Below are 119,306 nucleotides of genomic sequence, written 5' to 3'. Positions count from 1 at the left end.
TTTCATCTCTATCTCATTAATGTCAAAACCACCTCATTTGAAATGGTAAAGTACCTTCAACCTGCTCCCCTTGCCTTCTGACCTGTTTCGCTCCCATCCCAAAGAGATCTTGCTTTGTCGTTGCCATTCCTAAATTTGTAAATATTTAATTTTCAATTTTAGGCTCCTTTTTTTTGTTGTTGTTGAAAATATATATTTTATATATTGATTAGGGCACTAGCATTGGGGGTGTAAACACCCCCAGTTGTTATTTTACAATCCAAGATACCAAAAACCCACTTCATCTAGATTTGTATACTTATAAAAAAATTGCAACCTTGCTAAGGTTGCATATATACAACCTTACTATTCATAAGTTGTAAAGAAATTTTTTTTTTTTTTTTAATCTTGTGGTTGTGTGTGAAGAGAAAAAGAGAGTGGAAGGAAAGAGAAAGAATAGTATTTTATATTATTTTATTAGATAATTTTTATTATTTTATTAGGTTGTATATAAAAATAAGAACTAAGATGTTGGGTAAGTTATAAAATAAATTAGTAAAATAGATAAAGTGGTATTTAATAATGCAATATATTATTTTTTAATTTTTTGCATCTCTAGATGCTAGTATTCTTAAAATTGATCAGAAAATTCAGATCTGGATTTAATTTTAGAAACTTTAAGTCCAACTTTATCATTTAGGGCTAAACTTATAAAGATGAAACAATAAAAAGGCCAACAACACTAAAAGAGCCCAACAAAAAGGCTCAAAATTGATTGGCCCTGATTGAAACAAATTGCCCCAATTTAGTCTTATTCGACTCGAGGTCCACTTCACTTGTTCAATGACAAGGTAAATACTAAATCCTAAATAGTGATGGCAAAAATACCTCTCCCTACTTAATTAATTGGCAGTACCGTATACGGGTTTTCTTTTTCTTTTTAAAATTTTTTTTAATTATTATTATTATTATCATCATTATTATTATTATTATTTTTATTATTTTTATTATTTATTTATTTTTTTATGAATCTGTACACGGGTTTTCTACATCCCGAATGTGTGCATACATATGTTTTTTTTTTTTTTTTGAGCGATATATATGTTTTAGTTAAACATATAATTTTAAATTATATATATATATATATATATAAAATTTTATGATTTATATTTTGTACATATTATATTAATATCTCAAAGGATATCTGTTGTATGGCGATGAGCTTACAAGAGTTTTCTGTTAGTTATGCTAAGCGGAGTGCCAATTCCATTGCCCATTCATTAGCTAAGTATGCTAAACAAATAGATTATAAAATTGTATGGTTGGAAGAATCTCCACTACCTGCTTTAGAAGCTTTGTATTGCTGTTTCATGAATGAATGATATTTGGTTGGTCTTCCAAAAAAAAAAAAAACTTTTTTTTTTAACACCGTCATGCTTACTTTCATTTCTACCTCATTAATGTTGAAGCCACCTCATTAAGGATGACAAAATACCTCCAATCTGCCTTGCTATCACCTGATTAGTCTCGCTCTGGCCCCAAAGTGAGGAGGGGGTAAGGACACGACACCTATAATCCAAACCCCACCTTATTCGTTGCCAGAGTTCTTCTACTAGCACAAAAATACACATTTTTTGCAATAACTTTCCTATATTATGACTATTTGTCACTTTCATATGGATCTATTAATTTTTCTCTATCATTCACATTCAGCCACATAAGGTAGTTGTGGAAAAAATTATGCATTTTTTTGTAGTACTTTAATTTTTTTTTGCTGTTGCCATCCCCAGGCTAAATAAAGCAAAAAACAAACAGTTTGGTTCGGTTCAGAAAAATACATAACCCTGACCCAACAACATTGACCGAACACACTTGCTCATCTCCATTGAGGCCAGAATTGCAATTTTTCTTTTTCTATAAATTGAGTAGTAATTTTACAACTGTTCTCATAGTTTGAAATAATATCCCTATTCCCAGCAATGAATCTCTGAGAATAATATCTGCGTTTAAGAACAAACATGACCAGAATGAAAAGATGGATATGAAACCCAAACATCAACGTTTACCATTAATATTGAAGTCATAGAGCAACATAAAAGACAAACTACACATAATAAAATGCAATAGTGTACTTAACACATTTATGTGGCCCTTGAACAACATTTTAGACACAAATTTCAGCAACTCATCATCGAGGCATATATGTGATATGTTTAATTGCCTAAGGCTCCAGAATGATCTTCCCAAAAACTTTGTTTTCAGCATTCTTTGCCCAAGCATCTTCATGATTGCTCAACGAGTACTTAGAGTCAATCACTGTCTTCATCTTCCCTTCCTTGACTAACTTGACAAGAAAATCCATATTCTCAGCCTTGCAACTTAAGAGAACTGGAATTAGCAGCTTCTTTGAGAAAGTAAGTTTCTTTAGAACATAAGCCTTAGCGGAACTAGGTGTAGGCTTTGCATCAAATATCTTTCCATTTGAAGCCAAATGGGGCTCAAAAGTTGACCAAGAAGTTGGTTCTCCACAATGAATCACTATGTCATATTTCTTACCAGATGGGCTTTTCAGAGCTTGCCCATCTGGGGTGGTTTGGTCAACAACCTCATCAGCACCTAAGCTCTTGGCAAGGTCAATGTGTTCAGGTGCACAGGTTGCTGTAACATGTGCATTTCCAAGCTTTGCTAGTTGAATTGCATAGTTACCAACACCTTCTGAGGCATTAGTGACGAGAATGTTTGTGGGCTTTCCGGTTCCATCAAGCTTGAGACCCGCAGAGTCGGTGATAGCTTGGTGAGCCATTAGACCAGCAGACGGTATGCCTGCACCTTCAGCTGCCGAAACTTCTAATGGCCTAATTACTGTCAAGTTCGCCTTAGCCACAGCAAACTCAGCTAGTCCACCTCCATTCTGTCAATGTATAAAATGCAAAGATGGATGTACTTGAATCAATAACTAAGGTGTGTGTATGGTGCTAGTGAAGCATATAATCATCAAGATAAATGTAAATTCAGCACAATTGGATTTGCTATATGCATGCATATGCAATTTCCCAACATTGCTTATAATCCCTAAAGCTTAGATAATTCGCTCATAACGGAAAATGATGTATAAATTAAAATCTTGTCTTATTTTTGGTGTTTCACTTATGTTCTACTAATTATAATATGTCACATGCCAAATTTTTTTTTTCTAAATTCATTTTAAAATTTAGTTATATTATAAAAAAAAAAAAGTAAAAAACATGTCATGACAGACAGGGGTTGGTATGTAAATCTTAATATTTATTATTAAAAGTAGAATATAGAATCTTTATCAGACATGTAGTTTTTTTGTAAAACTTGTTAGTTGTAACATTAACTATTCATTTGAAAGGTAATCCTCTTCATGAGAATTTGTTTTAAAAAATTATTTTATTCTATAATTTCCTTTTTTTTTTTTTAATTGGAAACTACACATAATGAAGTAGAGGTCATTATTATGAATTTTCCCACACCCTCTCCCTTTAGCCCATAAGAACAATCTTAGAAATTAAAAATTATCAACAAGAAAAGCTTTTTACGCACAATGTTTTACACACACTTATATTTTTAAAACTAAAACCGTAACTTAAAGTCAGATATTCAGTTTATACAGTAACACACGGTGTGAAATAAACAGTGCCCATTGGCAAAACTAGTGGAACAAGTATGGGGACTTAACAGCAAAACCAAGCATAGCTATGACTTTGTCACCAGCTTTGACATTTTTGACTCCTGATCCAACGTCAACGACCTCTCCTGCAACATCAGTACCTGTTCCAACAAAGAATATCTTGAATAATAAATATATTTTTTTAAAACAATTTTTTTAATCAACTTACATATATAATTGAATAATTTTGCAATGCTTCCAGAATATTTAGAACACACAATTAACTAACATGAAACTTGGACATTCAATTGAATAAATTTAATAAACAAGAAACAACTCATTTTTTAGGGTAATACTCCTATCAATATTTGGTTGGTAAGTCACATATATTACCATTTATTCAAAACTTAAAAATTTTGGAAATAGAAAACTTAATCATGTAAATATTATTCTAGCATTCTCTTCGTATGTGGTTCAAGATTTCCCTTCAATGAGTGGCTCGAAATACAAAATGGCATGTTTTGATATATAATAATTACCCTTTCGCCTTAAAAACTTGAGTTGATAAGAAGTGAGAACAAAATTGTGTAATTATTTATTCTAACAAAGTCAATGTTAGAATTCAACATAACAACACAAACTAAGGGTGTGTTTGGATACCGTTTATTTTGATGAAACTGAAAACTTATTGCTAAAAATACTGTAGATAAATATAAAAGTAACTGAAATAATACAATAAGGTTTATAAATAGTATCAAAAAGTGAAGTGAGACTCATGAATAGTAGCAAAAATAAACTGAATAGTAAAATAATTTTAATTTTCCATCTCAATCCAAACGTACACTAAAATTTTGAATTGAGAGAAAACTTGAACCTATAGACGTAAATGAACGTATGGAAACACATCACCTATTATTATGATAATGCTTAAATGGTTATATTTTATTTTTTTCCTACTTGTTTAAACTTTTAAATCAAATTGTAAATTATTATGGTATCATAGGAGTAATTTGAATTCTAATAATAATGGTTTATTAAATTCACAACAACTAACAGCTTAATTCTTTGAGCTTTGAGGCACATAGTAAAATCCAGGTAAAGGAATAAAAAAAAAATATATACCAGGTATTTGAGGTAATTCACGAGGAAACATAGGCTTCGCACCGCCCTGCTGAATCAGAAAATCAATAGGACTAAGACTGGCTGCTTCCACTTTAATCAAAACCTCATCTTTTTTTGGAGTGGGAACTAGGACTTCAACATACTGCACCAGCAATTAAATCATTAGTAAATTAATTGCAATAAAAGTTAGATTTTTGTACATTTTTAAGTTTATTTTGATTGACCCATACCCCAAAAACAAAAAATTAATAAAAATTCCCTCCCTTTTCTTCCGTATTTTAAACAATTAAACAATAGTAAATCGGACCCAAATCTTACTAAACTGCACTAATTAATATAACTTATTATGTAAAGCTTTATTGCTCTTGAAAAAGGCTGAGCAAAATGAAAGTGCACAAGCTCAAAGATACAATGTTTCATCAACTCAGCATTGAAACATTGGCTAGTTCTTTAGTTCAAAGATACAATATTTCATCAACTCAGCCTTGAAACATTGACTAGTTCTTTAGTTCAAACTTCAAAAGCTTAACCTTAATCAGTCTTCCACTTTATCCTTTCACAAAATTTCAACATGAAGCAGATATAGAAAATGGCTATTTATTTTCAAAAGTGATCTTCAACTTCAACTATAACGTCGAAACATTGCATGTCTTTACTTGAAATTAAGATGAACCATGAAACAAGTAACCAACAAACCGGCAAAGTTTCCAAACCTCCCTTGTGATCAAAAAAGAGAAATTTAACTGTGTGCAAATGGGTATGCACGTTTCCAACTACTCAATCAATGAAGGAAAATTATTGTGTATTTCTGGAATACTATAAATGCGTACTCTCTCCTTTCATATGAATGGTGGGTCCTATTAATTAAATTCATGATGTGACCCACCATTTATGTGAGAGATGAGAGTATGCATTTATGGTACTTCGGGAGTACCTAATAATTTTCCAAATTGGGTGACAATAAAAAATGAAAACCTGAGAAATGTTTTTATCATAAAATTAATCATTTTAAACTGTCACAATGAAATGATGAATTTAATTATTTAATCTAACACTCTTCATTCATATATGTGAGTTTAAACTATCCTTATTAATTGGAACACAACATATGGTTAGTTTTTAAAATGAATATAAGGCAGAGATAGAATTTGAATTGAGGACCTCTTTTTATGACATTATAATAAATTACTAATTGTCTTAAAAGTTTACGTCATAAGAAATGATAAAGTTAATCATTTAATCGAACACTCTTTCCTCCACTAATTACATTCTTTTTCTGCAAAAAGAAAAAGAAGCACAAACTAACCCTTCCATCACTGAAAGTTCATTGTCAGCCATCACAAGAAATTAACATAAAAATTTTCAGACTTTGAATTTGAAAGAACCTCATAAACAAAACTTATAAATAAGAGAGAGAGAAGGAAAAAAGAAAAAGAAATCTTTTTTTTTTTGAGAATACTAAGTATTTTAACACACACAAGAGGAGCGGAGAGAAGGTTTTAAAGAAACTAACAGTGGTGTATATCCAAAAGAGTCTAACTGTTGGATACACAGCACAAGGTTTAAATCTCTATAATTCACACTCATTTTTCAATGTGGGATTAACCAATTGTTTTTTTTTTCTTTTGAGAATACTAAGAGGCTATTTGGATCCATTTTTTTTCATCACTCAATTTCCATCACTCATCACTTATCACTTATCACTTATCACTTATCACTTATCACTTATCACTCATCACTCTAAAATACTAAGGTTGTTTGCCACCATCACTTACTTGCCATTACTCAATATTTTTCACATTGTTTGTGGGCCCCATACCTGTCACTCGGTGCAGTTTTTTTTTTTTTTTTCCAATACCCAGAAACTCGAACCCAGTGAAAGAAGAAAGGGAAAAAAAAAGTTCAGATCACCCAAACCCAATGAAAAAAAAAAAAAAAAAAAAAAAAACTAAACCCAGGAGAAGAACAAACCTAGTGAAAAAAAAAAAAAAAAAAAAAGAAAGAAAGAAACCCAGGAGGAGAAGACCGAACCCAGTGAAAAAGAAAAAAGAAAAAAAAAGTCAAAAAGCAGTCAAAAGGTGCTGCTGAGTTATGACTAGTGGGTCCCCCATGTGTGTTTAATTACAAAAATGTCATTGAGTTATGAGTTATGGAAACTGAAAACACCTAAAACGTGTTTTCAGTTTCCACAACTCATAAATTAAAAATCAGAGAATTGAGTGATGGAAACAGAGAATTGAGTTATGGAAACAAGCCATCCAAACAGCCTCTAAGTATTTTAACACACACACACACAAGGGGAGAGGGGACAAAGTTTTAAAGAAACTAACAGTGACGTATATCCAAAATGGCCTAACTTTTAGATACACAGCACAGGTTTTAAACCTATATAACTCACACTCATTTCCCAATGTGGGATTAACCCACTGTTTTTTCTTTTGAGAATATTAAGTATTTTAACACACACACACAAGGGGAGAGGGAAGAAGGTTTTAAAGAAACTAACAATGGTGTATATCCAAAAGGGCTTAACTTTTAGATACACAACACAAGTTTTAAACCTTTATAACTTACACTTATTTTCTAATATGGGATTAATCCACTAAATCTAAGTGAACTAAATGAAAGATAATTTACTTTCTTCATAAGAAAAACGAATGAATTACTTATAGAACATGAAAATTAAAGAAATGGATATGGAAGTAACCTTTAAATCACTGGGTCCTCCACCACAATTAGTGTAATGAACTGCGTGCATAAGCTTGCCTACCATACTCTCTCAGTTTACAGAAGGAAAGCTTAATGAGTTTGTGTGTCTGCGTGTGTGTGTGTGTGAGGTAGGACAAGAAGAGGACTAGATAATAGAAGTTCTTTTCAAAATTTTTGGGGTGGCTTTATAATAGAGCGAGAACTTCGTGTAAAAATGGTGATAGAAAAATTGAGTAAACTAGGATGATTGGAATTTTCTTATATAACAACACCACGCCATTGACTTTGGACTGAGTAGTGTGCAAAAATTGTAATACTCACTCCATCCCAATTTGTTTGTCTTGTTGGAAAAGACAAAATTTTTAAGGGAACGTCATTTATTATCTTGTCTGCCTTATAAAAATGTATAAGTTTACAAAACTACCCTTAAATAAATTTATTAGTTTTTTTAAAAAGAGTTATTCTTAATGAGGCAACTAAAAAGATGCCCCAATTAAATTGATTTTTTTTTTATTATAAACATTAGTTAGTTTTCTTTTCAAATAGTTTTGAAAATAAAGTAGGGGTATGATAGAAACATTAGTAAACTAATAATTTTTATTTTTAGAAATAGGACAATTTTTGGGACATCCCAAAATGGAATAGAGGACAAACAAACTGGGACAAAGGTAGTATTATCTTAATGAGAAGTTCTAGCATGACCATCACAGCAGCTGTAAAATGTAAGAGAATGAGTATTGACAAAAAATGAGTCATAAGATATTAAGATATCAATACATCTAAGAATACTCAATTTTATACCCAATGATTTTGCAACGTAATGAAGTGGATATCTGTAAATAATTAATCAACCTTTTTTCTGTCTACCAACCGATGCTCTAAAGGCATTAATTTAAAGAATGCTTTTAAAAACTTTTTATTGAAAAAAAAAACATTTAATTATTTTGACGATTTTTTATATTTCCTATAAAAATAATATTAAAATTTTTCTAAAATGATTTATTAATAATTATCATAATTAAGACACCTGTTAACGAAACTATTTTATAAAATCACAAAATTTTTTTAGCAATAGTACAGAAGGAAAGCTTAAAGAGTTTGTGTGTGTGTGTGTGTGTGTGAGAGGTAGGACAAGAAGAGGACTAGATAATAGAAGTTCTGTTCAAAATTTTTGGGGTGGCTTTATAGTAGAGCGAGAACTTTGTGTAAAAATGGTGATAGAAAAATTGAGTAAACTAGGATTATTGGATTTTTCTTATATAACAACACCACACCATTGACTTTGGACTGAGTAGCGTGCAAAAAATGTAATACTCCATTCGTTCCAATTTGTTTGTCCTGTTTGAAAAGTTAAACTTTTTAAGGGAACATCATTTATTGTCTTCTCTCCCTTATAAAAAGGTATAAGTTTACAAAATTACCTTTAAATAAATTTATCAGTTTTTTTTTTTAAAAAGAGTTATTCTTAATGAGGCAACTAAAAAGTTGCCCCAATTAAATTGTTTTTTTTTTTTTTTTAATATTAGTTAGTTTTCTTTTCAAATAGTTTTGAAAATAAAATGGGGGTATGATAGAAACATTAGTAAACTAATAATTTTTATTTTTAGAAATAGGACAATATTTTGGGACATCCCAAAATGGAATAGAGGACAAACAAACTGGGATGAAGGTAGTATTATCTTAATAAGAAGTTCTAGCATGACCATCACAGCAGTTGTAAAACGTAAGAGAATGAGTATTGACATAAAATGAGTCATAAGATATTAAGATATCAATACATCTAAGAATACTCAATTTTATACCCAATGATTTCGCAATGTAATGAAGTGGTTATCTGTAAATAATTAATCAACCTTTTTTTTGTCCACCAACTGATGCTCTAAAGGCATTAATTTAAAGAATTCTTTTAAAAACTTTTTATTGAAAAAAAAAACAATTAATTATTTTGACGACTTTTTATATTTCCTGTAAAAATAATGTTAAATTTTTTTTAAAATGATTTATTAATAATTACCATAATTAAGACACTCATTAACGAAAATATTTTATAAAATCACCACTTTTTTTTCCCACCATTCACAATGAATCACGTCAACAAGAAGTTTTGATTGAGTGAAAGAATGGGGAAATCTGTAGTACTATTGATATCAATAGTACAGAAGGAAAGCTTAATGAGTTTGTGTGTGTGTGAGGTAGGACAAGAAGAGGACTAGATAATAGAAGTTTTGTTCAAAATTTTTGGGGTGGCTTTATAGTAGAGCGAGAACTTGACAAGAAGAGGACTAGATAATAGAAGTTCGGTTCAAAATTTTTGGGGTGGCTTTATAGTAGAGCGAGAACTTTGTGTAAAAATGGTGATAGAAAAATTGAGTAAACTAGGATTATTGGATTTTTCTTATATAATAACACCACGCCATTGACTTTGGACTGAGTAGTGTGCAAAAAATGTAATACTCCCTCCATCTCAATTTGTTTGTCCTATTTGAAAGGACAAACTTTTTAAGGGAACATTATTTATTGTCTTGTCTGTCTTATAAAAATGTATAAGTTTACAAAACTACCCTTAAATAAATTTATTAGTTTTTTTAAAGAGTGTTATTCTTAATGAGACAACTAAAAAGGTGCCCCAATTAAATTTTTTTTTTTTTAAATATTAGTTAGTTTTCTTTTCAAATAGTTTTGAAAATAAAGTAGGGCTATAATAGGAACATTAGTAAACTAATAATTTTTATTTTTAGAAATAGGACAATATTTTAGGATATCCCAAAATGGAATAGAGGACAAATAAACTGGGACGAAAGTAATATCATCTTAATGAGAAATTCTAGCATGACCATCACAGCAGCTGTAAAACGTAAGAGAATGAGTATTGACATAAGATGAGCCATAAGATATTAAGATATCAATACATCTAAGAAGACTCTCAATTTTATACCCAATGATTTCGCAACGTAATGAAGTGGTTATCTGTAAATAATTAATCAACCTTTTTTCTGTCCACCAACTGATGTTCTAAAGGCATTAAATTAAAGAGAATGCTTTTAAAAACTTTTTATTGAAAAAAAACAATTAATTATTTTGACGACTTTTTATATTTCCTGTAAAAATAATGTTAAAATTTTTCTAAAATAGTTTATTAATAATTACCATAATCAAGACACCCCGTTAATGAAACTATTTTATAAAATCACCACTTTTTTTTTTTTCACCATTCACAATGAATCACTTCAACAAGAAGTTTTGATTGAGTGAAAGAATGGGGAAATATGTAGTACTATTGATATCAAATAGCTGTTAATTTAATCCCTCTTTGTCTCCCTTTTCATTTTTTATTAAATAGCTTAATCAGGTAGCATATGCTACCATACCGACAGTGATCCAGAGGGCCACTAGAGGACACGAACTTGATTATCTTGTGGGGTCAACCCTTGTAACTTTGGTCCTTTGTGCATGTTGTTAAGTCATTGACATTTTTATTTAGACCTAGTAAGCAATCAGGTTGTGTGTTTAGAAAAATAAAATTAGGTAGGGCTGCCGGTCATTTTAGATTAGGATGGAAAAGGATTGTTCAACAAGTGATTTTTGGATCATAGAGTAATTCACAATTTTGATGTGGTAGACTATGAATGATTATTTATTACTTACACATGAACTTGTAAATTTTTTATCCACCACTCACACTCCATCACATCATATCTATAATAAACAAGTTGTGAAATAGTTTGTAATACTTGAATAATTTGGTTGGGTTTAAGTTGATCTCTCTGAGCTCAAATGGGATAACATATTTTTCTTTTATAAAATAATGAACTAGCATGGATTTACAATCTTGGTATTCATTTTTTATGTGGAGGAGATTGTCTAACCTGATTTTCCACCTACAGGTTTGGTTTGGACAAGCCTACTGTACATGAACAACCCACCTAATTTGAACAAAAGAACACTGCAAGATTATCCCCAATACACTAGCCACGAGAGGAACATAAAAGTTATGATCCAACAACTAATGGTAGGTTTGGATTGAGGGGGAGGGCAAGGGTGACTCTACATAGAGTTCAGGGTGGTCACAAGACCACCCTGACTTGGGAAAAAAAATACAATTATTATGTATAAATTTTAAGAATTTATGAATTTTTTTTTTTTTTTAATCTTTAAAAAAACTTTGTGACCACCCTAAATTTTTTTTAGACCCAACGTAATTAAATTTTGGACAAAATTTGGCAACAAGCATGGTTATAGACTAACGCTACAACTCTATTCAATATTTTTTTTTATTAAATGTGAATTTTAACAAATTCACCATTTAATTACATTTTCTTCTTAAATTCTCCATACTTGGAACATTTTAAGAAGATAAAAAATCAATAACTATGTTGTCAATCAAATATTTAAATTTCGAATTTTTGTATTCTAAAATTATACATAAAAAATAATTTTATGGATCGAATGGCAAATAACATCCGATTGGTATGAAATTTTAAAGTGTTTTAAGAATATAGAGAACATGCAATTTATCGATTAGATTTTCAAAATATGTAACAATGTTAATTCATTTAATGAGAGTGACTACAACAAAGTTTGTAGCCAAATTATGTTCTTAAACTTTCGCCCCCTTAACAATATATTAGGTCCTTAGTACTCTACTATACTCTTCTCTCCCCTCCCTCCATTCAAATGGGCCCTAAGTGAGCTCATGGTACAACTACTAGCATAAAACTTGGACAATTGAGACACAAGCTACATTCACAAGGAACAATAGACAAAAGTCTAGATCCTTGTCCATAAATAGAGTATTACCCAAATCTCACCCGTGATACCAAAATCAATGGCCATTAAGGAGCAACATATGTGTGATCGTCCAGTTTATAAATTTATAGTTTTTCCACACATGAAAAATCCCTATACTAAAAAGAGAGATTTTTCTTTAATAAGGTCACTAACTTAAGCATTAGAAGTCTTCAATTAAAATTACACATCGCTGTCATACTGTCATCAAGGTTCACTTTCTCATGTCTTGTAAGTAGTACTAAGGGAATCAATTTAGTATAGAAGGCTCTATCGATTTGGTTAGTAGAACGATATATTTCGATACTGATCAATACCAATGTACTGTTTCGGGTTTACTATTATTTTATATATTTAATATATATAAATAAACTAAATATTTTTTACAAAATAATAGCATCCTGAAATTTAAATTTATTGTGAAAATATAGTAAAAATATTGTGAAAATATAGTAAAAATATTGTGAAAATAACATTTTTATTTTTGTTTTGGTACTCGTGTCTCAATTTTCAACTGCCATCTGCTAGCAAATTATTAATAATTCACCTTTTTTTCTTCACCTCCACTCATCCTCTTTTACTTTTGCAATTTATCTTTCTTTATTTTAATCTTGATTTTATCTCCTCCACATGTTTACCTCTACTGAGTCTTATCTCATTTCAAATTTCAAAAAGCAAGTCATCTCCTTACCTTTGGTCAGTCATCACATGGGCACCCAAAGCAAAACTCAAAATCTTTGAGAAACAGTAGAGACATAAAAAAATGAAGAAGAAGAAGAACATCAAAGGAATGCAGACGTTGCAGAGACCACGAAGAAAAATGGAAAGCTAAGCAGAAAAGAGACCGAGATATGTGAAAGATGCATAAGATCATGACATTTGTTGAGAAATTATCCTAGGTGAGTGAAAAATTACAAAGAAATCTGCGTTTCTGTTTCAGGCTGGTATCCATTTTCCGGCCGAAATTCGATATTTCGGCCGATACAGCCAAAACACTCCTGGTATTGCCGGTATTTAAACCGAATTTCGGTTGGTACTGCCGGAATGCTCCTGGCATTGTCGGTACTTAAACCGGTACGGAATGAGGACATTTCAGTACCGTTCGAGGCACCGGTATAGAAAATATCAGCCGTACCGGCCGGTACGGTACGAAACTGACTACACCGATAACTGGTAAGTACTCCATCATTGGGGCCTGTTTCCAGGTTAGCCATTCACGTGACCGCTTATCTATCAATTGGCACTAAGCCACCATCACTTCCCAAGAGTGAAAGCTCACATGGCTTAGACCACCCAATAAAGGATGTCAAACACACAAACACCCTTGGTTCTCCACAAGCAAGGCATTTACTTTCATGTGAGATGATGGTTACATATATTTGATACATGGTATTCTAGTCATGACTAGGTTGATATAGTTTGAGGTCTAAGGCAGTAAATTTAAGTGATCCTTTTATAACGAAATATCAATTAAATAAATTTATTTAATATTAACCAAAATAAGGTTAATTCGATAAATTGAATTCATAACTTGATGAATTAATTAACCGAACAAAGTTTAATTTCATATAGAGAATATATATATTTTTATATATATATATATATATATATATATCATAGTTCAAGCATAAACCTTCTCAAACAAACTATTTAGAGAGGGATAGAGATTGCTTGGTGTATAGCCAAATAAGAGATTAGTAGGTGGCTAATGTTAACAATTTACCATGTAGAATACCAATTTATGAAAATTAAAATTTCAAGTAATTCGAAAAAATTAATTATCATTGATGATTCGATATATTTACAAAATTTTATTTCTCAAATAGTTCAGGATTCAATTGTTCTAATATTTTAGAAATTCTATAATAAGAGGGAAATTTTTGGAATAACCATTTGAAAAAAAAAAAAACCAATAATTATTATAAAATTTGGCTCTTTCTAGAATAAGGGATAAGATCTTTTCATAAAGGGGTGGGGGCTTTTAATAAAAGGGCCTTGGGCCTAGTTGCCACTAGGATGTCACTTAGCCCCAACAAAATTTTTGGTCATTAAAGAACCCCAGATATTATAAGGTTGAATCACATTCTCGTACTGCAGTCACGTGTCACTTGACCATAAAATACCCTTAGCAACTACCAATCACGTTCTCCTATAATGTTTTAAGCAACTTGAAATCATATGATCCCCATGCTTTATTGATTGAATATAAAATGATCTTTTCCGTGTGTGTTAAAAATAATCTAATATTTGTTACAAAAGAGTATAGATATATGGCTAACTTTTAATGGACAAAATGGGCTTTTGTCCTTTTCGGGCAAATTAATTAGTTTTATACCCCATTTCCCAAACTAAGTAGAAAAATATCCCTCTTTTAAAATTCGATTTAGGATAAATCGAATTAGAAATTTTTTTTTTTTTGAAACCCTATAGTGGCGTTTTAATGAGCATATAGTGACGTTTTTAAGACGTCACTATAAGTCTTAAAAAACGCCACTATAGGCTCCTTAAAACGCCACTATAGGGCCTAACTCGATTTATCATAAATCGAGTTTTAAAAGAGGGACATTTCCCAACTTAGTTTGGAAAATGGGGTATAAAGCTAATTAATTTGCTCGAAAATGACAAAAGCCCATTTTGTCCAACTTTTAATTAATAACAATTAAATGTAGAATTGGTGTATTTGATCTGATGATAAAGAATTATTATCAAGAGTAAACACTACAGATTAATATTTGGTCTGTAATATTTGTTCTATTTTATGAGAAGAATCAGAGTTCAAATATTCTCTTCTCTATTGTGGTTATTAATGAATTTTAAAAAATAAATAAATAAAAATTATGAAGCAATTAGATTCTTAAAAATAATTCAGCAATTAATATATATATGAGGCAATGAGTTTGTTAAAAAAAAATCAGAAAATTATATATAAATCAGGATATTAAAAAAAAGTTAAAGTGCCCAACTCATAATGCAAATTTATAGAAAAATTATAAAGAACATAAGAATATAAGAAAATAAATAAAAAATAAAAAGGAAAAAAAAGAAGAAAATTTTTAAATTGAAGATAAAAAAATTACATTTCAAAAGTGTTTAGAGTTAAAATTTTTTTATTTAACAATTTATTATTATTATTTTTTGTAAAAATGAGTTTATAAATAATAAAATTTAAAAATAACTCTATAATAAACTACATAATTTGATATTGCTTCCAAGTTAAATTCTTAAATGGTTACTGTGGGGCCTGAGAATTCGTGGCCCAGGCCCATTCTACATTTGGGCCCAAGGCCTAAGCCGAGGAGAGCTATTGCCGAGGACGCATAATGAAGGCCCAAAAAAGGGTACAAGGATATGGCCGAGGACGATCTTATGCTCAGCATCTCACAAAACGCCTGAAGAAAAGGACAAACTCAGTACAAGGGCAGGACAAGGGAGAAAGCTGCCAACATTGTAATACCGAATCCTGCATCTGACAGGCCCATACTCCAAACCATACTATTTAACTTTTCCAACCGCCCCCAACAACTCTAGGTATGGATCGACAGGATAGGTCTGCACCCCAAAAAGTAAAACTTACACGTGGACACTAAAAGGGAAGGAACACGAGTATAAAAAGAAAAGAGAGCGAAGGGGAAAGGGATCCCCGGGGGGGGGGGGGGGGGGGGGGAAATTCCTACAAAAGGGAGAAGGGGAAGAAGACTATGCTCCTGGGATACTGTCTGAGGACTTAAATCTTACCACCCGCACCAATGGAAGGCTTAGCTAGTTAAGCCAAGTCCGCCCATATATAAGCTTCCATAAAAGCTACGACTAAACCGCTCACCTGTGACCAAGGTCCTGCCTTTCAAGCCCACTCTCTACAAATCATATTGATAGGGCCCTTTACATACAAGCCCAACGTCATTCTTGGGTCGTTAAAAAATCGTGTCCCTACAGTTACTAAATGGGTTAACTTTTTTATAATTCAATCATTCATGACCTTAACAAAATTCGACGTAAGTTGTATTCGAAGTTTATCTAATTGCTAAAAATTATTACATAAGAATTATAGGTAAAATTTTGACTAAAAAGAAATTACAACACGACTTATACATACAATATATATTAGAAAATTTTAGTAAAAAAACATAGTATAATGGGTATACTATTTTTTAACGGGTATTCTAAAATTAAAATACTACTTTACATCATTAGTGTTTAATTGTTCATATTCATCATAAGTTTTATATATCTATAGAGGTAAATTTTAGAAAAAATTCAATTAAAATTTGAAATTAGAATCCAATTATTTTGCACTATGTGTCTAAATTTATGTAAGGACCACACTATAATTATCCTTTAAATTTTTTTAATCTTTGTGCCAAGTGAGTTAATGAGTGCAAAATACTAAGAATCTAATATTAATGAATTATAAAATAAAATAAAAAACTAATCACATATACTCAATACAAATCATCACACAACAAAGATCACTACACATTCTATCTTATTAAAAATTAGAAGAAAAAAAATGATCATAAATTGTATTAAATTTGAATAAGAATTTTAATATATGACTAATTACGTTTACTTTTAAAAAAATAATTTGACTAATAATTTATATTTTTATGATAGAAATTGTGTTTAATTTTAAATGTATTCATACATATACATGTGTCGCATGCTCTTTTTTTTTTTTTAATAATTTGAATAATCATATATATTTTTATAATAAAAATTGTGTTTAATTTTAAATGCATCCATACATTTGTATGGGTTACATGCTAGTCTATATATAAAATAATAGGTGAAGCAGAGAGAGTGTGAAATTGAATTCCAAATTAGAACTCTAATTTTGTGCCATGTGTCTAGAATCTGAAATTGAAGTTGAATTTTGCATCATGTGGCTAAATGTATGTGGGCTCATTCTCATTAAAACCACTTCTATGTATTGGGTCAAGTGAGTTACTGTGCTAATTAAGTTTTTTCTTGATTTTGTAGTCAAACGCGAAAACCAAAGAGATTAATATCGGTGATAAGAACTTGGTTTGGGTACATTGCATAATTTCCAAAAGGATAGCAAAGCCAGAGTTTGCATCTTTGTTATAAATTGCTTACAAAGTTTGCATCTTTACATTTGCACTGAGTTTCGGATTAAAGTGCTTTCTTCTTAGTTCTGACATTGAGTTTTGTTTACTATTCATTTACAAAGTTTGCATCTTTACATTTGTTATAAATTGCTACTATGTGATTAGATGCACATTATGCCTAAAATTCACTATCCTTATATTTGGCTTTTTGTTCAGGTTTGGCACCTATAAAATGAAGAAAGCACTGCTGTGGACCGATGGATGATACTTTTTGCAGGCTGCAAAGGAACTTAGTGATCAATGGAATCTCACGCGAATTGGAGAGGACCCGGCTGTAGATGTCTGGATGGCAGATGTGAGTCACTATGTTTTTAAAATGTTTAATGAAGGTAAAGGTTATGAACAATGTAAATTTTCCGGAGAGAGATTTATTATTCTATATTTACGCAAGTTTGGTCACCTTCTTGGAGTGGATCACTCCACCCTGTCTTTCTACTGGAATTTTTTATTCAGATTGTTACAATTTAATTTGAAATTTTATTTGAATTTTCCTATTGTTGTTACTATCATAAATTATCATTCCAATTGTTCAATTAGAATCTGAAATTGGAGTCCAATTTTACTATACACGTGTACAATCTAATTATTTTTAATTTTGCTGTCATGTACAGAAGCCAATGAGATAAAATTAATAGCACATTAAACACTCATGCTTTGGGAATCGGTAGTACCAATCTAAATCCATTGGACCTGCTTCGTGATGATACAACTATGAAGGATGAATAAAAACACGCACAAACCCCTCTCTCTATAAAAAGAGATTGGAGAGAATTTCTTTTATCAGCCATGGAACTTCAGAGGTTTTTTCTTCACACAAATGCCCATCATGTTACAAAATGACCCATCGTAAAACTACAAAATGAGTACAACTCTGAGGGTTTTTTTTTTTTAATTTTAAATTTTTTAAGCTGCGAAAATTTCAATCACCAATAGAGATTGAAGATTCAAAAGCGTGAATGGATCTTTTGGACAAACATTGTCACAAGGTTCATCTTTCTGTGTAAAATATAGATACTGCTAAGTTTTGTTAATGAAATTTTCTGATTAATAATATGAATTTAGACTTAACTGAGCTTTTTAAACATGAATAAACTCATGATTAATAATATATCCATTTCTGTGCGGTAACACGGGGCTACATACTAGTATTTATTAATAGGTAAAATTGAGAGAAAATCCAATTAAGTTTTAAATTGAATTCTAATTGTTGTCTAATTTTGCGCTACTTGTTCTATTTAAGCTTTTTTAATTTTTGTTCCAGGTGAGTTAATGAGGTGCAAAAGACGAAGGATCTAATATAAATAAATCATCAAAAATTCAAAAAAAGAAAAAAGAAAAAAAAAAAGAAGGAAGAGTAAACTCATGTGTATATCTAAAAGAAATTAAAATAAAAAAAAATAAAAGAGAGAGTATAATTTGAATCCATATATGTGTGTAATTGTAATTTTTTTTTTAATTGGACCGTGCATATGTACAGGTTATACACTAGTGTATGTTAATAGGTAAAACTTAGAGAAAGTCAAATTAGAATTTCAAATTAAAGTCCAATTTTGCGCCATTTGTTTGGATTTATATGGGGTAATTTTATGACAGTGTACAATCTAATTATTTTTAATTTTGCTATCAAGTGTAGAAGCCAATGAGACGAAATTAATAACACATGAAACACTCATGCTTTGGGAATCAGTAGTACCAATCCAAATCCATCGGACTTGCTACATGATAATACAACTATGAAGCATGTTTAAAAAGTAAAAACATACAATTACCCATCTCTCTATGGTCGGTAGTCTCTCTCTTATATTCATTACCCTTATAATGTAATCTAAAAAAAGAGATTGGAGAGAATATTTTTACCAGCCATACAAATTCAAAGATTTTTTCTTCACACAGATGCCCATCATGTTACAAAATGACCCACCATAAAACTACAACCCTAAGGATTTTTTATTTATTTATATTAATATTTTTTTAAAAAAAAAATTGCGAAACTTCCAATCACCAATAGAGATTGAAGATTCAAAAGCGTGGATGGATCTTTTGGGTAAACATCCTTACTAATGTTCATCTTTCTGTGTAATTTTTCCATTTAGTTTTGATTCTCTTAATTGATATAGTGATGGGTTTGACCATTTTTTACTTAAGTTTGACTACAGCGCCAAATGTGTCTAAAGTTTTATTTACTTAAGAACCACTTAATTGAACGAGCTTAATTACCCTTTCAATATATGCATAAGTGCGATTGTAACTTGTGTACTGTAGCAATGGATAATTTGATCAAAGTTTGTCTCTGTTTCTATTGTAGCTACCCTTCCTTTGGTGGAACTATTGTAGTTCAACTTGCTTTTTTTTTTTACATTTGCTATTATACGCAACTCCTAAAATTTATAGGTGAGTCTGTATGTTAGATAAATAGCACTTTCATTAAATCTTATGAAAATATTTTTATTTTACATTCTAATTTGGTATTCTGGTATTCCTCATTTTCTCTAACATTTTCTTCAAATGGTGACTATAACTAAAGAACTACGTGTTACATCATCACATGGTTTAAGGAAAAAGGGTTGAGAAGACATGGGCTAACTCATTTGCTTTTCTTTTAAGCCAATTGAAATTACAGCAAACAAAAGTTCTCTAAGTTATGCAATATTTTTAAAAAAAGTGATGCAGACTAAGGACCATCAAGAGATCCCTAGGTGAGTCTCTCAAAGTTCTAATCATAAGCAAACTATTATGCCCACAAAAAGTATTAATTGATTGTGTTTTGGTGGCATATATTTTTTGTCGTAAGTCATTATGTCAATAGGTCATATATAATATTTAAGTTAGTATTAATTAATTGTGTTTTGATGGCACAAACGTAATATTTAAGTTTGATGTTCAGAACTTTGAAGTTGGTGCAAGGGATGAGGTACACTGTTCAAGAGAAGGGAGTAAGGTTGCATGGAAGATTATTGAGGATATATTAGGGAATGGAATCCTAATGTTTAAATTTTTGTTTAATTGATATTTTCCATTTATTTGTTAGGAATTTTTGAAATAGTAATCCTAATTTGCAAACAAAGAAGAAGAAGAAATAAAGAATTGTTTAAATCTTCTTACGAATTCTGTGAAAGTTACACTAGCAAAACATTCATAGACATCTTAAAAAATAAATCTGCTAATCATTTTGCTCTTTTAAGGTTCATTACCATACATGTGTCTCATTAAGTTTTTAAATTTTTGTTCCAAGTGAGTCATTCAATGCAAAAGATGAGGAATCCAATATAAATGAACCATAAAAAAAACACAGTTAGATATCTAATCATTTAATTTTACACCAAGAGTCTTTTTTTTTTCTTTTCTTTTTTTTTTTTGCCAAGTGACTATTATAATACTAACGTAAAAACCGAAATAACTACCTCACTCACTTAAATATTCTTTAACTACACAATTAGAGCACTCTATTGTTGAGAGGTTTTTAGCCCAAGCACTTTCCTCACCCAATCTGAGAATTGTGATAATTTTTGGTGCATGTGGGAAGCATTGGAAGAAGCCAAGGATAGCAAATACAATTTGGAGCTAATTGCGAGATCTAGATAACTAGTGAAGACAAAGCTCGGTGAAACCCATTGGTAGCTGGAACTTGGAGGGTTCAAGTACATTGGGTAGATTAGGCTTGAAATGTCTTATTGATATTCGTATACTCCAAATTTATTTACTAGTGGATCGATTTCGGTTTGGAGGGCCGTGGAAAGGTTTTTTGCCGAGTACTTTGGTTTCCTCTTCGATAACACGTCTTGATGTTATCTTATATTTGCATCTCTCTTCCCTACTCTTCAAGTTTTACATTTATTGTTAATTTTACATGCTTATGTTTTAGAGTTGTGTTCCGGTTTTATTATGATTCATTTACTCTTATTTTGCACTTAGTTAAGTTAGAATAAAAATAATAAAGCTGCCTTTTAAATTTGGGGGTCTAAACAAGTTATAGTGGTTTCACACTATTTGAGCTTTCAAATATAATTTTTCAGTTTGAATTTAACTATTGTTAGCGAGGTTACAAATGAAGGGATTTTTATAAAGCTAAAATTTAGGATTTGAAATGGAGTAAATTATTGGGTTTAGTGTGTGCTAATTTTTAGGAAAAAACTATATCAAATATACGTAAGATATGTTTAGTTAGAGAGTATACTAATTTTTAGGAAAAACGTTTCTTTATGAGTTTTTTTTTTTTTTGGTTGAATTACAATTTTAACCCTATTTTTTATTTTTTAAGAATAAGGATTCTCTAATTAGATTACGGGTATTTTTGATATTTTTTGAAGTCATAACTAACTTTTTGAATCCTCTTAATATATAAATGAGTTGTAATTCCCATTAATCTCGAGTAAGAGCTATGAAGTATAAACCTATAAATAGTCAAACTTTCACCATGCCTAAACACAGCAATTATATATATATATATATATATATATATATGTATGTATGTATTTATGTATGTATGTATAAATGTAATTAAAAATGATTTTTTTTTTTCTGAGTTTTGGTATGGTATCTTTTATTTTATTGATACCTTATAAGAAACTTGTGAATTCTTATAATTTCTGCTATTTCCTAGATATGCATATATAATTATATAACTTGGGAGATGATTATATTTCAATTTATGAGTGACATATAATTTCATTTGATGCATGTGTGGATATGTATCAAATACATTTTTAAGGACCTTCCGGTGTATTGTTGGACCAACTTGGCAGGGATGGAACCAAGATTTGAACCTGAAGGGGGATAAAGCTTAAAACATTTTTTTTTAATGAAAATAAAAACTAACACCTATTTCATATTCAACAAAATACTACATATAAAATAAGTGTTTCTTAAACAGTTGATATTATAAAAATGTCAACAAAAGGGACTTACTCATGATCTATAAATTAAAAAAAAAAAGTTCCATTATTTTCATATTTCGTAGTTCTATGCACCAACTAAAAAAAAGGGACTTCTCAACCAAAAAAAAAAAAAAAAAAAAAATCTAAAACCAAAATAATCACAAACAGACAGGCACAAGTTTATATATATATATATATATATATATTTTACTAATATTAGCCACATCACACAAAGTGACAAAGACCAAGTTTACAAGTTCATATATATATATATATATATATATATATTACTAATACTAACCACATAACACAAGGTGACAAAGACAAAATTTTTGATAAAACCAAAACAATTAGACCAAAGACTTGGTCAATTAGTTTCACAAAAAAGTCACTTATGACTTATCATTTGCCAAAGACTAGTCTTCACAGACTACTCTCACAATTCAGTCCTCACATCCTATTGTCCTGGTCCCACAGTCTCACTTTACTTCTTTATAGATAAAACCAAAAAAAGAGTAACAAACACAAGTCTGAAACCGGTCCACACAATCACAAAAAAAGTCATAAAATACAAAGCCACAAACACAAACTAATCTACGGTCCACCGTCCACACATGACACACAACGCACACCAATCCATAAAATCTACTATCTACTATGAGATCCATTGTGTCAACTCAGGCTGATTGGTCTCGGCTGGGGATCCTTTTTGATGATATCTGCAACTTGGCTGGAAGGCTGCGACGGGTGGAATTCAGAACCATTAGGCGTGCTGCTAATGGGGCAGCCCATTCATTAGCTAGGTTTGCTAGAAATATTAGGGAGGAAATTGTTTGGTTGGAGGAAGATCCTCCTCCGGCCCTTGAAGCCTTGTATGTATACTCATGTTATTTGTCTTATGAATGAAATTGGTTTGGATTTCAACAAAAAAAAAAAAAAAAAAAAAAAAAAAAAAAAAAAGCACGAATGCCATCTACAGTGATATCTACAGTAATTTTGGTTTCGTGAGTCCTCTTTTTTGTCCGTTTGTGGAGTGCTAAACGGTGCGTTTTCTCTCTTTTCTCTGGAAGATCTCTCTGTATCTCTTCTCTCTATCATTTCAGGACGGTAGAACCAGATCGGCTCAAGAAGAAAGAAAAAAAAAAACATGGGAAGAACTCTCTGTATCTCTTCTCCATCTTTTCTCTCTCTATCATTTCAGGATGAGGAGACCAGATCGGCTCAGGAATTTCTGGTTTCATCAATCACTGCCCAAAATCAAACACAATGTAGTTAACAACACAAACCCCATCATAATCATTCAAAAAGCCAAATATACCATGAAAAGAAAAAAGAAACAAAAGAAAACCACAGATTGGCCATCCTCAACAAACCCCAAATAAGACCCGGATCCTCTATGCTTCTCTCTTTCAGATCTGGACCAATAGACTAGCTGCTGCGTAGATTAAATCCCAAGTGTCGTTTTAAGCACCGAACGGCGTCGTTGGAGGAGATGGGAACCAAGATGGGCCGTTTGGGCTTCCATTGCTTGAGACACCTCTTCGACCTGACCAGCTCTCGATCCCACTCAGCGTCGACTGAGGCAACCCAGCCATGACCCACTGAGTCAACTCACCAAAAAGAGAAACTAAAGTAAAGGGTTGTTTTGCTTGGACAGCTGATGAAAGAAAAAGGAGGTGGGTATAAATATTTCTAGGGTTTAAAATTGTGATGCCTTTTTTTTTTTCTTTTAAGCTAAATACCAAAACGACGTAGTTTTGGAACTAACATTAATCTTAATGTCAGATCCAAAACACGTCGTTTTGGTATCAGAGTATATATAAAATATTTTTATATTATAAGTAGCTACTTTTTTTAGTCTTCCGTTTGTATTATATATATATATATATATATTATTATACTGATAAAACAAATTTTACTATATTTTCACAATTATTGAGATGTCAATTTCTTATAAGTCAAAATAAAATAATAAAATATGAAAATTGTGACTAACCACAACTGAAAATAAATATTTTGTGAAAATGTTATGACACTTGTTAGTACAGTATTTTTTCACTATAGCTACAGTACCTAATTTTTTTTTTAAGTAACCTGTTTGTTTTTTTTTTTTTTTTTTTTTTTTCCTTTTAAATATTTATGTAAGCTGGTATATATATTGTTATACTGATACAACAAATTTTACAATATTTTCACAATTATTGATATGTCAATTTCTTACTAATCAAAATAAAATAATAAAATATGAGACTGTGACCAACCACAACTAAAAATAAATGTTTATAATAAAAGTGCGAATGCGTGCATAGTGTCTTGGCACTGTACATCCAGTGTTTTTACATTGTGCAGCATTGTAGCTACAACAGTGCTTTGGTTTAGTTAGTCATTTTTTTTTCAGTAATCGGTTTGTGTGTGTGTGTGTGTGTTTTTTTTTTCCTTTTAAATATTGATGTAAGCTGACATTTATATTGTTATACTGACACAACAAATTTCACAATTATTGACGTGTCAATTTCTTACAAGTCGAAATAAAATAATAAAATATGAGGCTATAACCAACCACAACTGAAAATAAATATTTAAAAAAAAATGTTACAACATTTATTGTTATCACAATATTTTCATAATATTTGAAATTTCACTTTCTTATATATCAAATAAAAAATGCTAAATTCACAACATTTTAACATTAATTTCACAACAAATCATAGGTAAGCTATTATTGATGGATAGCACTAGAGCTACAGTGCTTTTGGTTTATTCAACTAGCACTGTAGCTACAATGCCTAAAGTTTTTAGTGACCAACCACAACTGAAAATAAATATTTTGAAAATAACAATAATAATGTTATCAGTTTAAAACCAATAATAACTTGTCATTTAAAATTTGTTCTAAAAATGTTATGAATATAGCATTTCTCTCAAATAAAATAAAATCTATTCAGACCCTAAAAATGAAGATATTATGAAAATATTGTGATATTTTGTTGTATTCTTAAATTTCTTTTTTAATATAATCAAATTAGGTGAGTCAAAATTCACAATTTCACACACAAAATTTATATTAATTTTCTCACTATTGGGATAGTACGTGCCTTGCACGTGCAGCCAACGCTAGTAAAATTAAAAAGCCACAACTCACAAATAACAGTCAACACAGTTCATAAAAAAAACACAGAGGGCAGAGCAGAGGGCTAGCCGGCTGGCAGAGCAATATATCAAAGACAAAAAAACAAAAATATGAACTTGAGAGAGGAGAGAAATTTCTTAGATTTACTGTGTGTGACTGTGATCAAGGATCTGAGGAGGGGTAGCAGCAACAACAAGTCGAATCTAATCTGAGGAAAAGAGCAGCAGGCAGCAGTAGCAACAGTGATGGAGGAGGGAGGCATTGATGCTTGATGAGGTTGAGTAGAGGAAGAGTGAGGTTAGGGAAAAATTTTGAGAATTAAAATTTAGGTTTTCAGTCCATATTTATTTTTTATTTTGTAGTTTTTAGTTTGTGGGTTATTTTTTTATTTATTTTTTGTATGAGATTTAGTCAGCGATTTTTTTTTTCAGAATGATTGCTTACAAAATAACTCGTTGGAGTATGTTATTAATGTGCATAAGAGACAATATACCAATTCAACATGTCATGGCCAACTTTAATTGGTGACAAAATTATTAATTCAAGGGAAATGATTGACCGAAAAAAAAAATTATGTGTTTTTTTTTTTTTTTTGAGAGAGAGTTTCAACCTATGGCATCCGCTCTTGAAAATAGCTTTTTATTATCAAACCAAGACACCAATCAGTTTTCGTGTAGGTGGGGATTGAATCTCATATCTCTTATACAACCATTAGAGACTTTACCAATTGAGCTAACTGGAACTCACAATTATGTGTTTAGATTTCTAACAAAAATAAGAATCATTATGATCTATTTTTAGGCTATTAGTTCGCGGAAAATAATATTGTGCTCATTATACCCATGATAAAGTTTGTGAAATGAAAATTTTGATGTGAATTGGTCTTGCAAGTTTATAAGAGCAAGATTTCCATTCCTTAACCTGATTAGTTTTGTTCTAATTTTTATTTACTCCCCCTCTTCCTCTCTCAATCCAAACATGCCAATAGGTTTTTTCGTTGTGATTAGGAAGATGTAAACCACTCACATTGTTACAAGTTGGAACTGTTCCCAAGCTTATTTAAAAACATAATACACTTATCCATTTAAGATCTTCAAAAAAAGAGAGAAAAAGGTGCATCAAAGAAGATAAACATACAATATTATCATGCATATTGTGCATTAAAATTTTTTTTTTTTCATGTGTTATTGTGCCTATAACTTGGAACTTTTTTTCTTCTTTCCTACCTCTTTTAAGTTTATTGTCTATAATCTATAACATATATAAAACTTTTTCTTGATAAGTTTTAGAGGTCGTACAACTTGATGAGAAATTATTTAGTCCACTCAGAGGACCATCTCATTAATGTCTAGTGGTCTCCTCACTCAATAATATAAAGTCATTAATACAAATTTATTGACTCAGACCCTACCCACCATCCTAACTAGTAGGTACCATAACCCCCCCCCCCCCCCCCAACTCAAAAAAAGGGGTATGATAGAATTACCCTATATATATATATATATATATCTAGGCATATGACGCAAAATTGAACTCTAATTTGGAGTTCTAATTTGACTTTCCCTAAGCTTTGCCTATTAATAGATAGATATAGATTCAGATCTGAGTTGAACACCTAGAATGATAATTATGGTATGGTCCTCACATAAATTTAGACACATGGTGCAAAATTAGACTCTAATTTGGAATTCTAATTTTTCTTTTTCTAAACATTGCCTATTAATATATAGATATAGATTCAGATTTGAATTGAACACCTAGAATGATAATTATGGTGTGCTCCCCACATAAATCTAGACACACTGTGTATAATTGGACTCTAATTTGTAATTCTAATTTGACTTTCTTTGAACTTTACCTAAATATATATATTAAAATATCCAAATAAAACAATTAAATAAATTAAAACCCTCCACAAAGAAAAAAAAAAAAAAAAACCATGTCACACTTACATAGGTGACATTACCAATTTCACCGATACTTCCGATTAGACATGGCAAAACAAATCAGAATTTGCTGACTCGGCCCAAACTCGATTTTTTTGACTCGAACAAAAAGGGTTAACCCTTGACCTATCCCTTTTTTTTTCGGGTCAATGTGACCCGACCCAGCTAACTTGTGAATTGTCCCTTTTAAAAATTTTATTCTTTATGGTAAAAAGCTAATAAAATTAAGACATAGTTGGTTTACTTATGGGCTTTACACTGCAAAACCCAAACTCAATTAATAAATATAAATGCATATGCTTTTGTTTCAAATAAACATAATTTTTTTTGAATTACGCCGTTAAAAAAATGTATTTATATTTAATGCCATTCAAATATAATGGTCTTAAGAAAACAATTGAAACTTTTATTTTGTTGCATGCAAACAAATTGAAAGATGATGATTAAGGCATTTTTCTTGCTTCAATAACGCAATAAGTAAAGATTTTTAGGTATTAAAGGATAAAGCACATATCAAGATAATCTAGTTGCAGTAAACTTAACATATATATTTGAAATTATAGACATGTATGAGAAGTATTCATAGTGTAAAAAGAGTAAACCCGAAGTATATCAATAAAATTACGTACAAATTATGGATACTTAGGCATGTTTTCTAACAGTTGATAGCCAAAATAAAAGGCTTTTAAAAATAAAAGATGATATTTTTTGGAGTGTAAATTGCTTATCAATAACATAATATGACCATGTTTAAATAAGTTTACAATCAAATTTTGATGTATATTTTAATAGAGTGCCAATATATTACAATGTATCAAACACAACTATTAGATTATTTTTCAAGATATTAGATTAATTTTCAAGTTTTTTATTATTTTTTTATATGTTTTTATTCTTTGTCAAATTAGCTGGCCAATTGGTTATTTGTAATTTTGTTTTATATTTTGGAATATTGACATTGTGTAGTAGTGAAACTTGTTTATTTATTTTAATTTTAGATTTTCAAAGAGTAGACCAGTCTCCTTTGTGTTTGTGCGATTTATTTTGATTAGAAATGTTAGGATTTGTATAATTTAATAATTAATGATCAAGTATTAATTTGTTAACCTAAGCTCTTTCTTGATATGGGTCGTGAATTCAAACCAAGTTAGGTATTTCACACCAAGTAATTTGCTGCATGATTTATCAAATCGCAAATACATATTTTTTTTTTAATAAAAAAATTCATGTGAAAAATATGGATCGACCCGATCCAACCCGCAACCCGATTGACCCGGCCTGTTTTTAACCTGCTTAAATTGACTCTTTTTTTTTTTTTTTTTTTTACCCGAACCAATTTTCAACCTAAACCTTGCCCAACCCAACTTGCCCGTTCGCCACCTCTACTTCTAGTTGACCTAATAATTTGAGTTATTCTAGAACCACAACCAATTACACATCAATTTTTACCACCGCACACCCTTGGTGTGATGGTCACTCCACAAGTATAAATGCTTGTGGAGTGTGGAGGGCAAGGGCTGGGGTTCAAGTCTCCAGGAGGGAGCTTCACACACATATACACTTAGATTAGGCTAGAGTAGAATTTTATCTTGTATAAAAAAAAAATTACACATCAATTTTCACAACTATTTAATGTGATAGATTGTAATTGGTTGCTTATTATTTTCACATGGACCCACCACATTTTTTCTACTACTCACAGTTAGCCATATCAAATTGTTGTGAAAATAAATGTAAAACTGATTGTGGTTTTAGACTTTAGTTTCTCATAAATAAGGGGGAACTAATAGACATTTTAAGTCGCCAAATACTTCCCATAAAAAAATAATAATGATAAAAAGTCCGAAAATACTAATTACACTCAGCCCAATAGTAAAAATCCCACTTCCCATCAAGCCAGGATCCCCATGAAATTAGACTCAATTCAAGACAAATTCTTGATTTGGGCCTCAGTAATTCATGAAGAGCCCAAGAAAGAGTGGGAAAAATCCCATTAAATATTGGTTATATCTGAGGTACAGGGAGTCACACTATGGCTAAGCAAAAGCAGCAGTCCAAAGAGAAAAATAAAAGAGTGCAATGAAGAAGATGAAGTTGTTAATACGAATTTGTGAAAGCTTGTTGACAGAGCTCAATTAAAAATTTTTAGTGGGAAAAAAGCCAAAACAGATGAATAATAATAAATAAAAAAAAACAAACAAATGAGAATTAATATAAAAAGAAGATAATACCCTAAAGCCTAAAGCCTCACTAGTTTTCTCTCATATTTTCTCCCACAACCAAACAAATGAAAATATTATTTTATCTCTGCTTTTTTCTTTCACTTTTCCATCTCTCCCAAAATCACCCTAGCCAAACCTAAAACTCGGATAATCCACCCATAACAAACAAATATGCAGAAATATATCTTATGAAAGAAGTTTAAGGGATTTCATTGCACATTGGTGGGCTTGGAAAGAAAACCCTAAAGCCACACTAGTTTTCTCTCATATTTTCTCCCACAACCAAACAAATGAAAATATTATTTTATCTCTGCTTTTTTCTTTCACTTTTCCATCTCTCCCAAAATCACCCTAGCCAAACCTAAAACTCGGATAATCCGCCCATAACAAACAAATATGCAGAAATATATCTTATGAAAGAAGTTTAAGGGATTTCTACCAAGGGTAAGGCTTAACTTCAGTGCACTAGCGCCGACACGATATGAACAGTCAACCATTTCCTTTTAACAACATTAAAAAAATAAAAAAAAAAATAAAAAAGTTGGCAGAAGCTTTAAATGCTTCAAAGGATCAAGTTAAGTTCGTACAATTATAAAATTGAACTATGAAATAGACCCATCGATAGTTTTCTCCAAATATATATATATATATATATATAGACGATGGGCTAACATATAATGTGCCCTACGTGGGTTGAAGCCATTCGTCTAACTTGGCTTATAATTGAAGTTGCAACCAATCCAAGAGAAGAAGGTAAACTATTTAACCAATCCTTTCTAAACCATTCCGTGGAGACAACTCATTAACTTCACAATTTTGCTTAAAAAATCTTTAAGAGTCTTCAAAGTTCATACACATTCTCTCTATAAAAACCCAATTGGTATGTGCTGCTAATAAAAAACACATGCTATATAGAAGTTGCTCAATCTTTTAATTGAGAAAAAAAGAAAAAGTTATAAGCTAGCCATGGCTTTCTATAAGCATATCTTCATTTTGTCTTTGGTTTTAGCATTGCCACTCTCAAGCATGGAAATGAGGCTAGCAGCTCGCCACATTTTGGATGCAACTCCAGCATTGACAAAGCCAAAAATCCCAGCTTTGGTCAAGCCCTCAAAATCAATGCCTAAATTGCCAAGCACCCAAAATCCCTCTCGGCGTTTCTGGCACACCAAAGGATCCGAGTTCCATGTCTGCCGACTCTGCAGAAAGCCACATTACCAGCAATCACTAAGGGCCTAATCAACATTGCACTATTGCAGTAACCAATAAGTTTGCCAAAAACACATATGCATGCAGTTCTCAAAGTGACACTACCTTTCGATGTCATATATAGTTTACTTCTAAAATAAATGACTCTTTGGATGTGAGGGAGTAGTACAAGTCCTTGGATCCTTGCATGGTTTGTTGCTATACTTGCTACAAATAACTATTCAAATAAAATAAGTCATTTTATGCACAATATTTTTCATTTCTTGAAAAGTTTTCCTCCATTGTGAATTTGGACTGGATTTGTGAATTTTAGGCCTTTGGGAATTTGACATATATATATAATATTTTTTTTTTGGGTGTAAATTACAAAAACCTATCTTAAGATTTGGAGAAGTTGTTCCTCCCTCAAACTTAAGAAAAATGACACTCTGGTCTCCGGTTATTTGAGATTTTGAAGAAATTAATAAATTAATCATTTTATAATAATAGTAACATAATATTCTAATTTTTGAAAAAATTCCATTTAACCAAACCTAACCATAGTTAGTGAAAGATTTTAAGATTAAATATTATTTTTCTTGTCATCAAACTTAAAAAAAAAAAACACTTTGTGGAGCCAAAAAAAAACACAATTCCTATTGCAACTCCTATTAGATCTATAGGCCATCTACCTCTAGTAATTCTCTCTTTCCCTTTGAAATTCTTACAGTACTACTACACGAATAATTCACCAATTTTTCAAATTTAAAATATTCTATTATTAGTATTAACAGAACAATTAATTCATTGATTTCCTTCAAAACCTAAGGGATGGAAGTGTCATTTTCATTAAGGGTCAAAGTATCACTTTCCTAAACTACAAAGGAAAGTTTTTGTAAGTTACCCTTGTTTATAATATTCAGTTTCCAATTTTAGGCTAGAATTTTTTTTTTTTGAAAGTATATTTTATAGACTCAATGTGATTGATAGGAAAATTCAAGCATATTTAGGCCCAAAGTAAAAAAAGATCAAACAATAAAAGTCCCAATAACACTAAAAGAGCCCAACAAGAAGGCTAGAAATTGATTGGCCCTAATTAAATTGAATTGCCCCAATTTAGACCCTTTTAACTTGGGGCCCACTTCCCTTTTTCGATGTCAACATAAACAGGGATGACAAAAATTCCCCTTAACTTGCAACGCTCCAAATGTGTGTGTATATATCAAGGTTATCGATTCCGTACCGTACCGGTCAGTATGGCTGGAATATATCGTACCGGCCAGCAATCCGGTACGTTGGACCCCCTTGTTTCGTACCGGAAAAAATACCGGCCGTACCGGCGAAATCCGGCTGTACTGGCCGGTAATTGGATACCAGACTGAAACATGAAATATACCCTTTTTTTTTTTTTTCCTTTTTCTTTTAGTTGATGTTAAAGTTTAAAACTATGAATTATTTGTTCTTAATTGAAGTAATGTTTTATGGTAAACATGAATTTTTTAGGTATTGTTTTATCGTAAATAGAGATTTTGTGTGAGTATGTGTGTGTGTGTGTGTATATATACATATATTAAATATATAAAATAGCGGTAAACTCGAAACGGTACACCGGTATTGACCGGTATCCGAAATATATCGTATTGGTGGCCAAACCGGTACGGTACGGTATTGACATCCTTGGTATATATATATATGTTTTTTGTTTAATAAATATTTAAAATATATATAATTTATTTTTTTATACCTATCCTCTTGTAATAAATTTTTGTACATATTCTATTGTCATCCCCAAAACATTTTTTTTTTCCTTTCCTTTTGCACTATCGTTGTTATTATTTTCATTTCTCTTTCATATCTATCTCATTAATGTTAAAACCACTTCATTTGGAATGGTAAAGTACCTTCAACTTGCCCCCTTGCCTTCTGACCTGTCTCGCTCCCATATCCCAAAGTGATCTTGCTTTGTCCATTGCCTTCCTAAATTTGTAAATATTTAATTTTAAATTTTAGGCCCCCTTTTTTCGTTGAAAATATATATTTTCTAGGTTGATTAGAGTACTAGCATTGGGGGTGTAAACACCTCCTAGTTGCTATTTTACAACTCAAGACACTCAAAACCCACTTCATCTAGGTTTATATACTTAAAAAAATTTGTAACCTTGCTAAGGTTGCATGTATGCAACCTTACTATTCATGGGTTGAAAAGAAAAAAAAAAATAATCTTGTGGTTGTGTGTGAAGAGAAAAAGATAGTGAGAGGAAAGAGAGAGAAGATTACTTTTTATTATTTTATTGGATAGTTTATATTATTTATTGGGTTGTATGTAAAAATAAGAGCTGAGACGTTGGATGAATTGTAAAATGAATTGGTAAAATAAATAAAGTGATGTTTGAAGATGCAATATATATATATATATATATGTATATTTATATATATATATATATATAAATATATATTTTACATCCTCAAACACTAGTGCTCTTATAATTGATCTCAAAATTCATATCTGGATTTAATTTTAGAAACTTTAAGTCCAACTTTATATGAAACAATAAAAGGCCAACAACACTAAAAGAGCCCAACAAGGAGGCTCGGAATCGACTGGCCCTGATGGAACACTAACTCGCAGTACTGTATAGTGTGTAAGGTTTTTTTTTTTTTTTTTTGATGAATCTGTACATGGGTTTTCTACATCCGGAATGTGTGTGTATATACTCCTCAAAAAAAAAAAAAAAAAAGTGTGTTTATATATATGTTTTGGTTTCTTTTTTTTTTTTTTTTTTTTTTTTTTTATTTAGAAACGATATATATGTTTTAATTAAACATATAATTTTAAATTATATATATTATTTTATGATTTATATTTGTACATATTATATTAATATCTCAAAACACATGCTTTTTTTTTTTTTAACAATCATACTTACTTTCATTTCTACCTCATTAATGCAAAGCCACTTGATTTAGGATGACAAAATACCTCTAATCTATCCTCTTGTCATCTGACTAGTCTCGCTCTTGCCCCAAAGTGAGGAGGGGCAAGGACAAGGCACCTATAATCCAAACCCCACCTTATTAGTTGTCAAAGTTCTTGTACTACCACAAAAAATACATAATTTTTGCCAAAATTTTCCTATACTATGATTACTTGTCACTTTCACTTGAACCTATTAATTTTTTTTTTTTTTTTTTTTACCAATCATAGTCAACTACATAAGGTAGTTGTGGAAAAAATTATGCATTTTTTGTAGTACTTTATTTTTTGCTGTTGCCATCCTCGGGCTAAATAAAGAAAAAAAAAAAAAAAAAAAAAAAAAAAAAAAAAAAAAAAAAAAAACTAAAACTAACAGTTCAGTTTGGTCTAGAAAAATCCCTAACCTTGACCCAACAACACCGACCGAACACACTTTCTCGTCTCCATTGAGAACAGAATTGCAATTTTTCTCTTTTCTATAAATTGAGTATTAATTCTACAACTGTTCTCATAGTGTGAAATAATATCCTTATTCTCAGCAATGAATATCTGGAAACAACATCTGCGTTTAAGAACAAACATGACCAAAACGAAAAGATGGATATGAAACCCAAACATCAACGTTTACAATATTAAATTCAAAGCAACATACAAGACCAATTACACATAATAAAATGCAATAGTGTACTCAAACACATTTATGTGGCCCTTGAACAACATTTTAGACACAACTTTTCAGCAACTAATCGAGGCATTTATGTGATACGTTTAATTGCCTAAGGCTCCAGAATGATCCTCCCAAAAATTTTGTTTTCAGCATTCTTTGCCCAAGCATCTTCAGAATTGCTCAACGAGTACTTAGAGTCAATCACTGTCTTCACCTTCCCTTCCTTGACTAACTTGACAAGAAAATCCATATTCTCAGCCTTGCAACTAAAGAGAACTGGAATTAGCAGCTTCTTTGTGAAAGTAAGTTTCTTTAGAGCATAAGCCTTGACGGAACTAAGTGTAGGCTTTACATCAAATATCTTTCCATTTGAAGCCAAATGGGGCTCAAAAGTTGACCAAGAAGTTGGTTCTCCACAGTGAATCACTATGTCATATTTCTTACCAGATGGGCTTTTCAGAGCTTGCCCATCTGGGGTGGTTTGGTCAACAACCTCATCAGCACCTAAGCTCTTGGCAAGGTCAATGTGTTCAGGTGCACAGGTTGCTGTAACATGTGCATTTCCAAGCTTTGCTAGTTGAATTGCATAGTTACCGACACTTTCTGAGCCATTAGTGATGAGAATGTTTGTGGGCTTTTCGGTTCCATCAAGCTTGAGACCCGCAGAGTCGGTGAGTGCTTGGTGAGCCATCAGACCAGCAGACGGAATGCCTGCACCTTCAGCTGCCGAAACTTCTAATGGCCTAATTACTGTCAAGTTCGCCTTAGCCACAGCAAACTCAGCTAGTCCACCTCCATTCTGTCAATGTATAAAATGCAAAGATGGATGTACTTGAATCAATAACTAAGGTGTGTGTATGGTGCTGGTGAAGCATATAATCATCAAGATAAATATAAATTCAGCACAATTGGATTTGCTAATATGCATGCATATGCAATTTCCCAACGTTTCATATATTCCTTAAAGCTCAGACAATTCACCTATAACAGAAAATGATGTATAAATTAAAATCTTCTGTGTTATTTTTAGTGTTTCACATTATGTTCTACCAATAATAATATATCACATGTCCTTTTTTATATATTTAATTCATTTTAAACTTTGGTTATATTATAGAAAAAGAAAGTAAAAAACATGTCATGACAGGATCGGGTTGGTATGTAAAGCATAAAATTTAATACTAAAAGTAGAATATAGAATTTTTATCCGACATGTATATTTTTTGTAAAACTTCTAAGTTGTAACATTAACTATTCATTTTAAAGGTAATCCTCTTCATGAGAATTTTTTTTTAAAAAAATTGTTTTATTCTATAGTTTCCTCTTTTTAATTGGAAACTACACGTCAGAAAGTAGAGGTCATTATTATGAATTTTCCAACACCCTTTCCCTTTAGCCCATAAGAACAATCTTAGAAATTGAAAATAAAATCTCTTATTAACAAGAAAACTTCTTGCACATAATGTGTTACAAACTTTTATTTTTAAAATTGAAAACGTAACTTAAGGTCACATTTTCAGTTTATAATTAAAGTAACACATTGTGTGAAATAAACAATACCCATAAACTAAATTTATGAAACAAGTACGAGGACTTAACAGCAAAACCAAGCATAGCTATGACTTTGTCACCAGGTTTGACATTTTTTACTTCTGATCCAACATCAACGACCTCTCCTCCAATATCAGTACCTATTCCAACAAAGAATATCTTGATCAATAATAAAAAATTAAAAAATAAGAAATAAATTTTATTTAAAAAAAAAAAAAACATTTGAATCAACTTATATATATAATTGAATAATTTTGCAATGCTTCCAGAAAATTTAGAACACACAATTAACTATCATGAAACTTGGACATTCAATTGAATAAATTTAATATACAAGAAAGAAAACTCATTTTTTAGGGTAATACTCCTAATCAGTATTTGATGGTCATAAGTAAGTCAAATAAATTACCATTTATCCAAAACTTAAAAATTTTGGAAAGTAGAAAACTTATAATCATGTAAATATTATTCTAGCATTTTCTTCATATTTGAGTTCAAGATTTCTCTTCAATGAGCAGGTCGAAATTCAATATGGCCTGTTTTGATATATAATAATTACCCTTTCGCCTTAAAAACTCGAGTTGATAAGAACAAAATTGTGTAATTATTTATTCTAACAAAGTCAGTGTTAGAATTCAACATAACAACACAAACTAAAACTTTGAATAGAGAGAAAACTTGAACCTATAGACGTAAATGAATGTATGGAAACACATCACCTATTATGATAATGGTTAAATAGTTACATTTAATTTTTTTTTTCTTACTTGTTTAAACTTTTAGAACAAATTATAATTTATTATTGTATCAGAGAAAGTAATTTGAACTCGAATAATAATGGTTGATTAAATTCACCACAACATAACAGTTTAATCCTATGAGCTCTGAGATACATAGTAAAATCTAGGTAAATGAATTAAAAAAAAAAAAAATACCAGGTATATAAGGTAATTCACGAGGAAACATAGGCTTCACACCGCCCTGCTGAATCACCCAATCAATAGAACTAATACTGGCTGCTTCCACTTTAATCAAAACCTCATCTTTTTTTGGAGTGGGAACTGGGACTTCAACATACTGCACCAGCAATTAAATTATTAGTAAATTAATTGCAATAAAAGTTATATTTTTGTACATTTTTAAGTTTATTTTGATGGACTCATACCCAAAAAACAGAAACAAAATTCCCTCACTTTTTAACCAAGCAGTAAAGCAGACCCAAAACTTACTAAAATGCGCTAATTAATATAGCTTATTATGTAATGCTTTATTGCTCTTGAAAAAAGATGAGAAAAATGAAAGTGACAAGCTCAATGATACAATGTTTCATCAACTCTGCCTTGAAACATTGACTAGTTCTTTAGTTCAAAGGCTTAACCTTAATCAGTCTTCCACTTGATCCTTTCTCAAATTTCAAAAGTGATCTTCAATTTCAACTATAACGTCGAAACATTGCATGTCTTTACTTGAAATTAAGATGAACCATGAAACAAGTAACCAACAAACTAGCAAAGTTTCCAAACCTCCCTTGTGATCAAAAAAGAGAAATTTAAGTGTGTGCACATGGGTATGCACGTTTCCAGCTACTCAATGAATGAATATGGTGACAAGGAAAAAAAAAAAATTCAAATCCTCCAAACTGGGTGACAATAAAACTGAAAACATGATAAACGTTTTTATCATAAAATTAATCATTTTAAACTGTGACGATGAAATAATGAATTTAATTATTTAATCTAACACTCTTCATTCATATGTGTGAGTTTAAACTATCATTGTTAATTAGGACCTAACATGTGGTGATTTTTTAGTGTCTGTTTAGCAAAAATTATTTTAATTTGCTAACTTATTTTAATATTCAGTTTAGTTTTGCTACTGTTCATGGATTTTACTGCACTTTTTGATACTATTTATAAGTCTCATTATATTATTTCAACTAACTTTAACCTTTATTTACAATACTTTTAGCAAAAAATTTTAAGTTTCAGCAAAATAAGCAGATCTTAAACGGACCCTTAAAATGAATGTTAGGTGGAAATAGAATTGGAACTGATAACTTCTTTCTATGACACTATAATAAATTGCTAATTGTCCAAAAAATGATAAAGTTAATCTAATCCAACACATTTTCCTCCATTACATTCTTTTTCTGGAAAAAAAAAAAAAAAGCACAAACTAAACCTTGCATCACTGAAAGTTCTTTGTCAGCCATTACAAGACATTAACATAAAAATTTTCAAACTGTGAATTTGAAAGAACCTCAAACAAAACTTATAAATAAGAGAGAGAGAAGGAAAATTAAAGAAATGGATATGGAAGTAACCTTCAAATCACTGGGTCCTCCACCACAATTAGTGTAATGAACTGCGTGCATAAGCTTGCCTGCCATACTCTCTCTGTTACAGAAGAAAAGCTTAACATGAGTTTGTGTGTGTGTGTATGTGTGAGGTAGGACAAGAAGAGGACTAGATAATAGAGGTTCTCTATTCAAAATTTTTGGGGTGGCTTTATAGTAGAGCGAGAACTTCGGGTAAAATTGGTGAATTGGTGATGGTAAAATTGAGTAAACTAGGATTATTGGATTTTCTTATATAATAACTCCACGCCATTGACTTTGGACTGAGTAGTGTGCAAAAAATGTAATATTGTCCTAATGAGAAGTTCTAGCATGACCATCACAGCAGCTGTGAAACGTAAGAGAATAAGTATTGACATGAAATGAGCCGTAAGATATTAAGATATCAATACGTCTAAGAAGACTCTCAATTTTATTATCTGTAAATAATTACTCAACATTTTTCTGTCCACCAACGGATGCTCTAAAGGCATTAATTTAAAGAATACTGTTAAAAACTTTTTATTGGAAAAAAAATTAATTATTTTGACGACTTTTTATATTTCTACTAAAAATAGTGTTAAAATTTTTCTAAAATGGTTTATTAATAATTATCACAAAGACACCGGTTAACGGAACTATTTTATAAAATTACCACTTTTTCTTTTCACCATTCCCAATCAATCACTTTGACAAGTTTTGATTGAGTGAAAAAAATGGGGAAATCTGTAGTACTATTGATATCAAATAGCTGTTAATTTAATCCCTCTCTGTCTCTCTTTTAATTTTTTATTAAATAGCTTAATCAGCTAGCATATGCTACCATACCGGCAGTAATCCAAAGAGCCACTAGAGGACACAATCTTCACTGATTATCCGTGCATGTTGATTTTTTGATGAACAACTTTGTGCATGTTGTTAAGTCATTGACATTTTCATTTAGACTTAGTGTGCATTTGGATTTGGATGAAAATTATAAATTATTGTACTATTTAATTTATTTTTGCTATTATTTATGGGTTCTACTGCACTTTTTGTACTATTCATGGGCCCCACTGTACTATTTCAACTAACTTTTACCTTTATCTATAGTACTTTCAGCAATAAATTTTCAATTTCAACAAAATAAGTGGTATTCAAACAGACTCCTAGTAAGCAATCAAGTTGTGTGTTTAGAAAAATAAAATAAGGTAAGGTTGCCGGTCATTTAAGATTCGGATAGAAAGGGATTGGTCAAAAAGTGATTTTTGGATCCCAAACTATGTTACAACCTTGAGGTGATATAGTATGAGTAGTTGTTTATCACTTACTCAATAAACCCACAAATTTTTATCCACCACTCACACTCTACCACATCATATTTGTGACAAAAAAGTGCAAAATAATTTGTAATTAATCCTAGAAAAAATTGGTTAGGTTTAAGTTGATCTCTTTGAGTTCAAATGGGATAACATATTTTTCTTTTATAAAATGATGAATTGGCATGGTTTTACAATCTTGGTATTCATTTTTTATGTGGAGGAGATTGTATAACTTGATTTTCTGCCTAGAGGGTTTGGTTTGGACTAGCCCACTATGCATGAACAACCCACCTAATTTGAACACTACATGACTATCCCCGGTACATTAGCGAGGAGAGGAACATTAATGATATATTATTGTGGCAAAAAAGTGTGAAATAATTTGTAATTAATCCTAGAATAATTGGTTGGGTTTAAGTTGATCTCTTTGAGTTCAAATGGGATAACATATTTTTCTTTTATAAAATGATGAACTGGCATGGTTTTACAATCTTGGTATTCATTTTTTATGCGGAGGAGATTGTCTAACTTGATTTTCGGCCTAGAGGGTTTGGTTTGGACTAGCCCCCTGTGCATGAACAACCCACCTAATTTGAACACTACATGACTATCCCCGGTACACTAGCGATGAGAGGAACATTAATGATATATTATTGTGGCAAAAAAGTGTGAAATAATTTGTAATTAATCCTAGAATAATTGGTTGGGTTTAAGTTGATCTCTTTGAGTTCAAATGGGATAACATATTTTTCTTTTATAAAATGATGGACTGACATGGTTTTACAATCTTGGTATTCATTTTTTATGCGGAAGAGATTGTCTAACATGATTTTCCACCTAGAAGGTTTGGTTTGGACTAGTCCACTGTGCATGAACAACCCACCTAATTTGAACACTACATGACTATCCCCGGTACACTAGTGATGAGAGGAACATTAATGATATATTATTGTGGCAAAAAAGTGTGAAATAATTTGTAATTAATCCTAGAATAATTGGTTGGGTTTAAGTTGATCTCTTTGAGCTCAAACGGGATAAAATATTTTTCTTTTATAAAATTATGAACTGGTATGGATTTACAATCTTGGTATTCATTTTTTATGCAGAGGAGATTGTCTAACTTGATTTTCTGCCTAGAAGGTTTGGTTTGGACTTAGCCCACTGTGCATAAGCAACCCGCCTAATTTGAACACAAGAACACTACACAACTATCCCCGATACACTAGCAATGAGAGGAACATCAAAGTTATGATCCAACAACTAATGGTTTGTTTGGATTGAAAGGGAGTGAGGGAGTGAGGGAGAGTAGAGTAGAATAAAGTACGTAGAGTAGATTTGGCTAAAATTAGTCTATTTTGAACCTACTCTACTCCACTCTACTCTCCTTTAATCCAAATGAGTTTTAAGTGAGCTTGTGGTACTACAATTAGCATAAAAGTCAGACAATTAAAACACAAGCTACATTCACATGAAACAATAGACAAAAGTCAAGATCGTTGCCCATGACTAGAGTATGCCAAAATCAATGCCCATCAAAGAGTAACATGTGCGATCGTCAAGTTTTATAAATTTACAGTTTTTCCACCAGAATGAGGTACGAAAAATCCCTATTCTAAAAGAGAGATTTTCCTTTAATAAGGTCACTAACTAAAGCATCAGTAGCCTTCAGAATTACACATCGGTGTCAACAAGATTCACTTTCTCATGTCTTGTATGTACTCCACCATTAGGTGTCTGTTTCCAGGTTAGCCATTCACGTGACCCCTTATTCATCAATTGGCACTAAGCCACCATCACTTCCCTAGAGTGAAAGCTGACATGACTTAGACCACCCAATAAAGGATGTCAAACACACAAACACCCTTGGGTCTCCACAAGCAAGGGATTTACTTCCATGTGAGATGGTGGTTAAATATATTTGATATATGGTATTCTAGTCATGGCTGGTTTGATATAGTTTGACGACTAAGGCAGTAAATTTAAATGATCCTTTTATAATGAAATATCAATTAAATAAATTTATTTAATATTAACCAAAATAAGGTTAATTCGATAAATTGAATTCCTAATTTGATGAATTAATTAACCAAACCAAGATTAATTTTATATAGAGAATCAAATATATATATATCATAGTTCACGCATAAAACTTCTCAAACTAACTATTCAAGAGGGATAGAGATTGCTCGATGTATAGCCAAATAAGAGATTAGTGGGTGACTAATGTTAACAACTTACCATGTAGAATACCCGTTTATGAAAATTAAAATTTTAAGTAATTCGAAAAAATTAATTATCATTGATGACTCGAGATATTTACAAAATTTTATTTTTCAAATAGTTCAGGTTTCAATCGGTCCATGTTAGGTATGGTTCTGTGTGCTTGTATGATGGTATATGGTAGTACTGAAAAGGCTATGGTAGTATTGGTAGTGTAAGTAGTATAAGTGCATATGGCCTATATCAGTAAGTGCATAAGTGCCTATATCAGGTACGTGTATGTGACAGACTTGTAGTGTATAGTGTAAAGGGGGAATTGTGATGTCATGGGTTAAACGAGTTAGTTAGTCAGTCCAGGATAGTTAGAAGTTAGTTAGAGGACTGTGATGTCATTGACAGCTGGAAGTTGGTGTATAAGAGGAGAGGCTATTGTATACTGAAAATGCAAGCAAGCAAATACCATCTGAAGCCAATTCTTTTTCCTTTCTCTTTCTTTGTTTTCCTTTCTCTTTCTCTGTTTCTTTTTCCTCAATTCTTGGAGCCCCAGCTGACCTCGAATCCAGCTACACTCAACCTTAACAGTCTAATATTTTAGAAATTCTATAATAAGAGGGAAATTTTTTGAATAACCATTTAAAAGAAACCAATAATTAATATAAAATTGGGATCTTTCTATAATATGGGATAAGATCTTTTCATAAAGGGATGCGGGCTTTTAATAAAAGGGCCTTGGGCCTAGTAGCCACTAGGATGTCACTTAGCCGCAAGAAAATTTTGGGTCATTAAAGAACCCTCATTATAAGGTTGAATCGCATTCTTGTACTATAGCCACGTGTCACTTGACCATAAAATACCCTCAGCAACTACCAATCACGTTCTCCTATAATGTTTTAACTCAATTGGTATGTGCTGCCAATCAAAAACACATGCTATATAGAAGTTGCTCAATCTTTTAATAAAGAAAAAAAAAAGGTATAAGCTAGCCATGGCTTTCTATAAGCATATCTTCATTTTGTCTTTGGTTTTAGCATTGCCACTCAAGCATGGAAATGAGGCTAGCAGCTCGCCACATTTTGGATGCAACTCCGGCATTGACAAAGCCAACAATCCCAACTTTGGTCAAGCCCTCAAACTCAATGCCACAATTGCCAAGCAGTACGAACCCAACATTTTAAGCTACCGGGAGCCAGAAAAAAAAAAAAAACATTCATATATTATTAAAAAACTAGTCGCTAACCCGTGCGATGCACGGGATAGTTAAACAAAATTTATACACATTCACTTTTATTGGTACAATCATTTGAAAATAATTCTAACTAATACCCAAATGTAAGAGACGTATTGACTTACTATTTAAAGTAGCCTTCTGAAGAATTTACACATATTGTGTAACTGAGCCTTAATTTCTCATCAACAATAAAAACATGGAAATTCAAAACATGGAAAGAAAATAAAAATTACAACAATTAATTCCATTATCTTTCATGCTATACTTTGTAATTGTACGGAATTAAGTCAACTCAATTTAAGTAGTTGTAATAAAATTGGCTTCTACTATTCTCTATTCTATAGAGATATGAACATATTGGATTTCTCAAACAATTATCGGTATTGCAATAAAATGATTTATTATTGAAAATAAAAAACAAAGAAAATCTGTCTATAGCTTAAGAAACACAATATAATAAAATTAAAGAGATAAAATTTTCAGAGGACAAAATATTATAGATAATTTTAAAAACAGATTATACACTTAAAAGGGTTAGTAATTTATAGCATTTATCCCCCACTATTAGTATACAGATACCAAGTGCGGTCGTCGTAACCCTTTGAAAGAACCTTTCCAAATTGGACTCTATAAAAAAAAAAAAAAAAAAAACACCTAATTAACAAAATTGATCCAAAAGGGTCTAAAAAGCACACAAAATCAATTCAAAAAACAAAAATATGAGACAAAGTAATTACTTTCTGTTGCCAATGAAATTGTCTTTTGTATTACTGTTCCAAACTGCAACACTTATCTCTCTAAGGCCTTCAATTAACGAAAACACAAACTTCTCTTGAAATACCGGAGTATTATGACCATCTATACACACACACACACACAAAACAAAATTAGCATAACTCACTATAACTCTATAGAAGCCTCAAAAATATAAAGAGAAATTAAAGGGGTTGAATTTGATATTTACGTTTGGAGAGGGAGAGTTTGCAGAAACTGTGGCTTTATATTTATTAAATTGAGAGAGAGGTAAGGTGGCTAGGGTTTTGAGGGTAAGGTTGCTAGGGTTTTGAGATTTGAGAGAGGGGTAAGGTGGCTAGGGTTTTGAGGGTAAGGTTGCTAGGGTTTTGAGGTGTTATAATGTTTTTATTTTTATTTATTATTTTTTAAATATTGTGTTGACGTGGAAAATTGTGGTGCTAGCAGAGGTTTCGGTTATATATATATATATATATATATATATATATAGATTATAAATATTCAAAATTGTTATTTCTAAATATATTAGAGATGCAATCATTTACCAACAGGAAAAAAACAAAAAATAAATAATGTTTTTTTTTTTTTTTTTTAATACTAGACTGGCTATGATTTTGTTGTTGTTGTTGTTGTTGTTGAAGTTAGAGTATTCACAGTAGTGGTGCTAAAAATTTTAGTTTTTAGCACCTCAAAAAGCTACTCTATCTATTTTACCACCTCACTTTACAATACATCCAATATCAAATGTTCTATTTTTTTTTATCACTTCATCTAAAATAACATAAAAAACTCATAAAAATAATAAAAGAAGAGAGAGAATTTGATTTTTTTAATTAAAGGAAGAAATATAATCTTAATAAAATATTTTATTTTATTTTTGACTCAAACAAAAAGGGTTGACCCTTGACCCATCCTATTTTTTTCGGGTCAACTTGACCTGACCCAACTAACTTGTGAATTGTCCCTTTTAAAAATTTTTATTTTTTATGGTAAAATACTAATAAAATTAAGACATAGTTGGTTTACTTTTTTGTTATGGGCTTTACATTGCAAAACCCAAACTCAATTAATAAATATAAATGCACATGATTTTGTTTTCAAATAAAAATAATTTTTTTTTGAATTACGCTATTAAAAAAATGTATTTATATTTAATGCCATTCAAATATAATGGTCTTAAGAAAACAATTGAGACTTTTATTTTGTTGCATGCAAACAAATTGAAAGATGATGATTAAGGCATTTTTCTTGCTTCAATAACGCGATAAGTAAAGATTTTTAGATATTAAAGGACAAAGCATATATCAAGATAATTTAGTTGCAGTAAACTTAACACATATATTTGAAATTATAGACATGTATGAAAAGTATTCATAGTGTAAAAAGAGTAAACCCGAAGTATATCAATGAAATTATGTACAAATTATAGATACTTAGGCATGTTTTCTAACAGTTGATAGCCAAAAATAAAAGGCTTTTAAAAATAGAAGATGATATTTTTTGGAGTGTATATTGCTTATCAATAACATAATATGACCATGTTTAAATAAGTTTACAATCAAATTTTGATGTATATTTTAATAGAGTGCCAATTACAGTGTATCAAACACAACTATTAGATTATTTTTCAAGATATTAGATTAGTTTTAAAGTTTTTAATTTTTTTATATGTTTTTATTCTTTGTCAAATTACCTGGCCAATTAGTTATTTGTAATTTTGTTTTATATTTTGGAATATTAATATTGTGTAGTAGTGAAACTTGTTTATTTATTTTAATTTTAGATTTTCAAAGAGTAGACTAGTCTCCTTTGTGTTTGTGCTATTTATTTTGATTAGAAATGTTAGGATTTGTATAATTTAATAATTAACGATCAAGTATTAATTTGTTAACCTGAGCTCTTTCTTGATATGGGTCGTGAATTCAAACCAAGTTATGTATTTCACACCAAGTAATTTGCTACATGATTTACCAAGTCGCAAATAAATATATTTTTTTCAATAAAAAAATTCATGTGAAAAATATGGGTTGACCCAATCCAACCCGCAACCCGATTGACCCGGCTTGTTTTTAACCTACTTAAAATTACTCTTTTATTTATTTATTTATTTATTTTTTACCCGAACCAATTTTCAACCTGAACCTTGCCCGACCCAACCTACCCGTTTGCCACCTCTACTTCTAGTTGACCTAATAATTTGAGTTATTCTAGAATCACAACCAATTACACATCAATTTTCACCACCGCACACCCTTGGTACGATGGTCACTTCACAAGTATAAGTGCTTGTGGAGGGTGGAGGGCAAGGGTTGGGGTTCAAGTCTCCAAGAGAGAGATTTACACATATATACACTTAGATTAGGCTAGAATAGAATTCTATCTTGTATCAAAAAAAAAAAATTACACATCAATTTTCACAACTATTTAATGTGATAGACTGTAATTGGTTGCTTATTATTTTCACATGGGCCCACCATATTTTTTCTACTACTCACAGTTAGCCATATCAAATAGTTGTGAAAATAAATGTAAAACTGATTGTGGTTTTAGAATTTAGTTTCTCATAAATAAGGGGGAACTAATAGACATTTTAAATTGCCAAATACTTCCCTTAAAAAAATAATAATAATAAAAAGTCCCAAAATACTAATTACACTCAGCCCAATAGTGAAAATCCCACTTCCCACCGAGCTAGGATCCCCATGAAATTAGACTCAATTCAAGACAAATTCTTGATCTGGGCTTTAGTAATTCATGAAGAGCCCAAGAAAGAGTGGGAAGAATCCCATTAAATATTGGTTATATCTGAGGTAGAGGGAGTCACACTATGGCTAAGCAAAAGCACCGGCCCAAAGAGAAAAATAAAAGAGTGCAATGAAGAAGATGAAGTTGTTAATACGAATTTGTGAGAGCTTGTTGATAGAGCTCAATTAAAAAATTTTAGTGGGAAAAAAAGCCAAAACAGATGTATAAAAAAAAAAAAAAAACAAACAAACAAATGAGAATTAATAGAAAAAGAAGATAATAACTCAACCAAAAAAAAAAAAAAAAAACAAGAAGAAGAAGAAGAAGACAAATGTTTCCAAAAGGGTGGAACTTTTTGTTCCTCCTTTTCTCTCTAATTTTCTCCTGGTTTTGGCATATTGCATATTGGTGGGCTTGGAGAGAAAACCCTAAGGCCTCACTAGTTTTCTCTCATATTTTCTCCCACAACCAAACACATGAAAATATTATTTTATCTCTACTTTTCTCTTTCACTTTTCCATCTCTCCCAAAATCACCCCAGCCAAACCTAAAACTTAGATAATCCGCCCATAACAGACAAATATGCAGAAATATATCATATGAAAGAAGTTTAAGGGATTTCTACCAAGGGTAGGGCTTAACTTCAGTGCACTCGCACCAACACAATATGAACACGTCAACCATTTCCTTCTAACAACATTAAAAAAAAAAAAAAAAAAAAAAAAAAAAAAAAAAAATGGCAGACGCTTCAAATGCTTCAAAGGATCAAGTTAAGTTTGTACAATTATAAAATTGAACTATGAAATGGACCCATCGATAGTTTTCTCAATATATATATATAGACGATGGGCTAATATATAATGTGCCCTACGTGAGTTGAAGCCATTCGTCTAACTTGGCTTATAATTGAAGTTGCAACCAATCCAAGAGAAGAAGGTAAACTATTTAACCAATCCTTTCTAAACCATTCCGTGGAGACAACTCATTAACTTCACAATTTTGCTTTAAAAATCTTTAAGAGTCTTCAAAGTTCATACACATTCTCTCTATAAAAACCCAATTGGTATGTGCTGCTACTAAAAAACACATGCTATATAGAAGTTGCTCAATCTTTTAATTGAGAAAAAAAGAAGAACGTATAAGCTAGCCATGGCTTTCTATAAGCATATCTTCATTTTGTCTTTGGTTTTAGCATTGCCACTCTCAAGCATGGAAATGAGGCTAGCAGCTCGCCACATTTTGGATGCAACTCCAGCATTCACAAAGCCAAAAATCCCAGCTTTGGTCAAGCCCTCAAACTCAATGCCACAATTGCCAGGCACCCAAAATCCCTCTCGGCGTTTCTGGCACTACACCAAAGGATCCGAGTTCCATGTCTGCCGACTCTGCAGAAAGCCACATTCCCAGCTATCACTAAGGGCCTAATCAACATTGCAGTAACCAATAAGGGTACATTTGGTACACTGTAATAACTTCTGTAATGGAATAGTTATTCATATGTAATATCAATTCGGTCATTTGGTTGCATCTTTACTACATGGATTAGTTATTACATTTAAATAACTATTCTTTAAGTTGAAGAATAGCTATTCCTCTTTAAAATGGATGTAATAGCTATTCCTTAGTGTATATAATAGGTTTTAAAATTAATATATTTCTAAAAATATAAACTTTCCTTATACATCATCTTTTACAAGCTTTCCATATGTAACAACCAAACTTATGAATAGTAATAGTTATTCCATTACAATGTTTTTTATTTCCAGTAATAAAGATTACTATTCCTAATGTAATTTACATTCAGTGTACCAAACGTACCCTAAGTTTGCCAAAAACACATATGCATGCAGTTCTCAAAGAGTCAAAGTGACACTACCTTTCGAAGTCATATATAGTTTACTTCTAAAATAGATGACTCTGGATGTGAGGGAGTGGTACAAGTCCTTCTATCCTTGCATGGTTTGTTGCTATACTATTCGGGTTGTCCCCAGTTAGTGTATGTACACTTGCTACAAATAATTATTCAAATAAAATAAGTCATTTTATGCGCGATATTTTTCATTTCTTGAAAAGTTTTCCTCCATTGTGAATTTGGACCGGATTTGTGAATTTTAGGCCTTTGGGAATTTGACATATGTGTGTATATATATATATATATATATATATAATATATATATATTTTTTGGATGTAAATTACAAAAACCTATCTTAAGATTTGGAGAAGTTGTTCCTCCCTTAAACTTAAAAAAATGACACTTTGGTCTCCAATTATTTGAGATTTTGAAGAAATCAATAAATTAATCATTTTATAATAAAAGTAACATAATATTCTAATTTTTGAAAAAATTCCATTTAACCAAACCTAGCCATAGTTAGTGAAAGATTTTAAGATTAAATATTATTTTTCTTGTCATCAAACCTAAAAAAAAAAAAAAAAAAAACAATTCCTATTGCAACTCCTAGTAGATCTACAGGCCATGTACCTCTAGTAATTCTCTCTTTCCCTCTGAAATTCTTACAGTACTACTACACAAACAATTCACCAATTTTTCAAAATTTAAAATATTCTATTACTAGTATTAACAAAATGATTAATTCATTGATTTCCTTCAAAACTTAAGGGATGGAAGTGTCATTTCCCTTAAGTTAAGGGTCAAAGTATCACTTTCCTAAACTAAAAAGGAAAGTTTTTGCAAGTTACCCTTGTTTATAATATTCAGTTTCCAATTTTAGGCTAGAATTTTTTTTTTTTTTTTGAAAGTATATTTTATAGACTCAATGTGATTGATAGGAAAATTCAAGCATACTTAGGCCCAAACTAAAAAAGATCAAACATAAGGCCCAATAACACTAAAAGAGCCCAACAAGAAGGCTAGAAATTGATTGGCCCTAATTAAATTGAATTGCCCCAATTTACACCCTTTTGACTTGGGGCCCACTTCACTTGTTCAGTGTCAACGTAAACAGGGATGACAAAAATTCCCCGGCCAAAATGGCCCATTAGCATTAATTTTTGAAATATTTAGCAACAGAGCACTGTTTCGGAAATAATTAGGGAAATACCACTTTTTCTGGTACTCGAGCATGGTGAGCTCGAGTACCATCTTTTCATTGGTCAAACATCTTCTCAAAAAAAAAAAAAAACGCCACTATAGGGCCCGAAAACGTCACTATAGGGATTAAAAACGCCACTATAGGGCCCCTTGAACCCGTTATGGGGACTTATAAAAAATTTTGCAGGAAAACGCCGCTATAGGGCCAAAAACGTCACTATAGGGCTTAAAAACGCCACTATAGGGCCCCTTGAACCTGTTATGGGGACTTATAAAAAAAATTTTGCAGGAAAACGCCGCTATAGGGCCCGAAAACGTCACTACGGGCCCCTTAACCTGGTATGGGGGCTTAAAAACGCCGCTATAGGGCCCGAAAACGTCACTATAGGGCTTAAAAACGCCACTATAGGGCTCCTTGAATATGGGGCGACGGTGGATTAAAAAAACATGGTACTCGAGCTCACCAAGCTCGAGTACCAGAAAAAGTGGTATTTCCCTAATTATTTCCGAAACAGTGCTCTGTTACTAAATATTTCAAAAATTAATGCTAATGGGCCATTTTGGCCAAAATTCCCCTTAACCTGCAATGCTCCGAATGTGTGTGTATATATATATGTTTTTTGTTTAATAAATATTTAAAATATATATAATTTATTTTTTTATACCTATCCTCTTGTAATAAATTTTTGTACATATTCTATTGCCATCCCCAAAACATTTTTTTTCCCCTTTCCTTTTGCACTCTTGTTGTTGTTATTTTCATTTCTCTTTCATATTTATCTCATTAATGTTAAAACCACTTCATTTGGAATGGTAAAGTACCTCAACCTGCCCCCTTGCCTTCTGACCTGTCTCACTCCCATCCCAAAGTGATCTTGCTTTGTCCGTGGCCATTCCTAAATTTGTAAATATTCAATTTTAGGCCCCTTTTTTTTTTGTTGAAAATATATATTTTCTAGGTTGATTAGAGAACTAGCATTAGGGGGTGTAAACACCTCCTAGTTGCTATTTTACAACTCAAGACACTCAAAACCCACTTCATCTAGGTTATATACCTAAAAAAATTTGTAACCTTGCTAAGGTTGCATATATGCAACCTTACTGTTCATGGGTTGTAAAGAGAAAAAAAAAAAAAAAATAATCTTGTAGTTATGTGTGAAGAGAAAAAGATAGTGGGAGGAAAGAGAGAGAAGATTACTTTTTATTATTTTATTAGGTAGTTTATATTATTTATTGGGTTGTATGTAAAAATAAGAGCTTGGATGTTGGATGAATTGTAAAATGAGTTGGTAAAATAGATAAAGTGGTGTTTGAAGATGCAAAAATATATATATATATATATATTTACATCCTCAGATGCTAGTGCTCTTATAATTGATCGCAAAATTCAGATCTGGATTTAATTTTAGAAACTTTAAGTCCAACTTTATATGAAACAATAAAAGGCCGACAACACTAAAAGAGCCCAACAAGAATGCTCGAAATTGACTGGCCCTGATTGAACATTAACTCGCAATACTGTATAGTGTACAAGGTTTTTTTTTTTTTTTTTTTTTTTGTTATATTTGATGATTTTTTTTCTTTGATGAATCTGTTCACAGGTTTTCTACATACCGAATGTGTGTGTATATATATGTTTTGGTTTTGTTTTTTTTATTTTTTTTATTTTTTTTTAAGAAACGATATATATATTTTAGTTAAACATATAATTTAAAATTATATATATTATTCTATGATTTATATTTTGTACATATTATATCTCAAAACACTTTTTATTTTTTTATTTTAACAATCATGATTACTTTCATTTCTACCTCATTAATGCGAAGCCACCTCATTTAGGATGACAAAATACCTCCAACCTACCCTCTTGTCATCTAACTAGTCTCGCTCTTGCCCTGAAGTGAGGAGGGGCAAGGACAAGCTAGGCACCTATAATCCAAACCCCACCTTGTTAGTTGCCAAAGTTTTTGTACTACCACAAAAAATACACAATTTTTGCCATAATTTTTCTAGACTATGATTACTTGTCACTTTCACATGAACCTAATAATTTTTTTTTTCCAATCACAGTCAACTACATAAGGTAGTTGTGGAAAAAATTGTGCATTTTTTCTAGTACTTTATTTTGCCATCCCCAGGCTAAATTAAGCTAAAAAACTAACAATTCGGTTTGGTCTAGAAAAATCCCTAACCCTAACCCAACAACACCGACCGAACACACTTGCTCATCTCCACTGAGGCCAGAATTGCAATTTTTCTTTTTCTATAAATTGAGTATTAATTCTACAAATGTTCTCATAGTTTGAAATAGTATCCTTATTCCCAGCAATGAATCTCTGGGAGCAACATCTGCTTTTAAGAACAAACATGACCAAAACGAAAAGATGGATAAGAAACCCAAACATCAACGTTTACAATATTGAACTCAAAGCAACATACAAGACAGATTACACATAATAAAATGCAATAGTGTACTTAAACACATTTATGTGGCCCTTGAACAACATTTTAGACACAACCTTTCAGCAACTAATTGAGGCATTTATGTGATATGTTTTATTGCCTAAGGCTCCAGAATGATCTTCCCAAAAATTTTGTTTTCAGCATTCTTTGCCCAAGCATCTTCAAAATTGCTCAACGAGTACTTAGAGTCAATCACTGTCTTCACCTTCCCTTCCTTGACTAACTTGACAAGAAAATCCATATTCTCAGCCTTGCAACTAAAGAGAACTGGAATTAGCAGCTTCTTTGTGAAAGTAAGTTTCTTTAGAGCATAAGCCTTAACGGAACTAGGTGTAGGCTTTGCATCAAATATCTTTCCATTTGAAGCCAAATGGGGCTCAAAAGTTGACCAAGAAGTTGGTCCTCCACAGTGAATCACTATGTCATATTTCTTACCAGATGGGCTTTTCAGAGCTTGCCCATCTGGGGTGGTTTGGTCAACAACCTCATCAGCACCTAAGCTCTTGGCAAGGTCAATGTGTTCAGGTGCACAGGTTGCTGTAACATGTGCATTTCCAAGCTTCGCTAGTTGAATTGCATAGTTACCAACACTTTCTGAGCCATTAGTGATGAGAATGTTTGTGGGCTTTCCGGTTCCATCAAGCTTGAGACCCGCAGAGTCGGTGAGTGCTTGGTGAGCCATCAGACCAGCAGACGGTATGCCTGCACCTTCAGCTGCCGAAACTTCTAATGGCCTAATTACTGTCAAGTTCGCCTTAGCCACAGCAAACTCAGCTAGTCCACCTCCATTCTGTCAATGTATAAAATGCAAAGATGGATGTACTTGAATCAATAACTAAGGTGTGTGTATGGTGCTGGTGAAGCATATAATCATCAAGATAAATATAAATTCAGCACAATTGGATTTGCTAATATGCATGCATATGCAATTTCCCAACATTTCATATATTCCCTAAAGCTCAGATAATTCACCCATAACAGAAAATGATGTATAAATTAAAATCTTCTGCCTTATTTTTAGTGTTTCACTTTATGTTCTACCAATTATAATATATCACATGTCATTTTTTATAGATTTAATTCATTTTAAACTTTGGTTATATTATAAAAAAAGAAAGTAAAAAACATGTCATGACAAGTTCAGGTTGGTATGTAAAGCATAATATTTAATACTAAAAGTAGAATATAGAATCTTATCCGACATGTATATTTTTTGTAAAACTTCTAAGTTGTAACATTCACTATTCATTTTATAGGTAATCCACGTCATGAGATTTTTTTTTAAAATTGTTTTATTCTATAGTTTCCTCTTTTTAATTGGAAACTACACGTCATGAAGTAGAGGTCATTATTATGAATTTTCCCACACCCTTTCCCTTTAGCCCATAAGAACAATCTTAGAAATTAAGAATAAAATCTCTTATTAACAAGAAAACTTCTTGCACATAATGTGTTACAAACTTTTATTTTTAAAATTGAAAACATAACTTAAAGTCACATTTTCAGTTTATAATTAAAGTAACACACTGCGTTAAATAAACAATACCCATTAACAAAATTAGTGAAACAAGTATGAGGACTTAACAGCAAAACCAAGCATAGCTATGACTTTGTCACCAGGTTTGACATTTTTGACTCCTGATCCAACGTCAACGACCTCTCCTCCAATATCAGTACCTGTTCCAACAAAGAATATCTTGATCAATAATAAAAAATTAAAAATTAAAAAATAAATTTTATTTAAAAAAAAAAAAAAAACATTTGAATCAACTTATATATATAATTGAATAATTTTGCAATGCTCCAGAAAATTTAGAACACACAATTAACTATCATGAAACTCGGACATTCAATTGAATAAATTTAATATACAAGAAACAAATCTAATTTTTTAGGCTAATACTCCTAATCAGTATTTGATGGTCATAAGTAAGTCAAATAAATTACCATTTATCCAAAACTTAAAAATTTTGGAAAGTAGAAAACTTATAATCATGTAAATATTATTCTAGCATTTTCTTCATATGTGAGTTCAAGATTTCTCTTCAATGAGCAGGTCGAAATACAATATGGCCTGTTTTGATATATAATAATTACCCTTTCGCCTTAAAGACTCGAGTTGATAAGAAGTGAGAACAAAATTGTGTAATTATTTGTTCTAACAAAGTCAGTGTTAGAATTCAACATAACAACACAAACTAAAACTTTAAACTGAGAGAAAACTTGAACCTATAGACGTAAATGAATGTATGGAAACACATCACCTATTATGATAATGGTTAAATAGTTACATTTAATTTTTTTTTTTCTTACTTACTTAAACTTTTAGAACAAATTATAATTTATTATTGTATCAGAGAAAGTAATTTGAACTCAAATAATAATGGTTGATTAAATTCACCATAGCATAACAGTTTAATCCTATGAGCTCTGAGATACATAGTAAAATCTAGGTAAATGAATAAAAAAAACAAAAAAATACCAGGTATATGAGGTAATTCACGAGGAAACATAGGCTTCACACCGCCCTGCTGAATCATCCAATCAATAGGACTAATACTGGCTGCTTCCACTTTAATCAAAACCTCATCTTTTTTTGGAGTGGGAACTGGGACTTCAACATACTGCACCAGCAATTAAATAATTAGTAAATTAATTGCAATAAAAGTTATATTTTTGTACATTTTTAAGTTTATTTTGATGGACTCATACCCAAAAAACAAAAACAAAATTCCCTCACTTTTTAACCAAGCAGTAAAGCAGACCCAAAACTTACTAAAATGCGCTAATTAATATAGCTTATTATGTAATGCTTTATTGCTCTTGAAAAAAGAGGAGCAAAATGAAAGTGGCAAGCTCAATGATACAATGTTTCATCAACTCTGCCTTGAAACATTGACTAGTTCTTTAGTTCAAAGGCTTAACCTTAATCAGTCTTCCACTTGATCCTTTCTCAAATTTCAAAAGTGATCTTCAACTTCAACTATAACGTCGAAACATTGCATGTCTTTACTTGAAATTAAGATGAACCATGAAACAAGTAACCAACAAACTAGCAAAGTTTCCAAACCTCCCTTGTGATCAAAAAAGAGAAATTTCAGTGTGTGCACATGGGTATGCACGTTTCCAGCTACTCAATGAATGAATATGGTGACAAGGAAAAACAAAAAAAAGTCAAATCCTCCAAATTGGGTGACAATAAAACTGAAAACATGATAAACGTTTTTATCATAAAATTAATCATTTTAAACTGTGACGATGAAATAATGAATTTAATTATTTAATCTAACACTCTTCATTCATATGTGTGAGTTTAAACTATCATTGTTAATTAGGACCTAACATGTGGTGATTTTTTAGTGTCTGTTTAGCAAAAATTATTTTAATTTGCTAACTTATTTTACTATTCAGTTTAGTTTTGCTACTGTTCATGGATTTTACTGCACTTTTTGATACTATTTATAAGTCTCATTATATTATTTCAGCTAACTTTAACCTTTATCTACAATACTTTTAGCAAAAAATTTTAAGTTTCAACAAAATAAGCAGATCTTAAACGGACCCTTAAAATGAATGTTAGGTGGAAATAGAATTGGAACTGATAACTTCTTTCTATGACACTATAATAAATTGCTAATTGTCCAAAAAATGATAAAGTTAATCTAATCCAACACATTTTCCTCCATTACATTCTTTTTCTGGAAAAAAAAAAAAAAAAAAGCACAAACTAAGGGCCCGTTTGGTTATAGAGTTCAAAAATGATTGTTTAAAAAGATGTGAAAATTGTAGTTTAAAAAGTGTTATTGAAATATATGTTTTTAGTGTTTATAAAACAAAAAAATGTGTTTGGTATCATGGTTTAAATAACATGTTTCAGTGTTCAAAAACATAAAATATGTGTTTGGTATGTGTGTGTTAGATGGTAAAAAAAAGCTGAATAAAGTACAAAATAAATATTTTTTAAATCAGCAAAGTACAAAAAAAATATAAAATATTGTTTAAAAGCTGACCGGTACTGTTCACTGTGTGTGAAAAAGCTGACCGGTACTGTTCACCTTAATTACGAAAATGCCACTCAGCAATGTTTTTTGTTGTTCAAAATCACTCCCAAGCTGATTTCAAAAACTATTGTTTGAAACATATGTTTTGAGCAATATTTTTTAAACAATACTTTTTGAAATCAATGACCAAACATACTTTTTTTGTTTTTGAACAATATTGTTTAGTGTTTAAACACTAAACAATATGTTTTGAAATCAATAACCAAACACCCTCTAAACCTTGCATCACTGAAAGTTCTTTGTCAGCCATTACAAGACATTAACATAAAAATTTTCAAACTTTGAATTTGAAAGAACCTCAAACAAAACTTATAAATAATAGAGAGAGAAGGAAAATTAAAGAAATGGATATGGAAGTAACCTTCAAATCACTGGGACCTCCACCACAATTAGTGTAATGAACTGCGTGCATAAGCTTGCCTGCCATACTCTCTCTGTTTACAGAAGAAAAGCTTAACGTGAGTTTGTGTGTGTGTGTGTGTATGTGTGAGGTAGGACAAGAAGAGGACTAGATAATAGAGGTTCTCTATTCAAAATTTTTGGGGTGGCTTTATAGTAGAGCGAGAACTTCGGGTAAAAATGGTGAATTGGTGATAGTAAAATTGAGTAAACTAGGATTATTGGATTTTCTTATATAATAACTCCACGCCATTGACTTTGGACTGAGTAGTGTGCAAAAAATGTAATATTGTCCTAATGAGAAGTTCTAGAATGACCATCACAGCAGCTGTGAAACCTAAGAGAATAAGTATTGACATGAAATGAGCCGTAAGATATTAAGATATCAATACATCTAAGAAGACTCTCAATTTTATTATCTGTAAATAATTACTCAACATTTTTCTGTCCACCTACGGATGCTCTAAAGACATTAATTTAAAGAATATTGTTAAAAACTTTTTATTGGAAAAAAACAATTAACTATTTTGATGATTTTTTATGTTTCTACTAAAAATAGTGTTAAAACTTTTCTAAAATGGTTTATTAATAATTATCACAAAGGCACTGTTAACGGAACTATTTTATAAAATTACCACCTTTTCTTTTCACCATTCCCAATCAATCACTTCAACAAGTTTTGATTGAGTGAAAAAATGGGGAAATCTGCAGTACTATTGATATCAAATAGCTGTTAATTTAATCCCTCTCTATCTCTCTTTTAATTTTTTATTAAATTGCTTAATCAGCTAACATATGCTACCACACCGGCTATGATCCAAAGAGCCACTAGAGGACACGATCTTCAATGATTATTTGTGCATGTTGTTTTTTTGATGAACAACTTTGTGCATGTTGTTAAGCCATTGACATTTTCATTTAGACTTAGTGTGCGTTTGGATTTGGATGAAAATTATAAATTATTGTGCTATTTAATTTATTTTTGCTACTATTTATGGATCCTACTGCACTTTTTGGTACTATTCATGAGCCCTACTGTACTATTTCAACTAACTTCTATCTTTATTTACAGTACTTTCAACAAAAAGTTTTAAGTTTCAGTAAAATAAGTGGTATTCAAACAAACTCCTAGCAAGCAATCAAGTTGTGTGTTTAGAAAAATAAAATTAGGTAAGGTTACCGGTCATTTTAGATTCGGATAGAAAGGGATTGTTCAACAAGTGATTTTTGGATCCCAAACTATGTCACAACCTTGAGGTGATATAGTATGAGTAGTTGTCTATCACTTACACAATAAACCCATAATTTTTTATCCACCACTCGCACTCTACCACATCATATTTGTGACAAAAAAGAGCAAAATAATTTGTAATTAATCCCAGAAAAAATTGGTTGGGTTTAAGTTGATCTCTTTGAGTTCAAATGGGATAACATATTTTTCTTTTATAAAATGATGAATTGGCATGGTTTTACAATCTTGGTATTCATTTTTTATGTGGAGGAGATTGTCTAACTTGATTTTCCGCCTTGAGGGTTTGGTTTGGACTAGCCCACTGTGCATGAACAACCCACCTAATTTGAACACTACATGACTATCCCCGGTACACTAGCGGGGAGAGGAACATTAATGATATATTATTGTGGCAAAAAGTGTGAAATAATTTGTAATTAATCCTAGCATAATTGGTTGCGTTTAAGTTGATCTCTTTGAGTTCAAATGGGATAACGTATTTTTCTTTTATAAAATGATGAACTAGCATGGTTTTACAATCTTGGTATTCATTTTTTATGCAGAGGAGATTGTCTAACTTGATTTTCCGCCTAGAGGGTTTGGTTTGGACTAGCCCCCTGTGCATGAACAACCCACCTAATTTGGATACTACATGACTATCCCCGGTACACTAGCAATGAGAGGAACATTAATGATATATTATTGTGGCAAAAAAGTGTGAAATAATTTGTAATTAATCCTAGAATAATTGATTGGGTTTAACCTACTCTACTCCACTTTACTCTCCTTTAAACCAAATGGGTTTTAAGTGAGCTCGTGGCACTACTATTAGCATAAAAATCAGACAATTAAAACACAAGCTACATTCACATAAAACAATAGACAAAAGTCAAGATCCTTGCCCATGACTAGAGTATGCCAAAATCAATGCCCATTAAAGAGTAACATGTGCGATTGTCAAGTTTTATAAATGTACAGTTTTTCCACCAAAACGAGGTACGAAAAATCGCTATTCTAAAAGAGAGATTTTCCTTTAATAAGGTCTCTAACTAAAGCATTAGTAGCCTTTAGAATTACACATCGGTGTCAGCAAGATTCACTTTCTCATGTCTTGTATGTACTCCACCATTAGGTGTCGGTTTCCAGGTTAGCCATTCACGTGACCCCTTATTCATCAATTGGCACTAAGCCACCATCAATTCCCTAGAGTGAAAGCTCACATGGCTTAGACCACCCAATAAAGGATGTCAAACACCCTTGGGTCTCCACAAGCAATGGATTTACTTCCATGTGACATGGTGGTTAAATATATTTGATACATGGTATTCTAGTCACGGCTGGTTTGATATAGTTTGACGCCTAAGGCAGTAAATTTAAATGATCCTTTTATAATGAAATATCAATTAAATAAATTTATTCAATATTAACCAAAATAAGGTTAATTCGATAAATTGAATTCCTAATTTGATGAATTAATTAACCAAACCAAGATTAATATTATATAGAGAATCAAATATATATATATATATATATCATAGTTCAAGCATAAAACTTCTCAAACTAACTATTCAGAGAGGGACAGAGATTGCTCAATGTATAGCCAAATAAGAGATTAGTGGGTGACTAATGTTAACAACTTACCATGTAGAATACTAGTTTATGAAAATTAAAATTTTAAGTAATTCAAAAAAATTAATTATCATTGATGACTCGAGATATTTACAAACTTTTATTTTTCAAATAGTTCAGGTTTCAATTGGTCTATGTTAGGCATGGTTCTGTGTGCTTGTATGATGGTATATTGTATACTGTGTGCTTGTATGTCGGTATATGGTAGTATTGAAAAGGCTATGGTAGTATTGGTAGTGTAAGTAGTATAAGTGCATAAGGCCTATATCAGTAAGTGCATAAGTGCCTATATCTGGTACATGTATGTGACAGACTTGTAGTGTATAGTGTAAAGGGGGAATTGTGATGTCATGGGTTAAACGAGTTAGTTAGTCAATCCAGGATAGTTAGAAGTTAGTTAGAGGACTGTGATGTCATTGACAGCTGGAAGTTGGTGTATAAGAGGAGAGGCTATTGTGTACTGAAAAGGCAAGCAAATACAATCTGAAGCCAATTCTTTTTCCTCTCTCTTTCTTTGTTTCCCTTTCTCTTTCTCTGTTTCTTTTTCCTCAATTCTATATTTAATGCCATTCAAATATAATGGTCTTAAAGAAAACAATTAAGACTTTTATTTTATTGCATGCAAACAAATTGAAAGATGATGATTAAGGCATTTTTCTTGCTTCAATAACGCGATAAGTAAAGATTTTTAGATATTAAAGGACAAAGCACATATCAAGATAATCTAGTTGCAATAAACTTACATATATTTGAAATTATAAACATGTATGAGAAGTATTCATAGTGTAAAAAGAGTAAACCCGAAGTATATCAATGAAATTATGTACAAATTATAGATACTATTAGGCATGTTTTTCTAACAGTTGATAGCCAAAATAAAAGGCTTTTAAAAATATAAGATGATATTTTTTGGAGTGTATATTGCTTATCAATAACATAATATGACCATGTTTAAATAAGTTTACAATCAAATTTTGATGTATATTTTAGTAGAGTGCCAATTATAATGTATCAAACACAACTATTAGATTATTTTTCAAGATATTAGATTAGTTTTCAAGTTTTTAATTTTTTTTATATGTTTTTATTCTTTGTCAAATTAGCTGGCCAATTAATTATTTGTAATTTTGTTTTATATTTTGGAATATTGATATTGTGTAGTAGTGAAACTTGTTTATTTATTTTAATTTTAGATTTTCAAAGAGTAGACTAGTCTCCTTTGTGTTTGTGCTATTTATTTTGATTACAAATGTTAGGATTTGTATAATTTAATAATTAATGATCAAGTATTAATTTGTTAACCCAAGCTCTTTCTTGATATGGGTCGTGAATACAAACCAAGATATGTATTTCACACTAAGTAATTTGTTGCATGATTTACCAAGTCGCAAATACATATTTTAAAAAAAAAATAAAAAAATTCATGTGAAAAATATGGGTTGACCCGATCCAACCTGCAACCCAATTGACCTGGCTTGTTTTTAACTTGCTTAAAATTACTCTTTTATATATATATATATATATATATATATATATTTTACCTGGACCAATTTTCAACCTGAACCTTGCCCAACCCAACCTGCCCGTTTGCCACTTCTACTTCTAGTTGACCTAATAATTTGAGTTATTCTAGAACCACAACCAATTACACTTCAATTTTCACCACCGCACACCTTTGGTGCGATGGTCACTCCATAAGTATAAGTGCTTGTAGAGTGTGGAGGGTAAGGGCTAAGGTTCAAGTCTCCAGGAGGGAGATTCACACACATATACACTTAGATTAGGCTAGAGTAGAATTCTATCTTGTATTAAAAAAAAAAAAATTACACATCAATTTTCACAACTATTTAACATGATAGACTGTAATTGGTTGCTTATTATTTTCACATGGACCCACCCCATTTTTTTTTCTACTCACAGTTAGCCATATCAAATAGTTGTGAAAAGAAATGTAAAACTGATTGTGGTTTTAGAATTTATTTTCTCATAAATAAGGGGGAACTAATAGACATTTTAAGTCGCCAAATACTTCCCATAAAAAAATAATAATAATAAAAAGTCCCAAAATACTAATTACACTCAGCCCAATAGTGAAAATCCCACTTCCCACCGAGCCAGGATCCCCATGAAATTAGACTCAGTCAAGACAAATTCTTGATTTGGACTTTAGTAATTCATGAAGAGCCCAAGAAAGAGTGGGAAAAATCCCATTAAATATTGGTTATATCAGAGGTAGAGGGAGTCACACTATGGCTAAGCAAAAGCACCGGCCCAAAGAGAAAAATAAAAGAGTGCAATGAAGAAGATAAAGTTGTTAATACGAATTTGTGAAAGCTTGTTGACAAAGCTCAATTAAAAAATTTTAGTGGGAAAAAAGCCAAAACAGATGAATAAAAAAAAAAAAACAAATGAGAATTAATAGAAAAAGAAGATAATAACTAAACCAAAAAAAAAAAAAAAAAAAAAAAAAAAAAAAAAAAAAAAAAAAAGAAGGAGACAAATGTTTCCAAAAGGGTGGAACTTTTTGTTCTTCCTTTTCTCTCTAATTTTCTCCTGATATTGGCATATTGCATATTGGTGGGCTTGGAGAGAAAACCCTAAGACCTCACTAGTTTTCTCTCATATTTTCTCCCACAACCAAACACATGAAAATATTATTTTATCTCTGCCTTTCTCTTTCACTTTTCCATCTCTCCCAAAATCACCCCAGCCAAACCTAAAACTCGGATAATCCGCCCATAACAGACAAATATGCAGAAATATATCATATGAAAGAAGTTTAAGGGATTTCTACCAAGGGTAAGGCTTAACTTCAGTGCACTCGTGCCGACACGATATGAACATGTCAACCATTTCCTTCTAACAACATTAAATAAATAAAAAGAAGAAGAAGAAGAAAAGTTGGCGGAAATGGACCCATCGATAGTTTTCTCAATAAATAAATAAATAAATAAATAAATATATATATATATATATATATATATATATAGACGATGGGCTAATATATAATGTGCCCTACGTGAGTTGAAGCCATTCGTCTAACTTGGCTTATAATTGAAGTTGCAACCAATCCAAGAGAAGAAGGTAAACTATTTAACCAATCCTTTCTAAACCATTCCGTGGAGACAACTCATTAACTTCACAACTTTGCTTAAAATTTTTTTAAGAGTCTTCAAAGTTCATACACATTTTCTCAATAAAAACCCAATTGGTATGTGCTGCTAATCAAAAACACATGCTATATAGAAGTTGCTCAATCTTTTAATTGAGAAAAAAAGAAGAAGGTATAAGCTAGCCATGGATTTCTATAAGCATATCTTCATTTTGTCTTTGGTTTTAGCATTGCCACTCTCAAGCATGGAAATGAGGCTTGCAGCTCGCCACATTTTGGATGCTACTCCAGCATTGACAAAGCCAAAAATCCCAGCTTTGGTCAAGCCCTCAAACTCAATGTCACAATTGCCAAGCACCCAAAATCCCTCTCGGCGTTTCTGGCACACCAAAGGATCCGAGTTCCATGTCTGCCGACTCTGCAGAAAGCCACATTACCAGCAATCACTAAGGGCCTAATCAAAATTGCAGTAACCAATAAGTTTGCCAAACACATATGCATGCACTTCTAAAAGTGTCACTACCTTTCGATGTCATATATAGTTTACTTCTAAAATAAATGACTCTTTGGATGTGAGGGAGTAGTACAAGTCCTTCGATCCTTGCATGGTTTGTTGCTATACTATTTGGGTTGTCCCCAGTTAGTGTATGCACACTTGCTACAAATAATTATTCAAATAAAATAAGTCATTTTATGCACAATATTTTTCATTTCTTGAAAAGTTTTCCTCCATTGTGAATTTGGACTGGATTTGTGAATTTTAGGCCTTTGAGAATTTGACATATATATATATAATATTTTTTTTTGGGTGTAAATTACAAAAACCTATCTTAAGATTTGGAGAAGTTGTTCCTAGAAAAATGACACTCTAGTCTCCGGTTATTTGAGATTTTGAAGAAATCAATAAATTAATCATTTTATAATAACAGTAACGTAATATTATAATTTTTGAAAAAATTCCATTTAACCAAACCTAACCATAGTTGGTGAAAGATTTTAAGATTAAATATTATTTTTCTTGTCATCAAACTTTAAAAAAAAAAAAAAAAAACACTTTGTGGAGCCAAAAAAAAAAAAACACAATTCCTATTGCAACTCCTAGTAGATCTACAGGCCATCTACCTCTAGCAATTCTCTCTTTCCCCCTGAAATTCTTACAGTACTACTACACAAACAATTCACCAATTTTTCAAAATTTAAAATATTCTATTACTAGTATTAACAAAACGATTAATTCATTGATTTCCTTCAAAACTTAAGGGATGGAAGTGTCATTTCCATTAAGTTGAGGGTCAAAGTAACTTTCCTAAACTACAAAGGAAAGTTTTTGTAAGTTACCCTTGTTTATAATATTCAGTTTCCAATTTAAGGCTAGAATTTTTTTTTTCTTTGAAAGTATATTTTATAGACTCAATGTGATTGATAGGAAAATTCAAGAAAATTTAGGACCAAACTAAAAAAAGATCAAACAATAAAAGGCCCAATAACACTAAAAGATCCCAACAAGAAGGCTAGAAATTGATTGGCCCTAATTAAATTGAATTGCCCCAATTTAGACCCTTTTGACTTGGGCCCACTTCACTTGTTCGGTGTCAAGGTAAACAGGGATGACAAAAATTCCCCTTAACTTGCAATGCTCCGAATGTGTGTGTATATATATATGTTTTTTGTTTAATAAATATTTAAAATATATATATAATTTATTTTTTTTATACCTATCCTCTTGTAATAAATTTTTGTACAAATTCTATTGCCATCCCCAAAACTTTTTTTTTTCCTTTCCTTTTGCACTCTCGTTGTTGTTATTTTTATTTCACTTTCATATCTATCTCATTAATGTTAAAACCACTTCATTTGGAATGGTAAAGTACCTTCAACCTGCCCCCTTGCCTTCTGACCTGTCTCGCTCCCATCCCAAAGAGATCTTGTTTTGTCCATTGCATTCCTAAATTTGTAAATATTTAATTTTCAATTTTAGGCCCCTTCTTTTGTTGAAAATATATATTTTCTAGGTTGATTAGAGTACTTGCATTGAGGGGTGTAAACACCCCCTAGTTGCTATTTTACAACTCAAGACACTCAAAACCCACTTCATTTGAGTTTATATACTTAAAAAAATTTGTAACCTTGCAAAGGTTGCATATATGCAACCTTACTGTTCATCGGTTGTAAAGAAAAAAGAAATTTAATCTTGTGGTTGTGTGTGAAGAGAAAAAGATAGTGGGAGGAAAGAGAGAGAAGGTTACTTTTTATTATTTTATTAGGTAGTTTTTTTTTTTTAGAAGAATTTTATTAGGTAGTTTATATTATTTATTGGGTTGTATGAAAAAATAAGAGCTGAGATGTTGGATGAATTGTAAAATGAGTTGGTAAAATAGATAAAGTGGTGTTTGAAGATGTAAAATATATATATATATATATATATATATTTACATCCTCAAATGCTAGTGCTCTTATAATTGATCGCAAAATTCAGATCTGGATTTAATTTTAGAAACTTTAAGTTCAAATTTATATGAAACAATAAAAGGCCAACAACACTAAAAGAGCCCAACAAGAAGGCTGGAAATTGACTGGCCTTGATTGAACACTAACTTGCAGCACTGTATAGTGTATAAGGTTTTTTTTTTTTTTTTTGATTTTTTTTTTCTTGGATGAATCTGTACACGGGTTTTCTATATCCTTAATGTATAAGGTAGGGATACCAGTCATTTTTCTTTTATAAAATGATGAACTGGCATGGTTTTACAATCTTGGTATTCATTTTTTATGCGGAGGAGATTGTCTAACTTGATTTTCCACCTAGAGGGTTTGGTTTGGACTTGCGCACTGTGCATGAACAACCCACCTAATTTGAACACTACATGACTATCCCCGGTACACTAGCGATTAGAGCAACATTAATGATATATTATTGTGGCAAAAAAGTGTGAAATAATTTGTAATTAATCCTAGAATAATTGGTTGGGTTTAAGTTGATCTCTTTGAGTTCAAATGGGTTAACATATTTTTCTTTTATAAAATGATGAACTGACATGGTTTTACAATCTTGGTATTCATTTTTTATGTGGAGGAGATTGTCTAACTTGATCTTCTGCCTAGAAGGTTTGTTTTGGACTAGTCCACTGTGCATGAACAACCCACCTAATTTGAACACTACATGACTATCCCTAGTGCACTAGTGATGAGAGGCACATTAATGATATATTATTGTGGCAAAAAAGTGTGAAATAATTTGTAATTAATCCTAGAATAATTGGTCGGGTTTAAGTTGATCTCTTTGAGCTCAAATGGGATAAAATATTTTTCTTTTATAAAATTATGAATTGGCATGGATTTACAATCTTGGTATTCATTTTTTATGCGGAGGAGATTGTCTAACTTGATTTTCTGCCTAGAAGGTTTGGTTTGGACTTAGCCTACTGTGCATAAACAACCCACCTAATTTGAACACAAGAACACTACACAACTATCCCCGATACAGTAGCGATGAGACTTAAGAGGAATATCAAAGTTAAGATCCAACAAGCAATGGTTTGTTTGGATTGAAAGGGAGGGGGGAAGTGTAGAGTAGAGTACGTAGAGTAGATCTGGCCAAAATTAACTAATTTTCAGACTACTTTACACCCCTCTATCCAAATTGGTCCTAAGTGAGCTCATGGTACTACTACTAGCATAAAAGTCAGACAATTAAAACACAAGGTACATTAACATGAAACAATAGACAAAAGTCAAGATCCTTGCCCATGACTAGAGTGTTACCCCAATCTAACCCGTGATGCCAAAATCAATGCCCATTAAAGAGTAACATGTGCAATCCTAGCACAGATGAAATCCTAGCCTGCAAAGATAGTTGTTGTAGGAACAAAACTATTAGTGTTCTTTCTAAGCAAGAAGAGCTGCTCTTAGATCTCATAGAACAGATCGAAGACCCAGTTACCAAAGCTCAAAAACTCAGTGAGTTTCACAAAACCCTAGTTAAGGAAGCCAGCACATCCAAACCTAGGATCCAGGAACCCAAAGTTGATTTGGAGAAAATCTACAATAGGTTTACCAAATCCAAGAAAGAGATAACCATCCAAGATCTCCAGAAAGAGATTAAGGATACCAAATCAGAAGTGAGAATCCTTAAGCAAGAATTAACCATCCTTAGGGTTGATCACAATCTCATAGACCAGAGAGTCAAACAGTTAGAAAGCAATTCTCATCAAGGCAATGAGGAAGGCACCTCATTACAGAACCCTTCTGATGGAGAAATAGATGAAACAGTTAACCCTACTGCAGATATAGGACAAGAACCAACCAATGAAGCATTCTTGCATACCATCAGTAGAATTAACTTCCAAAAATGGCACTCTAAAGTCAAGATTGTTATCAGCAAAGATTTTGAATTTGAAGTAGTAGCCTTAATAGATTCAGGTGCTGATCTTAATTGCATTCAAGAAGGAATCATTCCCTCTAAATACTTCCGGAAAACCAGAGAAAGGTTAACTTCCGCAAGTGGAGGAAAAATGCAGATTGAATTCAAGATCCCAAAAGCACATATTTGTCAAGACAATGCGTGTTTTAAAACCACATTTGTTCTTGTCAAAAATATGACAGATAAGGTCATCCTAGGAAACCCTTTTATGTGTCTATTGTATCCTTTCATCACGGATAGTGAAGGAATCACTACCCATCTTTTTAGCCAACCAGTTAGGTTTAAGTTTCTTAGGAGCCCAGAACCTAAAGACATTAATAGTCTCTAGGGCGTCTCTATCTCCAGGGCCCTTAACCTCATCAATGCCAAAACCCAACACCTTATGTACCTTAGCAATGAACTAAGTTACAAAAGAGTTGATGAACAATTAGCATGTAAAAGCCACCAAGCAGAGATCAGAAAGTTTGAAGAAAAACTTAAGCAGGAGGTCTGTTTTGATCTTCCCACGGCCTTTTGGCATAGGAAAAGGCACGAGGTTGCCCTCCCTTATGTCAAGGATTTCCATGAAAAGAACATCCCTACCAAAGCTAGACCTATCCAAATGAGTCAAGAACTTATGGATACTTGCAAAGCTGAAATAGAGGATCTTCTTAAAAAGGGAATCATCAGGAACTCTAGGTCACCATGGTCTTGCCCAGCCTTTTATGTTCAGAAAAACGTTGAAATTGAGAGAGGTGTCCCTAGATTTGTTATCAATTATAAGCATCTTAATAAAGTCTTAGAATGGATTAGGTACCCTATTCCCAACAAAAGAGACTTAGTTAACAGACTTAGCAAAGCAATAGTTTTCAGTAAGTTTGATATGAAGAGTGGTTTTTGGCAGATACAAATCAGAGAGTCTGATAGGTATAAGACAGCCTTCACCACACCCTTTGGCCATTACGAATGGAACGTAATACCCTTTGGCCTTAAGAATGCACCTTCTGAATTCCAAAATATCATGAATGAGATTTTCAATCCATTCTCCAGCCATGCCATTGTGTACATTGATGATGTACTCATTTTCTTAGAATCTCTGACTCAACATTGGAAGCATCTTAGAACATTCTTCCATACAATCAAACTCAATGGTCTTGTTGTCCCAGCCCCGAAGATTAAACTTTTCCAAACCAGTGTTCGATTCTTAGGTTTTGATATAAAACATGGTGTCATCAAACCTATAGACAAAGCCATTCAATTTGCCGACAAATTCCCAAATGAAATCCTAGAGAAAACCCAACTTCAGAGATTTCTAGGATCCCTCAATTACATTTCCGACTTCTATCAAAATCTCAGACAGCAATGCAAACCCGTCTTTGATAGACTTCGGACCAATCCTCCCCCTTGGACCCCCACCCATACCTTGGTTGTCCAGGAGATCAAAAAATATGTCAAGACACTCCCTTGTCTAGGAATCCCCTCCGAAAATTCCTTCAAGGTTGTCCAAACTGATGCCTCCAACATTGGTTATGGTGGCATTCTCCTTCAGCGTGCTAGTCCCACTTCCCCTAAACAAATAGTCCGTTTTCATTCAGGAATTTGGACTCCCACTCAACTTAATTACAGTACTATTAAAAAAGAAATTTTATCTATAGGACTATGCATTTCAAAATTTCAAAGTGATCTTTTGAATCAAAATTTTTTATTAAGGATTGATTGTAAATCTGCAAAACATGTTTTAGAAAAAGATGTTCAAAACATTGCATCAAAACAGATTTTTGCACGATGGCAAGCCATCCTTTCCATTTTCGATTTTGGCATTGAATTCATACAAGGAACTCAAAACAGTATCCCTGATTTCCTAACCCGTGAATTCCTGCAGGATCCAGTTCAAAATGTCTGGGAAAAAACCCGTACAACCCCAACCACCAAAGTTGCCTAAACAACAAACAACTAGGAGTACTAGTCAGGCAAAGAACCCTAGCCCTTTAGTACCCTTTTCTTCTAGTCCAGCAAAAGCATTACCTGTGTCACCATCTGTTGTTGCCAACCGATATTTGGTTTCTACCATCCCAAAACCAAATTACGAGAGGCCCCAAGGACAACACAGTTACAGCTCTGCCTTAGCCACACCTCCCCCAAGAACAATCACTCCATACACAGTCGAAGAACCTTTTGGCCCAATAGTGCCTAGAAAGCCTTCTTCCCTTCCTCCTACAACAAGAAGATCCTCCTATATTAAGAAACCCTTCGTCCAGCACATCTCTTATATTGAACCTCACTTGGTCCACATAACAGATTCACTGGCACTAGCAATGGAGGTCTTGCCCACAGGATGGCATTTTCTCCCCAAAAGCCCGGAAAAGAACATCAAATTCTACAAAGGCATCCTCACTCAAGAAAAGTCTACCCGAGTAGAAAATATTATGGATCGTAACAACCCTTCTGAAGTCCTCTATCATAAATTCATAATCCAAAGATTTGTAAGCTGCAAAGATTAGGGACACCCCTCCTCACTCAGAACACTTAACACTTACAGTTCTCAAGGGATCAGAACCCCAGTACAGTTATTATGATTATATGGATGCCTTCAAAAATGTTTTGTTTTACCAGAACAAAAATAATGACCATTCATGGTTCATGCAATTTGACAAGAAATTCTCTGGCCCAATTCCTTCATAGTTCCTCAAGTGATGGGAAATGTTTGGATCAATCCCTCTTAACTTCCCTGAACCCCTTCAGGATGCATTAAGGTACTTCAGCACCAGATTCCAGGTCGAAAAATCTGGAAGGTCCAGTTTCACACTACCTCAGAGGTCCAATTAGCAGCCTCCATTTCCAGAACTCAGAAACCTCCCTTCTCTTTACTTTGTAAATAGATGGCTTTCTCAGTTCATTTTCAAGTTTACACTTGTAATGCTATAGCTATAGCCTTCACAACTGTAACCTTTTATTTATGCTTTCGCACTGTGACGGCCTCAGTCGGCCCTCACCCCCTTTTATATATATATCATAGTTCAAGCATAAAACTTCTCAAACTAACTATTCAGAGAAGGATAGTGATTGCTCGATGTATAGCCAAATAAGAGATTAGTGGGTGACTAATGTTAACAACTTACCATGTAGAATACCAGTTTAAGAAAATTAAAATTTTAAGTATTTTGAAAAAATTAATTATCTTTGATGATTTGAGATATTTACAAAATTTTATTTTTCAAATTGTTCAGGTTTCAGTTGGTCTAATATTTTAGAAATTCTATAATAAGAGGGAAATTTTTTGAATAACCATTTAAAAGAAACCAATAATTATTATAAAATTTGGATCTTTCTATAATAAGGGATAAGGTCTTTTCATAAAGGGGTAGGGGCTTTTAATAAAAGGGCCTTGGGCATAGTAGCCACTAGGATGTCACTTAGCCGCAAGAAAATTTTGGGCCATTAAAGAACCCCCATTATAAGGTTATACAGCAGCCACGTGTCACTTGACCATAAAATACCATCAGCAACTACCAATCACGTTCTCCTATAATGTTTTAAGCAACTTGAAATCATTTCCCCATGCTTTATTGATTGAATATAAAGTGATCTTCTTCTTTTCTTTTCTTTTTTTTTTTCTTTTTTTTTTTTGTGTGTGTATTCAAAATGATCTAATATTTGTTACAAAAGAGTATAGATATATGGCTAACTTTTAATCAATAACAATTAAATGTAGAATTGGTGTATTTGATTTGATGATAACGAACTATTATCAAAAGTAAATGTTATATATTGTAACTCTCTAAAAAAAAAAAAAAGACTTGTAATACTTGTTCTATTTTATGAAAAAAATCAGAGTTCAAATATTCTTTTCTCTATCGTGGTTATTAATGAATTTTTTTTTTAAATAAATAAATAAAAATTATGAAGCAATTAGATTCTTAAAAAGAATTCAGAAATTAATATATATATATATATATTTATATATGAGGCATTGAGTTTGTTAAAAAAAATCAAAAAAAAATATATAAATCAGGATATTAAAAAAAAGTTAAAGTGCCCAACTCATAATGCAAATTTGTAGAAAAATTATAAAGAACATAAGAATATAAGAAAGTAAATAAAAAAAAAAGGAAAAAAAAGAAGATAAATTTTAAATTGAAGATAAAAAAATTACCTTTCAAAAGTGTTTAGAGTTAAAAAATTTTTATTTAACAATTTATTATTATTATTTGTGTAGGTGCTCAAGAATTTTTGCCTTTGGCTTTGGCTTTGGCTTGATTGCCTTGCCTTGCCTTGGCATGAATTCTTGTTGTCCCACATTGGAAAGATCTCTTTCCTCTTCATGCCATATAAGGCATGAACCAATGGTTGAAGAGTACCACTAGACCATGCCTTATATGGCATGAAGAGGAAAGAGATCTTTCCAATGTGGGACAACAAGAATTCATGCCAAGGCAAGGCAAGGCAAGGCAATCAAGCCAAAGCCAAAGCCAAAGGCAAAAATTCTTGAGCACCTACAATAAAAGGATCCTTTTATTGTAGAGTACCGCTAACCAAACTAGTGGTACTCTTCAAGCATTGGTTCATGCCTTATATGGCATGAAGAGGAAAGAGATCTTTCCAATGTGGGACAAAGGAATTCAAGCCAAAGGCAAGGCTAGGCAATCAAGCCAAAAATGCCAAAGCCAAAGGCAAAGAATTCTTGAGCACCTTCAATTTGTAAAAATGAGTTTATAAATAATAAAGTTTAAAAATAACTCTATAATAAACTACATAATTTGATATTGCTTCCAAGTTAAATTCTAATTTTTTAAATTCTTAAATGGTTACTAAATAGGTTAAATTTTTTATAATTTAATCAGTCATGACCTTAACAAAATTCGACGTAAGTTGTATTTGAAGTTTATCTAATTACTAAAAATTATTACATAAGAATTATAGGTAAAATTTTGACTAAAAAGAAATTACAACACGACTTATACATACAGTATATATTAGAAAATTTTAGTAAATAAACATGGTATAATGGGTATACTATTTTTCAATGGTTATTCTAAAATTAAAATACCACTTTTACATCATTAGTGTTTAATTGTTCATATTCGTCATAAGTATTATATATATATATATATATATATATATATAGGTAAATCTTAGAGAAAGTTCAATCAAAATTTGAAATTAGAATTCAATTATTTTACGCCATGTGTACGTATAAATTTATGTCGGAATCACACCATAATTATCCACTAAAGTTTTTTAATCTTTGTGCCTAGTAAGTTAATGAGAGCAAAATACTAAGAATCTAAAATTAATGAACTATAAATTTTTTTTTTAAAAAAAAAACTAATCACATATACTCAATACAAATCATCACACAACAAAGATTACCACATATTTTATCTTATTAAAATTAGAAGAAAAAAATTATCATAAATAGTATTAAATTTGAGTAAGAATTTTAATATATGACTAATTACGATTAATTTAAAAAAAATAATAATTTGACTAATTATTTATATTTTTATGATAAAAATTGTGTTTAATTTTAGATGTATCCATACAAATGCACTTGTTACATGCTTTTTTTTTTTTTTTTTAATTTAACTAATTATATATATTTTATAATAAAAATTGTGTAATTCAAATTAGAATTCCAAATTCGAGTTCCAATTTTTCACCATGTGTCCTAAGTTATTTATTTTTAAAGAGTTTTATTTTTTAATTTTAGAATAAAATGTGAGACCACATCATAAATATTCATCCAAGTAAGTTATTAAGTACAAAAACCAAAGAGTCTAGAATAAATGAATCGTAAAAAAAAAAAAAAAAATGCTTCACAATAATTTAAAAAAGAAAACATGGACAATTTATATTTTATTCCTAATAATATCCTTACAAAATTTTTTAAAGAGTTAACAAAATATAAAAAAGACTATCAATAATATTTAAATTATATATATAGAGAAATTATATTATACATTTTATTGTATATTTTTAAGTGTATCTATGCATATGCGTGAGGTTACAAGTTAGTATATATTAATAGGTAAAACTCAGAGAAAGTCAAATTAGAATTTCAAATTAAAGTCTAATTTTGCACCATATGTCTAAATTTATATGAGGTAATTTTATGACAGTGTACAATCTAATTATTTTTAATTTTGCTATCAAGTGCAGAAGCTAGTGAGACGAAATTAATAACACATTAAACACTCATGCTTTGGGAATCGGTAGTACCAATCCAAATCCATTAGACCTACTATGTGATAGTACTATTGTGAAGCATGTTTAAAAAGTAAAAACACACAGTTATCCATCTCTCTATGGTCGGTAGTCTCTCTCTTATATTCGTTACCCTTATAATTTAATCTAAAAAAAGAGATTGGAGAGAATTTTTTTACCAGCCATACAAATTCAAAGGTTTTTTCTTCACACAAACGCCCATCATGTTACAAATGGCCCACCACAAAACTACAACCTTAAGGATTTTTTATTTATTTATATTTAGTCTTTTTTTTTTTTTTAATTTGCGAAACTTCCAATCACCAATAGAGATTGAAGATTCAAAAGCGTGGATGGATCTTTTGGATAAACATCCTCACTAAGGTTAATCTTTCTGTGTAATTTTTTTCCATTTAGTTTTGATTCTCTTAATTGATATAGTGATGGGTTTGAGCATTTTTTACTTAAGTTTGACTACAGTGCCAAATGTGTCTAAAGTTTTATTTACTTAAGAACCACTTAATTGAATGGGTGCCATATGCATGAGTGCGACTATAATTTGTGTACTGCAATGGATAATTTGATCAAAGTTTGTCTCTATTTCTATTGTAGCTACCCTTGCTCTAGTGAAACTATTGTAGTTCAACTTGCTTTCTTTTTACATATGCTATTATATGCAACTCCTAAAATTTATAGTAATAAATAGCACTTTCATAAAATCTAATGAAAATATTTTTATTTTACATTCTAATTTGGTATTCCTCATTTTTTCTAACATTTTCTACAAATGGTGACTATAACTAGAGAACTACGTGTTACGTCATCACACAGTTTAAGGAAAAAGGGTTGTGAAGGCATAAGCTAACTCATTTGCTTTTCTTTTGAGCCAACTAAAATTACAACTATAGACACTCGATTTTGCACCTATGATTTAATTGAGGAAGATGACTAGAATGACCATTCGTGTACCCAAAAATCACGATTGCATTACATGCATTAAATTTGTTCATTGCATATCATAAAAATGATCTTGAGATTCTAATGGTTCCGACGGTATGCCCAGTTTCCAAATCGGACTGTCTAATCGAAAGATATCGTATGATCAAGTTTGCACGGTCAGCATGCATTGTGTCTAGGTAAAATCAACCACGCATGATTAATTTAAATTAATTCTGATTGGTTAAACAATTAAAATTAATTAAATAATTTTGTGATTGGTTGTTAGTTAGTGTCAAAAATAGGCTTGTTTGCATGAGAATAAAGGGGAATAATCAAATAATTACAAAATTGAGGATAATCAAGACTTTTTAGAGTATTTATCTACAAGATAATTGTTGCTGAAAAGACCTGAATTATCTAGAAAAGAGTTTAACTTTTTAGAATATGGATTAAAAATGCATCTAAGTGCAAGTCTTGGTTCCAAAAAATCTAAAAAAAGGAGTCCAAAACGGACTGAAACTTGAAAGCGGGCCTAGCACCCATTCGAAACTTTTGGAGAGCCGAATGGCACAAAATCAAGCCTCGGCCCAAGGGCACTTAGAACAAGATAAAACACATCCATTTCGATTTTTAGAGATAAGGATGCATCCCAGTTCATATTCTGGTCATCTAGCTATTTTTTCGAGCCTCCCAACCTCTATAAATAGAGGCTGGATCTCAGAATTCAGGAGACTTTTTCATGTTCTCAGATTTCCCCTTTTTTTAGAATCCCTTATCTAATATTTTCTCCCTTACATTAAAGACGTTTTGGAAGCTCTAGTGTTAGGAATTTCTTTATTGTAAGCAAAATATATTAGGCTTCAAAGATAATTGAATAAATTTCTTTGAATCCTAAAATATCCATTCACAACGAAGAGCACGCATGCAAGAGGTAGTGAATTTCTTTTTTTCTTTTTTTTAATCTTCTTTATAAATTTTGATTGGTGATGCATGAATAGATTTAGGATTTTTTTTTTTTTTTTTATTTCTGATGTGGATGCCATGTATTGTTAAATTTTTCCTTGAAAACATGTTCTTAATTCTTTTGTTGTTATAGTTTCTCTTTTGAATTTCAAAAATCTGCTAATAAGCATTTTTTTTTCCAAAAAAAAAAAAAAACAGATTTGTATCTTCCTTAGATGCAGATCTGAATTTTCACTAACATAAAAACAGATTTGTATCTTCCTTAGATGCAAATTTGAATTTTTTCTAACACAAAAATTGATTTGCATCTTCCTTAGATGCAGATCTGAATTTTTTCTCTAATACAAAAATTGATTTGCATCTACCTTAGATGTAAATCAAAATTTTTCCCAACATAAAAACTAATTTGCATCTTTCTTAGATGTAAATCTGAATTTTTTCTAACATAAAAAATGATTTGCATCTTCCTTAGATGCAGATTTGAATTTTTTTCTAATACAAAAACTAATTTGCATCTTCCTTAGATGCAAATCTGAATTTTTTTTTTTTTTACATAAAAACTGATCTATATCTTCCTTAGATGCAAATCTGAATTTTTTTAATTTAAAAATTGATCTATATCTTCTTTAAGATATAGGTCTAAATTTTTAAACATAGTAGATTTTGAAATAAAAAAAGAAAGTCATGAGTAGTAATGTCATGTTTGTTTTGTTTGATACAAGTAGCTTAGGTTTATTTCATGAATGTAGTTCTCTTCTTAGAAAAGAAAAAAGGATTTTTATTTCACATAACAAAATAGATCTGATTTTTTAAAAGCTTTCTACAAATCTAATTTTTTTGAACCAAAAGAGTTTTTTTTACTTAAAAAAACAGATCTGATTTTTTTTCTTCACCAAAAACTATTTTTTTTTTACATATACCAAAACAAATCTGATTTTTTTAAAACCAAATCAAAATTTTTTTTTTCACAACAACAGATCTGAATTTTTAACAAAGAAGAGGACATGTTCATAAAATAGATGTATGTGACTTAGTTTAGTTATATGTTTCATGTATGCAACATATCATTCATATCATGCATAAAGGGGTACATTGGTCATGAGAGTCTAGAAGACCAGACTCTGTCTAGGCGGAATGGGTGCCTAACACCTTCTCATTCCGTAACCTAGCCTCCAAATTTAGTGTCTTTGGATAGATAGACCTAGGCTTTATCTTTGTGTTTTTTTTTTGGTAGATTGTAACTAGGACAAAAGGCCATGTAATTCTTTGGTAGTTTGTAACTAGGACCCAAGGCCATGTAATAATCAATTTATTAAATTTGTATTTTTTTTTATTCAATCAATGTATTTTCAGTCATATAAAGTTGTATTTAGTTTTTTTCTTATTTTTTTGTATAAAAAAATAAGTGACGACTCCACACCACTTACCCAAAAAAGAGATGCCCTTAAAAGCACCCGCAAATCTCTTTTTTGAGAGCACCCAAATTTTCGTAGTCTCTCATAGTGGCAACTCCACTGGGGATGTCGAGGGCTAAGCTTCGTATTATACGTAAGTGACCAAATGTGTACCCTCTTTTCGCATGGTCTTGCATGATATTGTTGTTTGTTTGTTTATTTATGTTTGTTGAGATACTGTATGATATTTTGTTGTATGTATTGTTTGTTAAGAGCTTTCCCTAACTGTCATAGTGTGTGCCATCAAAACAACAAATATGTATGCACCATTTTCAACAAATGTGGTGGTAGTAACCATGGATCACCGGTCTTCATTAGATTCGAGTACCTAGAGTCACTGGATCATTTCCTACTGACTGTAAAGGACAAACCATGCTATTTGGACCAATGCAATGTTCATTACATTACAAGTTGGAAGGTGTAACGTCCTAGCTATGGAAAACAATGAAACAACAAACCCACCCTACAACGTAATGACTTAGAACCTACCCTTAGGCCGGTCCATGTTAAAATTGCATTGCATGTTGTGTCTGTTTGTTTTGCTTAACGTCCTAGCTATGGGAAACAATAAATTGAATTGAACACTTAGAAAGATAATTATGGTGTGCTCCCCACATAAATCTAGACACATAGCACAAAATTGGACTCTAATTTGTAATTCTAATTTGACTTTCTTTGAGTTTTACCTATTAATATATATAAATAAATATATATATATATATATACATATATATATATATATATATATTATAATATCCAAATAAACAAATTAAATAAATTAAAACCCTCCACAAAGAAATAGAAGAAAAAAAACCATGTCACACTTCCATAGGTGACATTACCAATTTCACTGGTTCTTCCAGTTAGACATGGCAAAAGATCAGAATTTGTTGACTCGATCCAAACTCTAATTTTTTGACTCGAACAAAAGGGGTTGACCTATCCTATTTTTTTGGGTCAACCCGACCCGACCCAGCTAACTTGTGAATGACCATTTTTAAAATTTTATTTTTTATGGTAAAAAACTAATAAAATTAAGACATAGTTGGTTTACTTGTTTGTTATGGGCTTTACACTACACAACCCAAACTCAATTAATAAATATAAATGCACATGATTTTGTTTTCAAATAAACATAATTTTTTTGAATGATGCTATTAAAAAAATGTATTTATATTTAACGCCATTCAAATATAATGGTCTTAAGAAAACAATTGAGACTTTCATCTTGTTGCATGCAAACAAATTGAAAGATGATGATGATTAAGAGGCATTCTTCTTGCTTCAATAACGCGATAAGTAAATATTTTTAGATATTAAATGACAAAGCACATATCAAGATAATCTAGTTACAGTAAATTTAACACATATATTTGAAATTATAGACATGTATGAGAAGTATTTATAAGTGTAAAAAGAGTAACCCTAAAGTATATCAATAAAATTATGTATAAATTATAGATACTTAGGTATGTTTTTTAACAGTTGATAGCCAAAATAAAAGGCTTTTAAAAATAAAAGATGATAATTTTTGGAGTGTATATTGCTTATCAATAACATAATATGATCACGTTTAAATAAGTAAACAATCAAATTTTGATGTATATTCCAATAGAGTGCCAATTACAGTGTATCTGAAAGTAAACACAACTATTAGATTATTTTTCAAGATATTAGATTAGTTTTCAAGTTTTTTTTTTTGTTTTTTTTATTTATGTTTTTTATTCGTTGTCAAATTAGCTGGCCAATTGGGTATTTGTAATTTTGTTTTATATTTTGGAATGTTGATATTATGTAGAAGTGAAACTTGTTTATTTATTTTAATTTTAGATTTTCAAAGGGTAGACTAGTCTCCTTTGTGTTTGTGCTATTTGTTTTGATTAAAAATGTTAGGATTTGTATAATTTAATAATTAATGATCAAGTATTAATTTGTTAACCTAAGCTCTTTCTTGATATGGGTGGTGAATTCAAACCAAGTTATGTATTTCGCACCAAGTAATTTGTTGCATGACTTATCAAGTCGCAAATACATATAATTTTTTTAATAAAAAAATTCATGTGAAAAATTCATGTGAAAAATATGGGTCGACCCGATCCAACCTGCAACTCAATTGACCTGGCTTGTTTTTAACCTGCTTAAAATGACTCTTTTTTTTTACTTACAAAGTCGCAAATACATATCTTTTTTAATAAAAAAATTAATGTGAAAAATATGGGTCGACCCGATCCAACCTGCAACCCAATTGACCCGGCTTGTTTTTAACCTGGTTAAAATGACTTGTTTTTTTTTATCTGAACCAGTTTTCAACCTGAACTTTGCCCGACCCGACTTGCCTGTTCACCACCTATACTTCTAGTTGACCTAATAATTTGAGTTATTCTAGAACCACAACCAATTACATACCAATTTTCACAACTATTTCACAATTATTTGTGTGTTTTAATAAGTATTACTGTTTCCTAAAAAAAAAAAGGATATTTATCCCACATTGGTTGTGTGTGTTAGATTTTCAATCCTTATAACCTCAGGCTACTACTACAAAGGTTAAGCCCTTTTTATAGTGGTACTCTAGTTATGTAATTTATTACAAGCCTGTTTAAAAAACTCTATGTACTATTTTTGTGTTTGTCTGTTTTGATAAGTATTACTGTTTCCTAAAAATAAAAAAATAAAAAAATTGCAACGTGAGTTGAAGCCATTCGTCTAACTTGGCTTATAATTGAAATTGCAATCAATCCAAGAGAAGAAGGTAAACTATGTAACCAATCCTTTCTAAACCATTCCGTGGTGACAACTCATTAAATTTACAATTTTGCTTAAAAAATCTTTAAGAGTCTTCAAAGTTCAAACACATTCTCTCTATAAAAACCCAATTGTATGTGTTGCTAATCAAAAACACATGCTATATAGAAGTTGCTCAATCTTTTAATTAAGAAAAAAAAAGGTATAAGCTAGCTAGCCATGGCTTTCTATAAGCATATCTTCATTTTGTTTTTGGTTTTAGCATTGCCACTCTCAACCATGGAAATGAGGCTAGCAGCACGCCACATTTTGGATGCAACTCTAGCATTGACAAAGCCAACAATCCCAACTTTGGTGAAGCCCTCAAACTCAATGCCACAATTGCCAAGCAGTATGAACCCAAGATTTTAAGCTAGTAGAGGTCGAAGTATAAAAGAAAAAAAAATCATATATTATTAAAAAAATTATAAATATTCAAAATCGTTGTTTATAAATATATTAAAATGCAATCATTTACCAACAAGACAAAAACAAAAATAAAATAAATTTTTTTTTAATACTAGACTGATTAGGATTTTTTTTTTTTTTTTTTTTTATAGCTAAAGTTAGAGTATTCATAGTGGTTGTGCTAAAACTTTTAGCTCTTAGCACTTCAAAAAACTATTTTATTTATTTTATCATCTCACTTTACAATACATCCAATATCAAATATATATATATATATATATATATTTTATCACTTCATCTAAAATAATATAAACAACTCATTAAAATAATAAAAGAAGAGAGAATTTGAGTTTTTTAATTGAAGGAAGAAATATAATCTTAATAAAATATTGTATTTTATTTTTAACAACTTGTTATAGTTAACTGGTATTTGTACTAGTTTACTGTAGTTGCAAAAAATTTAGTTTTAACTTCTCCAATAACACATAATTTTTTGGTTTTTTGGTAGTAAAATAGTTTTTTTTTTTTTTTTTTACATACTAAAATACAATCACTATTGTGAATATTTTTAATGTTTTTGTTAAGTTTTTGAGTTGGATAGTTGTTATTTGGATGAGACTAGTTAAGTTAAGCTTATCGAGGAAAAGGTGGATCTAAGGTTTTGAAAGGGGCTAACTAAAAAAAAAAAAAAAAAAAAAGGTTAAACCCCGGGGACTTGGGCCCCCTTGAGCCCCACCTGCATCCGTCCTTGCCAAGCACCCAAAATCCCTCTCGACGTTTCTGGCACACCAAAGGATCCGAGTTCCAAGTCTGCCGACTCTGCAGAAAGCCACATAACCAGCAATCACTAAGGGCCTAATCAACATTGCAGTAACCAATAAGTTTGCCAAACACATATGCATGCACTTCTAAAAGTGACACTACCTTTCGATGTCATATATAGTTTACTTCTAAAATGAATTACTCTTTGGATGTGAGGGAATAGTACAAGTCCTTCGATCCTTGGTTTGTTGCTATACTATTCGCATTCTAGTTGTCCCCAGTTAGTCTATGTACACTTGCTTCAAATAATTATTCGAATAAAATAAGTCATTTTATGCACAATATTTTCCATTTCTTGAAAAATTTTCCTCCATTGTGAATTTGGACTGGATTTGTGAATTTTGGGCCTTTGAAAAATTTTCCTCCATTGTGAATTTGGACTGGATTTGTGAATTTTGGGCCTTTGGGAATTTGACATATATATATAATATTTTTTTGGGGTGTAAATTACAAAATCCTATTTTAAGATTTGGAGAAGTTGTTACTCCCTCAAACTTAAGAAAAATAACACTCGGTCTCTAGTTATTTGAGATTTTGAAGAAGTCAATAAATTAATCATTTTATAATAACTGTAACATAATATTCTAATTTTTGAAAAAATTCCATTTGACCAAACCTAACCGGTTAGTGAAAGATTTTAAGATTAAATATTATTTTTCTTGTCATCAAACTTAGAAAAAAAAAAAAAAAAAAAAAAAAAAAAAAAAAAAAAAAAACAATTCCTATAGCAACTCCTAGTAGATCTACAGGTCATCTACCTCTAGTAATTCTCTCTTTCCCTCTGAAATTCTTACAATACTACTACACGAACAATTCAGCAATTTTTCAAAATTTAAAATATTCTATTACTAGTATAGTAGTATTAACAGAATGATTAATTCATTGATTCTCAAAAAAAAAAAGAATGTTTAATTCATTGATTTCCTTCAAAACTTAAGGGATGGAAGTGTCATTTCCATTAAGTTAAGGGTCAAAGTATCACTTTCCTAAACTACAAGGAAAGTTTTTGTAAGTTACCCTTGCTTATAATATTCAATTTCCAATATTAGGCTAGAATTTTTTTTTTTTTTTTTTTTTTTTTGAAAGTATATTTTATAGGCTCAATGTGATTGATAGGAAAATCCAAGCATATTTAGGCCCAAACTTAAAAAGATCAAACAATAAAAAGCCCAATAACACCAAAAGAGCCCAACAAGAAGGCTTGAAATTGATTGGCCCTAATTAAATTGAATCGCCCTGATTTAGACCGTTTTAAATAAAAGAGCCCAACACTATATATATATATATATATATATATATGTTTTTTGTTTTATAAATATTTTAAAAATATATAATTCATTTTTTTATACCTATCCTCTTGTAATTAATTTTTGTACATATTCTATGTAAAATTATCGTGTACTCCGGCAGTATCATAAATGCGTACTCCCTCCTCTCACATGAATGGTGGGTCCCACTAATTAAATTCATGATGGGACCCACCATTCATGTGAGAAGAGGGAGTACGCATTTATGGTATTCCCGGAGTACCTAATAATTTTCCCATATTCTATTGCCATCCCCAACACTTTTTTTTTTTTTTTGGGCACTCTCATTGGTGTCACTTTTATTTCTTTTTCATCTCTATCTTATTAATGTCAAAACCACCTCATTTGGAATGGTAAAGTACCTTCAACTTGCTCCCCTTGCCTTCTGACTTGTTTCGCTCCCATCCCAAAGAGATCTTGCTTTGTCGTTGTCATTCCTAAATTTGTAAATATTTAATTTTCAATTTTAGGCTCCTTTTTTTTTTTTTGAAAAAATATATTTTATACGTTGATTAGGGCACTAGCATTGGGGGTGTAAACACCCCCAGTTGTTATTTTACAATCCAAGATACCCAAAACCCACTTCATCTAGGTTTGTATACTTATAAAAAAATTTGCAACCTTGCTAAGGTTGCATATATACAACCTTACTATTCATAAGTTGTAAAGAAAAAAAAAATTTTAATCTTGTGGTTGTGTGTGAAGAGAAAAAGAGAGTAGGAGGAAAGAGAGAAAATAGTACTTTATATTATTTTATTAGGTTGTATATAAAAATAAGAACTGAGATGTTGGGTAAGTTGTAAAATAAGTTGGTAAAATAGATAAAGTGGTATTTAAAGATGCAAATTTTTTTTTTTGGGTGCGCGCATTGCATCTCCAGATGCTAGTGCTCTTATAATTGATCAGAAAATTCAGATCTGGATTTAATTTTAGAAACTTTAGTCCAACTTTATCATTTAGGGCTAAACTTATAAAGATAAAACAATAAAAGGCCAACAACACTAAAAGAGCCCAACAAAAAGGCTCGAAATTGATTGGCCCTGATTGAAACAAATTGCCCCAATTTAGGCCTATTCGACTCGATGTCCACTTCACTTGTTCAATGTCAAGGTAAATACTAAATACTAACGGTGATGGCAAAAATAACTCTCCCTGCTTAATTAACTCGCAGTACCGTACACGGGTTTTCTTTTTCTTTTCTTTTCTTTTTTTTTAAAAAATTTTTTAATTATTATTATTATTTTTTTAATGAATCTGTACATGGGTTTTCTACATCCCGAATGTGTGTGTGTTTTAGTTTTTATTTTGAGCGATATATATGTTTTAGTTAAACATATAATTTTAAATTATATATATATTATTTTATGATTTATATTTTGTACATATTATATTAATATCTCAAAGGATATCTGTTGTATGGCGATGAGCTTACAAGAGTTTTTGTATTTTTTCATATTTTTTTTTATTATTATTTTATGGGAACAAGAGTTTTCTGTTAGTTATGCTAAGCAGAGTGCCAATTCCATTGCCCATTCATTCGCTAAGTATGCTAAACAAATAGATTATGAAATTGTATGGTTGGAAGAATCTCCACCACATGGTTTAGAAGCTTTGTATTTTGACCATTGCTGTTTCATGAATGAATGATATTTGGTTGGTCTTCTAAAAAAAAAAAAAACACACACACTTGTTTTTTTCTTTTTTAACACCGTCATGCTTACTTTCATTTCTACTTCATTAATGTTGAAGTCACCTCATTTAGAATGACAAAATATCTCCAACCCGCCCTCCTATCACCTGACTAGTCTCGCTCTTGCCCCAAAGTGAGGAGGGGGCAAGGACACGACACCTATAATCCAAACCTCACCTTGTTCGTTGCCAGAGTTCTTCTACTAGCACAAAAAATACACATTTTTTGCAACAACTTTCCTATACTATGACTACTTGTCACTTTCATATAGACCTATTAATTTTGCTCTACCATTCACAATCAGTCACGTAAGGTAGTTGTGGAAAAAATTATGCATTTTTTGTTGTACTTTAATTTATTTTTTGCTATTGCCATCCCCAGGCTAAATAAAGCAAAAAACAAACAGTTTGGTTTGGTCTAGAAAAATCCATAACCCTGACCCAACAACATCGACCGAACACACTTGCTCATCTCCATTGAGGCCAAAATTGCAATTTTCCTTTTTCTATAAATTGAGTATTAATTTTACAACTGTTCTCATAGTTTGAAATAATATCCCTATTCCCAACAATGAATCTCTGAGAATAACATCTGTGTTGAAGAACAAACATGACCAGAACGAAAAGATGGATATGAAACCCAAACATCAACGTTTACAATTAATATTGAAGTCGTAGCAGCATACAAGACAAATTACACATAATAAAATGCAATAGTGTACTTGACACATTTATGAGGCCCTTGAACAACATTTTAGACACAAATTTCAGCAACTCATCATCGAGGCATATATGTGATATGTTTAATTGCCTAAGGCTCCAGAATGATCTTCCCAAAAATTTTGTTTTCAGCATTCTTTGCCCAAGCATCTTCAGGATTGCTCAACGAGTACTTGGAGTCAATCACTGTCTTCACCTGCCCTTCCTTGACTAACTTGACAAGAAAATTCATATTCTCAGCCTTGCAACTTAAGAGAACTGGAATTAGCTGCTTCTTTGAGAAAGTAAGTTTCTTTAGAGCATAAGCCTTAATGGAACTAGGTGTAGGCTTTACATCAAATATCTTTCCATTTGAAGCCAAATGAGGCTCAAAAGTTGACCAAGAAGTTGGTTCTCCACAGTGAATCACTATGTCATATTTCTTACCAGATGGGCTTTTCAGAGCTTGCCCATCTGGGGTAGTTTGGTCAACAACCTCATCAGCACCTAAGCTCTTGACAAGGTCAATGTGTTCAGGTGCACAGGTTGCTGTAACACGTGCATTTCCAAGCTTTGCTAGTTGAATTGCATAGTTACCAACACTTTCTGAGGCATTAGTGATGAGAATGTTTGTGGGCTTTCCGGTTCCATCAAGCTTGAGACCCGCAGAGTCGGTGAGAGCTTGGTGAGCCATTATACCAGCCGACGGTATGCCTGCACCTTCAGCTGCTGAAACTTCTAATGGCCTAATTACTGTCAAGTTCGCCTTAGCCACAGCAAACTCAGCTAGTCCACCTCCATTCTGTCAATGTATAAAATGCAAAGATGGATGTACTTGAATCAATAACTAAGGCGTGTGTATGGTGCTGGTCAAGCATATAATCATCAAGATAAATGTAAATTCAGCACAATTGGATTTGCTAATGTGCATGCATATGCAATTTCCCAACATTGCTTATAATCCCTAAAGCTTAGATAATTCACTCATAATAGAAAATGATTTATAAAAAATAAATCTTCTGTTTTATTTTTAGTGTTTTACTTTCTGTTTTACTAATTATAATATGTCATATGTCTATTTTTTTAATTCATTTTAAATTCTGGTATGTAGAGCATAATATTTAATACTAAAAGTAGAATATAGAATTTTTGTAGAACTTCTAAGTTGTAACATTAACTATTCATTTTAAAGGTAATCCTCTTCATCATGAGAATTTTTTTAAAATTGTTTTATTCTATAGTTTCCTCTTTTTAATTGGAAACTACATGTCATGAAGTAGAGGTCATTATTATGAATTTTCCCACACCCTTTCCCTTTAGCCCATAAGAACAATCTTAGAAATTAAAAATAAAATCTCTTATCAACAAGAAAACTTCTTGCACATAATGTGTTACACACACTTTTACTTTTAAAATTGAAAACGTATCTTAAAGTCACATTTTCAGTTTATGATTAAAGTAACTCACTGCGTAAAATAAACAATACCCATTAACAAAATTAGTGAAACAAGTATGAGGACTTAACAGCAAAACCAAGCATAGCTATGACTTTGTCACCAGGTTTGACATTTTTGACTCCTGATCCAACGTCTACGACCTCTCCTGCAACATCAGTACCTGTTCCAACAAAGAATATTTTCAATAATAAAAAAAATTAATTAAAAATAAATACATTTTGTTTAAACAAAAAAGCATTTGAATCAACTTATATATATAATTGAATAATTTTGCAATGCTTCCAGAAAATTTAGAACACACAATTAACTATCATGAAACTTGGACATTCAGTTGAATAAATTTAATATACAAGAAATAACTCATTTTTTAGGGTAATACCCCTAATCAGTATTTGATGGTCATAAGTAAGTCACATAAATTACCATTGATCCAAAACTTAAACATTTTGGAAAGAAGAAAACTTATAATCATGAAATATTATTCTAGCATTTTCTTCTATGTGAGTTCAAGATTTCTCTTCAATGAGCGGGTCGAAATACAAAAGGCCCATTTTGATATATAATAATTGCACTTTCGCCTAAAAAACTTGAGTCGATAAGAAGTGAGAGCAAAATTGTGTAATTATTTATTATAACAAAGTTAGTGTCAGAATTCAACATAACAACACAAACTAAAATTTTGATTTGAGAGAAAATTTGAACCTATAGACGTAAATGAACGTATGGAAACACATCACCTATTAGTATGAGAATGGTTAAATGGTTATATATATATATATATATATATATATATATTTTTTTTTTTTTCTACTTGTTTAAACTTTTAAAACAAATTGTAATTTATTATGGTATCAGATGACTTAATTTGAATTCAAATAATAATGGTTGATGAAATTCACAACAATCTAACAGCTTAATCCTTTCAGCTATGAGATATATGGTAATATCTAGGTAAAGGAATAAAAAAAGTAAAAAAAAATACCAGGTATTTGAGGTAATTCACGAGGAAACATAGGCTTCAAACCGCCTTGCTGAATCAGCCAATCAATAGGACTAAGACTGGCTGCTTCCACTTTAATCAAAACCTCATCTTTTTTTGGAGTGGGAAGTGGGACTTCAACATACTGCACCAGCAATTAAATAATTAGTAAATTAATTGCAATAAAAGTTAGATTTTTGTACATTTTTAAGTTTATTCTGATTGACTCATACCCCAAAAACAAAAAATTAATAAAAATTCCCTCCCTTTTCTTCCGTATTTTAAACAATTAACCAATAGTAAATCGGACCCAAATCTTACTAAAATGCACTAATATATATAGCTTATTATGTAAAGCTTTATTGCTCTTGAAAAAAAGATGAGCAAAATGAAAGTGACAAGCTCAAAGATACAATGTTTCATCAACTCAGCCTTGAAACATTGACTGGTTTTTTAGTTCAAAATCTTAACCTTAATCTTGAAACATTGACTAGTTCTTTAGTTCACTTAATCCTTTCTCAAATTTCAAAAGTGATCTTCAACTTCAACTATAACGTAGAAACATTGCATGTCTTTACTTGAAATTAAGATGAACCATGAAACAAGTAACCAACAAACTAGCAAAGTTTCCAAACCTCCCTTGTGATCAAAAAAGAGAAATTTAATCGTGTCCACATGGGTATGCACGTTTCCAGCTACTCAATGAATGCATATGGTGGCAAGGAAAAAAAAAGTCAAATCCTCCAAACTGGGTGACAAAAAAAACTGAAAACCTGAGAAATAACGTTTTTATCATAAAATTAATCATTTTATACTGTTAGGATGAAATAATGAATTTAATTATTTAATCTAACACTCTTCATTCATACGTGTGAGTTTAAACTATCCTTATTAAATGGGACCCAATATGTGGTTATTTTTTAAAATAAATGTAAGGTGGAGATAGAATTCCTGAATTTGAACTGAGGACCTCTTTTTACGACTTCATAATAACTTATTAATTATCTTAAAAGTTTACGTCATAAGAAATGATAAAGTTAATCATTTAGTGTGCGTTTGACTCTAAATTAAAAAACCAGCTTATTTTACTATTCAGTTTATTTTTGTTACTTTTTATGGGCTCCACTACACATTTTGGTATTATTCATGGGTCATACTTTATTATTTCAGCTAACTTTTACCTTTATAGACGGTACTTTCAACAAAAAGTTTTCAGTTTCAGCAAAATAAATGGATCCCAAATAAACCCTTTAATTAAACACTCTTTCCTCCACTAATTACATTCTTTTTCTGAAAAAAGAAAAGAAAAGCACAAACTAACCCTTGCATCACTAAAAATTCTTTGTTAGCCGTCACAAGAAATTAACATAAAAGTTTTCAAACTTTGATTTTGAAAGAACCTCATAAACAAAACTTATAAATAAGATAGAGAGAAGGGAAAAAAAGAAAAGAAATCTAAGTGAACTAATGAAAGATAATTTACTTTCTTCATATGAAAAACGAATGAATTGCTTATAGAACATGAAAATTAAAGAAATGGATATGGAAGTAACCTTCAAATCACTGGGTCCTCCACCACAATTAGTGTAATGAATTGCGTGCATAAGCTTTCCTGCCATGCTCTTTCAGTTTACAGAAGGAAAGCTTAATGAGTTTGTGTGTGTGTGTGAGGTAGGACAAGAAGAGGACTAGATAATAGAAGTTCTGTTCAAAATTTTTGGGGTGGCTTTATAGTAGAGCAAGAACTTCGTGTAAAAATGGTGATAGTAAAATTGAGTAAACTAATACTATTGGATTTTCTTATATAACAACACCACGCCATTGACTTTGGACTGAGTAGTGTGCAAAAATGTAACATTATCTTAATGAGAAGTTCTAGCATGACCATCACAGCAGCTGTGAAACGTAAGAGAATGAGTATTGACATGAAATGAGCCATAAGATATTTAAGATATCAATACAACTAAGAAGACTCTCAATTTTATACCCAATGATTTTGCAATGAAATGAAGTGATTATCTGTAAATAATTTATGAACCTTTTTCTGTCCACCAACGGATGCTCTAAAGACATTAATTTAAAGAATAATTTTAAAAACTTTTTATTGAAAAAAAAACAATTAATTATTTTGACGACTTTTTATATTTCTCATAAAAATAATGTTAAGACTTTTCTAAAATGGTTTATTAATCATTACCACAAAGGCATCCGTTAATGGAACTATTTTATAAAATTATCACTTTTTCTTTTCCCTATTCACAATCATTCACTTTATCAAGTTTTGGTTGAGTGAAAAAATGGGGAAATCTGTAGTACTATTGGTATCAAACAGCTGTTAATATAATCCCTCTCTGTCTCTCTTTTTATTTTTTATTAAATAGCTTAATCAGCTAGCATATGCTACCATACCAGCAGTGATCCAAAGGGCCATTAGAGGACACGATCTTCAATGATGAACTGTGGGGTCAGCCCTTGTAATTAACTTTGTGCATGTTGTTAAGTCATTGACATTTTCATTTAGACCTAGTAAGCAATCAAATTGTGTGTTTAGAAAAATAAAATTAGGTAGGGCTGCCAATTATTTTAGATTAGGATAGAAAAGGATTGTTCAACAAGTGATTTTTGGATCTCAAATTATGTCACAACTCTAATGTGGTAGGCTATGAGTAATTGTCTATTACTTATACATCAACTCAAAAAATTTTATCCACCACCCACACTCTATCACATCATATATTTGTGGTGAAAAAATGTGAAATGATTTGTAATTAATCCTAGAATAATCGATTGGGTTTAAGTTGATCTTTTTGAGTTCAAATGGGATAGCATATTTTTCTTTTATAAAATGATGAACTGACATGGTTTTACAATTTTGGTATTCATTTTGTATGCGGAGGAGATTGTCTAACTTGATTTTCCGCCTAGAAGGTTTGGTTTGAACTTGCCCACTGTGCATGAACAACCCACCTAATTTGAACACAAGAACACTACACTATTATCCTCGATACACTGGCGATGATAGGTACATCAAAGTTATGATCCAACAACTAATAATTTGTTTGGATTGAAAGAGAAGGAGGGAAAGTAGAGTAGAGTACATAGAGTAGATTTGGCTAATATTAGTCTATTTTCAACCTACTCTACTCTTCTTTACTCACCCTTTATCCAAATGAACCCTGAGTAAGCTCATGGTACTACTACTAACATAAAAGTTAGGCAATTAAAACACAAGCTACATTCACATGAAACAATAGACAAAAGTCAAGATCCTTGCCCATGACTAGAGTATCACCCTAATCTAACCCATGATGCCAAAATCAATGCCCATTAAAGAGTAACATGTGCGATCGTCAAGTTTTATAAATTTACATTTTTTCCACCAGAACGAGGTACAAAAAATCCCTATTCTAAAAGAGAGATTTTCCTTTAATAAGGTCACTAACTAAAGCAACAGTAGCCTTTAGAATTACACATCGATGTCAGCAAGGTTCACTTTCTCATGTCTTGTATGTACTCCACCATTAGGAGTCTGTTTCCAGGTTTTTCCATTCACGTGACCACTTATTCATCAATTGGCACTAAGCCACCATCACTGCCCAAGAGTGAAAGCTCACATGGCTTAGACCTCCCAATAAAGGATGTCAAACACACAAACACCCTTGGTTCTCCACAAGCAAGGGATTTACTTCCATGTGAGATGATGGTTACATATATTTGATACATGATATTCTAGTCATGATTGGTTTGATATAGTTTGAGGCCTAATTTAAGTGATCCTTTTATAATGAAATATTAGTTAAATAAATTTATTTAATATTAACCAAAATAAGGTTAATTTGATAAATTGAATTCATAACTTGATGAATTAATTAACTAAACCAACATTAATTTCATATATATATATATATATATATATATCATAGTTCAAGGATAAAACTTCTCAAAAAAAATATTTAGAGAGGGATAGAGATTGCTCAGTGTGTAGCCAAATAAGAGATTAGTGGGTGGCTAATGTTAACAGTTTACCATGTAGAATACCAATTTATGAAGATTAAAATTTCAAGTAATTCGAAAAAATTAATTATCATTGATGATTCGACATATTTACAAAATTTTATTTTTCAAATAGTTCAAGTTTTAATTGGTCTAATATTTTAGAAATTCTATAATAAAAGTGAAATTTTTTGAATAACCATTTAAAAAAAACCAATAATTATTATAAAATTTGGATCTTTCTATAATAAGGGATAAGATCTTTTCATAAAGGGGTGGGGCTTTTAATAAAAGGGCCTTGGGCCTAGTAGCCACTAGGATGTCACTTAGCTGCAAGAACATTTTGGGTCATTACAAGAACATTTTGGGTCATTAAAGAACCCTGATTATAAGGTTGAATCACCTTCCTGTACTGCCACGTGTCACTTGATCATAAATACCCTCAGCAACTACTAATCACGTTCTCCTATAATGTTTTAAGCAACTTGAAATCATATCCCCATGCTTTATTGATTGAATATAAAATGATCTCAAGACCAAAAAAAAAAAAAAAAGAATATAAAATGATCTTTTTTTTTTTGTATTAAAAATTATCTAATATTTGTTACAAAAGAGTATAGATATATGGCTAACTTTTAATCAATAACAATTAAATGTAGAATTGGTGTATTTGGTATGATGATAAAGAACTATTATCAAAAGTACGCTACATATTGTAACTCTCTAAAAAAGAGGGACTTGTAATACTTGTTCTATTTTATGAGAAGAATCAAAGTTCAAATATTCTCTTTTCTATTGTGGTTATTAATGAATTTTAAAAAATAAATAAATAAAAATTATGAAGCAATTAGATGCTTAAAAATAATTCAGATATTAATATATATATATATATATATATGAGGCAATGAGTTTGTTAAAAAAAATCAGAAAAATATATATAAATCAGGATATTAAAAAAAAGTTAAAGTGCCCAACTCATAATGCAAATTTGCAGAAAAATTATAAAGAACATAAGAATATAAGAAAATAAATATAAAAAAAGAAAAAAAGAAGAAAATTTTTTAATTGAAGATAAAAAAATTACCTTTCAAAAGTGTTTAGAGTTAAAAATTTTTTATTTAACAATTTTTTATTATTATTTTTTGTAAAAATGAGTTTATAAATAATAAAATTTAAAAATAGCTCTATAATAAACTACATAATTTGGTATTACTTCCAAGTTAAATTCTAATTTTTTAAATTCTTAAATGGTTACTAAATGGGTTAAGTTTTTTATAATTTAATCATTCGTGACCTTAACAAAATTCGACATAAGTTGTATTTGAAGTTTATCTAATTACTAAAAATTATTACATAAGAATTATAGGTAAAATTTTGACTAAAAAGAAATTACAACACGACTTATATATACAGTATATATTAGAAAATTTTAGTAAATAAACATAGTATAATGGGTATACTATTTTTTAATGGGTATTCTAAAATTAAAATACTACTTTTACATCATTAGTGTTTAATTGTTCATGTAGGGACACGATTTTTAACGACCCAAGGATGACGTTGGGCTCGTGTGTAAAGGGCCCGAACAATATGATTTGTAGAGAGTGGGTTTGGAAAGGCCTGCTTTTGGGCGCTGGGTTTCAGTATGGTCCCGGTTTCATGAGCGATCATATAAAGATGAGTTTGGACTGTATAGCAGAGTCTTGCATTAATGTAGTTTGAAAAGTTTGACTCCTCGGAATTAGTCCGAGGAGCATTACATTCTCACCATTCCTCCTTTTTCTTCCTTCTTTCTCCGGGGGCCTTCCCCCCCTCCTATCTTTCTCCTCCTTTTTTCCTTTTTATACTAGTATTCGATTTCCCTTCTTCATTTACGTGTCAGTTTCTCCTTGTTTAGGGCAGTTACTCGTCTTATCAATCTTCACGTCAGAGTGGTTGGGAAAAGCTGGATAGCATGGTATGGGGTATGGGTTTGTCAGGTGCTGGGCTCCACGTTATGGTATTGGCAGCTTTCTAGCTTGTACTGCTCTTGTACTGAGTTTGTCCTTTTCTTCAGGCGTTTTGTAAGGCGTTGAGCGTGAGGTTGTCCTCGGCTATATTATTGGGCTATCAAGGTGTTCTCCTCATACCTCCTCGGCTTGGGCTTTGGGCCATTAATGTGAAGTGGGCCAGGATTCCAAATTTCAGGCCCCACAATAGCCCCTCGAAATCCTGCTTCCCGACTTTTTAGTTGGGAAGGAGGGTTTTGGTGATACTGAGCCCACCTCGTGACTTGTTCAAGTTCCGTGCTTTACTGCTACTTGTGTCCTTCCATTTGCATGGGAGATGTGCCGAATTAAGAGGCATTACTTTATTCTTCATCCGCGCAGTGCCCTTTGTCATTTCAGTATTCGAGGCACGCCTTCACGAGGACCTTTAAATCTTGTGGTGGTGGATAGCGTTGGAAATTGTGCCAGAGCTGCCTTGTCTGCAGCGTTTCTTAGGAATCTGCTCAAATTAAATTAAATGACACCTCCTTACCCTTTATATAAGTAGGACAGGTGGTTGTTCTCCTGGCATATAAACCCTTCTGCTCTCTTCAGAATCATAACCCTTTGTCCATAACCAGTTCCCACATCCAGTGTCGTCCTCCCTTAGTGCAATATGTTTGAGGCTTGGGTGGAGGTGGAGGAACTTCACCCGCCACAGAGGCACCGGACCCTTCCAAGACTTAAAGTGATGTGGTCGGGGCAGGGGAGGCACAGGTTTAAGGTGTCCTCCCGCTTGGATATGGTGGGAACGGTACCCTTCCCTCTTTCAGTCAAAATCCGAAGCAGGTTCTGGTCACACCAGATTTTTGGTGTGTCAGAAGAAAGGTTTTCCGCCATCAGCGCCGTCTGCGATACCGCAGGCGTGGTTCCGTGGAGGCCTATCAACTTCCGGCTGCCTGCACCTTTTCTTCAACGGTGCTGGCCTCAAGTTGGGTTCCCTGCACCTTTTTTTCAGCTCCGCTAGCCCGAAGTCGGGCTCTCTACGCCTTTTCTTCAACGGTGCAGGCCCCGAGTTAGGTTCTTTGGCTGCCTGAGTTATAGGCATGTAAAAGTGTTGAGGAATGGTTTTCCTTGAACAAAGTCTTGAAACAGCATCCAACCTCTCCTCTGTACTACTTCCTCGGCTTTCTCTTTATTCTCTTGTATCTTTCTTTTCGCTTATGTAGTTAGCTTTAATATAAGCTTATTCTAGTTTTTCATTGTACGCTGTACTATTTCTTTGTCTTAATAAAAGAGGAATTTATTTACTTGTCTTGAATATTTTTCTTTTTTGCAATAACTACTTTGTGAATGGGTGTGCTCCATATGTGTTTTTCTTCAATGATACTTAGAGCAGGAAACCTTGAAACATAATCCGACTAATTCTAATTTACCGACATTACCAGGCATAATAACGATAATTCACAGTAAATTAAACTCAGGAAACTAACCGAGATAACAGCTGAATATTCCGTAATACGTGCGAGGAGACCGTCCGAGAACGATAAACTCTAAATAATTCATCCGAGGGGGTAACCGAGCAGTGAGGGACTCTAACTGCGTTCTGACAACGTATGACACTATATTGCAATCGTACCAATTCCTCTGGTACCGAGGATCCGAGGGTATGCTGGGGAATCCATGCAGCTTTGGGATTAGCCCACTTATCAATGGAGAACTCTTTCGCGGGGTAGATTCTAAGGGTCATATAACGTCCAGGTTGTGTCCAATCCCCGTATTGTCTCTTCTAAGTACTTGGTTTCCCCATAGGCTTGAGTCCGAGGACCATGCAAGGCCTTGGTTCTGTCCAAAACTTGTAATTTTTCTTTTGAGTACTTGGTTTCCCCATAGGCTTGAGTCCGAGGACCATGCAAGGCCTTGGTTCTGTCCAAAACTTGTAATTTTTTCTGTGTACTTGGTTTCCCCATAGGCTTGAGTCCGAGGACCATGCAAGGCCTTGGTTCTGTCCAAAACTTGTAATTTTTCTTTTGAGTACTTGGTTTCCCCATAGGCTTGAGTCCGAGGACCATGCAAGGCCTTGGTTCTGTCCAAAACTTGTAATTTTTTCTTTGAGTACTTGGTTTCCCCATAGGCTTGAGTCCGAGGACTATGCAAGGCCTTGATTCTGTCCAAAACTTGTGAGTTTTCTTTTGAGTACTTGGTTTCCCCATAGGCTTGAGTCCGAGGACCATGCAAGGCCTTGGTTCTGTCCAAAATTTGTAGTTTTTTCTTTGAGTACTTGGTTTCCCCATAGGCTTGAGTCCAAGGACCATGCAAGGCCTTGGTTCTGTCCAAAACTTGTAATTTTTCTTTTGAGTACTTGGTTTCCCCATAGGCTTGAGTTCGAGGACCATGCAAGGCCTTGGTTCTGTCCAAAACTTGTAATTTTTCTTTTGAGTACTTGGTTTCCCCATAGGCTTGAGTCCGAGGACCATGCAAGGCCTTGGTTCTGTCCAAAACTTGTAATTTTTCTTTTGAGTAGTTTTTTCTCTGTATTTATTTGTTTTTCGAAGGTCAGCCCCTAGACCATGGCGGGGAGAGTCGGCTTGAGGCCGGAAGCCCCTAGAGCTGCCCGCGCCGTTGGCACTGCAGGGCGTAGCCCCTAGCAGAAGTTTATGTCGGAGCAACAACTGCATGTCGTCGGAGATGGAGGAAACCCCGCGAACCTCTACTTGCTAAAGAGTTTACTCCACCGACACCTGGGCCAACGCGCAAGCCTTCCCACAGACGGCGCCAATTGTAGGGACACGATTTTTAACGACCCAAGGATGACGTTGGGCTCGTGTGTAAAGGGCCCGAACAATATGATTTGTAGAGAGTGGGTTTGGAAAGGCCTGCCTTTGGGCGCTGGGTTTCGGTATGGTCCTGGTTTCATGAGCGATCATATAAAGATGAGTTTGGACTGTATAGCAGAGCCTTGCATTAATGTAGTTTGAAAAGTTTGACTCCTCGGAATTAGTCCGAGGAGCATTACATTTTCACCATTCCTCCTTTTTCTTCCTTCTTTCTCCAGGGGCCTTCCCCCCCTCCTCTCTTTCTCCTCCTTTTTTCCCTTTTATACTAGTATTCGATTTCCCTTCTTCATCTACGTGTCAGTTTCTCCTTGTTTGGGGCAGTTACTCGTCCTATCAATCTTCACGTCAGAGTGGTTGGGAAAAGCTGGATAGCATGGTATGGGGTATGGGTTTGTCAGGTGCTGGGCTCTACGTTATGGTGTTGGCAGCTTTCTAGCTTGTACTGCTCTTGTACTGAGTTTGTCCTTTTCTTCAGGCGTTTTGTGAGGCGTTGAGCGTGAGGTTGTCCTCGGCTATATTATTGAGCCATCAAGGGGTTCTCCTCATACCTCCTCGGCTTGGGCTTTGGGCCATTAATGTGAAGTGGGCCGGGATTCCAAATTTCAGGCCCCACAGTTAACTGTGTTTTGATGGAACATACGTGATATTTAAGTTTGATGTTCAGAACTTTGAAGCTGACACAAGGGATGAGGTCCACTGTTCAAGAGAAGGGAGTAAGGTTGCATGGAAGATTATTGAGGATATATTAGGGAATGGAATCCTAATGTTTAAATTTTTGTTTAATTGATATTTTCCATTTATTTGTTAGGAATTTTTGAAATAGTAATCCTAATTTGCAAACAAAGAAGAAGAAGAAATAAAGAATTGTTTAAATCTTCTTACAAATTTGAAAGTTACACTAGCAAAACATTCATAGACATCTTAAAAAATAAATTTGCCAAACATTTTGCTCTTTTAAGGTTCATTCCCATACATGTGTCTCATTTAAGTTTTTAAATTTTTGTTTCAAGTGAGTCATTCAATGCAAAAGAAGAGGAATCCAATATAAATGAACCGTAAAAAAACACAATCATATATCTAATCATATAATTTTACACCAAGAGTCTTTTCTTTTTTCCTTTTTTTTTTTTTTTTTTTTTGCCAAGTGACTATTATAATATTAACATAAAAACGGAAATAACTATCTCACTCACTTAAATATTCTTGACTACGCAAATTCCAATTTGCCACCTCCTTGGCATTACTCTTTTATATCTACATGACATGTCTTCTATATGGATGGTAAAGGGCATGTTATTTTAGCTTACTAGAAGATAGAATAGAAGGAAGCAAAACTCATACCAATTACTTTTTACAAATTATATAATATTTTATTCGCTTAAATAGCTTCAGCAATACACCACTAGACATTTAGGTAAGTATATAGTTATTATTTATTGTTAGCTTGATACTGTCCTTTATCTAACTTATGCATTTATGAGTCTATGACTTTACAGACTACTATTCCTCCACATCTAACTTATACATCTATGAGTCTATGACTTTAGAGACTATTAATGCAGGACTCAATAAATGATATAAGATGTATAACATTTTTTTTTGGGTAAATTTCATTAACCTACTTGAGATTTGGGCTAATACCAATTAGGTCCAAAACATTTCAAAACTGTTCAACTTCGTCCCTAAACACAAACAACGTTACAACCATATTGTTTCTGTCTCTCTCTCTCCAACTTGCAAACATAGTGCTAATTTCCTTTCTTTTTTCTCAATGAATCTTATCAATGAAACTAATATAAATATTAGTTGAAAGTATATTATTCAAATTAGTTTCTAATTGTAGTTTAATCTCGAGTCAAGTGTCCATTTTAACTTTTTTAATTTGGGTGCTAGGCATAATAACACTCAGCATAAAAGCCAAGATGATTATCTCACTTGCCTGGGCAATATCACCTTATCATCACTATTGTTGAATGTTTCCGTGCGTTAGCATAGGCCACATACTAGTTTATATAATGCGTATACGTATACAATGTGTATGTATCTATGTATGCCCATGTCATATATAGATTTATTTATGTTTGTTCTAAGTTTTACCCCCTCCCCCTCGCCCCACTACCCTCTCTAACCTATATAATACTAATAATACCTCTGAAAAGCTATCTAAAAGCCCCATTGGTGGTAGCCTCTCTCTCTCTCTCTCTCACGTACCATAGTTTCAATGATTGCGTTGATTTCAATGACTTTTTATTTTTTATTTTATTATTCTAGTTTTGTTATACCAAGTTTACAAAAACATAACAATCTTTGGCCTCATTCTTTTTCTTCTTCTTATTTTTTAATAAGGCTGGATTATATTAATTTTTTAGCAAACATGAATTACAACTTTTTAATTCCAAACTTTTTTTACATGACATCGTGATATTTAAGTATGTGAATTTAGGCTTTAACATTCATTGAAGGTTTTATTCTTATTAATACTTATTCGGAAATTTACTTTGAATAATGGACAATAATACTAATTATAAAAAATTATTTAATTCATGCATAATATGATGCTAAGCTAAACCTACAAAAGGTATAAAAAAAAGTATTTTAGAAATTTTTTTTATTTTATTTAAGTATGATTTCATTCTACCATCTTATCATGCTATAACAAAATTTGGAATGAAGATTCAAAATTTCATTCTTACGTTATTACCAAATAATAAATAGTAATAGTTCTTCATTGCAATTTCTTGTAATACTTATTCTTATTCTCATGTAAACATCATTACAATGTGTCGAATGTGCCTTGATTTGACAGGTCAATATTTTTCTTGTAATACTTATTCCTCAACATGTTAGTGACATTGTGCAGTTCATCTTAAGAAGATAACTTGAGTTCAAATGTCCATCTAATCACTTGTGGTTATATATATATATATATATATATATATATATATATATAGTCAATATGGACATATACTATACAAGAGGTTATGAATATGAATATGTGAAAAGTAAATATGAACACAATAGAAGTAAGAGGAAAAAAAAAGGGTTTTCACATTTATCCCAAACAAAAATAAAGAATAAACTTTAATTAACATCTTAATATAACATATATTTTCTCCAAAAAAAAAACATATAAACACACCATTTAACCCCAATAAATAAATAAATAAATATGTTTATAGGTTTGAGAATCCAATTGGACCCACCTATATTTTATTTATCCTTCAAAATTTTTATTTTTCTTTCATACAGGAATTCTGCTAACGTGTATGCCATTGATTGGAAATGGACTGCCAGCAAAAAAAAAATTTGTATTTTTTTAAGGAACATACGAATTGCTACTGCTTCCTAATATCATGCACCACAAATGTATTTTGCTTCATAAAGAAGATATCGAGTTGACTTTTATTGTTTGTATGTATGCATGCAATTTTATAAGTACAAAACAATATTATTGTTGGGATTTTTCTTTTGGACGAGTCAGAAGAAAAAACTGTGAACCTAGCTGTCCGATTGTTTAAGGCACATATTTTTTTGTTTCTTCTTGGTCGTGCAAATTTGTGTCATCATTTGTTATTTCTTAGTAGTTATGAACGAACCCCTTCGGAACTTTCCTATTCCTAAGATGCCGAATCAGAGTAATTATGAATGACAGCTATCCATAGTATAAACTATAAAGTCTGATTTTATAACCGAGTGATTTTATGTTGACCAACAAATTCATCTGTCCTAAAAAAAAAAAAAAAAAATTCACCTGTCACAATTTTCTTATATAGCATACTCTGATTGGTTATTTGTTATTTTCACATTAGTAAGTCTAATGTCAAAAAAATTTTCACAATTTTGTCACAACTTTACTACGTGACTACTCATGAATGGTGAAATCATGGACCGACATAAATCTATTATTTTATTTCCACCATTCACGAGTCGTCATGTGATAAAGTTGTGAAAATATTTATGGTCCTAGACTTACTCTTTTTACATTAACCCACAACTTTTTTTTACGCTAATCACACCCAGCGAATTGAAGCAAAAATTGTACAATTTTTTTTTTTTTTTTAATAACCTCTTGATTGCATTGTAACAACTTGTCAAGGATTCTAGATCCTTGGAAGAAGTCATCGTAACGAACCCTTGTATATTCATTGTTGAAATTTTTTATTTTTATTTTTTTTAGAGTCTTATTATAGTTTATGTGTGCACTCTTTACATTTTTCTAAATACTTTTTCGCATCTTCCTTCAATAAATTTGAGAACGAACTTTACAGAACAAAGAAATCAATCACAAACACTTCCTGATCACCACAACCAAGATTATGGTACTTAGATCTGGGTGTTCGAGTTTCCTTGCCCGACGAAAAGGCAGACAGAATTCAAGAAAGAGTAATGTTAATTAGAAATACTATAAATTTTATTACATATTATTACTAATCACAAAATATAAAATAAAATAAAATAATTCAACAGTTAAAAGTGAGACCTACATATGTATATTGATTGGATAATAACATTTTATATCAGAACTTTTAGCATTTTGCTTCAAGTAAAAGAAACATCTAGCCCAAAATAATGGAACACCAAGTCTCAGGCTTTACTTAGTCGTAAAGTCTCTATTCCTTTGTCCCAAGAACAACATGCAAAAGTACAGGAAAAGGTTAATGAGTTGCAAAAATATTACAAGAAATCAGAGATACTAGTTATTCTTTTACTATTTAATTAATAGCTGGCTCTTCCATGTTTTTTTCTTTCACAAATCTTCCTGAGCTTTTATGAGTTTGGAGTGCTCGAATTTAAGAACTTGTGCTCAAAATTAATGGACAAATATTATGAGTTTAATCTTGGACAAAACTGTTAGTATATATATTGACCACACACAAAAAAAAGGAACATTAATCCTTCACATTATTTACACAAAATCAAGCTTTCTCATTCTAAAAAAAACAAAGGTCAAGCATTCTCAGTTACATATCCTAAAGCATCCTTGTAATTATTCCACAAATCTGTTACCACGGTTGATACCATCTCTGTGAAGTTCTCCATAATCTCTGGAAAATCATTGAGCAACCCTTCAAAAGAAGTCCTTGTTTTCTCCACAAGACCTCCAATTGCCGAGCCAGCAACAGCAGCAGAGCCTGTGGCACCATTTATAAGAGCATCAAACACAGTAGAGATGATAGTCTTTATTACTTCTATAAGAAGCTCTAAGACATATTCCAAGCATCCCTTGAGAGCCTCCCCGACTTGTTCTAGCCCGCCTTGGAGCGCTTCGCCGGGTACTTTGAACGCATGAATCAATAATATGATAAGGTTGGCGATTGAACTGAAGAACAATTTAGTAATCAAATTTGATAAGGTGCTTATGGCCAAGAAAATGAATTTCAGAATGAAAACCACCATTTGGTTTGAGAGGAAGAGAAGAACAGCAAGACTCGAGGAGGAAGGCTAAGAATTTTGTATAATATGTTATAAAACATTCAAAGAGTGCAAGTTGGTAAAAATGATGTTATTCTATGTAGAACTAGTTTATATATACTAAGACCGTTGAATGTTTCTTTGAGATTGTCCGTTTAGAGGTAGTTGTTGTCCTCACATATCAGAAATTTCTGAGTCACCCTTTCATACGTAAACAAAAACCATGGCAACACTATTCAATTGTAATTAATGGTAAGTGGTCGATTAATTAAACATTGAAGATAAAATATTATAAGCAACTTGTAACTTGTAAGGCTAAGTCTTATGTTTTTGGATGTCTTGTCAATTTTATCTTTCTATTAACATGAGAGCATTCCATTCTATTGACTCCACCAACCAAAGACAAAGAGAATAGTGACTTCTCTATATAATTTTTTAATTTTTTTTTAATTTATATTTTTATAGATACAATATGATTTGAACATATGACATTGACTTTATGATTATTGATTTTTATCATTAGACAAAGATGCTAATTATTAATCGATTTTTAATGTATACAAGATTCAAATCTTGATACTTTATGAGACCATAAGAGATATTATCAATTGGCCTAATTAGAATCCACACATAAAATTTTATTAGGATGCAAATTAAGAAACCTTGGTTACATATTTCTTTATCAAAGTCTTTACTTAGAAATTGGGATATATAATGGATCCTATTATTCTTTTTAAAAAAGAACTATATTGATTCTTCAATATTCTAATTTCCAGAAATTCTACGATTCCCTTTTTTTTAGTGGGTACGTATTTCTCAGTAGTCAACCTACTATAACAAGTCACCAAAAGAGCATTATATAACATTCATGCTGAATGTGTAGTGATAGACTGGTCCTTAGTTAGAAGTGTCAAGTATAACATCTTGAAATCAAGATCCTGCAGATTTTAGCTTCTTTTTTTTTTTTTTTTCCTTTTATTTTGTGTGTTCTTATTTTGGGCTAAATAAGATACAGATTTTAACTTGATAATTGATAAGGAAAATAGTTTTTTTTTTTTTTTTTTTTGAGGAAAAATAAGGAAAAGAGTTGTTTATAACATATTAAGCATAAGGATTAATTATCATATTCTATCATTTGATTCAAAGCCAGCTGATACAAGTAAATTGAATCAATGGGCTTTGACTAGTAGCTTTATTATTATTATTATTATTATTATTATTATTTTATGCCGATGTATATTAATACCTAACCAAAACTTCATTAATAACAAATGAACCTTCACATGGCAGATTTCATTTCTTATCTTTTTAATGCGGGTAATACCTAATCAAATTACATTAAAAATATTGGATAAGAGAAATCGTCAAATATTTCACGAGGAGTTACATCTGCATCTCTGATTATTAGATCCAAAAATCCAGCTAACCCACATTATTTTAAAGAAATTACTATTGATGGACTGACCCTAATATGATATTTTAGTCCAGAGTATCATGATTAATTTCAATAACCTTCTCACTCACTTCCAAGAGTAGCGCCTGAATATAGGATTCTTCTATGCTACCTCTAATGTTTTTAAGGCTAGCTAGCTACCACATACTCATGGTCCCACATGGAGGCTTTTTTATTATTTGTTTTGGAATCCATTATATGGAGTTATTATTCAATTTGACATAAGTTTCAAACTTAATTAATGTCATGTGTGACTATTATTATATGTATAAAACGAAAAAAAAAAACTAAAAAGAAAAAAAAAAAAAATATATATATATATATATATATATATAGGATTCTTCTTTACCTCCAAAGATTAGTGTCAGAAACTCAGAGTAAGATTCTTCTATGCTACCTCTAAATTGTTTTTAAGGCTACCATACCCATGGTGATTTTTTCTTTTTTTTTTTAATTATTTTTTTTAAGAATCCATCATGGAGTTATTATTCAATTTGACATAAGTTACTATATAATAATAAATATGAAAAAGTTAATGTAATGTGTAACTCTATTATTATATGTCTATGAAATAACAAAATTTTTGAATATTGTTAACATACGACCTAATGGAACCTATCATCAGATTTTTTTTTTTTTTTTTTTTTTTTTGAGAAAGAATCTATCATCAGATTTGATGTAACATATCATCAAATTTGATGTAGAAATGTTTTATTTAAGCCCATCAAAATTTAATGTGCGCAAATAAAAAATTGTCAAGTCACTGTTTAATGTGTCCATGAGTTATCAACGAAAGTGACAAAATTAGAATCATATGTGATTCCTATTATTAATAGATGTACCATTATCCCAAAATAAATAAATAAATATATTTATTTATTGTGGATATTATAGAAATTTCCTTTGGAAGTTTTGTAAACACATAAATTCTATCAAGAATGAGCATTTTCCACGCAGAAGTCAAGATCTATTTAGTAATATAAGGACAAACCATGCATGATGCGTTTGTTTGAGGTCACGAGTGAAGGTTTAATAGCATAAGCAAGATTTGATTTTTGAATGAATTGTAGTAATTTTAAAAGATGTGATTTAAACTTTGAAGTTTGAACATAAAATTTTAAATTTACGAGTTTCTTTGGGAACAAGCAATTATACCATCCTTGCAAGTTACTTGCAAAAACTGGTTTTCTTATTTTAACGCAACCACGCGTTGCGGCTTTTGATCTTTTAACTTAAGAAGTCAAGCAATTGACCATTAGCTAAGCGATCATTGCTATACTTTTCCATGAAAACTTTCCAAGGACCTTAAAATAAATTCCTTGAGAATTAACTCGTCTACTTGTTACATATTCCATTCGTCCAACTTTGTTTGTCCTCTATTCCATTTTGAGATGTCTTAAAATATTGTATCCTAAATTATATATTTTTAGAGAGAAATTATTTCTCAATTTTGAAGTCAAATGTGGGAGCACATCATAAATATTTATCCAAGTGAGTTATTGCGTACAAAAATCAAAGAGCCTAAAATTAATAAACATAATTTTTTTTAAAAGACAATTTACATTTTCTACCTAATAATATTCTTACAAGACTTTTTAAAGAGTTAAAAAAAAAATATAAGAATGACCATCAATAATGTTTAAATTATATATGTAAGAATTATATTATATATCTTAATGTATATCTTTTAAGTATATCAATGCATATGCATAGGATTATAAGTTAATTACAATAATGGGAGGAGAAATTCAAAGTCTGGTTCTTTTTATAAAGGAGAGTATAAATTTCAGTAAAGTGTCTTGTCATAATAAGAAATTTAAAGTTCAAACTCCGCCTACACCAAAACCAATTGATGTCTTACCCTAATCATAACAAGCTATCACCATAAAGCGAATGCTAGAGTTTGAAATTTTGTCATACCTATCAAAAATAATTATATATATATATAAAATAAAGGGAAATTAATAGTGGTACAATTCTTTACGCGTAACGCGTCCCCCTCGCTTTTCCTCTATTGTGAAGTTTACCTACAATTTGGTCATAAGTGGTCAAGTGAATTACGCTAGAATCCAGAGTTGTCAACCTCCAGAAACAAGGTTTTCTCTTAACACACACACACACATACACACACATATATATATAACATACACACACACATATATATATATATATATATATAAGAGTTGTCAACCTCCAGAGACAAGGTTTTCTCTTAACACACACACACACACACATATATATATATATATAAGAGTTGTCAACCTCCAGAGACAAGGTTTTCTCTTAACACACACACACACACACATATATATATATATATAAGAGTTGTCAACCTCCAGAGACAAGGTTTTCTCTTAACACACACACACACACATATATATATATATATATATATATATATATATTGTACTAGTCAAAACATTAATACTTGCCGAAAGGCTCGAAATATGCCATGTATAGCCAGTACAGGTCCAACCTTGTATTTTTTCTATTACATTTTAGAGAAGTATCAATACCAGTTTAATGACTAGTACAGTATTGACTTCCTTGGTTTACATACAAATGAAACTTTTTATTTTCAATTAAACTATGCAAAAAAATAAAAATAAAATAAAATAAAAAAAATTGAGAAGACTTGGAAGAGAATTTGGCTAAGGAAGTTATGTGAAACTCAAAATGCAACTTGCAATCAAGCTTCATGAGAGGCTCAAGATCGTTTCCCAACAACTGAGATCATGATAGATGCACATGCCAAATTGGCAACCTAAGCCTTAATGACCCGGTGAAATGTAAGCCATATTTGCATTATATTTCAAAAGAACTAATTAAGTTATAATTAGAGCTCTTCTTAGTAAGTTATATAGCCCAGTTCGGTTTAGTAAACAATCAAAGTGAACCTAGCACCAGCACACACTATACACTCTTATCCAAATCAATTTACATTGTGCGATATCAGAATCTTACCCACTTAAATTCCTAACATCCTTATCTCTATCCACATTGTGCTTTAGTGTCTTTGAGCCATATGGTGTTATTAGGTTGGCTTTGATACTATTTGTAAAAGCCCAAGGAAACATTAACCACATTTAAGCTATACTCAACATGGAACCTAGTGTGGGACACAAACACACTTGTCCAATCCAATCCACAATTTGGGGCATCACACCAGCCACTAATATGAAACAACATAGAGAGAGAAAAGACATGAAGCAGTAGCGCAGAGAGAGAGAGAGAGAGAGCTCTTATTGATGTTTTTAATAGTAATTTTTAAATTTTTAAACACTTATTATAGGGGAAAAAAACTTGTACTATGTTATTTGTGGGCATTAACAGTACATTCTAGATGGAAGGCGGAAGAGCTATATTAGAAACATATATAAATTAAAGAATTGAAATGAAAAAAATTAAAATTATATAAACAAAAATGAAAACATAACAAAGTTAAGAGTGTGAAATTTTTATTAGCATTATATCGTTGCGATGCATTATTTAATCAAGATTCATGTGTAAACTAAAGAAAATATTTCAATAATATAATTAATATTGAATATAAAATTATGGGGCCAGAGGATTTGTGACCTTGGCCCACTTTACATTGGGGCCCAAGGCCCAAGCCAAGGAGGGATATAGCAGAGGACTTACAGTGAAAGTCCAAATAGCCTTAAGACATGGCCGAGGATGACTCTATCCTTGGCATCCCTAAGGCCCTCCTAAAAAAAAGGGCAAAAATGGCATAGGAACAGTTTTGGGAAGAGTCGAACACATCCGCGTTGATAGATAAAGGAGCCCTAGACAATATGGAGACAAAGGACAAAGGAAAGGCTGCCATCACTGCAATTAAATACTCTGTACCAGGCAGAGCAATGCTTTTCAGCTTTTACAACCACCCCCAACCACTTTGGGTATGGGCTGATGAGACAAGTATCAGCCCTGGAAAGTTGAACCTACACGTGGATGTTAGAGGAGGGGTAAAGGCTAATATAAAAGGAGAGGTAAGCAATCCAGAAAAATGGGCTAGGAAAAAAGGCCAAGAACCAGCGCCTCTCAGGCCGTATCGAGGAGAAAGATTTCTCGAGCGAACATTGTTTAGTTCTGCATGAACATCATGACTAACCATCATCCGATGACGAAGTCCTACCCTTTCAAGCCTATGCTCTACAAATTATATTGTTTAGGCCCTTAACTTGTGAACCCTACATCGTTTTGGGGTCGTTACAAATTGAGTCCTTACAATTGGAGCCGTCTGTGGGAAGGCTTGTGCGTTGGCATAGGCGGTGGGTCGAGAAAGTCCCTCCACCACTTCCAACAGCCCGTTGTTGTGCCCTAACATAAAGTTCCACTAGGGGCTGCGCTTCGAAGCACCAGTGGCACGGGCAGTCCTTGGGGCTTCCAACGTCAGATCAACGTCCCACGCCTGGGCTAAGGGGCTGGTCCCCCCAAACTTAAAGAAAATATCTAAGTTCTGGACAGAACCAAGGTATTGTTTGGTCCTCGGACTCAAACCTATTGGGAAACCAACTACTTAAAGAAAATATCTAAGTTTTGGACAGAACCAAGGTATTGTATGGTCCTCGGACTCAAACCTATAGGGAAACCAACTACTTAAAGAAAATATCTAAGTTTTGGACAGAACCAAGGTATTGTATGGTCCTCGGACTCAAACCTATGGGAAAATCAGTCATTAGAAAATGGATTAAGTCTTAGATGAAATGGAAATCCCGTCCTGTTCTCGGATCCCCAGCTCTAAGGAAACTAACGTAAACGAGTATTTAGGCCCGGTACAGTCATACCTCGGTCCTCGGACTGGATGCCAAAAATGGTCAAGACCATGAATGTTGTTAGGAACGTGGTAAAGCACCCTAGTATATAGCGACCATCTCGGATAGTTCATTTTGAGTTACCCATCCTCGGATGATCGCCTCATACGCAATACAGAACGTTCAGCTGTTATCTCGATTAGTCTTATATGTATAACTTTTTTCAGGTCGACATTATTGTGCCTGTTAGTCTCAATAAGTTCAAAATCATAGCCTTTTGTTAACAAGGGGTTCGGCCCTAAGTATCATTCAGAAAAAAATATATATATAGCACATCCATTCACAATATAGTTATTGCAGAAAAGAAAGAATGTTTAGACTAAGATAAAGTCATCTTTTATTAATATCAAGAAATAGTACAGCATACAATGAAGGGCTTAAGCAAGCCTATACCAGAAGCTAATTACAAAGGCAGAAAAAGAAAGCAAAAAAATGAAAAAGATACAAGGGAACGGTAAATCCTTCAAAATTCTGCTCTTGTGGTGATTAGGCGTGTCAAGATGACCCTTTTTGACGGAAGGGGGGAAGAGGCAGAAGAAGAAGAAGTAGAAACACCAGGATGTCCCTAGTGATGGAAGAGAAGAAGAAGCGGAGGCAAAAGAAGGCACCAGAGAAGGAGGAGAGGAGGAAGCAAAGATGCCCAATCCCCGCATCAGCTCTGACTCCTAACACACAGGTGCCATATTAGCAGCGCTCGAGAGAGAGCGGATGGTACCGACGATGAGAAACCCCATTGCTGCAGCACCGAAAATCTGGTGTGACTAGTGTCTGCTTCGGATTTTAGCTGAAGGAAGAGGAGACTTCTCCCTCGCCTTGCGAAAGGGGAGAGCTGTCTTGAGTCTCCGTCTCCCTTGCCCTGACCACGCCATCTTAAGTCTCGGAGAGACCCAGTGCTTCTGGAGAGGGTGTGGTCCCTTCACCCCCACTTTTGCCTCAAACATATCACTCACTAAGGCTTGAATTGCACTGGTAATGAAAACTTTGAACGCAGCTGGAGGTTTAGGAATTTGAAAAGACTGAAGGGTCTGTACGTAAAGAAAGTGACCTCCTGTCTTGCTTCTTATACGAAAGGCAAGTCTAGTGGCATTTAATCTGTACAGATTTCCAAGAAAAGCTACAAACGAGATAATTCTCACTCAACTCCCAACGCCGTCTACCACCGTTGGATGGGCGTCGTCTCGTGAAAGGAACTTATTAAAAACGCGCCTCGTACACTGAAACGGTAGAGGCGCGACGTGAGTAAAATTAAAGGAATGTCTCATGACCGGGAGCGTTTCCCAGGCAAACTAAAAGACACCGATATTAATAAAGGACGAAACTGGGCAAGCCATGATATAGGCCCGACATCACCAAAACCCTCCTCCCCGACCAAGAGGTCCCCGACTAAGAGGTCGGGCAGCAGGATTTTGAGGGGCTATTATGGGGCCAGAGAATTTGTGACCCTGGCCCACTTTACATTGAGGCCCAAGACCCGAGCCGAGGAGGGATATAACCAAGGACCTACAGTGAAAGTCCAAATAGCCTTGAGACATGGCCGAGGATGACTCTATCCTCGGCATCCCCAAGGCCCTCCTAAAAAAAAGGGCAAGAACGGCATAGGAACAGTTTTGGGAAGAGCCGAACACATCCGCGTTGATAGATAAAGGAGCCCTGGACAATATGGCGACAAAGGACAAAGGAAAGGCTGCCATCACTGCAATTAAATACTTTGTGCCAGACAGAGCAATGCATTTCAGCTTTTACAACCACCCCCAACCACTTTGGGTATGGGCTGATGGGACAAGTATCAGCCCTAGAAAGTTGAACCTACACATGGACGTTGGAGGAGGGGTAAAGGCTAATATAAAAGGAGAGGTAAGCAATCCAGAAAAAGGGGTTGGGAAAAAAGGCCAAGAACCAGCGCCTCCTAGGCTGTATCGAGGAGAAAGACTTCTCGAGCGAACATGGTTTAGTTCTGCATGAACACCATGACTAACCATCGTCCGATGACCAAGGCCTAGCCTTTCAAGCTCACACTCTACAAATTATATTGTTTAGGCCCTTAACTTGCTAACCCAACATCGTTTTGGGGTCGTTACAAATTGAGTCCTTACAAAAATATTTAATAAAAGAAAAAAATTAAATTAAATTAAATTACATTAATGCACATCATGTAAGTCCACATTTTTATCAAAAACCAAAAATTATAATATATTTGTTAGGGACAATTTGAGAAACGTGCCGAAAATGCTAGAACAAGCCCAAAATTCTACTAAAGTTCTTTAAAGTGTGATGAAATGAGGAGAGTCAAACCCAAAATTCCAATATTTAGTAAATAAAGGCTAGTGGTGCATCACAAGAACAAGTCCAAAGTGCTAGACAACAAAAAGATGAAGAAAATGCTATATTAAGTTTGAAACAGTTTTACACATACAGCAAAAATAAGAATTTAAGAGAGGTGGTGAGTTAGGGGTGTCAAATGGAAGGGTTTGGGTGGTCATAATTGGGTTGAGTATATAAAACTCATTTACCCATTAAAACTCATTTAACTAATTGCTTCTAACTCAAATCTAATCTAACCCAATTATTATGGGTAAACCCCAACCCACCCAATTACCCAATTATCAAAATTACAAAAATACCACTAAAGTGAAAATAACCAAAGTACTCTAAAATCTTCAAAAATGACCAAAATAAATTATGTAACAAGTTGTTAACGATAGATATAAATTTTTTTTTTAAAAAAAAAGTGATATTAGTAGTAATTTCAAATAAGAACTAATAATAATTTGCTAAATATTATAAAAATATTGTGAAATTATGGTGTTTACTGTATTTTCATGAGTCTTTGTTTTTAATTGTGGTCAGTCCAATTTAATATTTTATTAATAAATTTATTCATTTTACGTTCACACCACAGCTATTGTGATATATTTTATTTTTAATTTGTTGTGGACTAGTATAATTGTAATTTAAAAAAAAAAAAAAAAAATCCCACCAAACCCAATTCCACGAATTTCAGGTCCAAAATAGAGAAACACACAAAACCAAAAGAAAAACACACTTTCAAAGTTGTCCAAAAAAAAAAAAAAAAACAGAGAGGTTTAACAAACCCTAAGCAGCTTTACTTATTCGTTGTGTACTCTGTATAGGATTCGTTGGAAACAGAGGGCTCCGTCCATTGACAATCACCGCCGCGTAAGCCATGGAGAGAAGGAGAAGGTCGTGCGAGCAATGCGAATCTTCCATAGCCATCTCCATTTCTCGCAAGTGAAAAGAGTAAAAAAATAAAAAATAAAAAATAAAAAAGCTTTCGAAACCTGTTTGGAGGGAGAGAAAGTGAGGGGAAAAAAAATCTCAGAGAGTGATGAGAAAACAAAAAAACTTTTAAAAATCTTTTAACTAAATTTCAAGAGGTTCTCTTTCGTGTTAGAAATGAACTTTTTTAACTTTATAGAGCGATTTAAGTGTTGTGTAAGTGTGAGAGTATAATAATGATTTCAGATGTTGATATGGGACTGTTGGGGTTTTTTTTTTTAATTTTTTTTTTTTTTTTATGGAAATGGCTGGGTTGAATTTAAGTATATATTTTTTGGGTTAAATGGACCCCAATGGGTTTTTAATTAAAACCTAATAATCATTGGATTTAATTGGGTTGATGCCCATTTAACCCAACTAATAATTAGGTGGGTTTGGGTGGACAAATAAATTTGGGTTTACTTTGCCACCTTAGTGGTGAGGGAGAGAGAGAAGATTCTTGTGCGTCACTATTTTCACCCCAAGTCCTCAAAATGTTACTACTCCCTTCTTGTTGGATAGCTAGGCTTTTGTTTTGAAGTTAAGGTTTCAAGGGGAGAACGAAAATTGGTAGTATTAAATATGAGATGGGCTTTATAGGAAGCATTGGGATGTCCTTAGGGACTGCTCTTAGCAAAAGGAGCGAACTTATTGACCCCATGTTGTTAAACAAGTGGAAAAGTTTCAGATTTGCCTTAGCTTAGGTAAGGGGAGGAGTTGCTTTAGTCGTAAATAAGGAAATTCATTAATCAAAGCTGATTGGCTACACATTGCCAACTAATTCAGACCCTAAGAGAGTTGCTTTATGCGGTAGGGTGCATCAAAAGCCTTCTAAGAAGTCAGCTTGTTTTTAGGGCCTAAAAATGGTTTGTTTGAAACTTCAACTATACATACAAGAAGAGTTACTTCCATGATATCACAAGGGTTTGGACCATGCTTAAAAGAATAAATATAATATAATATATAAATTGGGCCCACAAGGAGGATGGGCTCGATTGGAATTAGGGTTGTAGAAAATCCTTTGCAAAAACAACCATCAACAATATTATAAAATAATTTAAAATAAATAATGAAGCTCTTTTTAAATATCTTGAAACTTTTAGTAATTTAGTTTAAATATTAAAAAATATATATACAGAATTTAATATTTTTAAAACATTGGTAAAAGAGTTTCACTTCTTCATCTTTTTTTTTTCTTTTTTTTCTTTTTTTCTTTTTTGTTGTTGTTGTTGTTGTTGTTGAGAGAAAAAACAGTTTCACTTAAAGGAAGTAAACCAGTGCACAAAAAGTCATATGGCAAATTATATCATACAACTTGTAATACTTTCGTTGAGCTAGGTGGTGTAGGCCTAATGTGTACCACCCAACTATTATCATTAAAACAAAAAAAAAAAAATTGTGTAAGATTATTAAAATAATATAAAATAAATAATAAAAATTATTCAAAATTTCTTGAAATTCTTGTTAATAGAATGTCAATAATAATAATAATAATAATAATATTCTTATTATTATTATTATTATTTGTAGGGACACGATTGGTAACGACCCAACACGAGATTGGGTTCGCACGTAAATAGACCCAAACAATATGATTTGTAGAGCGTGGGTGTAAAGAACGAGGTTAACTTTTTTCGAATAAAAAGACTCACCCTCACGTATATCGAAGGCCCAAAGCTGGCGTAACGATCGTTTTCTTTGATAATTGATACCGCTATTTTTCTCTTTTCGCTCTTCTTCTTTTGTCCAGGTTTTCTTTCTTTCTCTTTTTTTGTTCTGATCCCCTTTTTCATGTTCTTCTTTCAGTTTATATACCACCCTTTGTATTCCATCCTCACCGCACATGTGTAGGTTGGGTTCGGTGGATTTCTTTTTTGTCCCTTCTAGCACCTCCTGGAACTTCCTATGGGCAGCTGTAAGGCTGCCTCCTTACTGTTCAGGTATCACCTCCACATTAATGCGGTCAGAGAGTTGGTTGAGAGGTAATTAATGTGGAGGCAGCTGTAGTTTTAGATATTTGTTTTGTCTTTTCTCTTTTACCCTTGGTCTGTTATCCTATCTTCAGTGGTGACATAATTTTGAGATCCGGTTGCAACAAGGCCACATCCTGATCGTCCTCGGACGTATACTGCCGAGGAATATGGCGTCCTTGGACGAATACAGAACTCCACCTTGGTGATATTGACTACCACCCCCCTTCAGTAATTGACTTGTGACCTGACTTGGCCTCCTCGGACGGATACGCATCCTCGGATGGGCCACAGACCCAACGATCCTGACCTTAATGGGCTTGTTGACTGATAGGCCCCCACAATAGCCCCTCAAAATCCTACTTTTCGACTCCTCGGGAGAGAAGGTGGATTTTGACGTCATAAGCCTATACCTATGCGTGTTTTGGGGCATGCCCCTAACGCTTCAGCATCCCGATTTTGGCAGCATTAAATTTTGGCAACGCCCTTGTCTCACACGTTTGACGGTGAGATTTAAATCTAACGGCAGAGGGCTTCCCTTGTTTTGTGAGCGGGAACTTTACCGCTCACAATTCTTATACAACTACAATAGCGTTCTTAAATTAACCCTGTACCTTACCTTCGATGATTATGTGGTTCCAGAGTTCATACATTGAACCTGCCTTTTTCCATTTTCGTTATTTTCTTGGCAACTACAAATAATCGTACTTTGTCCGAGGTCCTCCCTTTGAACCTGTAAGTCTTCTCGAAGTTTTTATCACTTTTACTTCAAACCCAACTGTCTTTTATGCTAAGTCTTTTAGAAAAATGGGGAAACAAAAGAATCCATTTCGATGTCTCGTTAAATCCGAGGAAGGTATTAGAAACTTTCGTTCTAAGTATAAAATCCCCTCAACGGTAGGGATGAGGTACGCAGCCCAAGGGGAATGGGTTGATGCCAGACAAACTGGGGAAGTAGTTATTCCCATGATTGCCTTTATAGAGGGTGGGATGACTATCCCCATGGGTAGTATCACTAGGAGTTACCTCAATTTCTTTAGGCTATCCCCCACCCAGTGTGCTCCAAACATGTTTAGGGTCTTGGGAAGTATAGACACTCTAAATAGGAGAATGGACTTAAAGCTAACCCATCATGATGTGAATTGGGTGTACAACCTCCATCGCTTATCGGGTCAGGGATATTATCTCAAGTCGAGATATCCTAAGGTAAGGCTAATTCAGTGCCTTCCCACTTCAAACAAGAACCTAAAGGAGGATTTCCTTATTCTCTCTGGAGAATGGCATGATGGTTTGCCTTGTCCGACAGTAGAGGGAACACCAGGTAGGCGCGTAGTCATAGATCTATACTATTTAGTTCGTGAACACATTTCGTTTACTTTTTCCTTTTTCATTATTTTTGTCTCCTACAATTTTCACTCTCAACTCGACGGTTTTGTAGATAGACGCTACACAAAGCCCAATCTCAGGTTAGTCAATAAGGCGAGCCTGGATAAGTTGTTGAAGGCCGAAATATATGTGAATGAGGCTGATGGTTAGCTCGGGGCAGCACACTTAATTCTTGGCTATACCTCGCTTTCTTTTGCTTTTCAGGCGCCGAAGTGTGTGATTAGAGCACGCGATCTTCGGCTTCACCGTATCAGTGTTGCCTACGAAGGGTTCATTGTTCCAGAGGGTATCCCGCTTCCCCAGTACACACCTCGCACAGAGCCTCTTTTCATAGCCAGCATCTCGGCGGGAACTTCTTCATCCTTACCTTCCCTCAGGGAAAAGGAAATAAAAGGGAGAAAGAAAAAGAAAAAAGAGAAAGGCGAAGAAATGGTTGTAACAGTATCTGAGTCCTCGGTCGATTTCGGGATTTTTGATCAACCCACAAGTCCCGAGGAAGATCCTGACGAAATGGGGATACAAAGAAAACCTCAGAAAAGCTTGCTGGAGCTGATGGAAGGTCAGCCGGGAAAGAATGTGCCTGCAAAAACAATACCATCCCAGGATTCATCTCTTCCAACTAGGTCTCCTCCTCCCGCTCCCCGCCAACCTCCTCGGTCATCACCACAACCAGCGCTTCCTAACGCTGCCGAGCAGAAAAGACGCAGGGAAAAAAAGGGCAAGGATATGGCAGACACGAGCAAGTCTCGTCCAACCCGAGAGGAGAATGCCCAACGAGCTGCAAAGCAACAGAAGACCAAGCACCAAGCCACGCTGGGCCAGGAGAAATCTGACTCCCAGCATCCTGAACCACAAGCATGGTTGCCAGCACCTATGCATGGTGGAGAGCCCCTGCGAGATGACGCATCCATAAGGGACTTCAACGGCGGCATAGGATGTCATGTAGCCTCGGCCATAGAGGAAGCCTTAGTGCTACCAAAAGATATGGCCGAAATAAAGAACATGAGGAAGAATGAACTTGTCCTCGACAATAAACGATATTTGGGCATGGTAAGGAGCTAGCTTTTATCTTTCTCATTCTGTGGATGTTACTCACCAATATGCACTTTTTATTGACTATAGTGTTAACCTTTCCCCTACAGATCATTCAAAATACTTTCAAGCTAGATGAGATGCTCAACGCTTGTTCCGATCAGCTAGACGATGAAAGAAAAAGACGGACAACGGCTGTACAGGCCTTGTCCAAATTCGAACAGGACTTGGCCGATGCGAAGAAAAAGCTATAGGTTGAAGAGCAAGCTCACAAGAGCGCCGAGTTGGCATTAGAAGGCTACTAGAAGCAGGCCGAGGACCAAGGGAGACTTCTGCGTGAGGCGAATGCCGAGCTAAAGAAGACTCAGGAGCAAGCTCTAGTTCTCAAGAAGCACCTGGAGGAAACTCAAAAGCTAAGGGAGCGAGCTGAAAAGTCCAAAGAGCAAGCCGAGAAAGCGAAAATCAATGCCGAACAGGCAATGAACAAAGCTGAGCAGAGAGGCTACGAAGTTGGTATAGTTGAAACTGAGAAGGCTTTGAGAGCCGAGGTTCCGAAGGTATGCCGTATCTACTGCGCAAGAACTTGGAGCGAGGCTCTTAACCGTGCTGGGGTTGAAGCCTCATCTGAGTTACGTAAGCTAGAGAACGTATTCTATCCCGAGGCGATCCGCCCTTCAGTTCCTCTACCCTATCAGGTTGATGCTCCTTCTCCAGTTATTAACCTCAACGAGGAGGTTTTGCCTTGCAATTCTCCTCCTCGTGACCAACCGGAATCAGCTAAAGAGGGACTTGCCCCTCCTGGAGCTTCCCCAGACAAGACCACCACCGCTTCGGAGGCAGAGACGGCCTCCCAGGGTTTTCAACGGGATTTGGACTCCACAGTTCTACCAACTGGGGGCATTACCAAAGCCAAATAGGGAATCACAACTTCGGAGGCAGACCTACCCGCCAGCCAGAACCCACAGATCCAGTTGAAATTAAAAAAGTAGAACTTGTTTTGTAATTTAACTAGATATCTAGTAGGGAACTACCTTGCTCATTTTCTCATCACTTTTGCTACTTTATGTTATTTTTGTAATCGTTCACTTCATTATGGTAATTTGGATAGGTTTATTTCAACTATCTTTCACTTGTATGGGATAATTTTACTCACACACATTATCAATCGATAATCAGCAACAGGTAATAAGCATTAATACAATAGGGTCTTAGGGAGACATTTTTGATATGCACGTATTCTCTCCAATCAATTGCAATTCAGTACCTTGATTGTACGCTAACTTACATCCTAAGATCTCTCTTTGATTCCCCAATGAGTTGTTACAGGGCGTTATTTCCCGTTAAGTTTGCGACTAGAAGCTCTATCACAACTCAGTTACTGTTTAACACTTCAATACACAACATAGGATGTTAATTTCCACTAAGTTTGCGGTCCGAGGACCTGGCATAACTTAGTTTCTGTTTAACATTTCAATACACATCATAGGACGTTAATTTCCACCAAGTTTGTGGTCCGAGGACCTGACATAACTTGGTTTCTGTTTAACATTTCAATACACATCATAGGACGTTAATTTCCACCAAGTTTGTGGTCTGAGGACCTGACATAACTTGGTTTCTGTTTAACATTTCAATACACATCATAGGACGTTAATTTCCACCAAGTTTGTGGTCCGAGGACCTGACATAACTTCGTTTCTGTTTAACATTTCAATACACATCATAGGACGTAAATTTCCACCAAGTTTGTGGTCCGAGGACCTGACATAACTTAGTTTCTGTTTAACATTTCAATACACATCATAGGACGTTAATTTTTCCACCAAGTTTGTGGTCCGAGGACCTGACATAACTTAGTTTCTGTTTAACATTTCAATACACATCATAGGACGTTAATTTCCACCAAGTTTGTGATCCGAGGACCTGACATAACTTGGTTTCTGTTTAACATTTCAATACACATCATAGGACGTTAATTTCCACCAAGTTTGTGGTCCGAGGACCTGACATAACTTAGTTTCTGTTTAACATTTCAATACACATCATAGGACATTAATTTCCACCAAGTTTGTGGTCCGAGGACCTGACATAACTTGGTTTCTATTTAACATTTCAATATATATCACAAGACGCAGGAGTACAAGATGTATGGTTGACGTAAAATAAAAGAAATATTTGAATTGAAACACTTTTATTAATAATAATACCTCCTGAGATTATTTACATTCCAAGGATGAAGTACGGCTTTTTCATCTAGGTCTTCCAGATAATAGGCTCCTATTCCCGCTACAGAAGTGATTCGATATGGCCCTTCCCAATTAGGTCCCAGTTTTCCCCAATTTGGATTCTTGGTGGCCCCCAGAACCTTCCTCAGCACCAAATCTCTTACGGCTAACGGCCTCACCTTCACATTACTATCATAGCCCTGCTTGAGTTTATGTTGGTAGTAAGCTAGCTGAACCATCGCGCTCTCCCTCCGCTCTTCAATCAGGTCCAAACTTTTCTCCAACATCGCATCATTACTATCCGAAGAGAATGCACTGGTCCTTAACGTTGGGAATCCAGTTTCTAGGGGAATGACGGCCTCGGCCCCATAGGTCATGGAAAAGGGAGTTTCCCCCGTCGAACGTCGGGGTGTTGTCCGATACGTTCAAAGCACATGTGGCAATTCTTCCACCCACTTTCCTTTCGCGTCATCCAATCTCTTCTTAAGCCCATTGACTATTACTTTGTTAACAGCTTCAGCCTGCCCATTGCCTTGTGGATAAGCCGGAGTGGAATATCTGTTTCTTATACCCAGTTCTGAACAATATTCCCTAAAGGCATTGCTATCAAATTGGAGTCCATTATCTGAGACAAGAGTGCGGGGAATTCCAAATCGTGTAACAATGTTCCTCCAAACAAATTTCTTCACATCTACGTCCCTGATGTTCGCCAAGGGCTCAGCTTCAACCCATTTAGTGAAGTAGTCTATGCCGACCAGCAGGTACTTCTTGTTTCCTATGGCTTTAGGAAAAGGGCCGACAATGTCCAGCCCCCATTGCGCAAAAGGCCAAGGGCTAGAGAGAGGGTTAAGAACTCCTCCCGGTTGGTGGATATTCGGAGCATATCTTTGACATTGATCGCACTTCCTAACGTACTCCTGCGCTTCATTTCGCATATTTGGCCACCAATATCCTTGTGTGAGGGCTCGACATGCTAGAGACCTTCCTCCTGTGTGGCTTCCACAAATACCCTCATGCAATTCCTCCAGAATTGACTCTGCTGTCTCAGGAGGCATACAGAGCAGGTATGGCCCAGAGAAGAACCGTTTGTATAACTTTTTATCCTCCGATAACCAGTACCGAGGAGCTTTCCTTCGTATTTTCTCAGCTTCCACCTTATCTTCGGGCAATATGTCACTTTCAAGAAATTTTAATATGGGATCCATCCAGTTTGGCGACAGACTGGTTTGATTGATTTGGCAAACCTCCTATTCTAGTGAGGTGGGGGTGCACAGGTCTTCGACGATAATTACCCGAGGAAAATTTCGTACTAAGGAGGTGGCAAGGGTTGCCAAGGAATCAGCGTGGGTATTTTCACCTCGAGGAATATGTAATACGTCGAAGGACTCAAACTTCGTTCGCATACGCCTAACCTGGTCCAGATACCCTTGCATCCTTGGGTCTCGGGCCTTCAACTCTCCTGTCACCTGGCCGACCACCAACCTCGAGTCTGAGAATAACTTCACTGCCTTTCCACCCATTTTATGGACCATACTCGTTCCCATTATCAAAACTTCGTATTCTGATTCGTTGTTAGTAGCCGAGAACCCTAACCTTAACGATTTCTCGATGATGACCTCTTCGGGGGATATCAACACCAATCCCAATCTTGCTCCCCGTTGGTTTGTGGCCCCATCCACGTACACCCTCCAAAAGGACTCACCTTGTGCGGATATTAGGCCAACCGATTTTTCATCCATGTGACCTTGATTCATATTAACTTCTTCTAGGCACTCGGCGAACTCGGCCACTAGATCGACAAGAACTTGACCTTTCACAGAGGTGCGAGGCATGTATTTGATATCAAAAGCACCCAGAATCGTGCCCCACTTGGCAATTCTTCAGGTGTAGTCAGCATTTCTGAGTATGGACTTAAGAGGCAGTTGGGTCAAGATAACCACGCTATGGGCTTGAAAATAGTGCAGAAGTTTGCGCGTTGCATGGACCACCGCCAGTATGGCCTTCTCTAATGACAGATATCTCACCTCGGCTTCATGGAGGGATTTACTTACATAATAAACTGGCCTTTGGACGCCATTATCTTCTCCTATCAAGACGAAACTAACTGCATGAGGGGCTACCGCCAAATAAGCAAACAACACCTCATCTACCTCAAGGCTAGACATGATAGGTGGTCTGAACAGGTATTCTTTCAGCTGCTGGAACGCTTCAGCACACTCCGCGGTTCATTCAAATCCTTGCCACTTATGTAATAGGCGGAAAAAAGGACGACACCTCTCAGCCGACTTGGAGATGAACCGATTCAACGCAGCAGTCATCCCAGTTAGTTTCTGCATTTCCTTTGGATTCCGAGGTGCTTGCAAATCGTTAATGGCCTTAATCTGGTCTGGGTTC

The 119,306-nt window shown here is 32.7% G+C and overlaps 2 protein-coding genes across 5 annotated transcripts; both read right to left on the bottom strand.

Annotated features, from left to right (window-relative positions):
* Positions 1-2,021: 2,021 nt before the first annotated feature.
* On the bottom strand, positions 2,022-88,365 carry LOC126699018 (chloroplast envelope quinone oxidoreductase homolog). Of its 4 annotated transcripts, XM_050396567.1 has the most exons (6): positions 56,448-56,641; positions 38,231-38,247; positions 36,843-36,984; positions 35,956-36,047; positions 34,957-35,155; positions 2,022-2,691 (listed from the first exon to the last, which is right to left on the bottom strand). In XM_050396567.1, the coding sequence occupies exons 1-6, from the start codon at positions 56,494-56,496 to the stop codon at positions 2,201-2,203; spliced, it is 990 nt and encodes a 329-aa protein (XP_050252524.1). In that variant the 5' UTR covers positions 56,497-56,641; the 3' UTR covers positions 2,022-2,200. The 4 variants fall into 4 exon arrangements, with proteins under 4 accessions (XP_050252524.1, XP_050252520.1, XP_050252521.1 ...); XM_050396563.1 differs by lacking the exons at positions 34,957-35,155; positions 35,956-36,047; positions 36,843-36,984; positions 38,231-38,247; positions 56,448-56,641 and adding exons at positions 3,683-3,774; positions 4,736-4,877; positions 7,443-7,572; positions 88,216-88,365 and having other exon boundaries at positions 2,022-2,890; XM_050396564.1 differs by lacking the exons at positions 34,957-35,155; positions 35,956-36,047; positions 36,843-36,984; positions 38,231-38,247; positions 56,448-56,641 and adding exons at positions 3,683-3,774; positions 4,736-4,877; positions 7,443-7,572; positions 8,570-8,664 and having other exon boundaries at positions 2,022-2,890.
* On the bottom strand, positions 84,044-88,246 carry LOC126699017 (chloroplast envelope quinone oxidoreductase homolog). Its single transcript, XM_050396562.1, has 4 exons — positions 88,098-88,246; positions 86,548-86,689; positions 85,634-85,725; positions 84,044-84,910 (listed from the first exon to the last, which is right to left on the bottom strand). The coding sequence occupies exons 1-4, from the start codon at positions 88,161-88,163 to the stop codon at positions 84,221-84,223; spliced, it is 990 nt and encodes a 329-aa protein (XP_050252519.1). The 5' UTR covers positions 88,164-88,246; the 3' UTR covers positions 84,044-84,220.
* Positions 88,366-119,306: the final 30,941 nt, after the last annotated feature.

This window comes from Quercus robur, chromosome 9 (genome assembly GCF_932294415.1).
Source record: "Quercus robur chromosome 9, dhQueRobu3.1, whole genome shotgun sequence".
Classification (NCBI taxonomy): domain Eukaryota; kingdom Viridiplantae; phylum Streptophyta; class Magnoliopsida; order Fagales; family Fagaceae; genus Quercus; species Quercus robur.
Note: the sequence above shows the minus strand (reverse complement) of the source record. Positions and strands in the feature narration are given on the sequence as shown.

Excerpts from the sequence above, each read along its gene's own strand:
- LOC126699017 (XM_050396562.1), bottom strand. The coding sequence starts at position 88,163 with ATGGCAGGAAAGCTTATGCACGCAATTCATTACACTAATTGTGGTGGA. Across the intron at positions 85,726-86,547 it reads TGAATTACCTCAAATACCTG|GTACTGATGTTGCAGGAGAG; the intron begins GTATTTTTTTTT and ends TTGTTGGAACAG. Across the intron at positions 84,911-85,633 it reads TAGCTATGCTTGGTTTTGCT|AATGGAGGTGGACTAGCTGA; the intron begins GTTAAGTCCTCA and ends ATACATTGACAG.
- LOC126699018 (XM_050396563.1), bottom strand. The coding sequence starts at position 7,508 with ATGGTAGGCAAGCTTATGCACGCAGTTCATTACACTAATTGTGGTGGA. Across the intron at positions 4,878-7,442 it reads GAGGACCCAGTGATTTAAAG|TATGTTGAAGTCCTAGTTCC; the intron begins GTTACTTCCATA and ends TTGCTGGTGCAG. Across the intron at positions 2,891-3,682 it reads TAGCTATGCTTGGTTTTGCT|AATGGAGGTGGACTAGCTGA; the intron begins GTTAAGTCCCCA and ends ATACATTGACAG.